Here is a 144,179-nt window from a genome sequence, read left to right on the forward strand (position 1 = left end):
CAACGTAGAGGCAGCATCCTGCTTCAAAACCAGAGTTTTGTTCTTGAGCTTTGTTGTCTTGGGAAAAGAAAACCAAAAACCTTTCATTTGTATGTATGGAACACTTAGTAAAACCATGAATGAAAGAAATTTATGTTTTAAGATTAAATGCTATCTTAATGCTATTAAGATTATAATGCTAACAACCAGGCCTTTGCTACTACTCTTACAAGGTTGTTTTTGTTTTGCATTTTAAGTCTTAGAAAGAAAGAAAAATTACTTTTAAACATTAAAAGGCCAATAAGTAAGAATGAACATGTTATGGTTTTGATAACTGAATTCTGTTTGGGTTTATATACCTTATGCTATTAAAAAAAAAAAAAGTAAATTTTCCTGTTAATTTACATGTGCACTTCGCTTTTTTTAAAAATAAATACTCAAGTTTTATATTATATGAGCACTTGTTTTGAATCTATGATGTTTTTAATACTATTTTACATTCCAGTGTAATATGGTAATAAATATTTCTATTTTTATATTTATTCCCTATATAATATCCAGATATTTGCATTTTATAAAATATTTTACAGTATCTGGATTGTTTGCTGTGCTGTATTCACAGTCCTAGGAAGTATCTGACATTATAATTCATGGACATGGGCACTCCTGGATAATAAAGGAAAAAATTATTTGAGTTGTGCTCATTTTAGAGATGTTGTACACCACATTATTAAACATGACCATCTCTTCAAGATGTTGATAGTGTCAACAAGAGAGGCAAATGATAGGGAACAAATATAGAGTGTAATTTCCTCATGCTGTGACTAGTATAGTACAGTGGGTTATGCTCAGATGTTGCCCGACTAGTTCTTGTGCTCTTACACATATTAAGCTGAAATTCGATATCATTAGAATTTCAAATGCTGTGTGAAGAATACTGGATATAATTTCATTATTAGACAAAGGAAAAAAAAACCTACTGTGTAACTCTTCACTTATTTATAGATAAAATATTGTTTTATTTTATTGCAGGATGGAAGAATGCCTTTATAGGGAAATAATCAATATATTCAGTCACCTATGAAGATTTGAATCTTGCTTATAAATAAAATTTCACTATTTTTATAAGAAACAGTAGTGTTATTTTTGGCCTGTGCTATTTAATTTACAATGAATATATTTTACGTACAAGTTTTCTTATTTTAGAAACTCTTGTTTAGTAGGAGAGATAACATTTTTTTAGAAATACCTGGAGGAAATATTTGAAAGTATAGCAAGTTGTTTTTCACTGTAATGATATTAAGACTGAAATAGTGGAGGATTTATTTTGATTTGCGTGTAATGATAAGATATTTTCTTATGTGAAGAAGTGAGCCAAAGTTGAGCCCCACTGAGACCATTTTGAGACCAATTTGAGACCAATTAACAGTTTTAAATTTAAAAAATGATTTAGCCAAAGGTCAGATACAGAGGGACCAAAACTAGAGCAACCAGTAAACCTTTGGAATGGTTGATGACTTTGATTTCATGAATTCCTTTGCTTTCATGAGACTTCCATTGCTGGATAATTTTATTTCAGAAATACTGTGCCTGTTTCAGGATACTGAAGTACAAATACAAGATACCAGACCTGAACTAGTTTATTCTGATTGAGAGATTCAGCTTTGATGACAGCTGTGATGTGCAGGTGTCCAAGCAACTGTAGACCATAGCTCTCCACCTGCTTTGCGCTACATAAAGGTGATGTAGGAAGTCAGTTGAGCCAATTTCTTGAAGCAATTTATCCATGACTCTGATTGATTTTCGTTTGTCATGGATCTGGAAAACCAAGAGGTTTTGCTGTCACAGAAGGAGAGGTGTGGATGTATGAGGCAATTGATGTGGCAAGAGGAGTACCCCATTTTTCCAGAGCTTTCTTATCACTTCTTTATCCCATCACAGTCATTTCTCTTGTCTTTCATGCATAAGTAGCAGGACAAAATTTTTTATATATTGTGAGAATGCTTGAGCTAGTTCTTGATCCTGTTCATCATAACATGGAAAAAAAGGTGCCGGTCTTTTTTATATAAATAAAAGAACTGAGATGAGAGAATGTGAAAGATTTTGATGTTCCTGAATCCTCTATCACTTACACAAATGACTGACTAAATAGGCAAAACCAGGGTTACTCATTTTAGCATCATTCTTGAATAGGTGGTGTGGTTGATACATTAAGAAGTCGTTTCGAAGTTGTGTGTGGCACAATGAAATTTGTGAAGGCTTTTGATACATGTGTATAACAAGGAGCCATAGCTAGAATCTTGGAATTCCCCAATTCTGCTATGTGGGACTGAGCTGAAAATGTAGGTTTCAGAAGCAAAGAAGAGACTGTAGTCAAATGAAACAAATAGCATATTTCTGTGCCTTATATGATGAAGGGAAACCACATAGAATAAGAGACCTTTTCCTTTCTCTAAACTGCAGCTCAACTACCCAGATGAAGGTGCGGCTTAGGGAGGGCTTAAGTTCTCTAGACTCACTAAGCTGGAGTGATTAGAGGTGGCATTTGGTTGCAACTTACAGTCTTTTGGGACACTAACAGACCTTTACAGAGTCTTCCACTGCCTCTCTGAAAGAGTGCAGCTACCAACAAAAGAAAAAATCTGTCAACCCCACTTAAAATCTCTTAGATGTTTCAAATTAAGTGCCCCTGTACTCTGCCTGGATCTGGAGCTGAAGCCCACCATTCCAATTTCAGATGAATCCTTTCACAGGGCTTTTGGGGCATTGTATGGGAAACACTCAGGCTCTGCAGTGGGTCAGAGGTGCTGCAAACTGAAGGTCTAGATTTTCTCAGATTTCTGCGTCATCTACAGTCTCTTTCAATAGGCTTGTGATGGCCACTGCCCATCCCAGATGGAAGGAGCAATCCCAGCTTTAGCAGAATGACTAGCAGTTAAGACAGGTGGAGAGAGCAACTTCTGGTATTTCTTAGAGAAGATAAAGCCTTGCAAAAAGCCCGTCATCACAATTTCTCATTTAATGACTCCTGTTGCAATGATTTAGCCATTTGTTTGCAATATTATACAAACACTATCATCTCTTTATGACCTTATGTCATTTAATCTTGCTGTGTAGACTTTTAAGAGCCTTTTTTATACATAAAAATGTTTACCATTAATTCATAGTAGTTCCTTCCATGTCTTAGCACTAGCATTTAGATTATGTGTTAGCATTTTACTTTTTAAAATAGTTAATTAGTAATTTTGTAAGCGAAGAGGTCTGCAAGTACAGAATTACTCCTAGTAATGCACATGCTACTGCTTTACCTACTGTTCTTTTTCAAATGTTCCTACAAATTGGATTTTCCTGTTTCCTCAATTTTCCAATTTTTTTTCTCACCATGTGCTTTAGTATACATTCTTGCAGTTCTTTTGTTCCTTTAATCAGATTACTTTGGTGTATATTCCTTGCACCACACTGACTGATCCTTTTCTGTACATACAGGTGTATTAAGCCTGTTGTTATTACCTGTGTTTTTTTATTTTTATTTTTCTAGAAACCACCTACTTTGTTTCTTTTTGACTCCTTTTCATAAGCTTGCAATAAACCTCTTTCTTTCAGGTTTTCCTTAGGAGATGCTCGCAGGCCACTCCAGGAAACTGCAATACTGGTGGAAGACATCGTCCACACTCAGCTGATCAATTTGGTAAGAAAATAACTTCTAAAATAATCTTCGCTCTAAAACTCCTTGAAGCACCATGAAAGTTTCGTGACCAAATGACTAATAACAGATTGTTCTGGTTTTAGAAACAAATAAAAAACCACAGAAACTGAGGGTGAAGTTCTGGCCTCAATAATCTGTAGAAGCTACTGTTAGGCTTGCAGTTAGAGTGTGTGCCCTTTTGCTTATGGTTATATGGGGTGTTTGTGTGATATCTGCAGCCCTACCTAACCTTGGGATTAAAGCTGATGTATTTTTTTGATTAAAAACGTCAAGTTGTTAAAAAGAAAAAAACCTGGCTAGTCATCTGAAGACTTCATTCATATTTTTTTTTGTGTTCTAGCATTTATGTTAATGCATTATTGCTTAATATTTATGTTGTGATATTCTTACTATTTGATCTGTTGATTTCTGTCAAAAAACGCTGAAGAAATGCTGAATATTTTTCCGTACTGAAAGCCAGTTAAATTGTTATATAAATGAACCTGTTTTGAATCTTGTCTGTCAGGAGCAGTTTTAAATTTGAACCTCTCCATAATTTTCCATTCAAGTTCAACACCCCCTTGTAAGAAATGAACGATGGTATTTTACACCATGGCATGAATCTGGCATCTGACATTTTGTTCGTAAAGGTGTACTCTTACGTGTCACCTGTAGCATGAGAACCATAACAAATGTTTTTTCTTATTATAGTGATTCTTCAAATGAAATTACCGGCATGTATGGATGTGGACATTAAATGGGAATAATGTATATAAATATTACTAATACATATTGTAACTAATACTTACATATGGTGAGTCCCTGGCTCAGCTAGAGCTTTGAGCTGCCAGTTCCTAGATCTTTTCTCAATAATGAGCCCTTTCAGCAATCAGAAGGGTTGACTAGGTTCTGTTACTAAATTAACTAGAATTAAAAACTTTTGTAAACTGAGAAAATTCAGAATAGGGCAGACTACATATTATAAATATATATATGTATGTGTGTGTGTAAGTACATATATAATGGATCTATATTTTATATATTTATACATAGACTATTTGTGTGTGTGCACATATATATATATGTAAAAATTTTTTGTACAAATGTGATATAAATAAACGTCCCCCTGCCCACTGTTTGCCTGCAGACAGGTGCTTTCCTTCAGCTTCGCACTTAATCCAGCAACCGTTTAGTGGCTTTGTGGATCTCGGAAAACGCTTTGGGGTCTCTTCCACCTCCGGGTATTTTCTTTCTGCTCACACCTCGGAAGCCCGGTGGTGTATCCCTGTCTCTGCAGTCTCCTGGCGTCTTTGTGCTATGGCTTCTTCGCTTATTATGCTCCTTCCAGTCTGTCCCAAACGTGCCCTGTGGCTCCTGGGGAGGAGACAATGTCTCTTCCCTCTCCACAGGTTTCCCACTGGTTTAACAAGCTGCTCCAGGCATATATTTGTAATTCTTATTCTAGCTCTAACTACTACAAAAAATAACATTTTCCTAACTCCCCCTTACTTATGCAAAGCAATGGCTGTGGCTTCACTCTTCCTTTAACAACAACGTGGTGAAGAGTCTGGGATTTACGTCCCACCAAGGCTTAGCTGAGCTGAGCTTTACATCAAAATGCACAGTTTTGAGAAAACGCAACCTGCGGCCATGTGGTCTTTGCACTTAAATCAAAGCCGGGCGCTTACTCGGGGAATGGCCATGACCCAGGGCTAACCCTGTGTGGGGTGTAGGAGCATGTACTGCTTCCTGACAGAAGGAAGAATGGGAACGGAGCGGCAGATAAACAGCTTTTCTAACCTTTCCCCTCCGAGCCCAAGACAGCACTTTATTTCTGAGGAAGTGAAAGTATCTTTAATGGCTCATTGCTTTGACCTCTGACATTCACATGCCAGAACTCTTAAATCAGGAGCTTTTTACATGCTCCAGACTTCTGATAGCAATTTTTGCACATTTGTCATCCTTAATTACTGCACATCCTTTTTGAGCTGTTATTATGTATTTATATTAATTTTTCACTTGAGATGTAGGTGTTCACGTGGATATATATCCAGGACTAGAAAAAAGCTATTTTTATAATTGAAGCTGACGGCAGATGTAAATTTATTGCTTGCTACCTGGATTTTGTCATATTACTCATTTTAATGACTACACAGTTCTCATTATGTAATTTAATGATTACTTCTCAAAATTCATGTGCATTTTCCCATCCATAATACATGTATAAAGCTAAACTGTAGAAATTACTTTTGTGCCTGCAGTAAAACTGGCACGTTGCATACATATTTCATAGTAAACATTTGTAAGAAGAGCTCATACGTGTCGATTAAGTCTAGGTTTGAGCTTCTTAATTAAAAATAAGTCACCAATGTGATTACCTTTGGTTGACTTTTGATATCTCGGAGGTTTATAGTACCATCTTCCTATTTTCAAAGTTGATCTGAATTCTATTAAATCAGGAGCTAGTTTGGACAGATTTATGTGGTCACTGCTTCAGACCACTGTATACTTCATGAGGGCTGGCTGCCACAGCAGATGATTGCGCTAACAAGTCAAATTCTTGAAAAACAGACTTTTTAAAAAGTCTGCTTCACATTTTATGATCGGAATTTTTGTGTATTTTGAATGATATGCTTTACATTAAGTGAAATTCTACTAAAAGTGTATATCAATGCATAGAAGGAAATGAGCATCTCCAGAGGATGATTCACGTCGTCCTAAGTTAGATGTTAGATGAGAGGAATTCTTGAGTAATTTATTTCCTCATCTGGCTAATAAAGGGATCATTTGATGTCTTGCTGGGGTTTGAATATCTAGGAGACAGGCATAAAAGTTGAGACATAAATTCCATTCAATTCATGTAAGAATGCTAGCATGAGCTTGAAATTTTTAGGCATATGTTGTAATTACAATAAGTATTTTGTTATTTGCATATCAAGTAATATAAAACAAAAAAAACACCCTAGAATGAGAAAGTTCTGTACATTTTTTGTTCAAACAATGTATTTGAAGAGTGCAATGAATTTGTTTTAATTTGAAATTAAATTCATTGTTGATTGATAGTGTTTGTTTAGTAACTGAACTATATGTATTTATACATGCCTTAATATTACCCCTAAAACTATTTATTTATGTGTGCTAAGACTAGAGGTTCCAATCGAGGCTATATTGTTTTTTATAGTTAAGCACTTGTAGTAGGTGTCTGTTACAAGGAAAATTGTTCCTATAAAAAAGTTCTACATGGAATGCAAAAAGATGTCAATCAGAAGGGGACAAGCCTTTAAATTACTTACCGTTTGAAGTGCAACGAGGCCTCTTTTAGTTTGTTCTTTCATCATATTCAGTACAACTCGCATGTGCAGTAAGATTTTGAAGCATCATCTTCTATAATAATCTATTAGTATCTATTCAGACCCTTAGAAAGGATACTCAAAGATTCTGCTTTAGGACGAGTAAATTCTCAAGACTTTGTCAAGAGGCTGTAGCTAAAAGAAATGGAATAGGAATTTTTATTGGTAATTAAACTCCCGTTGAGAGGTTTGGCATCAGATAGCTGAAGTCTTGCACATACACAGATATAAAAGCATCTGGAAACTGTTTCATGTAATATTTAAGAAAGAAGAAAAGTTTCTGCTCACCTTGACCATATCTGTCTAGAATTTCTGTCATGCTAGACTAGATCATAGAAAAATGTAGTATTATTAGAATAATATTAAAAACTAAAGATCTTGTAGTATCTTTTCTTGGTAGGGCCATAGCTCCATGTTCATGCTTCAGATGTCATGTTCAAAGGCTAATAGTCAATAAGATCATGATGTACTACTTAAATCAAAAAGACTATTAAGGACTTACCTTAACTACCAGTACAATGAACTACCAGTGGTTTACTCTCTAGGCATGCTGAGTATGGTAGCAAAGTGTAAAGTGTGAGAAGTCATCGTGGGGACTGTCATAAATGATAAAATTCATGTTAATAGAATTGTGATTTACTCCCTGTCAGCTAATGTATATCTGCTGGAAGATAGACTCTGATGTCTCCAGATGATGTCAAATGATTTAAGTCAAACCCACTCAACTGACTTTTTTAGAATGCAATAGTGTCAACTTAAAGAAACATCGATTGCCCAACTTTTTTTTTTTTAACTGACTTTTGTCTTTCTATGGAAGAATTTAATTTAATATAACCTAATAATTATTAACATTCCACTCTTACTTCCTTCGTAGGAGTATAATTTCGGTCTCAGATTGCATATATGCATAGATGAACACTTTGCATATGCATATATATAATTTTTTTTCCTGGTTAATTACTATTGGAAATTAATTGTCTCTTACACAGATAGTACAGTTAATTCAGAATCCGTCCTCTGGTCTCAAGCGAAGCACAGAACATAGGTCAGCAGGTGAATAATCTATACTGGAATACATAGATTATTTTAAATTGTGGCAGTAATTCCTAGGTAGAACACTTAGAGTGGAATGAAGAGATTCAGCACTATGTCAAGTCCTGAGTAAGTCCAGAATAAATCCATCCTGTGGAGTAATCTGCTTTTTATAGTAGATACTTAAATAAAGATTGTGGAGTCATTTGTCACAACTAGGAAAAGGAATGGTGAAAATACAGACAAATATAAATATAAGTTTACTGATATAAAATGCTAAATATCGAAACAATGATCGGCGTGAATTTTGTGTTTTCAAAAGGCTGTACATTTTCTGGATGAATGTGGTGTGCTTTCTTTGCTTCCCAGCTTTGTTCCTGCAGCTGTTAACCATTTTATTGCATTTTAAAAAGAAGGGAGAAGGAGGAGACAAAACTCACCTTCACTTGCCCATCCAGGGAAAAAGACAATGACAATGAGATACAGGAGTAGGAAAAGTGAGGATTTAAACAGAAACAAGGATAGAGCTTTCTTGGTTCTTTACAGCCTGCTCTTACAAGTTGTTTTTGGTTTTGTGTTTTTTTTTTTAATGAAATCACACTTATTATTCATTCACAAACTGAATTAGTCATTTGAGTGTATGTAACCTCTATGCTGTTCTGAAATCATACAGTTCCAGGTTTGTTTACTGTGGTTTTGAACTATTAGACTTGTAACCTTTATATACACATTTGTAGAATTTCTGACATTCCTTTTAAAAAAGAAAGAATGGAAACCAGCAACAGAAGTTGCCCACTGATAAAAACAAACAGTGTGAAGCGCTATTCGCTCTTGATCCCAAAGTTACATGCAGCTGTCACTTATGCCACCCCGGTAAAGGGGAAAAGTCCCTGTTTTATGAGTCTGTTTTAAAACAGTAATAAAGTTTCCTGTGCAGGACATTAATTAGAGGGGTTATCAAAATAAGACAAACTAATATAATTTGTGATTGTACAAAATAAAGGAAGTTGAGGGTACCATAGGGACCTAATGAATCACAGGATGGAAACAATCTTCTGGCTAACTAAACATTCAGACTTTGTACTAAGTCATAGGGTGTATATACAACTCAGCAAACCGGAACATGCCGTGTGTTTACATGAATGGGATAAAGGAGTTCACAAAAACCATCTGGGAAAAATCCTTCGACTATTCATTTGTTCCTACCGTTGGGTAAATTAAACAACATGCGTACGTTTGCGGCAAACACATGGCACACCTGCCCTGGAAGAAATCAAACTGGAAAATAAGCCTGTAATATAAAAAATTTCCTGGGTACCAGCAATGTGCATTTGTTAGCATTGCTCATATGTGATGGAAGAGAAGAGACTTTGTCTCTAGTAAGCAGTTTTTAACAATTCTCCGTGCATTTACATCATTTAAATGTGGTCACTGTTTAGATTATTTTATTTCGTTGGTAGGAGTAAGTTTTTTCTGTTTTTCTTTAATTGAAATTGCATCTTTAACGTTATTTTTTGCCCTTCGTAATGTTTAATTTTTTGAAAGATTTTTATGCGATTCTAAAAGGAAGGACAGTTTTTCAAAAAACTTTTTTGTTCAATTTACAGAATAGTATAGCGTGGACTTTGTCATTCTGAGTATATATATTTTTCCTATATAGTGAAAAAAAATGAATAGACTCAATGCATTCACTGCCATTCTACATAGATCAGATGCTATTACTCCTGAACGAAAGGAGCTCTATAAAAATGTATCTGTTGTTCATGGGTGAAGATGACACTGGTTTAGAAAAGCCCACATCAGACACAAGACCATGTTTTCTCAATTTCTTGTTTGTTGGTTTTTTTTTTTCTTTTCTGATATTTCTTGATTGGCCAGCACTTGACTTTAGATTACTTGAGCAAATAGACAGCATTTTGTCTTTAAAACATTAGAGTATTATAAAATGTCTTTTAAGGAGATGTTTTATGGAAAACTTAAATTGGAAACAATGAAGTCTTCTGTGTGCTTTTGATGGAGTCTTCCCTTTTCTTCACTGGTAATTGATATGAAAAGTGATGTCCTGAGTTTTCTACTCTAACGTTAACTGCTACTTGTTCTTCACTGTATTCAGACATATTCATTCTAAAGTACACTGTCTACTTCAGGAGACAGTTCAGGAATCCAAATCAGGGTGTCTGGGCTCTCTCTGTACTTTCTTTTAAGATGAGAAAGGACTTACTTGGTCAGATGTTTTCTTTCCCATGGATCTTTCTGTGGAGTCAACACATGCTATGAGACAGAGCTGCTGCTTTTTGCCTGTCATATAGAGATGCTGCTCAGCATCCCGTGGTGATGGACTTCACTGACCTGAAAAGTGTAAAGAATAAGATACTGTTATTAAGAACCCTAAAAAAAAAATCAAACAAAAGGAAATGAATAATTATGCCCACATAATTGTAGCAACGTGTTCAATAACAAAGGAAAAAATCCAAACCATTTACTAGATTGAATGGAAAAAGCAATGTGATCAATGGTTAAAGATTGTATTGTAGTGCATATGAAATGTAAAGAATGAAGGTAGTGCAGGCAGCTAGAATCCTAGTATTTCCTGATTTTCTTTATCAGCCTTTGGGTCTTTAATAACAATGACATAGATTTATGTGTGTTTTACATGTATGTGTATATATATGTCTATATGTAGAGGTCTGTTTTTTTCGCCCTTAACACATCAAATTCCTGTTGAGGCTGTTGAGCAAGAGGAATTAAGTATGTATGAAATTTCACTCATAGGGGCTTTGGAATCTATGGCATTCTTAAATGTATATGTACTCAATTACCTCGGCTTCTGGGGCTTTTATGATCAACTGATAAGCTGATCCTAGCCTGAGTTTCCAAAATACAAATACATCCTCTGTTTAATTTTGATATATACTGTTAGGGCTATAGCATAGATTAATAGCTATTGAAATCTTGGCTGATTTGAGATGAGCTGAGACATTCGGCGTGCAGATGCACAGTGTCCAGGGTGTGCTGGCTACTTATATTGATGTCGCTTGTTATTTTGCTGGAGCCCTACGAGATTTGAGGTGATTAGCTCTTTAGAAAGGAACAAATGAAAAAGTTAAGAAGTTAAAGAGTAATCTTTAGATTTTTGTTGCACAATATGATACACTCTGGTAATTTTGTCGATGGTTTTACTCTATAGTCCACTTTATTGAAAGTGTTTGTGACTGAACAGGCGTTTGCCAAGAGTATTTTTGACAAAGGCTAAAAAATGTCTGAAATCATTTAGCTGGGCTGAAATGAAGGAGCAATCTTTCTGTCTGTGGAAAATGATAATTACATCCTAAGCTTCAGAAGTCAAATGGAAAACTGATATTCAGGGTTTCTTTCTTTCTTTAACTTGTTTGTATGATGTAAATTGAGTATTATAAGTATATGAATAAGCAAAGACCCATCTCATCTAGTAGTCCAATTCTGGCAACGGTTAGTAAACTAGATGAAAAGAATCTGAAATTTATCAATTTTGTGCAACACATGGATATTTGATTAGGAAGATGGAACTCAAGTTAGCTTTCAAAAGCATCTGTGTATCTTTGAAATCAGCTTCAGGATCCAATAAACAATGGAGGTTTAATTATTATTTTTATCATCTTACTTGCTTTGTTTCAAATAATTGTTCAATTATTGAAATAATTGGAGTGCCATGAGTACACGGTGGAGGGTAACATTCCTTCTGCTTTTTGTCAGACATCCTGAGTGGATTCACCTGAACAAACATAAAGGCAAACATATTTTTCTATACCTGAGGTAATGATGCCAGATCATCTTTTGTGTCAGGGAATGTAAACAGGCACTTCTAGGACATGACTCTTCATCTCCTAAGGTAGTTATTTAACATTCTGGCCATCGATGTAAAATCTGGGCTTAAGCACAGTGAGAGGCATCTCACCTCTATGACTTTCGGCACTCAGTGTGTTTTTTTATTTCTTTTTTCATTGATTCTGTCAAACAAAACTGTAAACTTTAAGTTGTGAAAGACACAAAGTGATTTATGAGTATCTATGGCGAAAAAAGAGTAGTGTTAAATTCTGCATGGTCTTTAAGTGTAACTCATAAACCTTAAAGGTCATCTCAGAGTGTTTAACAGAGCAAATTCATTGTAGTTTTAAATCACCTTATCTGATTTCAAGCAAACCTGATAGTTTCAGAATAACTTTTTTTAGGAAGATTGGCTTGTTAACAGTGTTATGCAGTTACGAGGAAATGTGGTCACAGCTGGTTCTGGTTTCTTAGCTAATCCACCTGATTGGAAACAACAGGTTTTTGATATTTTTCCATTTCTTACACTGACACCTAGTGTTCAGAGGTCTTGAGTTTCTAATATTACACTTTATTAATAGGTAACTGTCGATATCAAAGTTCTCCTCTTTTGTCAACATCTTCCATTCTTGTTGTTTTTCAAAAGAAAGCAGTAACTGAAGGCAAAGGTGTTGCCATGAGTAAAAAAAAAAAAAAAAAAAAAATTACTTTGGAAGTGCAAATAGTACAGCACTACTGGAAAACTTGGCATAAGCTGTTTTACTTCTTGAAGCACTGCAAAATTTGTTTTCTTAATATTTAAGTGCTTTAGTTTTGGCAAATACGACTCTTTTGTGTCTGTAAGTGTCACTGGCCAACAAAAACAATGATAACAGCAGAAACCTTTAGCTCAGTATTTATTTAATTGCGGGAGATGTCAACACTTTTTGTTTCTGCGTTCTTCTATCTTCAAGCCACGAGTTCTACCTGATAGGAGTGTTGATGGCAGCACAGTCCTTGAGTAGACGGAAAATAACTTATACACAAAAACTAGCATAAACAATCTTTTATCTCAGACTTGAAAATAAGTGGAGCAATGCAAGTATGGTCTGTAACCCGTTCCTGACAAAGACACCAACGGACAGAGTAAAATTTACTCTCTGACTCTCATACTAGAGATTTTTTGTATGTTAACTGAAGATCTATCATCATAAAAGAAAACATATTAAGAATTTTGTGCACCTGTGTCTGAAACTGTCAATGAATTTTTGTGGTTTAGTGATGGGTTTAGGCAGCAGTGACGATTCACTGAATATTCACCTAGATGATGGTCACCTTTTGAGGAAGGCCTTGATTCTTAGTCAATCTTCTAAAAGGCCAGAATGTGATCATAAACAACTTCTTCCATTAACTTTGGTAAACTGTTTTAGCCAGATGTCACTGTTTAATTCTACTACTTTAGTCTGAAGCTTTCCCTCCAGGGATGTCTTTTTTTCCTTACAGACCCATCGCCTGCACAATTCCTGTGCTTTTAAGACTTAAAATTAAAGGAAAAATAGTTTTTTAAAAGAGCTACGTGACTGGTATAAGACATTTTTTGCATGAGGTAGTGGAGTTGTTGGCTTGATCAGAGGAGGGCATAAGGGAAATAAATTTTAGAAAACGCATCAGGAGCTCTGTACCAATTGACACAGGGGTAATCTTCTCAAACACGTATATGCTTTACAGTCAGTCCGATTCAGCTGAATTATTTTCAACACAGATATTAAGTGCAGTGGACTCCATGCAGTAGTTGTATCTGTGATTTAAATAAGTGTTCCCGAGCTCGTATAGCTAGCTCTGTTTTCATACACTCTTCCTTTAAATTCCAACATATAATCTGCCAAGTTAGACTGTGCATTTTTTTTATATCTTGGGTAAAGGCATTGTACTACTCTGTGTGCATATGGCATATTAGATACTATACTACATTATTGCCTATCCATAGTTATATTCCTGTGAACCAGTCATAGTGTGCTCACAGATGAATCATCAGAGACAAGAGAGAGACGTGTTACTTGCAGGATATAATTTGACTTCTTTCAGGCATTTATTTTCAGGTTGAGGTGAATTTGGACCCAGAATGGTGATTTCTGTCTATTGACTACAAAGGATGCCTTGGGTGATCAGCTCAGATGTAGATATCTATGTTTAGTTGGGCAGCTCCCACCTGAAAGTGATAGAGTCACCATGACAAAAGCCTCAAAACAGAAAGAGGATAATTGGAACTTCTCTGATGGCAAAAGGAGATGATAACAATGTCAAAAGCAGCAGAAAAGTCAGAGAAAATAAAGACGTACTGGAGGCCCAGATTTCTGGCCAGGGAAAGGCACATAGTGTCCCGTATATGAAGAGTTTTAAGGAAGGGGATTTATGAAAAGTCAGGTTGGAGCTGATCCAAGACAGAGTTAGAAGAGGGGAAGTCTGTGCATTAGCTGAAAACTGCATGTTCTGTGTTTTTTTATAGATGAAGAGAGAGAAAGAAATGCGAAAAGATTTGGAGAGACAGGCTGGATTGAGATATGGTTTCTTTAAAAGACAGAATAGGCTGAGGACATCTGTGCGCTGTGAGCAAAAGTGCCAGAGAGCAAAGAAAAATTGAAGACTAAGTAGGCAGGATGTGATGCATCTACTGAAGTGGATCAGAGTTGGGAAAAAGGCCAGAGATTTATGATGAGAGAAGATGATCAGGAACAAAAACTAGGTGCAACTTTATAGGAATGCATATATTCTTTCTTGTAGTAGAAAAATTCTGGAGCTAAAAGAGGAACCCAGGTTGCAAATGAGGAATAGGAAGCCTGAGATTCAGCAGAGAGTTGTTTAAAGAAGTGGAATAAAGAAAGATGAAAACAAACTTGTAGTGGAAGGAGTTTGGAAGAGGATCCCATAACCCTCTCTCAAAGTATTCAATAGCAAGACAACTGGAAAAATTGAAATGGGAGGTGGAGAGGTTTGAAAGAGAAACAGTGTCAGGTGCATTGGAGCTTGCAGAAGGTCTGGTTTGGAGAATGGGTTTGGGAAGTGGCTTTACAGGACATTAAGTGCTGATAATGGGGAAGCCATAAAGAAGTAGCAAATGGAGTGAGAGTCAGCAGATGTGTTGCTCCTAAATTGAATCTCAGGTGAGGCCAGAAAAAGTAGGTGGATAATGATGAAACAGGTGGAACGTGGTCATTGTCGTCACCGTGAAGGAGAGCACAGCACTAAGAAGGAAAGGAGAGACAGATTCTATATTCCAGGCAAGAATTCATGGTAAAATGGAAAGTATTGTGAGAAGTGTGTCTTCTGTGGACGTCATCATACACATGGAAGTCTGAATTCGTGCATCTTTGCATTGTCACATATATGCAAGCATATATGCATCTATATATATAGATTATTAACGAGCACTTCCATAATGATACACAGCCTGATGCTATATATCAACTTCAATATACTCACAAGATATTGTTCCTAGCAACCATTCTCACAATACTCAGTAACTACTGTTTTTATAATCTCTAATTCTTGAATATGTTTTTACATTGTTTGTCATTTTCATCTTACATTGGCCATCGTCATTCCAAATTAGGGAAAAAAATTGGATCACTTTACTGATGAGAACTTAAAGTACAAAGAAGACTCAGTGGATTTTCCCCATGCCATGAAACAAATGAATGACAGAGCTGAAAAAAGTCGACTAGCTGTAGTTGGGAGGAAAGCTGTGCAAAGCTATTTTATATTGATGGTCTATGTCTCAGCCAGTTGGGTTTTTATTTGACAATCCAAAGGTGTAATAACTTTTATTGTAAGAGGAAGAAAAATACATCAAGGCTAATAAATAATGGAGGACCTACTAGGGATATGCATAAATGCGTATGTGCAAGCTTAATTGTGTCTCTTTTAATTTTGCTATTCGATTCAATGGGATTGTCAGGTAATCGTCCTAGTGAAAGAACAGAAGAGGATAAAATTTCAAATAACTTTGTTAATCTCTTTTGGCTGTTAAAAGAAAAGATTTATTGGTATCAAATTTTATTGCATTCTTAGAATTTAGGGATTGATTGGCTGCTAGTTTAGCTTGCTTGTCTCTTCCAGTTAGAAATCTAAACACAACAGAAGAAAGACATTGCATCGAAGCTGACATGCAACAAGTGAGTGAAAGTTCACTTGGCTTTTTCTCTCGGCACCAGGTGCAAGAGTTGGCTAAAAGTGCTGTGGCAGGCAGTTATTTTAAAGCAGTTTCTGGTTTAGTGTTTTATCAAGCCCAGGAGTAAAATATTCTGCAACTACTGCAGTTTCACAAAGCTGCTTTTTAAGGTAGAACTCTGAATTGTTTAACTAATTAAAATGGCTCAGTACAAACATTAATCATACCATAGCCGTTAATGAGAGAGTTTGCGAGATTTATGGAGATCTGTATATTATATTTTAAAAGTGTGTATCATTTCTTGGTTTAATACACAATGTGTTTGCATTCTCCAAAAATACCAGAGGTTCTTGAAATCTTGAGGGGTATTTGTGATTTTCTTCATCCTCTCTTGTAAATGCTGGGAGGAGGTGTATTAATTCCTGGAGAATAATGACTGTCACAGTGTCCTGATTGGTCAGTTGACTTAATCTGGTAGGTTTTTACTTGAATAGCTGCTCTGTTACAACTTCATAGTATGCTTGAAAATAATAGTTCTCTAAACTGCAGCTTTCTGAAAGTGGGAAGGTGGTGGCTCGATGATGTCATAAGCTCCAGAAGTGTAGAGTTCAAGTGGTTTGCGTGTGGGATTGCCAAATAACACGGTTTTGGTTTGTTTTCGTTTTATTACACCGATTCTCCTCCCCAGATGTCTTGAATTTCTGTGGTACCCCCCTTTCACCTTTGATTCTTGCTTCTTGTAACTAACAATTTTTATTAGTCGTTCCACTAAGGCTCCACGGTTTTACTCAGCACCTGTTGTCTTCAAAGCACTTTGCGATAACAACCAGTTAATGCTCACACGCATCCCGCATTTCACTGTCATTCCTGTTCACATGTGAAAGGTGAGCTCGGTGACTTGCCTGAGGTTCTGTAATGGTTTTGACACCTGTATGAGGACTTTGTCTGCCTATTCCATGTCTGCACTACCCAGGCTGATTCTCAGCCTTTCTACACACTGAGTTTGTGGCACACCAGTTATAAACTCAGCATTTCCTTTTGGTTAATGACACATTTTTACCCTGATTGCTCTGGAATTTCAATCCTGAACCTTGTAGAAGAACTGTGCTGGAAGGAGCTTCAAGAGGTCATCTGAGCCATATCTCTGATCCTGAACTAGTTTTGGCCTTTGTTCAGGAAAGCTCTTAAATATATACATATAAATGGGTATGTATGTGTATATATGTGTATCCCTAAAATTATTTATTGAATAAAGTCCCATTTTTTGAAAAATTAAGGATAACTGCCTAATCAAAGTTTGATGAAAGCTACCAGCAATTGCTTTGACGTACTTGCACAGAGTATCATGATTGATATTGCTGTGGGAAGTACTAGTACTAAAAAGAAATTTATGCTGGGAAAGGCAATGCTAAATTTAGTGTTGTGACTCTGTGACTTCTGTCTGGAAGTATTGCTTCCTTTTTTTTTTTTTTTTTTTTTTCTAATGGACCTGTAGCAAGAATCTGTTCACTACCTCAAGTAAGGTAATGATTTTGCTTCTATAATAAGCCCTAAACTAGTTTGACTATTCTTGGCCTGTCCATCTGAAAGCTACAACTTTATGGAAACAGAATGAAATAAAGTGTTCTCTAATATGTCACAAATCATAGTTAAAACTGGAAATCCAGTCTGACACTGTGGTCTTGATTTGTATGGTTTGCTTTTTGTTTCTGCAAAGCAGTATATGTATTTGGAGGCTGGAGTTTCAGCCAGGATTTTCAGTCTTAACTGTGAATTTCCTTCCTTTAACAGGTTTAAAGCAAACCTTTCAGATTGCTTCAGTATAGCTTTTAGGACTTGAATTTCCTTTGTGTTCATTTTGGTCCTTTTCCAATATTTATCCATACTTTTGAAACTCCTTCAGATCTCTATGTATGGGAACAGTTACAATAGGAGGTGGTGGCATTTCTATTCTATTACTGTTAGAGGTGATTCAAATGATTCCTGATTTTGAACTCAGTCAAACACTGCGAGCCTAAAATTCAAGCTCTCACTCAAGCGTTACAAGATTCGTGTCCGGCTCAGAGGTCTCTATAATTACTGTGTCTGGCTGGAAAACAAGAATTCCATTTCCTGAAAAATTTAGAGGTTTTGACATTTGCTTTACATTTTCATCAGAACAAAACTAAAAGCTTTTTAAAAAGAATTGTAAAAATCTGCTGAGATGAAGAGGAATCTTACCTAGCCAGTAGTCTCAAGGAAAGACTCTGTAGTTCAAGTCTCTGCTTGCTGGAAGAACATAAACTTGAAACTGAGTGTCCCATATTCTGAGTGAGTGTCATAATACAAGACTGTTGAATACATCTTTTGATGTCATTATTTCTGTCTATGATCTTAACCATAAACCTGTGAAATATTACTCAGTACCTGTGTACAAAATTGTTTGTTTCAAGGAATATGTTTTTTCCAATGGAAAAATACTTCATTTCAAGGTACCGACCAGTGCTCATGATTAAATTATTCACATATTTCACATGTGCATTTAATCCAAAATAATACTTGCTGGTGATGATTTGTAGTTCAAAAATTCAGCTTAATTTTTATAAATCTTTTGCTTCCGCTATAGTTGTAGTATCTCATAAAAGCTTGGCTGCTTAATATTTCTTCATTTTTAATGGTAATTAATTCATAATAGTGGTGAACTTCATTATTTACAAAAAGTTATTTTAAACCTTTTGCAGGTTTAAATCTGTTACATGATTATAATACAATACTAAATGCAGCGAAGTGTTGTCTGAACAGATTATATGGTTCAGCATTAGATATGTCTATTGGTAGTCTGATCTAATGATGGAATTTTTTTTTCTTAGCACATGCAATCCTTTGATATTGCTTATAGATAAAGCAGAATGTTTCCTCGTTTAAGGAGAGCTTTCTTCTCACTCCATTTGTTCTCCATAGTTTAATATTAGGACAGTTTTTGAAAAGGTCCTTATAGAGAAAACTTCATATGAGAAATTTAAATCTGAGGAGAACAATGAATGTTCTTTAAAAAAAAAAAATCAGTGGACTTGTTGCATCAGTGCTACATGTTTGCATGTTTGAAGTCTGTCACGATTCTCTGCCATATTGTGTTATCATGGGTTGGTGACCTTCATTAAAAAAATTATGTCAATCATCTCCATTACTTCTCCATTTACTCTATAAAGTTAGTATTGTAAAGTTCATATTCTTCTATATATCGTTATGAAGAAAAGCCGCTTTGTTTAATTCCAAACAGCAAATATTGGCTTCTTCCAAGCTCATTATTGCATGAGCTTTAATAAGGCCAAGTGCAGAGTCCTTCATTTGGGGTACAAAAACCCCAAGCATTGCTATAGGCTTGGGGAAGAGTGGCTGGAGAGCTGCCTGGCGGAGAAGGACCTGGGGGTGTTGGTTGACTACCGGCTTGATATGAGCCAGCAGTGTGCCCAGGTGGCCAAAAAGGCCAATGGGATACTGGCGTGTATCAAGAATAGTGTGACCAGCAGGAACAGGGAAGTGATCCTGCCCCTGTACTCGGCACTGGTGAGGCCGCACCTGGAATATTGTGTCCAGTTTTGGGCCCCTCGCTTTAAGAGAGATATTGAGCTCCTGGAGCGAGTCCAAAGAAGGGCGACTAAACTGGTCAAGGGGCTGGAAAGTAAAACTTATGAGGAGCGGCTGAGGGAGTTGGGGCTGTTTAGCCTGGAGAAGAGGAGGCTGAGGGGAGACCTGATTACAGCCTACAAATACTTGAGAAGGGATGGTGGGGAGGTAGGGGAAGGGCTCTTTACATTAGTGATGGGTGATAGAACAAGAGGAAATGGGTATAAGCTTAGTCAGGGGAGATTCAGGTTGGATGTTAAGAAGTATTTCTTCTCTGAAAGGGTTGTCAGCCACTGGAATAGGCTGCCCAGGGAGGTGGTTGAGTCCCCATCCCTGGATGTGTTTAAGAATAGGGTGGATGATCTACTTAGGGATATGGTTTAATGGGGATTAGGGACGGTTGGACTCGATGATCTCTAAGGTCTTTTCCAACCTAGAAATCTATGAATCTATGAATCTATTCTAATATTTGCAAAAATGTCCATAGCAGTTGATTACTGAGACTATTACCATTCATGTTGCATGTTATGTTTGCGTGTGTGTTTATCCCTTGCTATCTGTCATCCTAGACTGTAAGCTTTATGTGACAATGTCCTTGTTTTTATACGACTGTGTGATGGCCAACATTGCAATCCTGTGATCCACCAATATCAGTAGCATAGTATGATAGAATGTACGACAGAAATAATTAACAGCTGAATAAACATATAATAAAAAATGAAAAGATAAGTGAAAAAGGGATTTATTGTTTAATTTAATGTCTTTGAAGACATCAGAATTTCAAGTTAAGGACATCAAATGACTCCAGGTAGGTCCTTGTTGTGATGTTTTGATATAACTATGGTGTAATATAACTAAGATGCCTAAGCTACTTAAGATTGTCTTGCAGGACTATGCGTGATTGAAACAGCTGCTCAAAATCATGGTAATGAAAGGTTTACATCTCACCATTATGCATTTTGTATGTATAATATGTATATTTGCAGTCATGAAAATGTATACACACCTGTTTTGGGGAGCAGGAATGAGATATTCTTTGTTCATAGATTTAATTAGTTATTTCGCTCTTATCTGCTAACTACAGCACCTGCAGACCTTTTTAACCTGAACACAGAAAAGAAGGGTAAGAGGTATGTCTAGTTGGATTTCCATATCAAATATTTCTTCATCATGTAATTTTGGGGTTTTTTTGAGGGGATGGGGTTGCTTTTTAAGAGCATTTAAGCCCTTCAGCAGTTAATCTAACAAAGACTTAATGTTGCAAAAAAGTTATAGATATGGTACAGTTCTGGAGGATGGTTAACACGGAGTTTAAATTTTGTATTCTGAGGGAAATGTAGTGCTGTTACGCCGCTGTATGCAGTGCTTTTCATTAGTGTTGGAGACAGCAGGAGGCTATTTTGTGGAAATGTTTCTGTCACTGTCAGTAGAAACATGACCGTCTGGTTGAAAAATAGCCTGTCTCTTGCCAGTTCCCAACTTCTAAGCAATTGCAGTAGGAGGATGTTAATCTTAACCTGTCACAACCCATTGCAAATCTAAATTTTTATTAAACTTCCAAGTGCTTCAGTAATATAAGTAGAGGAGACATGACTGTGTTCTTATGGAAGAGCTACTACCGTTCTCGGGTGCAGGAAACAAAATAATTAGTGTTTATTAGTATTTAGTAGTTATGTGTGCTGGAACTCCCAACCAGGCTCTGCAAAGGAATGTGAACGCCATAAGGTAGAAAATGGTTTGGGTTGGAAGGGACCTTAAAGATCATCCAATTCCAACCCTCCTGCCATGGACAGGGACACTTTCCAATAGATCAGGTTGCTCAAAGCCTCATCCAGCCTGGCCGAAATCCTCGTGTATATCAAACCCTCATGTGCACATGTAGTCTCAGGACTGGGGCGCAGATCTCCCTTCCACAGCCTTGCTTTTATGGCTCCTGGCTCGAGCACTACCCTGAGGGCTGAGAGAATCAAATTTAGATTTTGGCTGGCTGGAAGATGGAATTAAACTTATCTCTTTGGCGATGGCCCTGATCTCCAGGTGATGACCCATAATGGATTCACTTTAGGAAACTTCTTCTTCTCTGTATGTATTTTTTTTTAATTGAGGTGACTCTGACTTTTGAATTCTGTGCAGAACTCAGTGCTTCCCAATGTTTATTGAGGATATCTAGAAGATCAAGTCTTCCCAGGGAGAGAGTTGTTAGGTGACAGGCCAAACTCTGAATGTTTCAGTCCTACTAAAATGATGTCACCATAGCACAGTTTTAGGCAAACCTCAGGAATGACAGTGGGCATCCCTAGCAAAAATCTAGGGGCTTAAATTGCCTTCGTGTTTCAGTTCAGTAACAATGAGACGTTTATTGATATGGACTGAGTCCTTGGAGTCTATAATCTGGGCAGATTATAGTCCATGACTGAGTTGTCTCTTTGGAGCAGTTAAAGGAAGATTTTGTTTCCTTCCTTTGCTCACCTCATCAGAGCAAAGGACTACAGGGTGCACTTCTGCAAGAATCACTGGAGTTGTCTGGGCATTTTGGGGCTTTTCCCTTTCTAAGTAGACAATACTTGAATGAGATATTGAGATAATGATGTTCAGCAAATGGATCTAGTGGTGTAACACATAAGGAACATTTTTATCACTTAACTACGATGCCTTAAATGGTTACCTCTTCTCTGAACCAGAGTTACTATTTACTCATGACCAAATAATGAATTTAAGAAGCTTGGTGTTTTATTTCTCCCTGCCAACCAGCATCCGGGCAAGGAAAGCTCATTTATTCTTGCCGAGAAAGACGTACTTGCTTCACTCATTGCAACACCATCTTCCTGGTGCAATTGGTGTAGATTGTGAAAATTCAGTATGGGATAGGACTGCTGGAATAACCTAGAAATCTAACAGCTGGAAAGTTGTACAATTTAACCAAAGGAAGGAGTTAATAATAAAGATGATATCACTACTGTATTTAGTATTTGCTAGAGCCGAGCAGTCAACATAAAACTGTCTGAATTCAAGACATTTTTATGCTGTATGTTTTGGGAGTTTTCCACAAGACGTACTGTAGGCAAGCTGGAAAAGATGTGTCGTGCCACTGAATACAAAATGACATTAGAAATTTTTTGCCAAGGTGCTTTTTCTTCACAGCATATTCCTTATGATATTCCTTATTCCTCATGTTATTAAGCGTGATGTTCAGGGAAAACATCCCATCTGGATAGCATTACCTGGAGGATGTGCAGCTTGTATGTATCTTCTGGAGGTTAGTGTCTAATGTTAAACAAAGGAAGCTGATTAAAAACATCTGTAAAACATTTTCATAGTTCATATTTTATACAGTGGGTATTGAATTACCTTGCACATGACTGCATGTCTGAACCAAAAAATAATAAGGTAAATCTTTTCCTTTTATTAAAATTAGTATAATATTAATTTTATAGTTAAACTACATTTAACTGTTTCCCTACTTGGCACTAGAATTTAATGCTGCTGACATCACTATGTATTTTACATGCCACTGAGAAATAATTGTTCATTTATTGATGCAGTATGCTATAATAAGCACATTTTAGGTGCAGTCAAAATATAAACATTAGATTGAAATACAATTTCTTATGTAAAACTGTGGCATTTATTAAATGCTAAAGGAGAGACTTGCCAGCTAAATGTGTAATGTTTCTGACTGTTAAATATATTATATGAAATAGTTATATAGAATATATAAAATGATTGTAGTGCTGCCCACTTAGGTATTATGTTGATTTATGAATTCAGTTAGAGTCTCTAGTAAATACCAAAATTGCTGATTCTAGGTCATTATTTATTAGGCTGGTAAATTTTATGTAGAGGAAGGATTTGTGCATCCCAGAACTGACAGAGAAAGGTGTTATTTATGTAGTTAGTACAATAGCAATTGTAATTTCACAGCTGAGCTGAAAAAGGTTATATACTTTCTTCATATTCTACATTATTTTCTAAAATAGCTTATAAAACCATGTATATTACAATAGTAAATATTAGTTAGCAATCTAAGAGGCTACTGCTCAAGATTGACTGATATCATAAGCAGAAACTTATGATATTCCAACTTACCTTTCTGAAGTTACAGGCAACATACTGACTCAGATGCACGTACCAAAACAGAGAGAGGCAAACATTATTCTTTGGGAAAATATTTTGAAATTCAGCAAGTGTTTTGAAAATGATTATCATTATTGTTTATTGTAAGTGTTCTAAGATTGTGAAAATAAAGTGTTGCTCATAAATACCACGCAGGCTGAATGGCCAAGGGCAGTTCTCATCTCTAACAGTCAGACTCCTGCCCAAAGCAGTTCCATCCAGCTTGAGTACTTGGTTTTATGATGTTTTTACCAAAGTCCATAAAAACTGCAAGTGGAGCAAACAATATGGTATGTATATATAGTTATTTTTATTCAAGGAGACTGGATCAGCGCAAAAACATTTTTTAGAACAATGTAACGTGAACAGTTTCCATTTCATCAATTAGCTGCCTTATCTGTCCTGAGAAGTGGCTGGTATCTTATCTGTGTGCTGAAAAGGCAATGAGGTGTTTTATCATTTGAAAAATAAAAAGACATGTTGTACCATCCTAGTGAGATTTACAGAGTTTATCTTTCTACCCTGTTTGGGAATGTATGTTTCAGCACTGATAATATAGCTCATTAAACGGCTGAGAACAAATAATGCCCTTTTTTAACCATATCTTAAGACAAAATGTCTTATGATCATTTGTTCTGCTTACTGAGAGCTTAATATTTTTTGCCTACGTTATTGCATGAGATGTTTGGAGTTGACTGGTGGTGTCGCCTGAGGGAAGTGAGGCTGCAGCAGCAGCACATCCCCATGTCTGGCCAGAAAACACGAAATTCATACAAATACAAACAGCACCATTGGCCTCATCCTATTCCCCTCTTTGGCTGGTCAGGAAGAAAGGGTGTTAGTAGAAAATACATAAATATGCGTACATACACATATACATGTGTAAATATGTATATCTTTATATACATGTATAAATACTATAGATCCGTCCAGCAGCTTGGCTTACACAGTCTCATAGTTTTGGAAGATTACTGAAGCACTAATAGGAATGTAACCAGATAATTACTTTCAAAAATGCAATTGGCAAAGTTGTGATCAGATAGTTGTTGCATATTAGGACTGAAATCGTCGCAGATTCCCATCTCGTGGAGGTTTAGAAGGAAGGATTTTGGGAGTAGGTGGGGAAGAGCAATTTTCAGTAGGTTTGGAACTGTATCAATTCATCAACTGTGCGTCTCTGCTGTGTAAATGATATTCCCCCATCACATACTGAACTGGATGATTGCTTCAGTGGATGGTTTTATGGCCAAATCCAGCAGCCTGGGGCTCCTGTGTCTTTATCACAAACTTGGACTATATGAAGTGCAAAGCTGCAAAGTTTACTTGACAGTTTGAAGCCAGAGTAATTTACTTGACCAAGGCCTTAGTACAACTCCTTACAGTACATCATCGTCATCTGAACAGAAGGGATGTGCTTTAAAGCAGGAGTCAGTGGTGTTTGCCAGACAGGCCTCCAAACTAGACTGAATTGCTAACTAACAAGACTAACAAGAATTGCTGTTACTGAGTTTGCTTACTTTGTAATTGCAAGTGCATTGGGGATACTGGACGAACTGTTTAAGAATGTTGGAACACCTGCGTATGGCACAACACCTTTATTTTAACAGCCCTATAGGTGCTCATACAGCAAATTATCACCCCAATGAATTCTCTTCATTTTGAGTTGAGTCTTTGCCAAACAAAAGACTCGGCTGATAGAAAGCTGGCTGAGGCACAATTGATTTTGGATTATAACCCTGAGTTTAACAGCATGGGTCAATGGATGCTTTTTTTGTTTTTTTTTTTAAAGATGCCATGCTTACAAACCTGTTAAAGCTGAGTTAATTTAAGTTTTTCAGATCTTTTAGAACTGGACTGGGATGTCCATGATTATTCGAAAATGACTGTGCTCATCGCCACACTAAAAATCATATTAAAATATTAATGTTGTGTTTATGTACGTGACTTTCATATAATGCTTGACCTGTGGAGGTGTTGCCTTATTTCTTTATTCACAGAGCATTTTCATTGGTTTGTTCCTGAACTGTATGCCAGCTATATCACAGATAAATTGGACTGAATAGTCTAGAATCATTGCTCACTGTATTTTTCAAAGCAAGCATCATTTATAATTCATGACTGCTAATTAAGATGAATAATGCTTTTAATTAAAAATAAAATCTGTGCAGGCCCATGCCATGCTTCGTCACCACTCTAAGTAAGTTTTTGTACCTTTTTTTTTCTCTGTCTCTGTCTGAACTTTCCCATTATGTTCTCTCTCCTTCCCATTATCCCTGTTCGTTATTTCTGGTTTCATTGACAGTTTGATCTCTCAAGGTGCTTGACTGAGTGTCGGCTGATGAGAAGACATTGTTTTTTGTCTAAAAATGCTGCATGAGCATTCTCATCTTCCATGAGAAGATAAAATTCTCAGATTTCAAATTCCTAAGGTAGGGATTTATTGCTAGATTCGTCCTTGGAAGATATATATCTTTGTGACAATTGAATTCTTATAAAAAAGCCACCAGCAAAACTATTTGAGCTATAATGGGAGGGTGGAGACAACTTGCCTGCCTATTGAAGTGCATCTTTCATCATCAGAACAATAGCTGGTTCTTTTCCCTTGTCAACTGACCATCTTTTTTCTTTCCATTAATTAGCTGGGATCTTGAACAATTCTGTCCTTGGCCTTCTGCTGCCTGTTCTTATAATCCCTCAGGATACTCAGGATAGGATGACAAATCACAAGAAAAGATATTCTGATTTCCTTTCTTTTGCTATGTCTTGTATGAATGGAGATAGAAATGATTTCCTCAGTTGTGCACTGGACTTCGTTATTTATTGATTGTGTAAGTGCACGCAAGTTACTCAGCACCTCTGAGCTGCATTTCTCTGTCTGTAGAGAGGAATATTTCCATGTCTTTAAAACCATAAATAAAATTTATATAAGTGCTATAATTAAGAATCCATATAGGAGGAGACATCTAATAGGTCTCTCCCACCAGAAGGGGAGGCATTGAGAACATCAGAAAAAAAACTCATTCCCTTTTCGTTTCATATGCCCAGTGGTACATACAGCTGCTGGGGAGAGGTTTTAGGAGAAGAAATTGTAGGAGAAATTCTGTTCAACTTCCAGCCCTCTGGCTGCTGCGGATGGAAACTTTGTAGATTTTTGCTTCTGAATTCCAAACAATTATCCATTGTCATGTGCAAATACATTTTTTTCATAAGGCCAATCAACCACATCTGGTGGCTGATTTTTCTCAGGTATTGCAAAACCGTTTTTACGAGGGCAACATTTTATTCAGCAGAATAAAGACGTTTATAATTCTTTAAAAAATTAATGGATAAGTTTTTAAAGTTTACCAAACTTTTTTTTTTTTCCTTAAGCAATGCCAGTAAAGTAGTGAGCTATTTTTGCTGCACTTTATCTCAAGTATTTTAATGGAATCAAAATTATAGAAAGCACATCAGGCCTATGCTTAACTGCAGACATCCTTACCTCCATAGCCTGTAATTTTAACTAATGCCGGATAATCCTTTCTGGGCCATCAATTCAATGATTCATCATTCATATCTCTGTGACTGGAGGTGGCAAAGATGTTGAGGTAATAAAATTGAAAGTGGCAGTATTCTAAGAACCCAAGGAAGGTTTTGAGAACTTTCCAACCCATCTTGGTAACTGGAGGGATTCAGGATGAGTATGTGTGTCATCTGTTTTTGAGTACCAGCTTTGCTGAATGTGCATTTGATGACTCTTCGTGGAAGAAGACGATGCAGAAGAAACATCAGCTGTGACTGAACATATGTACATTGCATATACATGGCATTGCATTAGCAGCAAAAACTTAGTTTTTCATTTCTTCTTGGCCTGACTTATGAACCTCATCAGACAAAATATTGCATTACCTGTAGTATCTGCATTGTCATGAACAGATATTTTTGATTAAACAGACTACAGGCAAGTTATTTATTTTTTATGAATAACCTAAGAGATATGAATTTATCCATGTTTCCACTGGAACCTAGTGATCATCAGGCCTAAAGCTTATGGTATAAGGATTCCAGAACAATAATTATTGTAAGGCTTGAAAAGAGAATTTTCCAAAATTTGAATGAGACTAAAATACCTTGAAGTTTTCTTTGAAGTACAGAAGAGAACCAGGATTCAATGGTGTGCATAGTTGCCTGGTGTACACAGGGTTTTGATACTCAAGTTTCTGCCCAATTCAGCAAGAGAATTTAACTTTAAGGGAGTTTTTTCTCTCCTAGATGAGATCCATAAAAGCCTGGTTCTCTTAGGTTCTTTTTTTTTTCCAGTGTGAGCCATTTCACTTTTATGAAGAGTTAAATGTCTGTTGGCCAAGGAGAATGTCAGGTGCTATGACCTTGTCCCACCAGAGTTTGGTTGTTCATATATGATGTGCTTTAAAAAGAAAAAAAAAAGTTTGTTTCCTAATAAAATAAAATAAGAAAGTGTCGATACAAAGAGGAGTCCTTCAAAGACAGAGTGAGAAACATTGCCCATGCTTCCAGGGTGATCTTGTTGCAGCTTTCCAGTACTTAAAGGGAGCCTGCAGGAAAGCTGGAGAGGAACTTTTTACAAGGATATGTAGTGATAGGACAAGGAGCAATGGATTTAAACTGAAAGAGGGTAGTTTTAGATTGGATATAAGAAAGAAATTTTTTTACTCTGAGGGTGGTGAGGCACTGGAACAGGTTGCCCAGAGAAGTTGTGGCTGCCCCATCCCTGGAAGTGTTCTATGCTTCATAGTCGGGTTTTGGCATTCAGTGGTGATGGCTGGTCTCAGTCTCTGGTATGCGTGTTTCTTCTGAAAGTTTTGAAGAATCAATATTTTCAAAACAAAATGCATTTTGTCGGAAAATTGATAGCAAATTCAACTTATGCTTCATTTGGCCTTTCTGACTTTGTTTTCCCTGTTCTTTGTGCCCTACACTTAGTTGCTAATACGCTTCAGTTTGGTAGTTGTGCACTTTCATGACAAAGTTCTTGGTTTTTGCAATTTTACAGAATATTGTGAGCCCAACTGTAAGCAGATGCTGCTGTGATACGTTCACTTACATGTATAAGTCGTTCTCCCATTCTTTATGAATTCATCAAAACCTTGCGTTTTGCTTTACATGCCTCTTTATTCACAGCACTGAAGAGAAATGTCTTTGTAGTTAATTCTGAATTAACAGTGATCAAGAAGAGAATTGATAATGCTAAACCAGTAGGAAAATGTCTAGCCCTGAATGGATTGAGAGATGGAGGCCCTTGAACTTAACTCCCTGCGTGATTAAAAGAGTTAGGCATTATTTTACTAAGAAATGCTGCTGTTTCTCTGATAGAACTCATTTTCATGTATGTCTGGCTGGTCTTTTAAAGCTCAAAATCCAATGAATGGTGTGAGGGCTTTTCCTATTTTCTTGCCTTATTCTTTCCACCAGTGGGAAAAAGTGTATGTCATTTTTCAGAGTGCCATATTTCACACTTCAGTTTAATTTGGCTGATAATGATTTGTTAAGCAACTGTAAGTATGTAGAGCACATGCTGGCTCTCACACATAAAGTGTTCAGTCACTTCAGCAGTTCCTTTAAAATCCCACTCCTGCCTTATAAAAGCTGCAGGTGCGAAACAGTTTGCCTCTGTACTAGCTCAAACAGAAGATAAAGGTAATATGGAACTTTATATTCGGCATTACTGTTCGGCAAGTATAACATTGTAAGAAGGGGTCTAGGTTGGTAGTTTCCATCAGAAATACATGTTCTAATGAATGGGCTCACTCTTACCCGGTGAACTGTTAAAGAGAAGGGACAACTGATCATGAAGTGCACCAAGTCTGTGACAACTAGCAGGCATTAGCGGTGGAAAACATGGATGCTCTTATTGCATGTGGAGGGAAGAGTGATTTTTGAGACTCTTGATCTCCAGCTGCCTAACCGTGAAGTGATTCTTCTCACAGGGGTTACATAATTTCTAAATCTTGTTTTAAAGTGGAGAGGTTTTTTCAGCCTAAGAAGAAACACCATATTCTTCTAATCTTCTTTTCCCCCCGCTGTGTAATTCAATGTATCTTTCAACAGAATTTTCTGACATTCTTTGGATGTCCCACAAATTTCGGTTCTTACCCCATTTCCTTTTCATCAGTGGGCTTTCTAACCTCATCTGCTTTCAGGAGTTCAATATCATCTGAACACTGGTGTTTTGAATATTTCTCTCTCCACTCTCAACTCTTTTGTGTTTACCCAGGACTGTATTTTGGCATGTTTCCCTAGAAGTACTTTTTTATCCACTGCAATCTAGGAAGGATAAAACCAAGCTCCTTATCTTTTCTCCCATAGTCATTGAGAGTTGATTAATGCTGTAATGTTCTTTGGGACCTAGAGCCTTTTGTGTATTTTTTTCTCTGTATCATCATTCTGGGCCATACCTAAATCAGGACAATATTTTAGATATTTAATCTTCATGTCCATATTGCCAAAACTATGAGCTGCTTCCATGTTCAATGTGATGGGAGTCATTCCTCTTTGTATCTTTAGAGTAGCATTTGACCGTTTTACAGTTTAAGAATATTAGCATTGTGATCAAAATCATACTTGCTGCTTTCAGTTCAAGATTATTTAGTATTTAGTATGCATGTATTTTCTAGCCTCTTAAAGAAAACAGTAAAAAAGACAAAAGTGAAGTTTTAGAAAAATTCTTTTAAAATTGGATTAATTACTTAGCTTGCTTATTATTTGAGTGCATAAAAAACCCATAAACGTTTTGATGTAAGAAATTTATTTTCATCTTGGCTAATTTGTAAATAACCAAGTGTGTTTTTCTCACGCACTCAAACCAAAACATTTTTCTTAACTGGATTTGGGCATAGAACATGGCAAAAGAAAAGCTAACTAAAGAAAAATGAGAATGAATGAGAAAGGGATATATAGTGAAATTTGCTTTCAAAATCTTATTAGTACATTTTGAAAAGTAAAGAGTTTTAGATTATTAAAAAACATATATATAGCATGAAAGGACATTCAAATTAAGCTGTCATATGAATCCAGTCACACATAGCTGCGTTTTTTTGTATTTTCTCTAAAAAACAAGAGTGTAGAATGATTTTGAATAGAGATCGTGTTTTGCTACTCAGCATTGGTGCTACTGGAAGAGATTTGTGGAGGAAATAGTCAAAAATTTTAAGAATACTGTAAAACACAGATGACCTTCTGAAAATTAATATCAACTTTTTGTGGAAACTGTGCAAGAAACGTGAAGATCAAGAGGTAGGATGCCAATGCAGTGCCGTTTCCCACACTTCCTTGTCAGTGAGCTCAACCCTGGTGTAAGCTCAAGTGGTAATTGGCGCTGTGCTTGTCTTTTCCCAAGAACAGGATGCCGCCAATGTCAATTTGCAATAAGCTATAGACTGGGTATTTTGTGAAGTGGATGGCGGCTAAAGAGCAGGTGCTGATTTGATTTGGTACTTTAGATCAGGTTCGAATTGTAGTCCCAGAGATGAAAAGGAAGTGCACGACTCAATTTCCCCTTAATCTTACACATTATTGAAACAGCTACTGATGTGGGAGGTGGGAACATGAGCAGGAAAGAAAAGAGGATAGACAAAAATACTTAGGAAGGGAAGTGCTCTAATTACCTATTTCCCCATCGAAATGAACACTGTTTAGATTATTTTCCTTGACACACAGGTAAACTGGGGCATGCTATTATTCTGGTTTAGATAGATGGAGAGGATGGCACACTTGCAATTACCACATATAATTATAAAATAGCTGTTTCAACACACCACTGGCTACATCACTATTACAAAAAGTGAACTTGTACTGGAGCACAGTCTATCTCTCAGAAATCACCCCTGCATAAAATAATGCTGCAGAAAATAAATACAAAATGGAAGACTAGAATGGAAATAATTTCAGCTTTTAGCTTTGGAGACCAAGGGGATTCGCATTCTACTAGGTAGGCGTGAGTTCAAGTGCACTGCTGGATTGCAGGAAACTCCTTCTGACTTAACTATACAGCCTGAAAATGAAAGTAATATTTATAGACCTACTTTAATACTTGGCATTTACACACTGGAAGTAGGAGTAAAGGGAAATTTCAAGAATTAATACATATTTAAATTCTAGGACTCATGTATGCATAACTGTACTGAAGCCAGAATTGCCGTTGTATGCACTGAATGGATAAAGCACGCTATTAGTAGAAGCTGCTTATTAATATTTAGATAAGGAATTTTTGCTTTACATCTGAGATAATATTACTAATGTGATCAGATCCGCGGCTTTAGTTTGTAGTTGATAGAATACAATACTGTTTCACCTTAATTAAAAAAACCCTTTCATTATAAGAAACTGTTAGCAAAAGCACATCATTGATCTTTTAAGGATATAAATCCACTGACACTAAGCTAGATTTTCAGACTAAGGACTATTTCATCCCATATCTGAATATAATGTATGTAAAGTTTCCTATTATTGCTACAACACTCAACTTTGTGTTTAAGACAAATGTCATCCATCAAAAAATCATTTAGCATTACTTTGATTTTGTTGAATATCATCTTCAAAAGAATAAATGCAGATTCACTAAGCAACCTGCTGTACATCTTATATCTCTATGGTGGTGGATGATGCACTTCCCAGAGACACAGGATGTATGAACTCTGTGGTGATTCTTTGTGCGCAATAACTGTGCAAGCCTGAACCTCTACAACTGACTGAGGGTTAAAGAAATGGGAAGCACTCAGATGCATGTTTCTGTGCGTTGTGAGATATGGGAAATCAGCATATCAAGTTATCTTTTTATATCTAGTTTTTGACATTAAACATTTAAGAAATCATTCAGGACTTGTCAACTGACTGTACATTAGATGTCACTAAACTTATCAGTAGGACAAAAAAAGGCAGACATCACATCAAAAGATGGACATCACAGAATGCTTTAAGAATCATTTGCACAGATTGCCATCATACTGATTGGATTGAAGATGATTGGAGGGAGATATCTGAAATATGATTTGTCTCTGAAGACAAGTAGCGGATAAAATTTATATGTTTAGGTAGGTCATACTCAGGACAGGATCAGGTAATGAAATGATGATTCAGAATCAGTAAAATGTAAAATGACTCAGATAAATTAATTTTTGTTTCTGTGTCTCAGATATTAAATTAGGAAAATGGTGATAATATTACTGAGTTTCCTCGTAAAGTATTCTGAGACTATTGGAAAAGTGCAGTATAGTATACGCGATTTGGTGTTTATTTACAACCCAAAATTTGTCCTGGAGTGGGAGATCTCGGTCTCAGTTCCATTGTCCTTGCCACCAGTTTCACTGCAAATGTCTGTAAAAAGCAGAAACATTTTCTATGCTGCCGCCTTCTCATGAAACATTGTCCTCTTTCATTCATTATCTGATGTATTACAGTTTATTACATCTGTAAGGTATAAAAGGAAATATATCAAAAGAGAATCTAAAACCTCTAACAACCTTCAGTTCATTAATGATAGTAACTCTCGACTAGAAATCACTGTTTACTTGAATCCATTAAAAAGGACTTGATTCTGGAGCTATTCTTTAAAAACTTGTGTTAGGTCTTTAGAATTTAGCTTATAGGGTTTTAAGAAGGCAAGTCTTAACTAAGTGAAATTATTATAAAGTTGACTGTGGGGTATGAGCTCAACCACTCTGCATTTTATTATTAGCTGCAATATATGGCTAAGTAGACAGAGCAGAGATACTCACATCTGTAATGAATAACTATCTTTCTTCTAAATGAAGCTCAAACATATATTACCACAGCCTATTTATCTGAATGAACCAAGGCTGTAAATAATTAAGGAATCTACTCTGGGAATACTTACACCATCATCGAAGCTGATTTTCATTCAAGCTATATCAAAAGAAACCCCAATAACCTTGCTCAACTCATTTTACACACAACTGCCATTCATCAGCCTAGACTACTTGCTGCGAATGAACCCGTTATTTTTATGTATTTATTCATTCTTACTGAAGGAGTCAGCAAATTTCATCTTGTCCTCTGTCTTGTTCACTACACAGTGGAGCTGCTGGCATGAAGGAGCAGACCTTCTTTCTTTGAGCAGCAGCTCAAACACCTAGTCAGGTTTGTCTTGCCTCCACATGTGTTCTCTGCCTTTTGCAGAGTCCTCAGGAGTGGCTTTAGAATCGTAGAATCATAGAATGGATTGGGTTGGAAGGAACCTCAAAGATCATCTAGTTCCAGCCACCCTGCCCTGGGCAGGGACACCCTGCACTGCACCAGGTTGCCCAAAGCCTCATCCAACCTGACCTTAAACACTTCCAGGGATGGGGCAGCCACAACTTCTCTGGGCAAGTGTTCCAGTACCTCACCACTCTCAGAGTGAAAAATTTCTTCCTTATATCTAATCTAAATCTCCCCTCTTTCAGTTTAAAGCCATTGCCCCTTGTCCTGTCACTACATACCCTTGTAAAAAGTCCCTCTTCAGCTTTCCTGTAGGCCCTCTTTAGGTACTGGAAGGCTGCTATAAGATCACCCCAGAGCCTTCTCTTCTCCAGGCTGAACAGCCCCAACTCTCTCAGCCTGTCTTCACAGGAGAGGTGCTCTAGCCCTTGGACCATCTTAGTGGCCCTCCTCTGGACTCACTCTAACAGCTCCATGTCCTTCTTGTGTTGGAGACTCCAGAGCTGACGCAGTATTCCAGGTGGGGTCTCATGAGAGCAGAGTAGAGGGGCAGAATCCCCTCCCTCGACCTGCTGGCCACACTTCTTTTGATGCAGCCCAGGATATGGTTGGCTTTCTGGGCTGCCAGCACACATTGCCAGCTCATGTTGAGCTTTTCATCCACCAGCAGCCCCCAAGTCCTTTGCTCTGGGCTGCACTTTCTGCACTTCCACTTTGTTGACACACTGGTTTTGGTAAGAATTTTAATTTAGGTGTAGCAGTAGGTAGGGGACGCTATTTCAAATGGAGGGGAGGGCGACTGTTGTGTTGAAACCTGTACAAACAGAAGTTAACTGTAGATTAAACTGAAAGAGGGTAGATTTTGATTAGATATAAGGAAGAAATTTTTTACAATGAGGGTGTTGAGGCACTGGAACAGTTTGCCCTGAGCAGTTATGGATGCCCCATCCCTGGAGGTGTTCAAGGCCAGGTTGGATGAGGCTTTGATCAACCTGATCCAGTGGAAGGTACCCCTGCCTGTGGCAGGGGGGTTGGAACTAGATGATCTTTGAGGTCCCTTCCAACCCAAACCATTCTATGATTCTATGAAACTTCTTCTTTTACTCAAACCCTCTGTAAGAATGTACAAAATACAGAGTGGAAGGAAACAGTCAAACTCTTGGAGATATCTAGTCTAACCCACTCAAAGGAGGACTGTCACCAGTACTACATCAGGTCAGCCATGGCTTTGTCCAGCTCAGGCTTTGGAAGCTCCACGGAGGAATTTTTCAGAGCCTCTCCTGCTTAACTGCTGCAGTGCTGCTCTATCCTCCCATGAGAATAGTTTTCCTTACATCCTACTTGATCCTTCCAAATTGCAATTTCTGGCTGTCACCCCTCATTATATCTTCTGACACTACTAAGAAGAATTGGATCCCCCATCTTTCTAATTGCTTTTCAAGTATTTGTAGGCAGCAGCCTACAATTATTTGATCCCTTTAGCTTCCCAAAACTTAGCTGATTTATTTGAATATTAATGCCAGCAGACATTCAGTTATGTTTACAGTTCTTTCACATCTGAGACATCCAGAGCTGATGACTGGAGCTCATTAAAATCTTTGGGTTTTACTTCCATTCAGTACATTAAAAATATTTTTTTTTCCGTACATCTCTTCCATGAGTTGTTGTACCTTTGCTCCCATGCTCAAAATCTCATTTCTTCTCAACACTTGGTGAAAATTATTCTCCTGTTTTGGAACCATGTTTAGATTTTCTATCTCTATTTCATTCTGCAAAGATTATCTCTCTTCATACTGTTTTATGTCTGAGCCTCCTTTGCTTTGCTTCTTAATTGGACTTGCAAACCTAATTAAGCTTTGCTTTTGGCAGTTCTTTATTCCTGTGCTTCTTGACTTCTAATGGTATGGCCTTACTGTGTGCTGCAGATCCCATTTCTCCTCAAAAAGCCACTGATTGAAAAGTGTTTTCTTGTGAATGTAAGGAGATACTTTTGTAGTATTCCAGGTCCAGTTCTAAACTGCAAACTAGTGACTGCATTGACGTTGTTTATGCTACTGTCTCTTAGCTTTATATAAAAATGACTGATACTATTTGTAAAGCTTTATGGAGGTTTGCAGCTTTTTAGTTTAAATGTTTATTTGCGTTTTGGTTTAAATGTCACTGAGAATTATGATTATATATGATATAAAGCTGGCCCACTTACTCTAAATTAGAAGAGAAATATATCGGGCACAGTTTTTATGGTTCGCGTGTCTGCTAAATCACCTCTGCATTTCACAGCTTTAGGAACTGGGAAGTATTTATAATTTTTGCTTAGCAATGCATACAAGTTTAGATGCAAAAAAGTCTTAAGTTAAAACTCAGAAGAGGTTTGGTAGGGTTGTTTTTTTATTTATTTCTTCATTATTTTGCAGATGTTTCCTATTGCATTAGAGAGGAGTAGTTAGCAGTGAAAGAGTGCTGTTAATTGGTTGGTGAGAGAGACAAACAGGATATTTTTCTCCTGGTCCTGTCTTTTCCCATGTGGAGTGAGTTGTTCTGTGCCTCATTTTGCCAATTTGTTAGATGGATGTAGAACAGATATCACTGTCATGTGAACAAAAATGTAAAGTTCACATAGATATCCTAGATTTTCCGAAATACAGAAATCAACCTTAAAAGCAACCCAGAAAGAGAGCGATCTGTATTAACAGAGAATGTTTTATTTATTATATTAGTAATCTTATCCCCTACTTTCTTGACTGGTTAAATACCTTCAATAATCAGTGTTTCTTCCTATATCTTACCCAGCCTTGCAATTTTTTTCATCCACTCTACATTTCACTTTGGATCGCTCCTTCCTCATGTCTTCTAAAAAAGTGTCATCCACTCTGTCGTTCTGAGAACAGAGATTTCTTCCTGTCTTCGTCGTACCTGTATTGATTTTCCTCATGCTTGTTTCTACAAGTTCACTTTCTTATAAATACTTGGTAAAAGTGGAGGTGTTCCATTGTTTTTGAGGAATGAAGGTACTTTCCCATTTGTTGTGGTCGACACGCTGGAGGGAAGGGATGCCATCCAGAGGGACCTCGACAGGCTGCAGAGGTGAGCCTGGGAGAACCTCATGAAGTTCAACAAGGCCAAGTGCAAGGTCCTGCACATGGGTTGAGGCAATCTCAAGCCCAGGTGCAGGCTGGGTGGAGAATGAATTGAGAGCAGCCTGGAGGAGAAGGACTTGGGAGTGCAGGTTGATGAGAAGCTCAACATGAGCCGGCAATGTGCACTGGCAGCCCAGAAAGCCAACCGTGTCCTGGGCTGCATCAAAAGAAGTGTGGCCAGCAGGTCGAGGGAGGTGATTCTGCCCCTCTACTTTGCTCCCGTGAGACCCCACCTGGAATATGGCATTCCGCTCTGGAGTCCCCAACACAAGAAGGACATGAAGCTGTTGGAGCAAGTCCGGAGGAGACCACAAAGATGGTCCAAGGGCTGGAGCACCTGTCCTCTGAAGACAGGCTGAGAGAGTTGGGGCTGTTCAGCCTGGAGAAGAGAAGGCTCCAGGGTGATCTTATAGCAGCCTTCCAGTACTTAAAGGGGGTCTACAGGAAAGCTGGGGAGGGACCTTTTACAAGGGCGTGTAGTCATAAGACAAAGAGTCTGAACAGTCTGAATCCTGGTGATTGTGCTAAGGCTTAGCCTTTACCATAGTCGGAATCACTGTGCTCAGATGCCAATCTACAGCATGGTTTTCCTGAATAAATTCAAGATTTTTAATTTCGCCGTTGCTTTTTTTGCCATGAGCCTCTCTCGAAGATTTTAGTGATGTTTCAACGTCTCTTGAAATTCATAGAATCATAGAATCATAGAATGGTTAGGGCTGGAAGGGACCTTCAAAGGTCATCTAGTCCAACCCCCCTGCAAGGAACAGGGATATCTCCAACTAGATCAGGTTGCTCTGGGCCTCATCCAACCTGGCCTTGAACGTCTCCAGGGATGGAGCATCCACCACCTCTCTGGGCAACCTGTTCCAGTGTTCTACAACTCTCATGGTAAAAAATTTTTTCCTAATATCCAATCTGAATCTACCTCCCTCTATTTTAAAACCATTACCCCTTGTCCTATCACAACAGGCCCTCCTGAACAGCCTCTCCCCATCTTTCCTGTAGGCCCCCTTGAGGTACTGGAAGACCGCTATAAGGTCACCCCGGAGCCTCCTCTTCTCCAGGCTGAACAGCCCCAACTCTTTCAGCCTGTCCTCATAGGAAAGGTGCTTCAGCCCTCTTATCATCTTCGTGGCCCTCCTCTGGACCCTCTCCAACTGGTCCATGTCCTTCTTATGTTGGGGGCTCCAGAACTGGACGCAGTACTCCAGGTGAGGTCTCACGAGGGCAGAGTAGAGGGGAAGAATCACCTCTCTCGACCTGCTGGCCACGCTCCTCTTGATGCAGCCCAGGATGCGGTTGGCCTTCTGGGCCGCAAGAGCACATTGCCGGCTCATATTGAGCTTCTCGTCCACCAGTACTCCCAAGTCCTTCTCCTCAGGGCTGCTCTCGATCCATTCACCACCCAGTCTGTATTTGTGCCTGGGATTGCCACGACCCAGATGTAGGACCTTGCATTTGGCCTGGTTGAACTTCATGAGGTTGACACGGGCCCACCTCTCCAGCCTGTCGAGGTCCCTCTGGATGGCATCCCTCCCTTCCAGCGTGTCGACGGCACCACACAGCTTGGTGTCATCGGCGAACTTGCTGAGGGTGCACTCCATGCCACTGTCCACGTCACCGACAAAGATGTTGAAGAGGGCCGGGCCCAACATGGACCCCTGAGGGACGCCACTCGTGACCGGTCTGCACTTGGACATCGAGCCGTTGACCACTACTCTCTGAGTGCGGCCATTGAGCCAATTCCTTATCCACCGAGTGGTCCATCCATCAAACCCATGCCTCTGTAGTTTAGAGAGAAGAATGTCGTGCGGGACAGTGTCAAAAGCTTTGCACAAGTCCAGGTAGATGATATCCATTGGTCGACCCTTGTCCACCAATGCTGTCACCCCATCATAAAAGGCCACCAAGTTGGTCAGGCACGATCTGCCTTTGGTGAAGCCATGTTGGCTGTCACCCACCACCTCCTTGCTCTCCATGTGCCTTAGCATGGTTCCCAGGAGAATCTGCTCCATGACCTTGCCAGGCAGAGAGGTGAGGCTGACCGGCCTGTAGTTGCCCGGGTCCTCCTTGTTCCCCTTTTTAAAAATGGGGGTTATGTTCCCTCTCTTCCAGTCATCGGGGACCTCGCCAGACCGCCACGACTTCTCAAATGCAATGGCCAGTGGCTTGGCAACTTCATCCGCCAGTTCCTTCAGGACCCGCGGATGGATCTCATCAGGTCCCATGGACTTGTGCACCTTCAAGCTCCTCAGATGTTCTCGAACCTGCTCTTCAAGTACAGTGGGCAGTGGTTCATCCTCACAGTCCCTGCTAGTTCTTTCCACAGCTTGGGCGGTAAGACAAGAGGCTTTATCAGTGAAAACTGAGGCAAAAAAGTCATTGAGTAACTCAGCCTTCTCTATGTCCCGGGTAACCAGAGCACCAGTAAATTGAACCCATACTGCTAACACTTTCCTTTGTTGCTCCCAAAGAACAAAGATAAATGCTGGAAACACTAATTTTCCTCCTCCCCAGTGGCATCATTGACATTATCTTCTTCTGACTCCTCTGGTACCAGTAATGGATATCCTGGCTTTGTGCTCAGTCTTAGTAACTTAACACATGAGGAGTTTTATTGGAGCTGCATTTAATTATAAGATTGTACAGCTGAATTCCCAAAGCAGAGATCTCCTTGGGGCATGGGAAATGATTTTTCCTCTCCTAATGGTCATATATAGATCCTCAGGTTGGACCTGTTGCCCATTTCCAGAGATTTTTGCAAAAGACCAGGTACTTCTATCCATTGACATGAATCTCTTGTTTCCTCTATTTTATCAGACTTCTTCCTCATTCAGCTGATAGTCTATTAGATTGACCCTCAACTGACTGTCTGCCAAAGTCTTTCTGGTTCATAACTTTTTTGAAAATGTGCAAGTTTTGGTTGTGAAGCACCGGTAGGTAAAATATTTAGAAGTTCGCTGAATTTGACCAAATATCCCCATAGCCAGTTGAAGTCTGGTGTTGGCCAATAACTTGAGTTTCAAGAGAAGAATAAGAAATACACCATGTGTGATGGGATTTGTGGCGTATTTTCTTGATTTCCAACATTCAGCACGTGAAGTCTAGGTTCTCTGGATACATTAGGGAGAAGTAGCTTCCTAACGTTTTCTATTGAACATCAGACCTCTTTAAAAATGCAAGAGTCATGGAGTTCTGTGAGACTGCACATGGCTGAAAGGTTTTATTTTGTTACTGCTTTCCTAGACTATGTTAGAAGTTTAGAATTAGACTGTGGACCAAATTACTAGTAGGACACCATGAAAATCTTTGATCTAAAAAACATCTGCAAACAGCTTTTTCTATCTTGTTTCCTTTATCCTTGTCAGAACCTCTTTGCATCTTTCCTTAAAAAACTTCATAGCTTATGCTCACTCTCTTCATGTCATTCATCCTGCAGTCTTAAGAGGTCAGTCCGGTCTCTGATGGACCTAGGAAATCAATCCCCGTTGCCTCCAGGATAGCTTTTTCAAAGAAATGCTTTCTCCCATACTGCCCTAAGGCTTAGGAGTAGTTTTCCTGAAAAACTTCAAAGATATTTTCCATTGTTGTTCAAATTATCTGTGAAATGCCTTCATATTTTAGTGTATTCTAGTTTTGGGAAAACATAATATTTCCATGAAAGGTTATTTCAGACCATCTCCACACAAGTCAAAGTGAATTTAAATTATATGCAAGATCACAGCATTTGCACATTCATATCCCAGTTGTGGACTCTATACTAGTTGCCAAGTTATCTATTCCAACATTTTAGAATTCAACCTGTCTTTTCATTATACTTTAAAACACTCTCATTTTTTTTATGCCAAGAACATACTTAAGAAGTAAAATGCTTTAACTTTTCCAACAGTTGCATTCAATTTGAAGGATCTAGTAAACATTACTGAAGTACAGCTAAAGGAAATCCCTTATGGCTAATAAAAGTTTTGTAGAAATAGCAGATAAATTTGAAGTTTTCATAATAGATTATCTAAACATCTCCAATGTGAAGCATAAAACAAAGCAGGCCCAGAAGTTATTGTATATTTTTAAACTATCTTCAGATTCTGGAAAGAAGCTGAATAAATGTAATAATTTTTGTACTAGTAATGTTCTGGCAGAAATGTCACTACTTTTTTCCCCTGTTGTTACTGATATTTCTGTTAAGAATTTCAGAGTACATTTTATGGGGGTTTTATGCTTGCAAGAAGATCTTCCTACCTCCCAGTAGTTTGATTTTAACCATTTGCACAGTTTCAGTCCATTAAAACTGTCTTTAGCAAGAGGAAGTGTAGTAATTTGTCCTTGCAGGGATGTTGTGACTCAAACACTCCCTTCTCTTCCTGTTGCTTGATCCAGTGTAATTAAATAATAGATTTCATTTCATAACTTTGCAGTAGCAATAAAAAGGAAATTATGTTCAGAAAGCATGTTTATTTTTTTTCCCCAGCCTTTTCATGACTTAAAAGTGATTCTTCATGCTAAAGTAATGTGAAACAGCCTTTTCAAACTTATGTCCTTGGGAAACGAATGTTAATTAAAGAAGGAACATTAAATAAGAGTTAGGAAATCAGTGTCATTCTTCAGAGACAAATATCTGTTGTTCAGATTTTACATTTATACTCCTTCATTTGCTTTAATTTCTTTCTCTGAGAGAGAGCTTTCTCCTTTTATCTTTGGTTCATCTTCCCAAAAGAAAATTTGTCATCTTCATGTTATCATCTGTACAATTTACCCTGCATTTTTTGAAGCTCTGAGAATTATAGGTCATATAAACAAAAAAGAAAATACAGCAAACCAACACATCCATACAAAAATTTGGAGTTCTTTTCTCTTATTTTTACATGAAAATGGATCCACCTTGGACTGTGACTGTTGTTTTCATAAATTTCCCTCTATTTTGATGTTTTATCTTGGATTACAAGATTCTTGGAAGAAAGGTCCTATAGATGCAGGATTTCGAAGCCATTTTAAAATGAACTGGAGAGAGATTTCTCGATAGAAGAAAAAGAAATCATAGAACTTCCTATTTTATTACACATTCTGATCATACCTTGTCCCCATTGACAAGTGCTTTTCCCCAAGACTAAAAATCACAGAACAGACTGAGACTTTCTCTGGTGTCGAAAGGTACACTCCATGCATATATTGTAGTTGAAAAAGCATTAAAACTAAATGTTTTCCGCTTCCTTTTTCTTATATTTTTGTTTTTCTATTGATAGCTTGGGTGCATCTTGCAAGACAACACTTACCTGTCTGTCAAAATTCTGAAGGCAGTATAATTTACCTTAAACCCAAACATCCATATGTCCTGTCTGCCATCAAAACCATTTAAACCAGTAGTCGTTTACATGTATAATGTGTCTAACTTTTTAATCTGAGTGATCCTGTAGGATTTAGTTGTAGTCATCATGCAAACTGAGAAGTTCTCACTTGGTTGACATGTGCATTAGAACAGATGAGAATAAAAAGTAAGGAGAAAGACCCATGTGAATCATTTCGAGGAAAATATTTTAACTTATAAAGTCTTCTAGCACTTATTTCTGAGTAAGAGCATAATGATATATCTCTTCAGGGCTGTGAATAATTTTAGAGCTTTCTAATGGAAAATACTGGCGTTTTGTATTTTTGATTGAACCTGAATCCTTTTTTCTCCTTCTGTCTCTTAGTCTAAATTTTCAAAGCAGTCTTGCTCATGTCCTTTGCGGGATTTAATTTTTTAAAGTATGTTTTCGTCCTTCATTTTGAGGTGTTTGAAGAGATTTATTTTAATGGATCAGTTCAGCCAGAGAATCAAGGTGGTATCTTCTCTATATTCAGTGCATTGATGGTTGCTTGCTTTTCATAGTAATACTGGCTTTAAAGTTCATTCATTAGCCTGAGGCTTGCTCCAAAAGCATTTTATCTCTGTGCTTGGAATAGGTTAATATATGTCTTATTTTCCTTATGACAAACAGTGAAGCCTGATTCCAATTTGCTGTCATACGGAAAGGAAGAGTATTTATTTAGTGTTCTGGTGAAACTAAAATAAGACAATGATTATTTTCCTGTGTGAGCAGCGTAAGGATGCATGGTTTAAACAAATGTTACTCTCTGTAGCAATGGGAGAAAGAAACCTGTTTATATTAGATGCACTCTCAATCAACAGAGAACTTCTGCTGGTTTGCATGCCATAGTCATACTGGAGAAAGAAAAGAAAGAAATAATTGATGGAGAGAAAATAAATCTGAGTTACTAGATTAAATATTCTAAAATAATATTATCTCTAGTATCTTCAGAAGGGTAAACTCTAATTGCTTTTTTGTTTTACTAAAGGAAAGATAAATGCGTTGATTGCTGAAAAGATTGCACATGCGTATTTTTTCATAGAAATGTTTAGTACCAAAAAGGCATTCAGAAATGTCACTTAGATGGAAGTAATAGTTACAGTTGAGATTCTCAACTTGAAATAGCTACAGTGATACTGCTGTAAAATTGAAACAGCTCATTATGAAAGTTTGAATCCAAGGGTAGTTAGTTTTATTATCATTTCCACCAAAACACCAGCATTTATTTAGTTTAGATACAGGGAAAATTTGCTACCAGTAATTTACAGTGGGATGGCACCATTTACCTCAGCATCTAGAATATCTGGACAATCCTAGAACATGGACAGGCCTTAGAGGACCTCTACATTCATCTTATTCAGAAACGGAGATGTGTCTGTGGAGGTTGGAGTGCTTTTGGCCATGAGGACTTTTCAGTTTCATATTGGCTAATGAATCTTTCATATCTACAAAGTTCACACTTCACAAAGCTTTTTTCATGGTCTCTTGCTCATTCTGGAGAACACCCATTCAATGATATTTTTCAAGCTTATTTTCCTCCCCTATAATAATAATAACTGGAGTAGAAGTTTTCAAGTTGGTTTTATTGCCTGCTGTTGTCATCACTAGCAGTGGGAGAGAGCATCGGCAGAGGCCATTTCCAACACTACACCAAATCTTGAATTAACAAAGTCCACGTAGCTGGTGAAAAATTTGACCGTTAAAACTGAATTTGATGAGTCTGAATACTTTTCTGCACTTAGATACTTTATGGTTTTAACGTTGTTGGTATAATTTTACTTCGTTTGGTCAGTATTGCCTGCTATAAATGTCAGGTGTGCAATAGGGTTTCTTCTGTTTCCTGGAGAGTAGAAGAATTACAGGTATAAAATATTGGCCTAGAATGTTGATTTTTGAATTAGAATTGAAAGAAGGAAAAATAGGGAAAAGTCATGCCTGAAGCTTTAATTGAAATGTAGTGATTGTTCATAAATGCATTAAATTTTTTACCTGTGTGACAGAAATTTTACCTGTGTGCATTTAATGCATTAAATTCTGTGTGACAGAAAATGCAACGACAAACTAATTTAAGAAGTTGACCTTAAATTATTTTTAAATAAGATATTAAAAACAACAACAAAAAAAGACTTTGTTTAAAGCTCATCTTTTGCAAAATAGCAGTATTAAATTCACCATTTACTTGGAAATTTGTTTTCCTTACTTAATCTACCTAATGTAATTTAAAAAAAAAATCATGCCATGTCTAGTAGATGCAAATCTTTGCTTTCAGTAGCAAAGCCTAGGCTTTGAAAATAAGTTACCATTTTTCTAATATTTGTACATATTTATAATTTTAACAAGAATCATTCAACATGTCAACAAATGTGGGGCTCAGCTGTGGTTATGCCTACTAAAAATAAAAAACAGAGGGCACAAGTATTCAGCTTTCCTTAATCCCAGTTCATGATAGAATTGCTGCTGAACAAACACCCAGAATCCATTGCAAAAATTGAATTGTTCCATCCATAAGAAAAGGTTTTGACCTATTTTTTTCCTTTCCCTTCTCCTGTGGAGCAACATTTAAGTCTCTTGGTCATTGGTAACAAGTGAAGTAACGAGTTCTATATGTCTTCATTAGCAACCTGGATGGGTGACACAGGATATGCTCAACAACTTTGTTGGTGATACTAAATGGGAGAGTGGCTGTCAGGTGATAGAACTTTGATAAACTTGAGGATCAGATGGACTTAAATCTGGTAAGTGTCCACATCTGTGACGGAATAACCCCCTATATCACTGTGGTTTTGGAGTCTGCTGCTCTGAGATGTAGGGTACAGTCTGAAGTTATCCTGAGTGGACAAGTAGAGTCTAGCCTCTTCTGATGTTGTATTTGTGCATTTCCTTGAAAAGAAGTGGAATGTGCTTTACCTTAGAATTTTTTAGTAATGTTCAATTTTATGATGATAGTCAGTAGAAAGCCTTCTCCTTCCAGCTGCAGGGTTTTCCAGCAGGGTGAAACCATGAGTACACCATAGGTAAGCTCCAGGAGCACGGTGCATTTTCATGTTAGCCCATTTCATTCCACAGGCTGAGTCCATGTAGTTTTTTAAAGGCTGTGTACGTTTTTCGGAATCTTTTTTTTTCTTTCTTTTGTATGTTCAAAAAAGTCTTGTTCATAACATGAAGAGTAGCAGCTCAAGCAAGCTGCAGGGTGTTCTGCTCTTGCTATTTTCTCTCCCTATAAGAATGTACCTTCTTTTGCATTTTGTTGCATTTTGAAATGTATGTTGCATTTCTTCTATTTAGATTATACTGTGTTGCTAAAAAACAAAAATCAAACCCCCAAAACCCTACAACCTTTTTGATAATATCAAAAGAGGGTTGTCAGTAGAATGAAGAGAGATGATGATGTCCGACATTATATTAAATGTTCAATTTAAAAAAGTGGGAATATGAACAAGATATATTTTCATCATCATACTAATCTGTAGGGGTCTTTGCTAGCAGTGGTATGATTAAAAATGTGCAGGCTGAGATGTAGGGCTGTTTATTGGCGTTCGTAGGACTGACTTTCACACGATTTCAGTCTGACAGCAGCTGAGGAAGGGTCTGTTTTCTCCTGAGTTTGTCGGAACAGCTCGACTTTTTAAATTTGCATCAACTTGCTTTGATGTCAAAGCCATCGTTGTGTATTGGACCTGTAGACGTACTCTCTATGCTTTCAAAGGGAAAGAGTCCTTGTATAACCTGGCTATTGCTGGAGATACTTTTGGGATAATTCTTCTCCAGCTACTAGTAACTGGTGACAGACTCTCTGTATCCAGATCCAGCTCTTCAGGCTGGCTGAACTGTGGAAACTAAAAGCTGTTGCCACCTGCTAGAAGACAAGATGAAGCAGTCGATCTCACTTCAGAGACTAAAGTGTAAGGTTTTTTTTAAGAAACAAATATCATAGAATCATAGAATGGCATAGGCTGGAAGGGACCTCAGAGATCATCTAATCCAACCTCCCTGTCATGGGCAAGAATGCCTCTCAACTAGATCAGGCTACTCAAGGCTCCGTCCAACCTGGCCTTGAACACCTCCAGGGAGGGGGCATCCACAACTTCTCTGGGCAATTTATTCCGAAGTCTTACCACCCTCGTACTGAAGAATTTCTTCCTAAGATCTAATCTAAATCTTTTCTCCTTCAACTTAAACCCATTTCCCCTTGTCCTATCAGTGGACAGTCTTGTAAAAAGTCCCTCCTCAGCCTTCCTGTAAGTTACCTTCAGGTATTGGAAGGCAGCTGTTAGATCCCCTCAAAGTCTTCTCTTTTCAAGGCTGAACAATCCCAGCTCCCGCAACCTGTCCTTGTAGCAGAGGTGCTCCAGCCCCTGGATCATCTTTGTGGCCCTCCTCTGAACACGCTCCAATAAATCTATGTCTCTCTTATGGTGGGGACACCAGAACTGGCCGCAGTATTCGAGGTGAGGTCTCACGAGAGCAGAGTAAAGGGGGAGAATCACCTCTCTTGACCTGCTGACCACACTTCTCTTAATACATCCCAGGATGCGGTTGGCCTTCTGGGCCGCATGAGCACACTGCCAGCTCATGTTGAGCTTCTCATCTATAAACACCCCCAAATCCTTCTCTTCAGGGCTACTCTCAACCCACTCTGTGCCCAGTTTGTATTTGTGCCTAGGATTGGCCCCACCCAGGTGAAGGACCTTGCATTTTGACTTGTTGAAGCTCATGCAGTTAGCACTGGCCCAATTCTCAAGCCTATCAAGGTCCCTCTGTATGGCATCTCTTCCCTCAAGTGAGTCCACAGCACCACACAACTTGGTGTCGTCGGCAAACTTACTGAGGGGTACACTCAATGCCGTCATCCATGTTGCTGACAAAGATGTTGAACAGCACTGGACCCAGAACAGACCCCTGAGGGACACCGCTTGACACTGGTCTCCATGTAGACATTGAACCATTGACCACAGCTCTTTGAGTGTGACCATCCAGCCAGTTCTTTATGCAAATTACGTACTTAAAAACAAGTTCTTAGTAAATGCCAGGGGCCAGAGGGTATGAACTGATGTTTTCATATTCTCATGTTCTGCATAGACTGAAATTCGCTATATGTCAAGCAAGAAAGTGCTACTCCAAAGCCTCAAAATGAGACGCAGAGCTTTATCTTCTCAAGGTCACACATAATCACCTGGTGTCACATTAAATGATCTTCAGTAAAAAATACTTAGATTTGAAAACAGATACCTAATAACAAGAAAATTGTTTGTCTTTTAATCTGCAGATTAAAGTTTTATGATTTAGACAGCTTGTGATGATTTAGTCATACTGTTTAACCTTTGTGTGGTCATTCTAAATCATTCGCTATTACAATGCTTTAATGGACTCCATAATGTGATTATCCTCTCAGGATGTGCTGTGTAAATATATTCCTGTGCTGACTAGTGAAAACAAGTTCTGTATTTTCCCCAGGTATGTTTGGAATAGAAGCTCAAGTGTCAGCTTTAGTAGTATGTGAGATATTATATGGAAAGCTTGAAGTGAAAAACAAAGTTTAATTGCTTTCCAAAAAGTATTGGTATGCTCTGTTTAGATTACATTTACAGCACCATATCTAAATTCAAAATATTCTCTTGATATTTTTAGAGTTGCATACTTTTGATCTAGAACATATGAAAAAATAGGACATTTTTATGCATAGGTAATAACAAAACAACCTTCCTGCCTGAGAAAAAAAATCAACCAGGTGAACTATGATCTAATTTTCCTCTGTAATGAAAACAAAATCACAGCTCCTGAAGTATTATTCTTGGCTCTCAGCAGTTTCAAGGCATGCAAACATTTTGACTCTGTCCTGCAGTTTAACTGGAAGGATTATGTCACAACATAGCATGTTTGTTTTCCAGCTTTTTGTTTGTCCATCAAGATGTTTTTGTAGAAGTAGTATCGGTGATTGTTGACTTTAGAGGTAGTGGAAGAAAAAATAATTATGAAAAAAAAAAAAAAAAGCAGACAGTACCATTGAAGTAACTGTGCCTCTGTCATAGGAGAATGAATACTCCTTTCAACAAATCTATAATTTGCAGAAGTTGCAAAAGAAAATAGCCGTAAGGTGACTGTTAACATACTTCAGTTCATCCTGCCAAGAAAGTTAACTTCATAAAGTCATTAAAGCGGTGATTACATTTTAAAATATTATTCCCTAGCCATTTCTTCTTAGACTTTAAAATATAGTTACTGTATATACTACCTTCTTTGTAATGTGAAAAAATTGTAAAATACACTTATTTTTCATAAACTTCTAATTATTAACAGAGCTATTTGCGCTCCTATAGTTAAAGTCATTTCAACACTTCCGTTATTTAAACTTCACTTTTAGGGGTTCACAATTTGGCTGTAATAAAAAAAACATATACAGACTGCAAGGTCTCAAATGTTGTTCACTGGTATTAGGAAATTTAGCCTGTTTTTCTTTAAGAAGCTAAGTAATTTGGATTGTTTGCTGTTCTTCAGGATAATCCAAACCAAAATATTTTGTAATGTGGACTAAATAATCACTAAAAAATTAGGAAAAGACTATGAGGATGTTGGAACTACTGTTGCCTCAAATTCTTTAACTGACACTGAATATAGCTGAACCTTGGAGAAAGGAGATGGTGGGAAAATCTTGCCATATTTCCACTGTTGCCATATAGCAACCTCATATATGAAAAGTTGTTGCAGTGTTTATATCACGCCTATCATCTGGAGTCACGGGCAGTAGACCCACTGCTCAGAAAGTAAAAAAACCCCAGTACTGCCACTGCAGCAAAAGGTGAAAGACCTCCTGACTTCAAGGTTGCATAGCTGAAAATTTCTTTTCTAGAATGACAAATGCTCGGGTGCTTGGAGATGGATTGTTTCTTTGATATGGCTTCCTGAAATCCCCCTTCATCATGTAACTCAACAGGGCCTTCAGCTCCGGAAGTTAAGGAATTGGGTCTTATTGCATATTAATGGCAACTCTGGGACAGTCAAATAAGACAGTTTGTTATAATACTAATTATAGCCAAACACTCATGTTGTGGTTTGAATGAGTCAATTATATGTGTGTTAAAGCTATAAATACATCTTCCCCCCAACCTAGGCTGTGTGGTACATAATTTTTTTTAATTGCTTGGATACATATTTACCTGAGCATATCCTGGTTTCCCAGGTAAATATGTGTACCAATGCAGAAGTCATTATGGTCTGTTTGGATAAATAATCCATATTTTATAACTGTACAGGAAGTAATTATTTTCGTATTTTGCTTTCTTTAAGCCAAAGAAATTAAATGCTGCGTGTTCATTCCTTAAAATAAAATAGATGCAGAAGTTGAGTCAATACGAGAATAAAGTTTTCATTGTTTTGGTAGAAGCTAAGAATATTGTTCCAGATTTTGATCTTGTGTTTAGCCCAGAATAACTCCATTAAAGTAAACAGTGTTATTCAGGATTTACTTAGATGCAAATGGGACGTGAATTTGGCCTCCTCTCCTTGCTCTCTCTTACTTCATTGGGACATTCATGTAAGCAGTGTGCACACAATCTTTGCTTTAAATGACATTGTCACGTGTTTATCATTTGAAAAAATAAGATATTTCCACTACTTTCAGAAATTAACATACCTGAATTTCATGGTAAGAAAATGAATGTCTTCTAGAATCATAGAATGGTTTGGGTTGGAAGGGACTTTAAAGATTATAGTTATGATCCTGTATGTGTTAGGGAACTGGAGCATACTTTCATGTCAGATATTTCTGCCATTGTTTTATATGCTATGTGGAAAAGCTGTGTTGTGTTACCGCCATGCTAAGGTCAGGTTTTGTAACACTTTTAAGCTTGGTGGGGCCAAAGTCAGTCTTGGCATAAATCCATTCACTGCAATAGATTTACACCAGAGATGAATATTGGCTCGTTCTTGGTAAATTTATTTTTGTCCAGCTCTTTATATTTTATGTTAGAAATATAAGTAGCTTGCGTGCCCTCAAACTAATCAGAAGAAGAAACAGTTTTGCTTATGCCAAAAAATAGAACTATCGTTTTTCACATTCTTACATTTTTCAAGTAAGATTATATTACTGTGACTTCTGAATTCCTGAAGTCTCTCTGGTCTCTGTGACTGCAAGGGCCAAGAGAAGGTTTCAAGGGGAAAATCTGAAACTCTTCACGCAGTATGTTTTGTGTTGTGCATATGAGATACAGTTAACGTTTTGTATGCGTGTGATTAGTGTGGAAAAAAATTAATGCAGGCCAGTATTATGATTTATGGACTGAATCTTTGGCCCACTGAACACTTGCCAAAATGAAAATCTTTACCCCCCTCCCCCCTTTGGATATTAGAAACAGCTACTGTTTTTGTTGATCTTTTTAACTTCTGAATAGGCCTATTTCAAGTCATAGCAGCATGGGAGCTCAGATTAATAATATACTTATTCAGTCAGTGATACTGAGTGAAACCATTGCCAGTGTGAGCATGAAGGATAGGATTTCTTTAAATTATTTTCAGGTGCATTAATGCATTTCTGAAAGAAGAATATGAAGATATTTGAAAATAAATTTTTCTTTATCGATTGTGTTACAGGTGTGTATGAGTTTTAATATCAAGAATTTTTTAAGGTGTCTCTCCTTTTGATAACTTCTGTACTGTGCTCACTGTCAGTCCATCTATCAGATAGGTAACAAGGATAATAGCAAAGAGATTATGATTATGATCTTGCCTTTTGTACAATATTTTTGAATTTAGTGAAAAAGGCATACTCCATGCTGTGAAGCATCCTTTCTATCCCACCTATTCTACAGCTTCATCTCACGCCAGAACCAAAGGCTAGAGAGATGAAAGGAGGAAATCCTGTATATTTCTCTTCTGTGTTTGGGTTGGGCCTCCTTATGCCAGTCGCTTGATGAGCTTGTGCAAGGTTTCTAGTCTTGTACTGGTTTCGATATGATCTATTTGTGTATAAATTAGCCCAATTTCCTGCACCCACTGAAGGTGAACCCAAGGCTGATGTGCTTAGTCCTTTACAAAGAGATTTTTGTGCTTTGCAGCATGATTTGAGGCTTTTAGAGGCACTGTTGCAATGGAGGTGAGGACAGTTCTTTGCTTCACGCTCCTTTGGCCACCTCTTACCAATTTTTGTGGCATTCATTGCTCAGTCCCATCTTTATCTCTTTCATGTCTGAATGGCCTCGTCTGCTCAGTAAGGTTTTTCCAATTACTTTATTAATAGAGTCAGTGTTTCCTATCAATTAATTTTCTCTCTCTAAAATTAAATAAGAGTATGACTGAAAATGCCTTTATGTGAGTCTGGTTTGTACTAATGATAAGTCAAGTAGGGGTAGAGTTTCTTTCAAGAAATACTTAGGTAAGCTGTTTAAAATTAATATTTGTTATTCTAAAAAATTGTGAGGGAGATCAGCCACCCTTCCACAGTTGCAAATAAAGTGCTATGGTGAGAATTTGGCATTTTTACATTGCCTGAGAGAATTATACGTTCATTTTCTGGGCTAATGTGGTGCAAGGAAAGAAAAAAAAAAAAAGGGATGTAGCGCTTTTTAAAAGCAATCATTTTAAATACAAACAAAAAAGCTTTTGCTTGAGATTTGTCAAAAGTCTTTCAGTCTTTTCATAAAATTGTTGTTCACTTCTTGGCTAGCAAGAGCCGAGTGAGTGACACCTTTGAGAGTCCCAGCTTGTATTTTAGTGCATAGCTTGTATTTTGCTATTCACTACCATGCAAAATATTATCTGAACTTATTTAAAACAAATCCTGGGGAATAAAATTTTTTAACACAGAAACAGCCGTCCTAATTTATTAATTTATTTTAGTTGCAGCAAGCAGCTGAAGTTTCTCAGCTGAGAGGAGCTCGAGTCATCTCTGCTGAAGATCTCCTGTTCTTAATGCGCAAAGATAAGGTACGGTAAAAAACCAGAATTTTCTTACTTTACATAGCTGCTTATCATGTTTTAAAGTGTTTGCTTAACCTCTGTGAAAGGAGTTCATCATCATTAATAGCTTTATTTAAAAATATAGGGGCTCTGCAATTGTATTGTATTGTACAGAGTACAATAATTGTGTAACGTTTTAATTAATTCTGATTTTTTCCAGAAACATCAATTAGGAATAGATTTTTTTCAATAGCTTTAGGGTGGGTACTGTACCCTAAAGCTCAAAACAATTTCTTAATAAAGATATAAATATTGACCCTTATCCTTTATATCCCTTTTATTAAAAGTCAATCATTCTAATTTCCTCCTCATTATGCAAAGTGTAAATGTTATATTTGACGGTGTGACCATTACATTTTTGTCATCTAGGCTGTCAGTAAATCCTGTCTTGATTTTTCCTTTATAATATTTTCTCCTGTACTTTATCTCACTAAAATCTGCAAATTTAGGGATGATCTTGCTTTCTCTGGATCACAAGAAGAGCAGGTCAATAATTTAAAGAAAACAATTTTCCATACGAAGATTACATTAATTTTCTTTCTTTAAATTTTAAAATTATGAAAAAATGATTTTCAACTATTTTTATCAACATTATTTATTCTTCCTTTATCTCTTTTTTTTCCCCTAGTTCCTCCCTTTCCTGTCCTCTTTTCCTCTCCCTTTTTGTTTATCTTTCCTTGTTTGATAGGTTAAACCTAATGACCAAAGCCATATCAAAATTAAAAAACACTAAAATGTAAAAACCAATTACAGTTTATCTGATATGATCCATAAGGCTGTACTGATAACAGTGCTCAATATGTATGTCAAAGGTTATGAAAACAGGCATTTGTATGTTTGAATTTCCAAACTAAGCTAAGATTTTGAAGTGCCATGAAGAAGCCTGATTTCTGAATTTCTACTTTCTGAAAGTCAAAACCTGTTTCTGTCTCACAGTTGGCAAGCAAATTACCAAGGAGCTCAAATAAATAATATTTAATGTGAAATTGCTACTGATCTTGATGTACTTTCTATGTAAGGATTTTCTGCAGAATCAAAAATTATGTACGTTTTAAAAAAGTTGTTTACTGAGTAATATATTACACAATTATATGTTTGTGTGTTACAAAGTTAATCTAAATAAAAAGTAACTATATATAATACTAATTAATATAAATGTATTTTTTTCTCTTAGAAGAAGCTTAGAAGGCTACTTAAATACATGTTTTTTCGAGACTACAAATCCAAAATTGTCAAAGGAATAGAAGAAGATGACCTCCTTGAAGGTAGAAAAAGAATTACCTAATTTGAGGGAGGCTTGGTATTTTAGAAATGCTCTGAACAGCTCAATGAAAAGTATTAATGTCTTCCTTAATGGTTAAAGACAGAAAACTATTTTCTCCAGAGTGAGCTGGTTTAAAATCTCTGCTTTTCCATTTTAAATACTTCAAAAGTAAGTATTTGCATCTACTATCCAAATGATAAGTAAGACTGCTTAATGTCAGAACTTTGTTGAAGTACGAAACTGGTGCTAATTAAAGGGCTAATTGGTTTCAGCACGTGTAATTTAAATGCGGCAGCTACCGCATGCAATTGAATGGACATTTGTTAAATTATTATCAAAGGATTTTGACATGTTTTGCAATAAAATCCCATAATCTGAAGTCACTGAATGCTAATATATGACCTGGGCTTGTTTTCAATGTGGTTTAACATTTTATACGTTGAATCTGTACTTTGAAGAGTGGAAAACACTTTTGTTTCCCCATTCCATGAGCAAGTCACAGATTTTATAACCCATGCATTTAAAGGAAAAGTTCTTTGAATTAAAAATATATTTATTTCTGCCAAATAGTTTGCTGGTATAAAGTTCTGTTGATTTATATTAATAGAAGAATTAGCATTTCCTTTGTAAAAAGTTGTGTTAAACCTTATCATAGCAAATCTAAAGCTTGCCATACTTTTATAACAGCTAGCAATGTCAGTGCACAACTTTTTGTATTTAACTTATTTCCTTTCTTAGAGCCTTTTATTTTTTTATTTTTTAATTTTTTTTCCTTGCAATGAATTCCTTGTGATTGGTTCCTCTGAGCATCCACATTGATGTTAGGTAAACATTGTACTTCTTTCTTTGACTTAATAAATCTGTAGATAAATTTTTGTCAAATCATTTGAGATTTAATTTGCCTGTGGCATTTTATTTTCACCACATATGAAAGAATATTGTTTCGTGCAAGCAATCTGGCAGTATAGCTTCCTACCTGATAGCTTTGGGGTTTTTAATACTTAAGTCTGTGTCACTGTTTAAAACAAATAAGCAATTTTCATAAGCCATTTACATGCTCATGAAATGCTTTCTAAACACAGTTTATCTGGGAGTTAAAGACTGCATTTTCTGGCAGGCTTTGGTAATTGAAGCCATTAATTTTTTTTTGCAAAGCTCATGTCTCTATAGCTGCTAATCTGTTTAGAACAGCAGAGACCACTTTGTCAGGGTTCTCCAGGTTTTACTGTAGAGCAACAGTCCATCACCTGTGGAGCTGCGTCTTAGCGTTTGTGTTATGGTTTGTGTTAGGCTGTAGGTAATTAGGATGTTCTGGATGCTTTGAGGAAAGAACGTTTCCTCTATATATTCTGTTCTATGAGTGAGGTTTTTGTGCAACCACAGAAGAGTATTTTCTTCTACAACTCTGTCCACTGCAGATCCTTCAGTGAGAAATAATGATATATGAGCAGAAGGCTGGGTTTCTCCAGATTACAAGGAAACACTAAGTTATGCTAGAAAACACTAAAGGTGATTTTTTACTAGTTTTACTGCAGCACAGCAGTGACATCACCTTGATCAAGTAGCACAACTTGTATGAGGAGGACAGCAAGAACAGACCTTTTCTGCATAGCGCATCTGATTCTAAAATGTGTGCCTCCTAGGGACATCAGCTGATGTTTGGAGAAGCCAAATAACTTGTTTGTTGTTTTTTGCTTACCTTTGTGAAGATAAATTCAACAGTAATAACACCAACAAACGGCAGAAGCTTGCTCAAGACTTTCTCAATTCTATTGACCAGACTGGAGAGCTCTTAGCCATGTTTGAAGATGATGAGATTGATGATGTCAAGCAAGAGCGGATGGAGGTAATTCTTTTCTTTTACTGATACCCAGCTCCAGCAGAGAAAACTGTGAAGTATTTAATACATCATGCTGGTCTGATGCTTTTTTCACGCTGCATATTATATCATTGTCACATGGTTTTTACTTTTGCCCAGATGGTATAAAGGAATCCTATTTCCATATTTTTCCTATTCCCTCAAATGTTGCCTGATATCTAAGCAAGCATGCTGAGAAGGAAGATTAAGAAAAAGTAGTTATAGATCTTTCTGCCTACCATGTATTTGTATTTCCTTCCTGTAAAAAGCAGGTTCTATATATAAACATTTCCGATGCATTTTTCACAATAATTTTTTTTCTTTTTCATTATTCCTCTCATTAGAAAATTGTTTCAATAGCATTTAAGGACTCTTTTCGTATAACACAGATTACAGATAAAATTAAAATATTGTGTACAAACATGCTTCACTATATGCTCTCTTCTCCATCCTGCTTTCAAGTCCTATTTTCTGATCTATATACTTGTGAAAAATTATGTCTACATTACAGAGTGCAGTACCCTATTGCTCTCAAAAAGCTAGGTGGGATCAAGAAGCAAAATAGCTGTGTTTAGCATGGAAATCTGTGGAGCGATGGTTTTGATACCAGTTGGTTTTGATCCCAGTTTTATTCAGTTTCACGGATGTTTAGCTATACTGGCACAAGACACTACATCATAGCAAGTACACCTTATAGATCTTATCAACCCTATGTCCTCTTTATCAGTAGGGAATCTTCTTGAATGTCATTTGAAGGATTTATAAGATCCAAAGGCTGAATCTGTACTAATTAATAAACTAGGCCAGGGCCGGAGGCAGATGACATGGCCTCACTTGGGTCCCTATGGCTAAATTTTCTGCAGATGGACAGGACTACCCTGTCTTTTTGGTAGCCTTGTCCGTAGTGAATACAGAGAACAGTCCATGGCCTCTGTTCACACTCAATTGCTCAATTCCTCCTCATGTCTAGTGTGGGCAACTAGATGTCAAGGGCAAAAATTGTGCCGGAGGCACGCTCACAATTCCACACTAGTGCTTAAGCCAATTTCCATCCTTTTTAAACAGCAATACAGTATACCTGACTGTTAGAAATTTGCTATTTTTAGAGTGCTTTTTATACGTTTTCTGTGCAAGAAGCTGGATGCTTTAGTGTGATTTTTTTTTTCTATGCTGAGGTGACTGTGTTCAGTAATATTTGTGTATTTAATATTTGACTATTAGGGCCTCATTTCACTTTCAGGATTTCATGGAAAGTTCTAAGAAATAATGAAATTTTTATCCTGCCCTAGTTGTGATTTTTTTTTTTTCTCCCTAATGACCTAATGAAGCTCCTTTTTAGAACTGGGGCTTTCTCAATCTTGTTTCCCCTTCCTTCTCCCCTATAATGGGGAGAAATCAAAACCTAATCAAGAATCCCTTCTCCCTAAGAATTTTGCTAGGAACAAGTCCCATTTCTCCCCAGCTGAGAATCAGTGTCATAGAGCATTTGTTCACAACCACTGTATGTGTTTTGGAAACTGATGGTTTCTTGTCTTTTCTTTGCTTTCTTGTGTATTTATGCAAAGTTTTATGTTCTGCATAAAGGTGGACAAATCCTCTGAGCTTGTATGCACAGAAAGGCATAACAGCCCTGTTCTGAATGAATGGGTGATGTGCTTGACTTTACATTCTTTCTTGTCATTCCAGTATAATAATTTTTTGGTCTAAAAAACTACGCAAGTTGCTAGAAGTGTGAAGTTCTCTGCCCTAGACAAGGACAAATCTGACTCCGTGATTGTCTGTTAAGGAATGTGTTTCTGTAATCAAATATTTATCTTTCATCTGACTACATGTTTTGTTTTTTCTCACTAGATTATAATTCATTAACTGTAGTGAGTATATATATATACACGCACACAAAAGTAATTCTATGTTAATCTACTTTATTACATTTTGTGGAGTCTTGATCTGTTTCCATGTAAAAAAAAAAAAAAAACCAGAGAAAAATCAAGATGTTCTTATTTTAGAATAGATCCGTGATTTATATACAGGTATGAAGTCAGTACTGTGTATTCTTTCGTGTTAGTTTTTAAAACTAATGACAAAACATGAAAGATTGCTTGAAACATGCTAGTCAAAATGTTGAACATATTTTTTGGCTTTGTTTTGTTTGGAATTTTGTTGTCACTTTGAGGTGGCTGGAAAGGAATCAAAGATAGTAGGAAATGTGATCCCTTCCTAAAGAAAAAGTTGTTAGTGAATGGGCTAATCTCGTGTATCACTTCTTTTTTTTTTTTTTGTGCACAGGAGATTGTTTAATCCACACTCAATTTTGGAGGAAACCCAATAGACACTTTAACAGCATTCTTTAAGGAGTTAGTATACTTAAATCTTGAACTGCGATCTAAAGGCAGTGTTCCTTTTAGGTATCAATTGCCTCAGAAACGTGTGGTTATCTTGGTTTGGACAACTGTAAATTATTTCAGTTCCACTTTGCCTTGGGCCAAAATCATGCTAAGTTTTCCAGAGCAGATGATAAACATATATTTCTGATGTCATTATGGGCTACACAAGATATGATTGTTTAGCAGTATGGTTTCAGTTACGATACAAAAAGCAAATATTGTTTAAACTTATTTCTTTCAAAACATTTTATAAAATTAGAGCTAAGACTTCATGAGATTGCTTGCTGTTCTGTGAGTTCTATTCTGTATTTGTACCATGGAAAAGTAAGCAAAGCTCCAAGGCACTTTCAAACATTACTAAAGGAGAACAAACATTTCTGCAAGTCTGACTGAAAAACACCCACTAACACTGTCATATTAAAAAGAAAATACATTCTTCTACAATTTTATGTAGAATTTATTGATGTATCTTGTTTTTAATTTGAAGCTAAGAGACAATCTCTAAAGCAGTAATAATACCAATGTGGAAAGGAAAGTGGAATACTCTTGAAATACAGGGAGGAATTAAGAACAAAATTCATATTACTTTGTCATAATACAAGATTACATTATTGATACATTGTGTTTAAGTGACTTATTATAAAATCCTCTAAAATAGCAATAAATAGCAGCAAACCAGCCAACTGTATTGGCAAAATCAAAACAAAATAAAAACTGGAGTAGCACCTCTGTTCATAAGTTAGTATTTTGCCCTCCTAAGATAGCAGTGAAACACCAGTGAAACGCTGCTCCTCAAGGTAAGAATGGTTATACATGGAATAAACTACACTCGTTCATAGATGTAATTGAACTGTGCAGGTGAAGGAGAGCTATCCAGATCATAGAAGTTGTCTTCATAACAGGTGACAGTCTATTGAGAATGACACATGTAACAGTGATCTATGTAACATCTTTTTTATTGTACAGGTTAGGCTCTGGAATGCCAGAGCTGGTGGTGCTCGGGAATTCAATTTCCCTTCTATTGGCTGTTATGACAGAATTCACAAGAAATAAAACCTTGCTAGTGGATTGCAATTTTGCTTTCCTCTGTCTATTAAAAATCATTTAGAAGGGAGAGCCGAGATTTCTGTGAGATATGGCTGGATTGGTGTGGGGAGAAGCTGCATGCTCATTTAAAATCTCTGCACTTTTCCTTATTTTGCAGTTTGGGTAGAGATGCAGTTTTGGGCGTCTTTGTCCTTATGTTAGTACTCTGAACCTCTCAGGTGATCTGTCCGTAGTAAAACTAGATACAGGTTTGGCTGTGATTTTGTGAATGGTAACTCCAGTTCTGCTAAACTTTTGTATGAGAACCACTATCAAATTCTCCGTGTCTTGTTATTAAAATCAAGTATAGCCCTTTTAAGACTTTAGTCAACATCATTGCAAAGCTGACATCTCTCTTGTTCTGTAAGTATCCGTTTTTCATCATTTGTTTTATAGTTCCAGTACCTTCCGCACCAGGAGAAAAATCTTCCAATCAGAAATCTGAACCAACATACAAAGGAATGAATAGAGCATCATGCTGTGAATGCTCTGTTTCACTTTTATTCCCCTGAGATTAAAAGAAACACCATTCATCTGTCACTCTGACTACTAGTTTAGGAACTCTCAGTTGTTATATGGCAATAATTCAGTTGCAGGAGCTACCGTTATGCTTTCATAGTACATTGCAAGTTTGAATAAACAGTAGAGGGAAAATAACTTCCCTGGAAGAATATACTACCTTGAAAGTAGGCTAGATGCCAGCAAAATGTTAAAACTAAGTTACATCCCTATAGAAAGGGATTGGCAGAAGCTTGTGGTTCTTTAAGATGTATTGTCCTGTGAATTACATTAGGTATTTAAAAACTACAGATATGCAATGGCTTTAAACTGAAAGGGAGTAGGTTTCAATTAGATATAAGGAAGAAATTTTTTACAATGAGGGTGGTGAAACAGTGGAACAAGTTGCCCATAGAAGTTGTGGCTGCTTCATGTCTGGAGGTGTTTGAGGGCAGGTTGGATGAGGCTTTGAGCAACCTGGAAGGTGTCCTTGCCCATGGCAGGGGGGGTTGGAACTAGATGATCTTTAATGACCCTTCCAACCCGAACCATTCTATGATTCTATGATTCTATTTTATTGTTCTAGGAATTTCATTGTGAATGTGATTTTTCCTGTGTTGCTCATTAGTATGCTGCTTTTAGTGGGAAGTCTGTACAAAGCCCACAGAAATGCAATGGACCCTGTGTGAAATACAGTTGATTGCCATTAAGCGTAGATGCATTTAGAATATATCCTTTTTTCACATGACCCTTAATTGCTCTCATTTAATTTTTCCTTTTTTCAGACACAGTTAATTTGTGTCTGGACAAGACATCTAAACACACCTAAATGCACCTTGGGGTACAGTCATGCTCTGGAAGTCCACTCTGTTTTGATCGTTGAAATAAGGTAGACTTGGCATATAGTAGTAAATTAGACAGTGACAAAGAAGATTCCTGGTGGAATATGATCATCAAATTTTAAGTGGTCACACTTTGACCTGAGCCAGGTTGTGTCATCCCAAACAATCTCTGGGAGTCAGCCTGGGCCAGGAGCTTTCTCTCAGTATGGATATGGCCACTCTTTGGGAGGCTTGGAGAGCAGGAGCATGGAAATAAGTTGCTCCATGCTGAGTGCCCTTGGAGGTAGGGCATGGACCTGGTGTCTTTTAATTGGGACAGCTAAAATTTGATGGCATAATTAAAAAAAAAATAAATAAACAATGAGCTCTTCTGTTCAGTGAGGATCTGAAAAATGATGTTGAAGTACTCAAATTCATTGTACTCCATTGGAAAAGATGTACAAAGAAAACAAGCAGGAAATTATTTAGAAAGAGTTCTGAGGCCTTTTAGTACTACTGTGGTGATTTCACTGGCAAAAATTATGCCAGTGTAAGTGCTGTGTAAGGTCATCACTCTTTAGGGAGGAGTATCTGTTGGTGCAGGGTGTATCAATAACAAACTGGAATTTGATTTAAAGCCCATATGGAAAGCTTAGAGCTGTAGTACAGACAACACATACTTAACAGAAACTGCATGCTGGAAGACAAACTAAGAAGTTTTATGTTGCTAAGCATCAGAGCATTGTTTCTCAAAGCTATATATATTATTTCTCTTTTTTGCTGTATCGTATTTCTGATAAACTTACTTTTCTGCTTCTTCAGAAGGAATTATTTTAACTCTCTTACTCATTTCTCTTATTCATTTCGTGTCAACAGAAGCTCTATTTTGTTACAGAATCTTTGCATTTAGTTGGGCGGCGACTTCTGTTATCTCACAATATTGTGCCCAAATCCAATAATTTATGAATTTTTAGAATCACAGTTTACGAGCATTAACCCTTCTTAGATTTTATCAGCTACACCCTATGAAAGAATACATCTTGGGGTGAGATTCAGCTGCAAATGAAAATGTTTAAATTTATTTTGGGTTTTTGCATGTGAGCTGTGTCTCATCTCTCACTGTAATTACTGCAGACCCAGGCACTGTAAACAGTGGAGTTTAGAGAGCTATTCCACTGATCAAATGTTTGTATCTTCTTTACAGTGAGCTACACAGCTCTGTAGATTCCTTTGGATGTATTTATCTTGCAGGGAATTTCTCTGTGTTGTCAGTGACCATTCTGCTTCTCTCCTGGACATATGTGGGGAGCAAAGGCTGACAGACTAAGACAAAAAGTATTAGAAGTGGAAAAGGCTTGAGTTTTGGGGAGCTGGTAAAGGGACGGAGTATATATGCCTACAAGTATGTATGACTGCTCAGGTTCACTTGAGCGTAGGAGTATAATCCCTGTGGTGTTATTGTGCTGTCTTTAAAAATACTCTCACAGATCTATCATCCATTTATCTTGTGTTGGTCCACAAATAGAATTGCAGCTTTCAAATAATTTAACGTTTACACCAGCAACTCAAGTTATAACCTTAAATTTTAAGACAGTAAGTTTTGAAAAAGGGTAGAAAATTCAGGTTCTTTATTCTTTACTCAACATTGTTAAATATGGGTAAAGCGACTCCAGTGATGGGACACAGAAGGACAAACCATACTGTTAAAAGCCTTATGTCTTATTATACATTCTTGTATGGATTGCATAATTGCAGCCCTAAGTGTAAACACCACACCTGTGTGTCCAGGCTGAATAAGAGGAGGTTGTGTTGAGTTTTGAAAGGGGCTTATAATGGCTAAGTAACATACTCAAATAGGAGTGGGAAAGTTCCTGCCCAAGGACACGAGATTGCTAAGACGGTGATGAAAAAAACAGGATCTCCTTTTCCCACCCCCTTAAACTGCTTTGAGAGCTTGGTGCATCACTACCACAAGTTGGGCTGAATTCATCAAAGTGGAATTCATCAGATGTTAGGAAAAGTACTTCTGGTGCCTTCAGGGTAGTTCTCTTTGGAGACTGAAGTTCTTTGTATGCAGTGGGACCTCGATAATATGAAAGAATGAGTGTAATGATCTCTAACAGACTGAAAGGTCAACACCAGCTCCCTGTCTACTTCTTTTGATATACAGAGATGCAAAGATTAAAAAGATCGTAGATGGAACATCAATCAAGAAAAAACCTTTTATTGTCTAAGTAATGTTTTTTTTCAATATTCTAAAACATACTTTACTGAAGTTAGGAATCCAAATATAGAGGGAATTAATTTCATTACATCAGTCCAGTGTTTCCAGATGAGCGCAAAGACAGCACAACTAGTAGCATCTCAACTGTAAATTAACTGTCTGGGCATCAAAGTGTTTGTAACCATTATTCGGTATAAAAATAAGCCTGCTGGTATTAATGGTTTCTCTGATTACACAGTGCTTGGGAATGTTTGGGATACTGGGAAAACACTATTTCTCTTGGGTAATGATTGAATTGGTTAAAAGTAAACAAAATAAACAGAAACAGGTTTTCATTATTATCTATATGTCTGTAAATATTGTGTCATTCTTATCAGAATGGGAAAAAGCTATCAAGAGGAAAAGGTTTTTTTATAGCCAATAGTATCAATAGACTTTGTACGCTGCTGCAAATCTAAGATTATTAGGGTTTTTTCACATTGAGATTGACTGCTATGGTTTCATAAAGTGTGCTATTTGTTTGGGTATTCGGTCCTGGTAAAATATTGTTGGTTTTAGAGCATTTTACTGAATGTTGCTCATACTACTAATTTAGGCAGTTCTGCTGGGAGGACAAGGTGTTATTTGCTTTTCTGTCTTTCAGTTCTTTGAGTATTTTTTTTACCACAGTTTACTTTCTCTGAGGAAGAGGAAGATTCTGGGCTGTTGTATTTTGTATTTTTGACACTCGAATGACTATGTTTTAAGTTTTGGAAGAAAACTTTATATATATATATATTATTTATAAATATAAATATAATTAAATTTAGACACACATACATATAAACGGTATTTCTGTGGAGCATTTGATTATGAGCCAAATGTAAGACCAAAGAAACATTCTCCTTATAAGTGTATTTTAATACTGTGATTATTCATGATCCTGTGTTTAACATGTTTGTTGCTTATATATGCTAGTCACCACATATTGGTACTCACAACACAATTGTTGTATATGTAAACTGTGGAGAACTGGGAAGAAGGACTGATGCTGAAGTCTGACAAAGGTCCCATTGGTAGTAGGTTATTGAAATTACTGTCATGCTTTAAAGTAATCAAACAAATCAGTGATGATAATGATTTGTATTTCTGAGGTTGTGTAGAGATGCGATAAGGCAAATCTTTTACATAAGACAGGATGTAAATCAGATACTTTTGCAGGAGGGAAAAGCTTTTTCGGGTCTTTGATACCTAATTTTTCAGTAGCAAATTACTGATCTTTTATACCTAGATATGTGCCCTTTACAAATCCATTACTGTAATAATTAAATCCTTTCTGAACAAATTAAAAATGGCAACAGTTTATTTCTTAAGGTAAGATGTTAACCAGGCCTATACTGAGAATAGTTTCATGAAGTCAAGCTTTCTGGAAAGAATTGGTCACTTCAATAAAACCATTTGTGAGATTGTTTTGCACAGGATTCACAAAACTCAAAAGAAAAATCCATGGAGTTGTAACATTAAAGAAAGCTATGTAATAATTTCAAAAATAGTATTACTCTATGACATTCGCACTTCTCACCTGTTGCAAGGAAGAGATTTTCTAAAATTATTGAGAAGAACGAGACTGAAACGTCAGCACAGAGAACCTGTGTTTTTGGCAGAAAACTTCACAACCACCCACTTCTCTGCTTCCATGGAATGGCGTTCCTCAGGGCTTGGTGTTGAGGCCGGTGCTGTTTAACATCTTTGTTGGTGACACGGACAGTGAGATCGAGTGCACCCTCAGCAAGTTTGTTGACGACACCAAGCTGTGCAGTGTTGTGGACACGCTGGAGGGAAGGGATGCCATCCAGAGGGACCTTGACAGGCTGGAGAGGTGGGCCTGTGAGAACCTCATGAAGTTCAACAAGGCCAAGTGCAAGGTCCTGCGTGTGGGTCAGGGCAATCCCAAGCCCAAGTATAGACTGGGTGGCGAATGGATTGAGAGCAGCCCTGAGGAGAAGGACTTGAGAGTACTGATTGATGAGAAGCTCAACGTGAGCCGGCAATATGCACTGGCAGCCCAGAAAGACAATCGTATCCTGGGCTTTATCAAAAGCAGCGTGGGCAGCAGGTCGAGGGAGGTGATTCTGCCCCTCTACTCTGCTCTCGTGAGACCCCATCTGGAATACTGTGTTCAGCTCTGGGGTCCCCAACACAAGAAGGACACAGAGCTGTTGGAGTGGGACCGCAGGAGGGCCATGAAGATGATCCAATGGCTGGAGCACCTGTCCTGTGAAGACAGGCTGAGAGAGTTGGGGCTGTTCAGCCTGGAGAAGAGAAGGCTCTGGGGACACCTTCTAGCAGCTTTCCAATACCTAAAGAGGACCTACAAGAAAGCTGAAGAGGGACTTTTGACAAGGGCATGTAATGATAGGACAAGTTGTAATGGCTTTAAACTGAAAGAAGGTGGATTTAGATTAGATATTACAAAGAAATTTTTTAGAATGAGGGTGGTGAGATGCTGGGACAGATTTCCCAGGGAAGTTATGGATGCCTTATCCCTGGCAGTGTTCAAGGCCAGGCCAGATGAGGCTTTGAGCAACCTGATGCAGTGGAAGGTGTCCGTCTCCATGGCAGGGGGGTTGGATCTTTAGGTGATCTTTGAGGTCCCTTCTAACCCAAACCATTCTATGATTCCCAACCTACAAGGCTCCATGGTGCAGGAGCACCTTGGATCATCAGCCACTGTTTGACCAAGCTTCAATACGCCGTCCTGAATTTCTCTTTTCTTCCATTGATGGATAGATATCACAAAAAGCTTTCTGTGAAAGAAAATAAGATCTTCTAACAGATAAAGTAAATAGAGGAAGGTTCTGTCTTACATGAAATAGATGTTTGGTGATGTTCTTCTATTTCAACTACTGCAGAAGACAGTGTTCTGAGATTTAAGAGGCAAGGTCCTGGATTTAAGAGATAGGTGAGAACATTCACAAACCAATATTAAGGAAAGGATTTTTTCTTGCTTCATCTATAGGAGGCTGACTCATGCTTCTCAACCTAAGGCAGTGCCTACTTAATTTATCTGAAGGTTCATTTATCTGGTATTTCTAGCCATGACAGCTATAGCAGAGAAGCAGCTTTTTTCCTCTCCTTACTCCATATATTCACTAAGGGAATAACAATGCCTTTCTCAGTATTAGACCCCAGCCAGGAACCAAAACCTAGTTTTAATCAGGCTCATGGGTCAGCCCTGAAAATACCTTCTACAAAATTACTAAGAATCCCTTTGTTTTAAAATGTTTACCCTCTGATAGCAGAGTGAGGAAGCTGTGTGTCATCACAGCCTCTCCATCCACTGTTGGTAGCACACAGGCAATATAGAAAAGCACTGAAAGTCATTTTCAGGCTGCTCTTCAGCTAAATATAACCAAAATGAGCTCAGACCTATTGAATTGTACAACTTAATGGGAAAAAAAAAACAATCTATTGAAGGCTTTTGAATACTAAGACGTTGCATTTGGTTAAGGAGGTGCTTGAGCCACAGGTCATCATGTGGTGTAAGACTATTCAGGAAAATAATTATTATAAACTTGTCTTGTAGTTTTGCTATTCCCTAAGCCTTCGTGGCTAGCTACTGTTGGAGCCTGGGCTAAATAGAGGTCTGTTCTGTCCCTCCTTACATATATTTGGTCTTTGCTTTTCTCCTTTTGTTCTTGATTTGGAGTTCTGTTTTTCCTCTTTCCTCTGACCACAGGATTAGTCAGGACTAGTGCAATTTGTCTCCTCAGAAGTAAAGAGGTCATTTTGCTATTTTCTGGTCTATATTGCCTATGTTATTTGATTGAATTCAGATAGAATTTTGTGAACATTTGTCACAGGAACTTAAGCAAAAATTCGGGAAACACTTGATTCACTCAATAGTCACTATCTATGTATCATCCTCCTCCTTTGTGTAAGTTCCAGTCTAAAAGCTAGCATGTCACAAGATTTGATTACAAATTGCCCAGTTGCTAAGTACAAGTTTTGTCATTTTTCCTTCCCATTTGCAAAGCCGTCCCACCTACATTCACACTACAGTTCAGATGTCATTAGGAAAGCCAAATGATCTGTTACTAAGGTGAAGGTCATTAAGATAATCTAATAGTAAATGTATTGCTTCCTATTGAATTAAGAGGTATATTAAAGGCACCAGTATTTTTGGTTTCAAAGCTCATTCTGATAGGACTACACTTGTAACCTGACAGACTATCCCTAAAATAGGATCCTGTGGCAGATTTTTATAGGAGATATTGGTTTAGCACTGAGAGTAAGAATAAGAACACAAGTACAATGAAGAATACAAAATGTGCAGGTTAATGTAATTTTAGCTTTATCAGCTTTCCATGTGAATTAACATGCAAGGAATTAAAGTGAGAATAGGACATCTCTTAACTGGGGTGGTTGCTACCCCTTGTACTACATTTTCTTGAAACTTTTCTTTCTCTTTATGCATTAAACTCAGACATGATTAGCTGTCGAATCTTATAAATGAAATAAAAGCCGTAATTCATAGCATGGCAAATAAATACTGAGTCATGATACCAGAGCAGTCAAATCTCTGGAAGGCAAGCCTGCCATTCAGAAGGACCTTGTTGATAGACTGGAGAAATGGGCTCATGGGAACCTCCTGAAGTTCAACAAAAGCCAATGTGGGATGCAGTAACCTCATGCAACAGTACAGCTTGTGGGCCGACCACATACTGGACTGTGTAAGTAAGAGGTTAGCAAGCAGGTCAAGAGAAATAATGCTGCCCCATTATTTGGCACTTCTGAGCCTGCATCTGGAATCTGTGTCCAATGTATCTTGCTCCCAAGTACAAGAAAGACTTTGACATACTGAAGGGAGGCTGGCAGAGGGTCACCAAGAAGTTTAGGGGCCTGGAGCACCTGACATATGTTGAAAGGCTGGGAGACTAGAGGTTGTTCAGCATGAAAAAGAGGAAGCTAAAGGGACTTAGACTTATTACTGACTACAACTGACTAACAGCAGGATACAGAGGAGACAGAACCAGACTGTGCTTGAATATGCATGGTAAAGGACAGAATTTGGGCTGATATGTAATTGGAAAAAAAAATTCTGATCAAAGATTGAAACTGGATGGCCAGAGAAGTTGAGGAAGTCTCCAACTTTGGATATATTTCAAACTTGACTGGTCAAGGTCCTGAGCTGCTTGATCTAACTGGACCTCTTTTGAGCAGAGAGTCGAACTGGAGATCTCTGGAAAGGTCCCAAACCTTTTCTGGTGTAAATTATTCTACCATTGAGTGATTCTGCACTGAAGTTTCCCATTTCAGATGTTAAAATGACAGGTGGGGTAGAAATAGAAGAGCTTTTCTAAAGCACATAGATGATAAACCATCTCAAATTTCTAAAAACTGTTTAAAAATCTAGGTAGCATATAATTGGACTTTCCAGCTTCTGCACTTTCTGTAATCTTTAACTGCTGGTATTTCCTGGAATAGATGTTTTATGTATACAAGGAACAGGGTTTTCTGTCTTTCATTTTGTCTCAGTCATTGTGGTTTATTTTATCTATGATGTTCCTTGCTGTATTCTTCCGTAAGAATGTGATCTGTCTGCTGTGTAAAATTGCTCTCAGTGATAGCTTCACACACGTGTTGTGGCTATGGAATCAGACGTGGTAAGATTTAAGCATCTTAAGCATCTGTTGAAATGGTAAAGTAATATAATTAAGCTCTACATGTTGCAAAATGGGAGATATATCCTTACTCAATTCACTAGAAAACAGACCCACAACGTTCCTAACAGAGCAGCATGAGTAATAAGCTGGCATAGTTTATTAACTCTACACAAGGTAACATTTTTCTATTTGTAGATTTTGCCCCTCAAGCTTTAAATTTTGTCTCCTCTCTTTTCTTCCATTTTGCTCTACCATCTTTGATTAAAACTGAGGATGCCTAGACAGTTAAACACTTTCATTAAATGAATTGGAAAAGGTTGTTTTAATTTGGATACTCGGGGAAAACAGTAGCAGTTCTCATTTTCAAATAGTTACCTTACATAAAGCCCTCATGGAATGAACATATAGAGTTTAATCTCACAGATATTCGTGAGATCAACATTTGGCCGTTTTAATAATCTGAGGTTCACATTTAGCTAACTTTGACGTGGCAAAAATTAGGTATTCCTGCCACTTTGGCTTGACAAAGTACATCCACAACTAGACCTAAACTTTCAAGGAAGACAAGACCATAATACTATCACTAGAAAAAATATTGATTTTGCATAGAGAATAAATTTTAGAAATTGATTTCTGTGAATTCAGTTAGATCTTTATCAAGTGAGGGCCACAGGCTTATTTTTGAGAAAAAAAAAAATGTATTCTTCTCAGTTGGATGTGTGGATTTATGACTTAAGAGATTTCTCTCTTCACTTTTGTATGCGGGTAGTGACAGGCTTTTAGAATTTCTTTGGCATAATGGTATCTGTATCATATACACTTTACTTTTGGTGTTCTAAAAGAGATTTCTTTAAAAGCAATGGCAAGAAAGCAATGTAAAGTGGTAATATAAAGAAATACATTAAGATGCATATATTTCATTTTCAAATAAATCTTAAACATTTTTTCCAGACTCTTCGAGTGGCACATGTAAGAGGCAAAGATATGGACTCCTTGGTAGCAGTGTTAAGTGCTGTTGAAACTTTGCCTCTGGAACTTTGGAAGCAATCATTAAATTTGGGTTTCCATTTGATCAAACGAAAGAAGGATGGGTCGTCTCTGTCAGAGGGCTGGATTTTATTTCCCAAGGCTAACAGCCATCTCTAGGACTTTGTCAGACCTACTAAAAGCTTTTTCTACCGTTGTCAGATGGTATTATTTAAAATCAGTTCATCCACTTGTGTGGGATTCATATCCCAAATCATACAGTGACTCTGACAAGAAGATGCTTTTACTAGGAGTGTTATTCAAAGTACTGTTGATTTTCTCAGGCTGCAGACATCTGCAGAAAAAGCTTGTAGAACATACAGCATCTGGTATCGAGTCCTAGCTCCTTACACAGACCATATCAAACAGCTTAGAAACGGAACACGTACTCTACATCCGCTTGGAAATAATTTTTTTAATGTTTATTGTAGATGTATTAGCTGTCAGCTCATATCATCAGCTAATTATTTTATATCTGAAAATTGTAATAGCATCCTCAGATGTACTAAACTCAGGCAGATTTCCAGCTACTAATCACACTCTACTTAAAATGGGAGTTAACTCTTGATGTACCCCAAGGCTGGAGATCTGATTTCTAGTTCCAGTATTTAAAGAAATATTTTAGTGAGGTGAATGCTGTGCCAGCTAACCTTATTACCATGAATTATATTTTAAAGAAAGAGACAAAAATGCTGAAGGGACATTGACATCTTTGAGAAATGCTACATCTGACTCTAAAAATGTCAGAAAAATTCAGAAACCTCGAGGAAGCCAAGCAGCTGCCAATGAAGACTGAATTTTCTCTAACAGCGTATATGGTGGCATGAGAATCGACAGCAACTTCTAATAGCGCAGTCAAGTGATTGATGCCAAACTGTGATTGTTACTGTTGCTACACTATAAGCACCTTTAATACTAAATAGACTTCAACCTTCAAAGCTGTGCTTCAAAATCTTGTTATTAAAGGTATTGTTCTTTGCATCTCAATAATGTTCTATTGTTAAGTGTAATATTTTGAACTGAAGACATTTTTCCATTATTCTGTGAGTAGGACTATGTGATTTTCTAATTTTTCTTTTTTTTCATAGAAGTTTGTTTCACCTTGACACTGCTCCACCTCCCAAAAAAAACCCTAACCTTTCCATTTTGGTCAGTCTGTGCCTCCAAGAAAATCTAAATGGAATGAGATATCCTTAGAAATGTGAACAGGTTTTGACATTTCCAAAATTAAATTATTTTCATTTAACCTGAGGTTAAATTTACGAAGCTGACAGTGTCCAGCAATAAAAAGATCAGCCTGAACTATGGCATATATTTAGTATCTTTATAACTGATTTTGAAAAGGAATTGCAGCCATGGCTTCCTTTTCAGGAGATTATCCTGGTAGTAGGATTCTGAGATATTTCTTGTTAAGCTCTTGAATTCAAAGCTTTCTGTCTTTTAAAATTGTTTGACCAACTGTAGAATAAAGTAGAATAAAAAAAGAATTCTTTCTATAGTTACGAATATTTTCTGTTTTCCTCTTTTGTTAAGTGACTGAAAACTTTGCATGTAGAATTGGACAGTGCTCACATCTTTGGAAGGTATTGTTTTCATTGCAAGCAATTTTAAGAATGTGCGCGGGGAATAGTCTCTTGTTAAATTTATTTCTATAGCAGGCTGGATGAATGAATACTATGTTCAAAAGCTATTATTAACACAGCGTACAATTTGTGTATTGGGCACTGCAAATTAAGAAGATTGAAAGTCAAATTCCCCAAACTGGTCCTTGTCCTTAATGTCTTACAGTCTGAATACTCTTTATATTGCTTTTAATTGGTGATTTGAAATAAAGTGGCTTCTCTCTTATGATAGGACTCAGAGGAGCTGTGCTGATTTAGAACTTAAAATCTGAGCAGTTAGTTTAATAGTTCATAATTAAATTTCCGAATCAAGTTTACATTAAAATGAATTCATTTTAAGCGATTTCAAAATGGCACATTTCTACAGTGTACAATTACAACGAAGACCGATAGTGTTGCTTTGAATTATTATGGTGCTATTATGACATACTTTGTGAGTGATATAAAGGTCTCTCTTCACTGAAATATGTCTTGTTGCAAACTAAGGTTTTAAAATAATTGCTTATGTGTAATATCGAACAGTAGAAGAGTGCTGTAGGATTAAGAGTGCTGTAGGATTTAGCTGAGGTAGTGTTAACGTTAGCTCATTATATCAATATTTGTAAGATTCAGATTCTCAAGGGTTGTTTCTTTGGAGAGCTGCATATATTCATTATCAGTTTAAACCATCAGTATAAATACTGCCTTTGTCTTGGAAATACAAATGAAGTCTTGTCAGTAGAAGATGAAGACTCTTTACCACTTTACAATTGAAGGGAATGTGTAACAAAGGCTGTAGAAGTCTGAAATTTCAGCTGAACATATTGCTTTCATGGCTTATCCTATACTAAAAAAATTTAAAATATTTCACAAAAAATGTTTCTTCTAATGTGTTATTTTAAATTCTATATTACTTAAGCAAATATTTAAATATTATATTAGCTTTTCTGCATACTTGACATGAATATAATTCTACCTTCCTGCCAAGTATGTCAAAACCCAAATTCACTTTCATTTGCCAGGGTAAATGTTTATTTTGTTTTCCCACATAATGTGCTCTTTAAAGTGTCACCAGGATACCAAATCTGATCACTTTTTAATAGAGACACGGTGGGGTTTTTTTTGTTTTCATTAGGAAACAGGATAAACTATCAGTAAAGCTTATGGTAATGAATCTATATACAGTAGATGCTCTTTGCTCGCCTTCCCCTCATCTCAGGATTAAAAAAAAAAACCAAACCAAACCAAACAAACATCTAAACTATTGTAAAGTATCTCATTTTTGATAGATGTATGAAGGGTCTATAGTAGTAAAGGGTGTTGAACGGGCAATTGGTGCTGCAGAGCAAGAGACCAGGATACGTAGGACCAGTTTTTTCTGTTAAAGGTAAGCTATGATAACTCGATGAGGCTCCTCAAAACAACTTTATTGTTTGTTTTGACGTGAAATGGCTGAGATTATTTAATATATAATTCATTGGAAAGTCGCTATTAAGAAACTGTGATTTCACTAGTACAGAACGTCTACATTTCAGATACTAAAAGCTGTCAGCATATGCTTGCATAGTATTTCAGAAGTCAGTAAGTTTCACTTTGACTTTCAGCCTTTAAAATCTCAAAAGTATTCATCGAATCTTAACCAAATTAACAAAATTTGGTGAATTTTGTTCACAAATTTTGAATTTTCTGCTTTTAAATGAATGATATATCTGCAAAATTTCATCTAAAACTTTCAGTTCTACTTCTCACGCAGAATGCAGTGTAACTGGTTTAAGTATTGCTGCGAAAGTTTTATGCAATTCAAAAACATATTTCTTGAGATTTCCCTTTTTCTTCTGGAGAAGGGAATGTAGATATTTTATAGGAGAACTTCTGTAGTTGCTTTGGATGGTGACGATTGTTTTGAATTAATGACAGCATATATTTATTTGGTTTTATGTAAATGCTTAATAATTTTGTGGTATATTTATCAATAGGCATAGTGTAAGGTCTAACGAAATAGATTGTGCCAAATTCGCTGATGGTTCGAATTAACTTAATTCCAAACGCTAAATCATTTTGATAAATCCTGGGATCTTCACATTTTCCTTTTCCTCTCTAACATTAGAAAGAGAAAAGAGAAAGGAGAGGAAAAAAGAGAAGTGATTGCCGATTAAACAGACTGCCTTTGGGAAAATAATCTTTTTGTGATTCTATTTCTCATGCATATAGTGAAGATAATGCTTGTAAGGCTACTATGAAGACAGATTTGCTCATATTTAAAGAGATTAAGAAACAATAATGAATAACAGCGTAGAAAATTTTACATAGTTAAATAAATAGCAAGTGTCATGCAGTCATTAACATTTGACTAATGAAATATTCATGCTGGGCCGAATTCTGCTCTCAGTGTCATGAATGAAGTCCCAATGCAAAGTAATGTCCTAATGCTTTTGTTCAAAGCCTTTCAGTTCAGATGGTGATTTTTAGGGTCTCCTTCCTCTTCATTCCTGGGCATATTGCACAGTTTCGATTTTGCTTTCCACCCCTTCAGCCTGTGCAAGGTGACTATACACAGCCAGCGTGCATCATGGCATCACCGCGCACAAACTTTGCGTGGGTTTAGTGTCAGTGCAAATGACTGTGTAAGCTTTGTGACAATTGTGAAACAAGCCTTAAAATGTGATTAATTCAGCCTTTGTTTGCACTCGGTCTTGCTGAGATGGCAAATTAGTAGCAGAATCCAGGTAGGAGTTTAGTTTTGAAGTCTTCTTCTTTCTCTGGTTGGGAAGCGTGGGCTGTTCAAGAGGGAGCAGGCAGCCAAATTCACCCGAGACCGAGAGACATCTCTCGTATCAATTATTTTGAGCTTAAAGAGAAAGGTATTGTGTCTTTATAAAAACACATGCAGATTATATGCAATGCATACTGGTGACTGTTCTTTTGAGGGAAGCATTTCCTTTCTAACTCAATGTGTGACTCACTCATTGCCTGAATTTTGTGATGCGATTTTTATCTGGAGTTCCATGTCTTGCAATTATCAAACTAGAAGGGCTTTTCCAAAAGAATGAAAATCTAACCACAAAATTAGACTCAGTGGCATAAATGCCACAAGTTCAATGTGAAATGTCTATATACATACTTCTTGTGTTAAGGAAGCAAGAATATGTTTTTGAATACCACTCTGTATTGTTCTCTGATTAGAAAAAGTAAATTCAAGTAACTGTGCATTCTCCGGTCATTTGCGAAGGAAAGCACATCTACATACACATAGTACCATGTATTTTAATTTTAATTAATGTTAGTTAATTAATTTAATGCTTTCTTTACAGACCTTCATGAATACACATCTTACACGAATTCATCGTAAAAGTTTCCAGATTTGGGTTTGTCATGGAAAATGCCGGAGCTAAATTGTTTTACTCATTTTTGTAGTAATTAATGAATTAGTGGGCTTCCTTTCAAAAACCAGGTCAGTGTCTCATGCTAGGTGCATCCCGTAGTTTATAATCTCCTGGTTTAAATTAACAACATGTCTGTATGGCTGAAGGGAGAAGTTCTCAGCTGGCAGCTAGAGCTCTGTTTCTATCAGTCGTCTGCATTCCTGTGTCTACAGGGAGAAAAGCACATTCAGAGGTGACACATTCTCTTACCACACCTGCAATAGATATGAACGGCTTATAGAAGTACCTCTTTTTCCCATTGATTATAGAGGTGATTAGTTTACCCTAAAACACCCAACATTGCATGAGGTGAGTCCTAGTCCAAGAGGCAATGCTGTAATGACTTGATGAAATAACTTGGCCAGCTTAGCAGCAGCTGGAGTTCTCCTCTCTAGAGGCATACTGGCCTGTTCTATATAGAGAGTCTAAGCTGGATTTCTAGTCTACATGTGGGAGCATAGAGAGAAAAGGCTCTTTTAGGAACTGTGTCCTACTTTGAGAGCCCATTTTTTTCCTTTCCTTTGACAAGAGTATGACAACCATCTATACTAGGTGCCACCTTAAGTTAGGAGAGATGTTCATAGGGTAAGATCCTACAGCTATTGAAGTTAACAGAAGCTTTACGGGAAGCACCATAAAAACAACATTTCCTCTAAAAGTTGTAAGACTGAATTCAGACTTGTAAATTGGAGTGCTACAGTACACATCAATCATAGAATCATAGAATGGTTTGGGTTGGAAGGGACCTCAAAGATCATCTAGTTCCAGCCCCCCTGCCGCTGGCAGGGACACCTTCCACTATATCAGGTTGCCCAAAGCTTCATCCAACCTGATCTTGTTCCAGGGATGGGACAGCCACAACTTCTCTGGGCAACATGTGCCAGTGTTTCACCACTCTCATTGTTAAAAATTTCTTTGTAATATCTAATATAAATCTACCTTCTTTCAGTTTAAAGCCATTACCCCTTGTCTTACACTACATGCCCTTGCAAAAAGTTCCTCTCCAGCTTTCTTGTAGGTCCTCTTTAAGTACTCTTTAAGGCTGCTCTAAGGTCTTGCTGGAGCCTTCTTTTCTTCAGGCTGAATAACTCCAACTCCCTCAGCCTGTCTTCATAGGAGAGGCACTCCAGCCCTCAGATCATCTTCATGGCCCTCCTCTGGAGTCACTCCAGCAGCTCCATGTCTTTCTTATGTTTGGGGCCCGAGCTGAATGCAGTACTCCATGTGGAGTCTCCTGGGAGCAGAGTAGACGGGCAGAATCCCTTCCCTTGACCTGCTGGCCATGCTGCTTTGGATGCAGCCCAGGGTGCGGTTGGCTTTCTGGGCTGCCAACGCACATTGCCAGCTCATGTTGAGCTTCTCATAAACCAGCACTCCCAAGTCCTTTTCCTTAGGGCTGCTCTCAATCCATTCTCCGCCCAGCCTGTACTTATGCTTGGGATTGCCCCGACCCATGTGCAGGACCTTGCACTTGGCCTTGTTGAACTTCATGAGGTTCTCATAGGCCCATCTCTCCAGCCTGTCAAGTTCCCTCTGAATGGCATCCCTTCCCTCCAGTATTTTGGCCACACCACACAGCTTGGTGTCATCAAATTTTACACCAGATTTGTCACTAAATTACTTGTGTGTATAGAAAAAATTTTGAATCTTGAATTTCTTATTTGTACATGTATGTTCTGCCATTATTTGGGGAGTTGAGCTCTTTTTTTAAATATTTTTTCAAGAAACACCATAACTAATGAAAACATCTATAATTATAAATCTTTTCAGTGAACTTTGAGTTGAAACCACCCTCTTCGCCTTATTCCATTCCATTGGGACCAGTAGGAGCTGGATGAATCTTCCAGCCCTCTTCTCCACCCAGGATAGTGATTGTGCATGTGAGGCATGTTGTACCTGTACCACTCCAAGCCAGCCTCCATCCAAGACCATAAACACCCTTTGAGCAAAAAACATTGCATGAGTTTCTGGCCACAAGACCAAACAGCACTTCAGCCTACCATGGGAGAGATTTCAGTGGAGTGGAAGGAGTACAGTTTCAGGGAGTCAGATTGTTTGTCAGGCAGCTCTTTAGTTATTCAGTGCTAAGTTACCTGTCCTGGATGCAAGTGGCTGTACCTTTTTGGGTTCAAAACCAAGCTATCTGCAAATAACAATAGGGGGAAATATTATGAAGATAGAAGGTACATGGAGGATTTTTTGAGGGGACACATAATATTATAACTACCTGAAATTTACATAGAATACAATATAAAGTAAATGCACATTTCTAAGATATCTATCCTTTTATTTATCCTTCTATCCATATCTCTAGTCATAAAGCTAAAAGAAAGATTTTAATCTTATGACTTACAATATTTTCCTTTTGCTTACAAGTGAGCCTCTATAATTATTGTGTTATCATTAAATAGAGTGCGATGGCTGAATTTGACTGCAAATAAGAGAAAAAAATTAAAACTCAGTATGCAAAAGGGGCTGTTTTACTGGTTTTATCTCCCAGACAGTGCAGTGATGTCTGTTTTGATGACTGTAAGATTTACTTGTGAGATGCTAAAGCTGTTTATATGAATTTCATCTATGAGTTGATACAGAGTCAGGATAAGTGTTCATAAGAATGCTATCCAGAAGACATAAAAGTATCCTAATGTTAACCTGATATGTAAAGTTTTTGATGTACAGCCAGATGGAAGCCACAGAAAGATGTTACAGCGTCCTCAACCAGAAAAGTGAGGGAAGGTCCGTCATCTTGATATGTTAATAAATCCCACATCATAACTTCTTAAGTTTGGTAGTATAGTTTATCCTAAATTATTTTATGGTCTTTGGAAAGCACTGGTAGAAGATAGCCATAAATCTAACACATAGTTTTACAGAATTCATGATGATACTTATTATAGCAGAAAAAAATATTTTCCTGTAGAAATCAAAGGTGTTCCATGAAATGGAAATATTTCTTTTGCAGGTTCCAGCTCCACATTTCAGACTAGCAGTAATAAATTTAGACAAGGAATTTGGATATAATATGGAATTAGTTCAGATAAATACAGTATGTGTAGATTTTGCATATGTTCAAGGGCAAAGTATTACAGGGACAGTAAGTCCCTATCAGGAGGTCTGTTTTATTTATTCCTTAAGCAATTAGATCATGACTGCTGGGCATTAATCCATTCATTTTTTTATTGTCTGTGCAATTTCATTTGCTTGCTTTCTTCATAATTCCCTTGAAATTTTTACATAATCTTAAATAGTCTTGCCAGCTCCCTTCCCCCTACTTATCTGCACAAACTTTGCTAGATTACGTTTTACATACTTTGAGGAAGATGAATGGAGTTAACACACACTCGGGGTACAAAGCCGCCTTTGTGTATACTTTCATTGCTTTGAGATCAGAGCAGCAACCAAATCTACTGAGTCAGTCTTCAGTCTTGGCTTTTGCTTAGCCCTGAAATGGAAGTTGCCCTATTAATGATGACGTTCCTCACTCGTCACTCATCGAAGCAGGATTTGTCTTACTTTCTCTGAGGATGTTTCTGTGCTGTGGACATGTAGACCTAAGCCAGTGTCCCTAGGGCTCTGTTGCTGATGTCCACAGTTGATGAACTTCAGACAAATTCATAGATGTCATTCATCTGACTTATTTTAAAATCTAGTTTAGGGTAGAGTTGCTCTTTATAAGTTCCTATTATCTTTTTTACTATAAAGGGACTTTAGGTGACTAATTAAGATATTGCAGATGTCCAACTTGTTCAAGTGAATCCCATCTTTGTCCCTGGACAGAAAATCACCAATTTTCTATAGTGAAAAAATAAAACTAAAAAAAATCAGTTCGTTTTAATTTGTCTTCGTTCACAGCTTCCTTTGATGTCACTTGCAGTTGTAAATCCTTAACATGTTTGTAATGGTTAAGATTTTTAAGCTTATTAAGGTCTTAAACTTTGTTTATTGGAAGGGAGAGTGGGGTTAATATTGTAGAGAAAAAAACAGAACTTTTTTTTTTACTATTTATAGCTCTGTAAATACATTGAAATTAGGATCATCTTGGTCTGCCAGAAAAAGACCTCTTGTTTTCTTCTAATAATGAAGGTATTGGGAACTTTGTACTGAACACATGAGCACTCAAAAGCAGTATTACATCAAAGACCTCAAGTTTGTTATGCAGACTTGTTCAGATTAATGGTTACTGCAGAATGTGTGGTATGTTCTATAAGAAGTGGGTAAAAATGATAAAAATTCCCTGTATGTCTGTACTTTATAGCCAAATCAAGTATTGCATTACAAAAGCTATTGTTCTTTCCCCAAGTGGCATTTTTATTTTCTGTATGAAAATCTGAGTAAGCTCGATCTTTGAAAATGCTTACTTTTAACCCCTTTTTTTCTTTGCTTAGAAATTCAAGTGATTCTCAGAAGAGTAAATAGTTTTTTCCTTTATGTAACAACTATCTTCAGATAGTGATAATCCTCAGATAATTTCAAGATACAGAAGACGAAAAATGTATTTTCAGCATATTTTGTAAGCTCTTCAGTATTGAGCTATCTTGTGCTTTATTTCTCAAATTTATTTATTTATTTTTTATCTCAGTAATTTTTGACCTACGACCCGAGAGCTGTTACGTACAGCATATGGAAGCTTCCTGTTATTCTCTAGTCTAAATAAAAAAATTTTATTTAGCATACTCTTTTAGTAATATCAGCCATTGCAGGGCAGCTTTGTTTTTTTCCTAGGTTAGCCACCTAGCTCCTTTGAATCCATGATAGATGCACAATGAAGAGGTCTTTAGCAAAGGAGATCAGGAAATCACACCATAATGTGAATATGCAAGCAGTTTAGGAAGCCAACATCTTCATCATTAACATTGTGGCCAAACACAGGGGTGTCCAGCCATGCTGCATACGTTTTTCAAATGTTCCAGCTTAGCGGGTACTCGGCACATTTCCTTCAGACACGAAATAGTTGGTAAGCAAGTTAACATTTGGCCTCTTGCCTTCCCCACACACAAAGAGCTTTACATATCAAGTGTGAAAGCTTCAAAACAGAGTCGAAATAAGATGATTTTTCATTCTGGATGGGAGGTGACAACATGTAACTCTTTGCCTTTTCTTTCCTGTCGTTTTTTAGTCTTCCTTTTTAGTTCTTCATGCTGAAAGAAAGATATAATGCAACACATTTTTGGAAGACTAAGCATAGATTTACTGTGCCAGGTCCTATCTACTGCGTCCTTCAGCGTGTTCCAAGGAAAGCAAGCAAAGTATTTTAACTCTGCTGTACGCCACATAACTCAGCTTCTTAACTGCTTAGTCTGACTGGTACTACTATAAAGAGAGTAAAAACTGTAGATTTTTAATTGTTTTGATAAACCAGTGGGGCAGTGTAACTGATACCATTTATTGTATCTGATTTCAAGCTCAGATTGCTTCAAGGTGAATTGCTTCCAGGGTTGTTTCAGTGTTTCTTCATGTAGGAAAGATTCCCAGCAAACTTACCTTTGTACTGATGAAAGAGAACTTCAGTCCTGTTGGAGTGATTTCTTTACTCCTTCCCAGAACAGAATTTGAAAAATTTCAGTTGTATAAAATTGAAGCTAGTCCAGAGGAGGCCATGAAGATGATCTGAGGGCTGAAGCACCTCTCCTATAAAGACAGGCTGAGAGAGTTGGGGCTGTTCAGCCCAGAGAAGAGAAGGCTCCGCGGTGATCTTATAGCAGCCTTCCAGTACTTAAAGGGGGCCTACAGGAAAGCTGGAGAGGGACTTTTTACAGGGTATGTAGTGATAGGACAAGGGGCAATGGCTTTAAACTGAAAGAGGGCAGATTTGGATTAGATGTAAGGAAGAAATTCTTCCCTCTGAGTTTTGTGAAGCACTGGAACAGGTTGTCCAGAGAAGCTGTGGATGCCCCATCTCTGGAAGTGTTCAAGGCCAGGTTGGATGAGGCTTTGAGCAACAAAATAATTAAAAAATAAAGACTGTGAAAAAGAGCAAGTTGGTATTCTGTAGACTTAACAGAAAACATTACTTACAGCTTATAACATTTTCACAAACTTTCTGTGGCTCCTCTGACATTGAATGCTGTTTCCTTTAAACTCTTTGGCCTGGAGTAACACTGTGTTCACAGTAGTGTGCTCACTTTCTTCTCCCTTTTATCCTGTGTTATTGATTCAATTTGAATTTATGAAATATATCTTAGAAATATGGAGATAAGGAAACATTAGATTTTTCCAAAGCAGGGATGATGTAAGAGAAAATAATTATTGTTTAAAATCTTGAGAAGTGAAGAGGAAAAATGATCTGCTGTTGTCTTCTGCTTTGCTGTTTCCTTAAAGCTGATACACCTATGCAATATATCCATTTATTTCTTCTGCATTTGCTGGTTATTTATAGACTATTCTAAAACTGGTAGGACTGATGAAATGGCTATCCTTATCCCTTCAACTGTGAGTTTCCATGCTATGATGTAATTTTTTTTTTTTATATTGAAGTGTATTGGGAAGAATATATAGTCCACTTATTTGTGATAAAAGCTGTTATGTTTGGTGGTGTTTTAGAACATCACTCTAGAATCCACTGTTAAGAAAGACTTCTTTTAGAGAGGAGAATTGAAGGGAGAAAACCATTTTCTTTCACAGATATGTAGGTAATTTTCCTACATAAGAAATTTTCATACAGATTTAAAGTAAGTGTAAGTATTCGTTTAGTCTATTATAGAAGAACAAAACTAAGTCCACTGTTTAGGTCTTTGGGTAATAGCTATAGACAATTTGTAGAGAGAAATAAAGACCCTATTGGAAAAATGTCCCTTCACCAAAACTTTTTTTAAAAAATAAGCCTTTGATTAGAGGGAGTTTTGTGTTTCACTTTTTATAGAGAAACTTGCAATGCTTTGATAGTGAATACACTGTGAGGTATATTGACTAGCCTTTGACAGCATGCATTTTCAGGGACTTTTCTAGTGCATTTGCTGAGAGTAGCCATTGCCAAATCATTGAATTTAACATAACTGCTCTTGGGATTAATCTGCTTTTTGGGCTTTCATATTACTTTTGGAATGCTTCTAATTGTGTGTTAAAGTATCTTTGTCAAATTTTGAGATATTGTTTTTCTTTGTCAACTCAGATAGGACTTCAAAGCATATCTCCTCATGTTAGGATTTAATGTTGTTTTTATTTTCCGGTACCTTCCTTGTTGCAAAGGTTTTTAAATCCGTGGAAATGCTGTATGTGAAGGGTAACAGCCAATGGCTTGACATATAGGTAGCAACAGGTGAAAACTGAATGTCCCAGGGATTGATACTGAGACCCATATCATTCAATATCTTCATCAACAATGTAGACAAAAATGTGAGCAATGGTATAAAATGCACATTCTGTGAATCTGTTGATGACAGTAAATTAAGAGTGGCTGGCACACTCCTTGATGGAGCTTTAGTCCAGACAGGTCTTGAAAACCTTGAGGGCTAAAGCAACAGAAAGTTCACTAAATTTCCGCATCCGGGACAAGGTAACCCCATGCACCAGTACAGACTGAATACCAGCTGTCTGGGTAGCAGCCCTTCTGGGAAGAACCTGCGGGGTGGTAGAGAACATCAAGTTGAACATGAGTCAACAGCTTGGTCTCATAATATTAAAGCAAAACTCACAGTTTTGCAGAAATGTGGCTGGCAGACTGAAGTAAGTTGTCATGCCCTTCTACTTGGCGTTGTTGAGCCAAATCTGGAACACTTCATCCAGTTTCAGGTCCTTCAGTTCCATGGAAAATCTGAGAAACTGGAAAGGTTTAGCTGAAAGCTACTGAGAGCTGAGGGCACTGGAGCACATGATCTGTCAGAAGAGGTTGAGAGAGATTGCTTAGTTTTACTGGTCTGAAGAAGAGGCTAAGTTTAGATAGCAGACTACAACTGCTGTAGGACAGTTACAATGGTGATAGAACCAAATTTTTTTTAGTAGTGCTGGGTAGAATAAAGAAGCTCAAGAACTGCAAATTGTTGCTCAGTGGTTTCAAGTAGGACATTAGAAATCTTTTTGGCAAATGCAACACTGGAGCAGGTTGTCCAGAGAAGACATAAAATCTGTCCTTGGAGATTTTCAAGACTTCGTTAGAGAAAGCCATAGCTGACTTTATCTAGTGTTGGCAATAGTCCTCTTTTAAGCTGAAGTTTAGGTCAGAGATGTCTAGAGGGAAGGTTGTTGGAGAGGGATGTCAAACAACAGTTCTTCAAGCCTACACATTTCCATGTAAAATTTCAAGAAAATTTTGTCATAGAGAAGCTCAATCTGTTTGATACCCACTTAAATTTAAATTATTTATCTGGAAATACCCAACTGGTAAATTCTGTCTCGCAAACAAAGACACAAATAATTATAGAATTTAAACCATATTGCATAAAAAGTTAGAATTTTAAATTATTTGAATAAATTATCTCTTAATATGTGAAAAATTTAAACCTGAATTGCCTTTCTAAAACATTTAGTAAAATTACACAAGGAATTATAAGACTACCATTTCTAGGATGTATTATGTGAGAAGTGTCCTGTGCTATGCAGAAGTTCAGATTAGATGATCCTGGTGGTGCCTTCTGACTTCAAAAGTATGCTTGAATTAATTCAGAGGCAAAACAGATCTCTGTTATGGTTATGCTAGATGAGGGTTGAAGTTACGACATGCATTGTGAAAATTATTTTTAAAGGATACAAAATCAATCTGAACTTAATTAATGTGTTGATGAAAGAGATTGACTGAAAATTTTTGCTTATCTGAAATGACAACTCCACAAAATATAGTCAAGATACCAAAGGCATGCATAGAAAAACTGAAAAACGCTGAAGTAGAGCATTTTCTGTCCTGGTAACTAAGAGTCAGAATACAGTAGAAATGGTTGACTGAATAGAGAAGAGAAGAAAAGAAAGAAAGAATATATAGGTATGTTTCTGTGCAGTTAGTAGATCAGTTCACAACTAGATTGATCATATTGACTGTCAACAAGATCTCATAATTGATGGATTGGACTGTCGTAGAAGAGTGACCTAAAAAGCAGAGAATAGAGGAAGAAACTGCATTTGAAGTACCGTTGGTTTTTTTATTTATTTTCTGATTTGAGAAACTGCTTGGACCAAATACTGGTTATATAGCCTGTGTCCAAATACTCTTATCAACAACCTTGTTGTCTTACATTAGATCTGATTAAAGAATGCTATGATTTCAATTTCATCAAAATTTGTGTGTATGTGTGTGGTTTTATCTTTATTTTTATCTTTAATGCGAACACACCTGTTATTCTTTGGAAGATAGTTACATTCCTTTCCTTGATTTTTAAGACAACCTACTTTGCTTGTTTGAGAGACTTGAGTAAGCTGTCTGCTTCAATATATGATAATCGTTCTCTTTAACTACTGCTTCCTTCCTCCGATACGTGAAGGATTTAATCTCCTCTAGAGACCAGATCCCTACCTTGTGAAAATCAGCCCTGCTCTGATGAAGTAAACAAAACTCAAACATGTACTCAAACCTAACCATGAACTTCAGTGGTCCTTTAACCACGATTCAATTAGGGCATAGTATATACGTGGAAGGGAGGGTGTGCATAATATTTATGATTTCATACCTTGACTTTTTTTGAGATACAATCTTTTGGTTTACACTAGACTTTGCGTGAAATACATTCTTAAATCTAGTAGTGAACATTTTAAACTGTTTTTCTTGAATGACCTCTACTTTAGTCTAATTTCCTTTCTTCTCCTGTAGATGTTCAGAAGTATAAAATATCATAGATTAACAGTGGAAAAAAAATGAAACAGGCATATTTACCACTTAATTATTACAGTATCTTGTATGTCTGTGTGGGAAGGGGCACTTCAGTGCTCCTCTCTGTCTGGTACGTCCTCAACGTGATGGAGTTTATTCGTTTCACTAATGCTAATGCTCCCATTTTAAAAGCACACAGGTTTAGTTCTGCTCAGTTCTGCAGAACACATTGGCCTTGGTCTAGGAGAACGTTTTACTTGTCTGGTCGTCTGTAAACATGTAGGCAGACTACTCGTGCTTCAGTTTAAATGCGTACCTCTATCAGGGCAAGAGTGCTCAGCGCTTTTCGTAACTCAGCCCTGGTCACTGTTGTAGGTGAACGGTGTGCAGGCAGGTTTTGAAAATAAGAATTGACATGCTCCTCTGGGAAATTTAACTCACGAGACTAATAACCAATCTGTGGTTTATATTTCTTCATCTTAACTTGTTCAATACATGTTTATTATGGGAGAGTTACTTCAAGGTTATGGCAGGGCTACTTTGCTGCTATAATTTCTGTTGTGGAATGCAGTTGTTGGAATAAGGTACATCATGTACTTCTACTCTTTTTGTCAGAGAGCAGAAAGACAAACACGAATGATGGACTCGGTCCAGTATGCAGAATTTTGTGAAAGTCGGCAACTGAGTTTTTGTAAGTATAATAATGACTGTACTGTATTAAGATGTTCAATTATTATTTCATGTAATAGAGAACACAGCAGGACCTCATGTTTTTTTGAAAGCACTTTTGTTTCATCTGCAATAATAAAACTTGAAATTCTTTGTCTGCATAACTCCTGGGAACAGTTAATTTCGCATAGTTTCAGGCCGTCCGGCAGCATATTTTATTTGAATATTTACCAAGCTTTCTGTATGCTCAAATTCTGTGCTGGTGGGGACAACTGCAAAGATTGAACTGGTAAAGAGTTAATGGATTAACACCCATACTTGCCTGAAGTCTGCAAAGTTTCACGGTTGCAGGTTTTTTGGAATGTATCTAAAATTAGAGAAGAGCATCAAGTTTTGCTTTTATTTCCCTATCCGCAGAGACACAAAGAACTTACTAAAGAGTCTTTTCTATTTTAAGCTGTAAGCTCCTGCTGTGGAATTTTTTCAACATTAGCCAAATTCATCAGTATAAGCCATTCCAACACTAATAACATGATGACAGAATTAGGGCTTTACTAGCACTGAAAACCAACTTACTAGAAGTACTTGTGGGCCACAACTATAATGAGCTGTAAATTAATGGGCTTGATCATGTAGCAAAACATCATTACAGAAGCGGTTAAGTGATGACTAAGGTTTTAGGTCAAATGTCAGAGAAAGTGAGGTGAAGGAGCCAGTAAAAATCATGACAAAACAGCACATGATCCTACAACAGACTTGAGCACAATAGTGTCTTTAAATGAGAGACCTTATCTTGTTCTTCCTTTTAAATTCGAAGAAAGAGTGACTCATTTATGGCAAATAAATGACACATTTGAAATACTGTTCTGTATCAGCAAATGTCAGCAAATGTAGGAAAACATGTTTTGTAAGCCTTTCTTTTCCTAATTCAATATGTTTTGTAAGCTTAGTTATGATTTGGCATCACACATCTGTGAGCCATTAGATAAATGATACTTCAGATTAGGGTGACTTCAGCAAATGAGAGGTTTGTGATAAAGTCATTTTTAAAACCCAAAAATTACAACCTGGACATAGAACAAATACAAATCTTAAATTTGCAAAATAAAATTGAATGTTGCTGACCAGGGAATTGTGTTCTATAAAAATATCTCAATGGTATTTTCACAGTGTTTTTAAATGACCATGTCTACACAGTTCTTTTTCACTGTCATTTAATGTCATTAAAGAATAAGAGAATTACAGTGCTTAGAAAATAGTAGCAAGAGAGACTCATGCACAAATTCAATTGCATAATATGAACTCAGCCAGATAGAATATACTAAAGGCCATGCAGAACATTTGTTCAAAACTAGCACAAAGGCTATTACTTATTTTGTTATATTTTAGTAAAAATTGAATGTATTGCTGTGTTAAAAGTAGTAAACCCTTTTTAATGAACTATAAACCTATGAAAACTGTGTCACAAGGGAATAAACCTGGAAGGGATTTCAAGAAGCTTTTCTAACAATATATATTCATAATTACAGCTCCACATATTTCTGTGCAGTTTGAAGGACAGGTGAAAGAAAAGGCCCATCAAAGGATCAAATACTACAAGACTACAAATTTAAATTCTAGAGAACATTTTGCAATCCTGCTGTCACCTTCATACTTTTTCTCTTGCCCTTTTTTTTTTTATGTCTTCAGCAATCCCATGTAGCTTTTTCAGTCCCTCCTGAAAAAATAGCCATTATGTACACCCATTTTCTGTTTAATACCTGACTTATCTTTAGCTTTTTAGCCCTCAGTGAAGACTCTCTTTGAAAGAGCTATTTCAAATGATTCTCCCACTTGGTGTTTACTTCATTTTGTTGTCCTGTCTTCACAGGCAGCCCTCATTAAATCTTTATTTTACGCGCTCCTTTCTGTCCAAGTCTCCACAGCTTTTTGTGGTCACCTTGCGCACCACTGACCTAAGTAAGATCATCCTTTTTTCTTTCCCTTTACTCTCTTAGCAAATATCATGTTTCTTTGTCCCATGTTTTTCTTTGTACTTTCTCCTAAGTGATCTCATCCATTAGCAGTGTGAAGTTCTTGTGTGAATGCTGATCATTTGCAGATCTACATTTGTCCTTATATCTTTATATCCAAAGCACATTTTAAAAACACTGATCTACAAATCATCTTGGCTACTTTGTCAGCACCTAATCCCTGCATGGTTAACACAAGGACTTCCTAGTTCTTCTTTCCTTCTTCATTAATTTTCACTATTGTTACTACAATTATATCATTTTATATGGACTCGGATTTGTTTTGATTTCTTCTAGTGCTTTCTGTCATTCATAAAAGATGTGAAGCAATCATATTATTTCTTTTACAATAATACATTCAAAATCAAGGTTGTCCTGTCTACAGTCCTCTGGGGTGGACCTTTTCTTGTTCTGAAATCTCCCGTATGATTGAATAACTGAGTGTTTTTCTCTTTCCTCCATGCTACTTATGGGTCTCCAGAATCTTATATATGAAATCATAGAATCATAGAATAGTTTGGGTTGGTAGGGACCTTAAAGTTCATCCAGTTCCAGCCCTTCTGCCAGGGACAGGGACACCTTCCACTACACCAGGTTGCTCAAAGCCTCATCCAACCTGGCCTTGAACACTTCCAGGGATGGGGCAGCCACAGCTTCTCTGGGCAACCTGTTCCAGTGCCTCACTACCCTCAGAGTGAAGAATTTCTTCCTTAGATCTAATCTAAACCTACCCTTTTTCAGTTTAAAGCCATTGCCCCTTGTCCTATCACTACACGCCCTTGTCAAAAGTCCCTCTCCAGCTTTCTTGTAGCCTCTTTAGGTACTGGAAGGCTGCTAGAAGGTCTCCCCAGAGCCTTCCTTTCTCCAGGCTGAACAACCCACTCCAGGCTGAGCAACCCCTAGCATAAATAACAGTCTTTTCTCCACTAATTCCATGTTGATAACTCCATCCTTGGCCAATCCAATGAGTCACACTCCTTGTTTCACATTTGTAGTATTTTCTATGACTGTAAAAAAACCATTATTTTGGCCTACCTGTTGTTAACTTTTACTTTTCCCTCTATGATTTTAACTGACAGCAAAGAAAGCATCCAAGTTTCGTGACTGGTTGGACTGCAGCAGTATGGAAATAAAGCCAAATGCAGTCGCCATGGAGATTTTGGCATATTTAGCGTATGAGACTGTGGCACAGGTAAGGGAGTATACTGATCAAACTGTAGTTAATCAAAATGAATTATTTGCTCTGCGATGTACTTCAGCCTCAGGTGACTGTTTTGTAAACCCCTTCAGCAGTCACTGCTTCGGCTAATCAAGCTGACTGGATTCCTTTCTGTCTTTCAAATTACTGTATGAGAGATGTGTAGTATACCATATTCATCTATCTTATATGCAAATAGAATTTTTTTATAATGGTTACAGAGGAGAGTGGAGTCCAGCACGAACTTTATTCATGTCCAAACTAAAACCGCATACTTCGCTATGTGACCTTTGGCAGTGTGCTGAGGCTCATTCAACCCCATTGCACAATTGGATTAAAAAGCAGGATTTCCTGGAAAACAAAACGTTACCTTAGTGCCAAGCCGAGCCCTCTTGGGTAGATAGATTACTCCATATATTTACAGAAGTGGAAAAGAAAGGTTCCTTAGGCTGAAATATCTCTGAATAATTTTGTTTTCAACTGAGAAACACGAGGAATAATCTGCCTCAACCCACGACTCCTCTTTCCCTTCATTGTTACGATGGCATTCGTAGTAAGTACTGTGTCAGTAAACCTACCTGTTTGTCGTCTGGTTTTGCCCCTCTAGTTGGTGGACTTGGCTCTTTTGGTTAAGCAGGACATGGCTCCCAAAGCTGGTGACCCATTCAGTCATGCCATATCTGCCACCTTCATACAGTATCACAACTCTACGGAGGTAAAGCTTGCTTTTTCTCATAATAATGCATTTTTTGTTTAACTTTTACATATATTTGGTAGTTTGTTGCTTTCGAACAAGATGGTATTGCATCTGTTATTGATACAGACTTCTGTTATGGAGTTTATGAACATTGAAGCTACAGATTTAGACAGAAAGACATTAAATTACAGCTCCAAATGTTAAATTCTTAGCAGAATAATAATTTATATTTAAGTGTAAGTCCTCTTTTCTTGGGTGGGAATTCCTTCTCTCTATATTGAAGTCTTTCTTGCAGATTTGGAGATTAAAGTTGTCAACAGTGGCAAGTGCAATAAGTGCTGTATCGCATGCATTGCTATGATACAGATATTATAGTAACCTATAGAATGAGCAAACTGAATTCTGTATTGCATCTCTTCTAACAGTAAATCTAAGAAGAAAATATTTTTTTATATTTGTGTGATGGCTGTTTAACATCTTGCTTTTACAGCCGCATCTCTTAGGGCAATCTACAAGTGTGAAGCCCAGTCTTGACTCTCCTGAAAACACACCACCTCCTACACCTACACCCCCAGCATCAACAGGACAGCAGCATCTTGGGAAAACCCCATCAGGAACCTTGGGGAATGGTGGAATTGGACAAGACTCTACCAAATCCAAACAAAGGAAAAGAAAAAAGGTATTTGATGCACAAGCCTGGGAAAGAAAAAAAAAAAAAAAAAAGGAAAAATAAATCAAAATGTCTTCAGGAAATAAAGTGTCTCATTTTAAATATTAATTTTAACTTGTGTCACATGTTAACTACCAATGTGATTGTAAGGCCAAATGTGTGGTTTCGTGTTTTTTCTCAGAACTAGGCTAAAGCTTCTCAGTAATGCCTGCAAACTGAATTTTGTTGAGGTAACAATGGCCCCTTCTAAGACGAGCTGCTCCACTGCAGCCACAGCAGTAGATACCAGTCCAAATAATCATCCCTTTCTCTGACAGTAGCAGCTAGTGTAGGTTTAGAAGGTCAAAGCATAAGCAAAGAGGTGGTTGTGATTTTCCTGCTCCCAGCAGCCTTAAGCGACTGCCTTCTTTGCCTATAACAACTTCACCTGACCTTATTTTTATGCCAGTTGGTTGATTCAATCTAAATATTTGTTTACTTTGCATAAAGTATAGATGTCTCATATTCGGTGTGAAATGTAAATATTACAATTCCTGTCTTCTGTTGTAGAGCCTCGGTATTCTATCTGAGAGGGATATATATACCTTAAAACCACAAGGGAAATGGATTTGATTAAATAAATTGGATAGGAAGCCCTGCGTTAGTCACTTAGGGCTTTTTTGAAAAAATGCGATGGCAGTACTCATTTTGCTGCAAAGCAATGGAGTGACTTGTGATTTTTCTCGTGTGTTATTATCCTGAAACAAATACTCATTTTTCACAGAGTTAAACCAATTGTTTTGACAACGGCAGATAGAAAAAGATGTATTTTCTCCTTCTAGTGTCATCAGTGCTGTGGATACTCCTAATATGTTCAACTTCCTCTCTGCCCTTACTATACTCCATTTAGAAAGCCTTTAGTGAATCCTAAAAAACCTTCTGAAGACTTTTGCTTTTTTCTCTTCCTTTTTTATATTACTTTCGACTACATTTTGTTTCTGTGACTGATTTCCATTATATTTCTTAGGAACAAGAATTTAGCTGGAGATATATTTTTTTGATACAGTATATTTCACTAACGTGGTAGTTTATTTTAAATTCTTAGTGTTTGACTTAATGACTTTTAAAATAATTATATTCTAAAAAGTGCACAACTTTAATGAAATCTTCCTATGACTTATCCAATTTGTTTAGGTATATACCAGATATAACTGAGTCATTGAGACAAACGAGTTAACTTCGTGAAGAATGTTATTCTTAGTCCATGAAGGCTGAGTCCAGCAGAAAATACTTGAGTTTCATATTCCCTTTATGAACGTCAATCAGCAAGGGAAGAATCTGCCATCGTATTATGAATAATTCTGTGTGTACACACACAGGCTCCAGTGGACTCAGCACTCTTGAAAATAAAACATTTGGTAAAAAAATATCCCAAATTTGAAAGCATTAGTATGTAGTATAAATATATGAGGGGACCGTGTATGTCTGTAGATTAAACTTCTGTGAGTAATTTAAGTTTTTGTCATTCTTAGTGCATTCACTAATAACGTTTTCATGAGTTTATTACCAAGCAACCATCATTCTGATAAGTCGTCTGAGTTCTGGCAAGCAGCCATGTCTAGGTGGAGCCTAAACCAACATTTCAGCTTGACTAGCAAGGAGAAGAGAGTAACGTTTTCTTTTAAAATCCTGCAGATATTTTTGTAAAATCAATAGATCAGTAGCAGTGAATTCTTCTCTTTCCTATTTAAGATCCTTAATTCAAAAAGTAATTTGAAATTTGAAAACATTCTAATTTGAGGTAATTAAAATATTTTTGCATCCCTCTAACACTATTATGTCACGTGTTTTGTCTTCAAATTTCAATCTGATATTACTCAATGGTGATTTTGGTGTCAAATTGCTTTCCACTTTGAGTACTTGTTCAATATTTTCCCCACCCCTTGACATCATAATGAGAGCCTGAAATGTTTTGAAAATAGTTTCTGTGGTTATTGCAAAATGACTTATATGACCCTTTCAGTTTAGTTTGAACATTTTCTGCTCTTTTCAATTGCAACATACAGCAGCATTAGGTGAAAGATTTAAGAGGACAAATATGGTGTTCTTTGGGTCTCTTAAGCAAAGTTCATGTAAAAGTCCTCTTTGATTTGTTAATAGCTTTTTTCTCTAGTGTGTGGCAGCAATGATGTGTATCCTCTGGAAAAAAAAAAATGATCCATTTTATAAAGGTTTATTTTCATACTTTATGCACTGTAGGTCTGTTGTGTGTTTTTGATTTAGTAACAATTTATGTGTTTTTCTGTTGCAGAGCACTGCAGCCTGTGGTATAGAGGCTCAAAGCGATGCCATCCAGCCTAGCCACATCAGAGAGGCCATTCGACGCTATGGCCACAAGATTGGCCCCCTTTCCCCATTCACAGTACGTAATAACAGAGTTATAAAAAGTTATATTTATAATCTTAAAGAACTTTGATTTTCAAGTGGTCAAATGAAGAAGCTTTGGAATTGTTGAGAGCAATTTGTGGTGACTGTAATTTTCTTTATAAAAGTGGCATAATGCTCTTGGGAAATAAAACTTAGCAATTTCTGTCTCTTTTTGGAAAGACAAAAAAGTTTTTTTTCTGTTAAATATTATTTTCTTTCAATTACAAATTATGCTTTTTTGTTAGTGCTTGAATTTTCTGTTTTTGCAAAGTTTAGGTTTACAGTTATTTTAAATTATATGTATTCCAATATGATGAGGAGCACTTTATATTCTAAAATTAGTTGTGTGTCAGATACTGTTCCTATTGGAAGTTGAACTCTCAAGTGACACATTTACAGTTGGAGAAAGAAGAGCATGGTTTGTTTAGACAACTTTGAACCTCCGCTAAAATGTAATAGAACTGAGCTTGTGGTGAAACACTGATGGGTTACGAGGTTTTGCTATCATTTTTTTTCTATGTAAATTGCAAATCCATTGTTCAGAGCAGCCAAACGAATTCTTTATTTCATTTTCTCAGCTGATAAAAATGTGAAAGTAGCCTGACTCCAATGTCATAAATTGGGGTCATTTTCTTCTGATCTGCTGTTCTGTGTGGAATATACCCTTGCTTACCTCAGAATATCTACATTTGGGAACGTATGAATGTCAAAGAAATCATTATAGGGAAAAAAAAAAAAAAACAACAAAAAACCCACCAAGCTAGATCGAGCTCCTAAAAATCAGGAAGAAATTGTCCATTTTTGGAGGCATTTTAGGGAAGAAAAATGATTCTAAATTTGGAGGAAATTCATCTACATAAAAATTATGCAGAAGAATACAAAGACCATAAATATCAAGGAAATAATGGGACTTAACTCAGAAGTGAGGAACAAGAGAAAATAGGAGTAAATGAGTATATGAAGTTATAATTTTCCTAGTGTCAAAACTGATAATCATTTTTATTAATGGCAGTAAATGTTTGGTTTATTAATGATAGTTGGTACATATTTGCATTGAATTATCTGTAGATGATTTTACTTCTCTCTTTTGCTGCTTACAAATGCTAGATTAATGTCACGTAAAGTGTAGGATAGAATTTCTAGTCCAAAGGAGAGAAGTGTCTTTAGCAGAAGTTTGCCAAGAGATATAGCTAAGAACATGGCAATAGCTTCTGAAAGCAGAGGACATATTTAATTTTATTATAAAGAAGTAAAGAGCTCACATAAACAATTACAGACAGGTAAGTCTTCCTTCCCTGACCTTCACTAAAAGTGGTTTTGTTAATTATTAACCAAAGTTTGCAATTTCTCTGCAACCACAAGATATAATAAAATACTCTGGTTTTGGGTTTTTTTTTTTTTATGTCCAGCAACCTTGTGAACTTCCCAAACAGTACAACTAAATCAACAATTTAATTTGTTGACATTACCTACTGTCAACGTGGTTGATGGGATGAGCAGATCTTGTTCTTTCTAAACAAGCCAAGAATGAGAGAGGGAATCTTGGGTCACCTTCTAGATGAATACAGGTGATGTACAGCTGTAGTACAATTCCTTTTTTAATGAGAGAGTTCAGGAAAAGTATTTTGAGAGATATTATAGAACATGCATTTAGGTCCACCAATCTTCCCACTTGTCCTGTCAGTGCCCTCATGAGCAGTTTTGAGGATAAACTTTGCTATCACAGTTGTCCCTAACTGTGAGTTCCTTAAAGGTGCACAAAGTGTGAAGGTAGATTGATGCTTCCTTTGACCCTACCTTTTCATATTGCCAGACTCTCACACTGTTTTATTAAAAATATTGTCTCTAGGCATTTTGAACAGTGCTGTGACACTTCTTTTGAATGACTTCTGCTTTCTCCTGTTGCCACTGCCTTCACAATAGTTTCTTTGTGTATCTGCATGACCTTCTAGATGGGATGACAGAACCAGGAGGAAAGGTGGATTTACTCGATGTGCATCTTGTGATTCTGTGGGGACACTTTAAAAAATGCAGAGAGGGAAATATTTAATGGGTATCTGTCATTAGATTCAGAACAGCTTTCAGCTGTTTCCACCCTTAAAACTATCCTAAAGCTTATGTAGAAAAGTTAGGAATATACATTTGCATATCATCTCTGCCATTTCTCTGAAGCCTGTTGATCATCTTTCCACGTCAAAATCTGATTTTATAGTCAATAGGTGCCCTGATAGAGTCTGCTGTAAGTGAGGAGAGAGGATTTTTCTGCATGTCCAGGTGTTTTACGCTGAGTTTTCTGATGGCAGTTTACTGTTCGTGTTAGCAGTCCTATTACCGAAACAAGGAAAAGAACAAAGAAAGAACCATTTTTATGAGCTATATACATGTTCATTTCAGTTCCTAAAATGTATAGATTAAGCTGAACTTTAAGTGAAAGACATAGTTCTACATTCTTAAAATAATAACAAGAAAAAAGTGCAAGTCTGCTAGTGCCAGAATGCTATATTACTGCAGTATAAGTTTATGTTACTTGTACAGGAAGAATATAGAATCAGTCCTAGAAACCTAACTATGTACTTATCTATACCCAATAACATGACGTGTTAGGAACATACAGGAAATCTCATACGAGGAATAAAAGGTGAAATAAGTTATCCGAAGTACTCAACAACAGTTTTTTTTTGAAAACGAGAGCATGTTACTGCTCTGGAGAAAATATTTGGGGAAAAAAAAGGAACCACTTTAGACACTTTCCTGTCTTCCAAAGTAATATTACATGAACTTTAGCACAGTACAGTTATTGGGATTTAATAAATGATTTTAATTTTGTAGGCCTATGCTATTCTGAAATTTTTTTGGATATGTAACTATTGAGCAGCAAGGGGAATTTACAGAATAATTTTGCCCTGTTGTAAACTGGTAAAAAATAACAAACAACTCTGGACTATTTTTTAATTTTCAGTATTTTCCATCTCATTCCAGCCAATCATACGAGGCAGAGAGCAAATATTTTCTTTTTCATTTGGGAGATTATTTTTAATTTAGCTAGAGTTGGTTTTTGGCTTTTTGCCATGCTGCCTAGTATGAGGCATTCAGTAGTCTCCCCAAAATTCACTGTGTATCATTTTTAATGTTTAGGATTTAACAGTATTGGGTTTTGAAAGACTGTGTCGTATGTACAAATGGGTTTAGTTTAAATCAGTAGTACATCTGGAGAAATGAATAAAAATCTGGACTTGCAAAGTATCTGATAATATTTCCCCATTTAAAATTGCAAGAGACTATAGAAATCAATGTTCTCTGTATGAGAAATCCTATCCAGATGATTGTATTTAAAACCAAAACCAGACAAGAATATTCTTAACTGCCCTTGATATTAAAATACAGATTTTGTCAATTTCCTTCTTTCTTTTTTTTTTTTCTCTCCTTGCATTATAATTTTTCATCTTTTTTTTTTCCTCACCCTCTTACTGTTTCTTACCTCTGATGAGCCAGGACTTCTCAACTTTTAAAGCTAATTTCTGCATTGTCTGGAAACTCCATGGCATTACAAGAAGGGATCTGCCTTGCTTTAAGACTTGATTAACATGTTTTTCAGTGGTGACTCGTTCATATTTTACCGAGTTACTTGCCTGTGCACACCTGAAGCTAATTCTCCAGAAAAGCCTCTGTGTTTGAATCACTCGCCATGGAGACTGTGATGTAGGAGATCTTGATTCTATTCAGCTGAATAACCTTTACTTGTTTCCTTGGCGCAGTTCACAAGAGGATATGAACTGATAGGGGAGTCTTCTTCTGGTCTTTTATTTATCCTACCAGTACACAGCTTTCATTGTGGTGTGGGTTGTTTGGCTTTTCCTCAGACAGCTTCTCTGTTCTTCAAAGTGATTGAGAGTGTAACAACCAGGTACACCAGATCAGAGGACCATGAGAACTTAATACATGTAGGTATTAGTTCTACTTTTGTCTTGGTAGTAAAGTGGTGTTTTCATTAAGAAACTTCCTTGTATTGGGGGCTTACTTTGGGATGGATGCATTCAATATGTGGTTCACCCGTAGGCAGGCTGAGTTCTTCCCTGATCACCATCAGTCGTGATTTCATATTGAAATGGAGGGGACAGAGTGAGTGGATCTCGTAGGTTCCATACTAGGAATTTCCAAAGTCAACCTTTCCATTTTAGATGTGAACAAGAAAGCAGTATCCAGAATCCCTCTCAGATATGTTTCTCTGGTGAAACTGTCTGATGTAGATCTTGACTTATGTTCCAGGTCCTCACATAGATGGGATTCAGAATGACAAGTTATTTCAATTTTAGGTATGACATCTCACAGCTTGGGCACCAGGTTGTTCTGTGTTAGAGTTCTCATAACTTATATCCGTTTCTTACACGTTATTGCTCCAAAGGATTAAAAGGAGTGAGTTTAGTTTTCTCTACTCTTTTGACTAACCTTTTTCATTCCTCAAGTCTGTCTTTTTAAAAAGGTGAAAGACTTTCCATGAGTAACATTGGGATGCAATTGGTGGCTGTCTGTCCGCATCACCCATCCTTGTGTAGGATAACACGTGACTGTTACATTTCTCTCCTCTAGTTAGAAAACCCATGCCCTAGTCGTTTTGGTTCAAATACTACTTTCTGAACACAGCAGGCCCTTGACAACTACCAGTCTGTTGGTTATTATATTGATCCATAAAAGTATCCCTTCTAGTGGCTTCAAAGAGATCTGGGGAGGATTTAGGTCCTTCTGATACGTTTTTTCCTTCAGACACCATGGAGAATAGCTCAGACTTCTGTCTAACGCTATATCAAGTTTTTTCACTATCTAGAAAATAAACAGTTAGCCTATGTCAAATAGTTCCTCTTACTGAGATGTGAAGAAATAACCACACCTGATTATATAAAAATCTACTGTAGGACTTTTAATCTCTATCTCCTCTTTGTCTGGTTAGACACATGCTGCCAGACCTCCACATCACTGAAGTGTGTTTGTTGTGGAGGTTGTTTTAAATGCAGATTTCAGGGGGCTACTCGGTGCTCCATCTAAATTTTTACCAAATTCAGACATGGTGGTCATTGGTATTGCATGAAAACTCGAAGGTATGCTTGTACGTCTGAATAGACAATTGTGTCATTGGAGTCATTCACTGTGTGAATACACATGGAAGTAAGCCTTTGAAGAAGGAGAGGTTAATTTTCTCTAATGGATTTACATATATTTTGGTTTCATATTTTCCCATTGGCCTGTCTTTTCTCAGTTTTTTCAGACTCCCAAGGGGTGAGAAACAAAGGGCTTTTGTGACAGGTTAGCCAATGCAAAAAAAAAAAAAAACAAACCAATTCTGGCTAAGAACCCGCTTGACTGGGAATTGTAATGGCTTCTCAGTACTCTAGGAAGGAACTATTCTTGAATATACCAATAGTCATTTTGTATTGAGCATCCAGTGCTTAACTGGGTCTGAATCTAACATTACACTTACTGTGTTGGTGTCCTGATATACTTTGCTTCCCTGTGTGACTAGGTTTCCCGAAGAATTGAGGTTACCTAAAATCAGTCATAGTGGGCTGGTGACTGTTTAGCCCAGAACCAGTTATGTCACTATCTGAGAATTCATGTAAATCATTCTGAGTGAATAAATAAATCCTTCAAGACTGTTAGGTAACTATTAGTTTTGTTAGATGGATGTTTTTTACAGAAATAGAGATACTGCATATTTTCAAGCAGTGAACCAATTACAGAGGTGAACAGCAGTAGTAGGAATAATAATTGCCATAACACTTGGATTTTTGTAACGCCTTTGTTACAGACATGTCAGACTGCAAACTTTTTGCTTGTAACATCCATTGAAAAGTTCTCTTAATATTAATGGGAAAATATCTGACATGCTGTGTTCGGCAATTTTCTCTGAAAGAATTGGAATGTATTGTATCTTAGGTCTGTGACACCAGAATGACGGACAAGGGAAAGGGAAGAGCAAAAAAAAGCAAAATTTCCTTGAAATGGTATCCCAGGATGCTTACTGACTATGAGAAACCCTTGCCATACAGAATTCCTCACAGAACCTGTGGTTCATGGACTTGCATGCCAGCTGGCAGGTCATACTGACTGGTTCTAGTACTGAGGAAACCAAAGCAAACTATGGGATAATGTATTTTCTCTGATTCCAGGCTTCTGCGTATATAAAAAGGAATTTGGTACTTATGTCCAATGTGAGGATTCCATGGTTGCTAGGTTCTCCACCCTGAAGTCCAGAATATTGATCATAGAATCATTGAAAGGTTTGAGTTGGAAAGGACCTGTAAAGATCATCTAGTCCAACCTTTCTGCCATTGTCAGGGACATCTTCCACTAGATCAGGTTGCACAAAGCCCCATCCAACCTGACCTTGAACGCTTCCAATGATGGGACATCCACAGTTTCTCTGGACAACATGTTCCAGTGTCTCTCCATCCTCATTCTGATAGGACTCCTGCCAGCTTCATTCTTTCAGCTTTGAGAAAGAGTTGACCTAAGTTGACCTATATTCAAATGTTCAAAATGATTTTACATTCTGCTAAAGGTTGAAGCCTACATGCTAGAACCCTGCTATTGTCTAGTTGTACTGATGTGATTCATGTTCTATTTTTGGTTTAATTGAATCTTGCTGATTTTGACTGCTTGAACCCTGATGGAACTGAGATGAATCTCATCTGGTTTAGTTGCCAGATGCAAACATACTTTCTTTCCAAAATGACTAGATTTCTGAAGAAAATCATGTGAAGCACTTGTTTTGTAGAATAATTCAAAATACTAGTGTTACTTCTAAAATGGAAAACCTGAATGTAAGTACAAGTTTTATCTTTTGCTACTGAATAACTCAGTCCCATACATAGAATTTAGATTTTGTTTTTGCTTAAAAAGCAAATATAGGATAATATTTTATTGAAAAAAGTACAATTCTTGTGGGACAATTTTCTTAAGATGATTAATATATATTTGTAAAGCACGAACAGTGATGTTTTTTGACATCTTTCCCTTTTTTGCTATTTCATCATGATTGTCCCTCTCTTCCATCTGATTTGGTGATAAGTGTTCCTAATAAGGCAGTTTTGAAAGAAGAGCTAAGCTGTGGAATTTATTCTTTAGCAGCATTTGATGGATGTTGGTTTGGACAAAAAGAGCACTTTGAAAGTTTTATAATCATATGGTAAATGAGAACTAACATTAAACTAGTGAAAATGATCTGTTTGCATTTATTTTGACCTTAATAGCTAGGTCAAAATGACTAACATAATTAGAGCATTTAGGTTTTGTCTCCAAGTGCAAGCCACAATGGAAAGCAGCAAGTGTACTCTAGATTCTTCTGCATTGTGTCATGTCTAAGGTAGTCTAGACATATATTTTATCCATATATTCTCTACTAACAGTATTGAGTGGTACTCATTATTGCCTACTTTAAAACATAGTCCAGACTTTCAAGGAGTAGAGAATAAATAATTGATTTTAAAAATAGTGCCAATTTTGCAAGATAGGAATGGGAAATATGTAACTCTTCATCATGTGGGAGGATGCAGTTCCACGTGCTGTACCTGAATCTATTTCTTTGTGCTCTGTGCATTTACATTAAGGAAGTGAGACATTTTATGTGTATTAATTCATTGCAGGCTAAATCTTGCTTCCATGGTAAAAGAAAATGGGAAATTTGTCTACATAGAATTAACAGACTTTTTATATTGAAAGATGAATTTATATTTGGATATGATTGGTATATATGAATAGTCTAATGTTTTTATATAACATCTATTTGTAATTGTACTCTTCTACACGTTATTTTTTTATTATTAATTAAGATAGCTAAGGAGTAGAATAGTTCTGAATGCCTAGTCGTTAATCATCAGCTCGCTCTATGCCAGCATCTCAAGTGCAATGATATTGGTATAACGACCCTTTACATGGAGATTGTAACCACATGATTAGATCATGTCATGGTTCATTTGAATGAGTTCATTTGAATGATTTGACACATTGAAGTGCAACATAGAATGGAGTGAGTAAGAGGTTTACTTCTCTTACATGTACAGAATGGATTGGAGTTCAATGGGAAGTGAGTGCAAAGTCATTTTGAGAAAGAGCAAATTCACAGAATCGTAGAATGATTTGGATTGGAAAGCACTTTAAAGATCGTCTAGTTCCAACCCCCTGCCGTGGCAGGGACACCTCCCACTAGATCAGGTTGCTCAGAGTCCCATCCAACCTGGCCTTGAACACCTCCAGGGATGGGGCATCCACTACTTCTCTGGGCAACCTGTTCCCGTGCCTCACCACCTTCAGAGGGAAGAATTTCTTCCTTACATCTAATCTAAATCTACCCCCTTTCAGTTTAAAGCCATTGCCCCTTGTTTTATCACTACATGCCCTATTAAAGAGTCCCTGTCCAGCTTTCTTGTAGCCCCCTTTAGGTACTGGAAGGTGGCTCTAAGGTCTCCCCAGAAGCTTCTCTTCTCCAGGCTGAACAACACCAACTCTCTCAGCCTGTCTTCAGATGAGAAGTGCTTCAGCCCTCGCATCATCTTTGTGGCCCTGCTCTGAACTCACTCCACCAGGTTCCTTTCCTTCTGTTCGATGCCCCAGAGCGGAGGGCAATACTCCAAATGGGTTCTTACGAGAGCAGAGTAGTGGGGGAGAATCACCTCCCTTGAGCTGCTGGCCACACTTCTTTGGATGCAGCCCAGGACACGGTTGGCTTTCTGGGCTGCAAGCGCACATTGGCAGCTCATGTTGAGCTTCTCATCAACCAACACCGTAAAGTCCTTCTCCTCAGGGCTGCTCTCAGTCCGTTCTCTGCATTTCTTGTAGCATGACCAGAGTCCATCACTTTTTCTTCATGAAACTTTGGTTCTAGACTCTTACTTACTTTACAACATGGCAGCATCATTGATTTCAATAACATTCAGGATTTAAATGGGATCAAAATCAATATCAAACCAAATTATAAGTAGCTCAATCTTTCCACAGACTGGCCAAAAAAGTAAAATAGTAATAATATGTTAGATTTAGAATAATATAATAAGCTCATCTCTGCAAAGCGCATAGTGAAAATGATCTGCAGCCTTGACTGGGCTTATAAGTATAATCCTAATATTCATCCAAATATTATTCTAAATAATAATATTTAGTATGCCAAGGTCTTCAGATGCCAAAAATATCAGATGGATGTTTCTTACCAGGAATGCAAGCATAATGTCTCTTTAGAAATTATTTTAAGTTATTTCAATTGATTGTATTTATAGCAGTTGGAGTAACAAACAAGAAAGAATTCTTTAAAAATATTTATTCTATGATCAAGATATAGTGATTATGTGAAACCTTGATATGAAGAGTTGTAAGTAGTACATGAACAGTTTGTAAGTAGTACTTGTGACCATGAGAGAACAACTCTAGTAAAAAGTCCAGCTATGCATCCTCTACTCTCAAAGTGGTCAGCTATAACAGTGGAAGACCACAGGCAAAAAGAATAAAAAATACTTCCAAAACAGGTTCTTTGTCCCCACTAGTTTATGCCAGTTCTGAAATGAAGTGGTTTAGATGTTTAGTTAAAGAGAAGCTGAGTGTATAAATATAAATTGCAATACTGCACAGACCTGAGGAAGACAGTGGGCATTATTATTCAGCAGCATATGTGTGTGTAAATGAAGCATATTGAATGAACAGAGGGTATAACCAACTTTTGTTTCAGTATTTACTTTTTGGGGAGAATGCTCCTTCAGGCTCCAAGTAATTTCAGTATGAAAAGACTTTCTAGACTAAACCTTCTCTTGTTAAAAATTTCAGTCCCATAAAATTGCCTAAGCATCATAAAACAATGAATATTTACAAAACCATGTTTATGATACTGCCTGTGACATTCCCTGTACAAAGAACATGTAACACCAGAAAATTATATGTGGCAGAGACTTACGTTATTTGGGCCTTTTACAGCCCTGCTGATACTCTCATAGATTCTTAAATAATAAATGCAAGTATTCCATGTAGACTTCAATATGTTACATGCACATGTAAATAATAGTTTCACAATCAAATTATATATTTACTTAAGACTTTTCACTTCTGATGTTTTAAAAGTGCTCATTATTGATCCTGATTGAGCTCAGCTTTTATGTGAATGCTTAAATCCATTTCTGTTGTGAAAAATACTGAAGATCATCATAAACCTTTAGTAATTTCAGTTTAATAAAGATCATATTGACTCTACTGATCTGCCCTAGAAAACAGAATTTGTGGAATAGTAGCTGAAGACCTGGAAAAGCTGAGCTTGTGAGAGACTAAAGCAGCAGATTCTGGGGATGGAAAGAAGAGAGGGAACTTTGAAAATATAAGGGATAACGTGACAGTATGATATTTGTGGAGATAAACAGAATAGAACATTTTGAAAAGGAAGTTTGTTTTATGTGTCTTAAACTTCAAGAAAAAAATCAGCTTCGCGTTTGATCTCCAACATTGTCTTCTTAATTGAAAGAAATTTCTTTCTGCATATTTCAGACCCAAATTGTAGTGAGAAGAAGTTCTGGAATACAATCTTCAATAATTTCTTCAATATACGTTATATCTAAATTTTTCTAAACAACTTGAATGAGAAAAAAATTTGAATGCTGTTTCCTAAATAAACTAGGTACATAGAAACCAACTAAAAAATCTCTGATACTTAAGAGTCCTGTATGTTATATACTGCCCCTATTGATGTTCAAAATCAATTTATACTGATTTTGAAGAAGTCAGGATTTCATTCTTAATCGGTTTTCAAAAATGAAATATATGTATTTATGTCAAAAGGCATTTGAAAACTTTTCCTTCAGTTATAAATTCAGTTTCTGATATAGAAAAAGTCAAATTGACGTTTTTATTTTCTTCTCATTTTGAAAGAAAAATAAGCATTTTATTTCATTAAACAGTTATATTCTTATGATGTCTTTGTTTATACTTTAAGCTATTGTCTGGAGTTATTTGTTATTCTACAGTGTTAACACTGTGTGTTTGAAAAATATAAGTTATTATTCTATAAAACCAGCAGGAAGTCAAATCTCAGTTTGGAAATCTTGTTCCCTTCTCTCCCAACCCCCAACCAAGGTTCCTCCTTTCAGATTTATGAAAGAAAACATTTCTTTCTGTAAAAGGTTTTTGTATGCCAGCATCTGGAAGTGTTTATTTCAGTGGCGTGTAATCTATCTGTGGATTTAGTTAGCACCAGACCCCCTTTTGTGTACTCCTGACTTAAAATTTTTATAAATGATCTTGTTGAATTCGTGCCAGTGTGCACATGGTTTGGCTGATTGCTGCATATATCCTTTACCTGCCAGTCACCTTTGATTTATATTCCTTCCCTTCTGCTTTTTGCCTTCCAAAAACGGTGCCACTGAACTGTCCTCTAAATCATCTTATTGGATAAATTACTCCAAGATGAGATGGTACGGTCTTGGCCGGCTCTTCGACAGAAGGCATTCCTATAATCCATCCTTGCCCGCTCTGCGTGGAACCGTTCAAAAAACAGAATGAAGAGGGGAGATCGGGCTCCCTCTTCAATCTGAGCCCTATTTCTTCCAGTGCTATTCAAAAATGCAAAATCAGACATTCAATTTATATAGCTCTTAATACCATCTGAAGAAACCTAAAGTGTTTGAGAATCTTTCGCGGACCCTCTCCTGAACTGAACTTCTTCATGATATGAGCTTAATCCCTGGAATATGGTTATACGGTTTTCTCCCAGGAAGATTAAATTTGAAAGAGTAGTGTATTTAAGAATATTTTAAAGCATTTCATTCAGATAGATTGTACAATGTACATGACAGTCCTTTCCATGACAAAAATCCCCCTTGGTTTCCTTAAACTAAACAGTTAATACTCCTTCAGAATAACAACAGTTCTGTAAGCTTTACTTAATGACATTACTAATTTGGAGAGTTTTATGAAGTTTCCTGGAGAAAAGCAGGTGGCTTGGCAATAATTTAAAAGGTTCACAATTTGTGGTAGCGGTTTCAGGGGGTTTCATGTTTCTAAAGAGGGAGACCAAGCTGTATATTGCTTAAGAGCGTCTGACACAATGATGTATCATTTTGGACTAAGTTTCCAGAAGTTCGTTGGTCATTAAATGTGCTGCTTGACTTTGTATTGCAGTTTCCCAGCTGTCTCTACTGGGGGTAATCTTAACGCTCACACAGAATTTATTAATGAAGGCGTAAGCTTGCAGTACTGATGAAACAGTAAGTTGCCCAGATGATTTTATTAAACAGGAACATAGATTTTTAGATAAAACAAAAATGGCATTTAAGTAGATTTGAAAAAAAATGGCTCATTTTCTGCAGAGCACTGGGAAACTATTTACAAATGGGCTGGATAGTATTTGATATCCTGTGGGGACATTTAAAATTCTTGGATTGCACATACATCAGTGTCTTACTACACAACACAGTACATGAATTGTTGCAAGCAGCGCGAGAGGCTTTCAGGCAGTATAGATGTGGTTCTGTGGAGGTGGGAGATACTGGCACAAAAGGACTTTGCTAATGGAGTTTGCACAACCGCGTGGAGGGTTGCTACTCCATTGTCTTGCTGCCTGTTCAAGCATGCATGTTACGCTATGATTATGGCTGAACATAGGATAAAATATGTTAAATAACATATTTTTTTATGTTATTTAACATAAATAAATTCACTGGCTCTATTAGTGAGAAGGTAAGTAAGCTATGAAGTTTCCAATCAACTGAATCTCTCCTATAAAACGAAGCAACTCCTAATCTCATAAGCTGTATATAATTATTTTTTTCTAACTATATGGCCAGATTCAAATACATACTAGAGACGTTTTACACACAGTTATACTGGTGTAAAAGGATCCGGGCATAAGAATACATTACTTTTTAAATGAAGTGTATGTTCTTATATGTGTCCTGAGAGGCTTAAAAAATCTTAGTATAAATGAGAATCTGACTTCTGGTACTTCGCTTGAGGCCATCAAACATGTAATACATAAATATGTATTTCAAGGAGAAGGTGAGCAAATATAATTCCACAGTAGATACTAGGAAAAAAAGGTAACTTAGTTAAGTGTTCCAAGATATTACACAAAGTAAAGATATATAAACATGTCCATCTTCAACAATTTCTGTCAATTATTATAAAGATAGAGACATTGCATCTGTGTAGCATGTACATTGTGATACAAAGGTTAATAAATAGAAACTTGATAATTGAAAAATCCTAAAAAAATTGAAGAATCTTAAGAACAAAGTGGTTTTTTCTTACTTGTCATTAAGCAGAATAATAGTGCAGCTCCCCGCAGGTTTCATGTTTTTGTGAACCTATTAGATCGTGGATGATATCATGTACTTATACCATTATACAATGCAGGATGGGTTCTGCAATTCTTTCAAATTTGCCTTGAAAATGAGCATTCATTCATATTTTTCTCCCTGCAAGATTTAAAACTACTTTATGAACTAAAACTGCTCATATTTGTCAGTTCACTTATACACTGGACTGAGGCTGAGCCAGCTCAGATGTCAAATGCAGCAGCTGTGTGAGTCTGCAACGATGCTGCACAGCTTCGTAGCACAGGATGTGAGCTGTCTAGATGAAACATTATGAGAACTTTAGGATCATGTAATGTAACTGTTTGAGTTGAAATTAATCTATGGTTGAAGAAAATTGCATGGAACTTAATTTCTCATGAACAGGATCTCCATCTTAGATGTTACTTCTACCACTAACGCTTGACAGACTTGTGCTATTGTATTGAGCTTGGATAGAATCTATATACCTGTGGACATCTCTGGCATCACTGACTTGTCACTTTGCAAATAAAGAATGTAAAATCTCTAGAATAACATGGTAAATGTGGAAAGGAACAAATAATAATCTGGGAACACCAAGACCAAGTGGAAATATTTTTTATAATTCTTATTATCTGTTATTTTCCATTCTAGTTGCTTACTCTCTTGTTCATCAAGTCCTATAATAATACTCAAACTTGAGCCCCTGTTGGGCTAGACATTGCACACAGAAAACAAAAGATTTCTGAAGTTTAAAGAGGGACTTTGTGGTTTGTTTCTGTCCATTTGTCATGCCTCACACAGTGAGGTGTCAGTTCTCATTTAAATCTTTGATACCATTAACAGGAAAAAAGAAGTTTAGCGAGCAGTAGTACAAATGACGCTTGACTTCCTCTGTTTTATGTCCTCTGTCCTCTCTATCCCCTGTGGCAATGATGCTTGTTCTCCCCTTATCTCTTGGATACACCTCCAGGCAGCAGAAGGCAACACTGCTATATGGTTGCTAGAAAATCTCTTTAACACCGAAGTTCTCCTTTTCTCCAAACTAGACCCGTTTCAGGGAGCCTGAGTGTGCTCTTGGTAGTGCTTGCAAATATTTCTCTAGCAGAATCAAATGAAAACACCAGGCTTGAGGCAACTGAACACATTTTATGAATTTTAGTTTGGGGTTTCTCTGTTGCTTCCCTTCCTTGAGGTTTTGCATTATTCCAGCTTTCTGATTTTAACTTCAAGGTCATGTAAACCTCAATTCAGCAAAGCAATCATCTGCTTAATTTTTAAACTATACCTTCAGTCTGACAAAAGCACATGTTAAATTGAGGCTTTCAGTGTTATGAGTAATATATGTTTTGATTCATCTACTATTTCAACATTCTTTTTTGAAAATTTGTGGCACATAGGAGAAAAAGATGGGGAAGGATGCTTGTAGGAGGAAAGAATTTTCAGAATGTAAACAGAGATGCAGAGAAATACACATTTATAGCTTATAAATATATCTATATCTAAATGCATATTAGTAAACAAACTAAGAAAACAGTCTTTGCTGTGTGAAAAGATTAATATTTTTTCTTTGTACATAAAGTGATTCTTCCTGGCATCTTGGTTTCTCTGGACATTTAATTTACAGTGATTCTTTTATCAATGATGGTGATCTTAAAGGCACCAGTAGTAGATTTGATGAAGACGACAAGATCCTAGCATTTCTGCGGCTGCGATGAAAGGTAGAATGTTTCAAAAACATATTTAGTGGAGAGAGAGAATAGTTTAAGCAAGAAGTGGACTGAAATTTGAGATTCAATTCTTTTTTCTGTGTTCCATTTCTGAAAATAAGCATGGGTACTGCTCAGCTGAGTAAGTGCAAATTATACATTTGTGTGTACTGTAAAGGCAGGTGCCAGCATAAGAGAAGATACCTAAGGGTCCTTAAAAAGTACTAACAATATTCATAAAATGAGATGGAATTAAGATTGGATCCTTTTTTGGGCCATGTAATATTTGCCTCACTAGAAAATTTTGAAGATACTTAAAGGATTTAAACTTAAATAGGATACAGCACTGGGTCAATATTGTGTTGTCAGCAGAACTAGAGAAAAATCATGAAATGAAGGGAAATTCTTGAAATGAATATCAGACTCTAGAAAATGAAAAAAGTCAATCAGGTACCAGCCGTGTTTTTAGTGTTGTGTACTACTGTACTAATATTTGTGACTGTGATGTCCAGTTTAGAATTCAATTTCAACCAGGGCTTTCAAGTCAGCTCTTGCATCTACTGTTCTACAGTGACAAAATTTCACAATCAATCAGGATAGTTTTCTTGCTTTTAAACCAAAAATTTCTTACTCTTAGTTGTATCACCCTGGATAATTCAGTTCCCTTCTCAATGTTTACGTTCTTTAGTTATTTATTGGTAGAAGTTATACTCCTTCCTCCACATCACTTAGTTACAGGAGAGAGGATATCCCCTCACTAAGGGATTTTTCCTTAGTGAAACACTTTTCTATGTCTCTGTAAGTATTTATGTTAGTTAATATGCACATGGATAAAAATGTAACGTATTGGTCTTTCATAAAGATCCTGAGCTATTCTCCTAAGCCCTGAGAATGTGTCAAATAGGTGGTTTCCTTCAAGCTTCAGTTGCTGAATGACCATGGAACCTGGAATACGCCTCAGTGATTAAAAAACATCCTGTTCTGTTTTACCAATTTGGAATGAATTCCACAGCTAAAAGCTCTGCCTAAGAATTATATGCCTCTAATTTCACATAATTTAAATTCCAATAATGCTAGGAGAATAATAATATTAAGAAGAAGAAGAAGAAGAAGAACAACAACAACAACAACAAGAAAAACAAGAAAGAAATAATAAGAATAAAAATGAAAAAAAAAACAGACAATAAATGTTCGCATAGGGTTGCTGGCACTGGCAGGTTAGGTAGGTGGGGGAGAGGCTTATATTCAGCCTGGAAAAATTGTACTAATGCAACATTTCAGGCTGTTTACTGACACAGGTCAGTCTTTAAATGTGGTGATGTGCTGACAGGATTGTCATTTTTGATGGTAAATAATTGAGACAACAGGAAAAAAAAATAAGACTCTCTAGAGATCTCCATGTGTTAGTTTTACTGCAGAAGGTGATAAAACTGCTGGAAGCAAGCAGTCTCCATGCAGAATTATTGCGATACAAGCGGCCTGGAAGTGAGAAATATTAATTTCACTAGGTTAATTTTGTCGGTGGTGAAGGGTTTGGGTATTTTTTTTCTTGCAAGACGGGGCAAAAATAATTTATTTTTACCGTCAAGAAGACTGTAGTTCTAATTGGTGTTTAGATACCATACTTAAATTACCATCAGAAAATATAGTATAGATTTGGAGTGTAGATTAGGTGCTTCTGAGAAAAAGCATATAGCTTTTTCTTCATCTGTTAACAAGAAAGTTTAAACAATCTCACCATTGTGCATGAAGAGTTTTTTTTAAAAAGAAGCATATGGTACAGAAGAAAGATACATGCTTGTTTGCCACTTGAGAAAGCTTGGGATTTAATAGCTTACTAGGTGATGAGGTCCATCTTATTCCATAATTTACTACGGTAATACTTTGGTGATAAAAAGAGATAACTAGGTACAAAAAAGAGAAACTGGCTAGCTCAACAAATTGATAGAAAGCTATTAATCACAGCTCTTTATAACATGTTGAAAGCCATTCATATGATGAGGGAATATTAATTTTGAGACATAATTTTATAGCTAGTTCAAAATTACCAAAAATGACAATACATTTTGAATGCTTAACCTGAAATATGTAAAAGAGTATTGGTTTTATTGTGGGTTTTTTTAAAGGTGCATGTTGTCATTTCCTGAAAGTGTTTTGTTTTTGTTTTTTTTCTGGAATCTCAGCTTCCATAACAGAAGTAAACTATCATTTAACCTTAAAAAAGGGAAAAACATCTTATTACTAATGCTTTTCAATGTAAGAACATTAGTCAAGATCTACGACTCCTCTGTAATACACAAATGTATTTGTAACACAGAAACGTAGAACAGAAGTTCACGATGGCTCAATAGATTTTGCAATATCTGTAGAAGACAAATGACAAGATTTGATAAGATAAACAGGAGAGCAAAAGGGAGATAGTGTTGTTTAGCTTGTGAGGAAGTGGTCTCAGTATATAAATTATCCAATTAGTAGGAGATTTTTTTATGTAGGAGTCATAGCACAGAAGAGTTAGTGACAATGGGTGATGAAGTTCATCTGCTGTTTGCTTGTTCCTATGGAAAAGATGATGCAGAAGATGTGCTGGCTTGAACATTTGGTGTGTGCACAGCAAAGAGTGGCAAATGCACTGATCCAGGTTGGAATCTGACATTTGATGGTAGATGTACTGCTGCACAGGAGGAGGATAGGTCACATAGGAAAATAAAAAGTGGTCTCTAATGCATGCAGCTGAGAAGATTCAAAGTGATGGGCAGGAGAAATGAGCTTGGCAGGAGCTTTATGACTTGATACAAGCAAGAAAATGTTTTTTTCAAAGCTAGATTCGTAAGTGTTTCTGTAACTTTCTCAGTGAGAAGATCAGAATCCTGACAAAGGGTGAGGAACGCAGTTACGTGCTGTTAGGATCGTCGTCTGAGAAGAAAAAGCTAAAACACAGCTGCAATCCAAGTGTAAACATAGAGAGCATCCAGTATCAGAGGTAACATCCATGTTATACACCTTGATGGTGGTGGTCACCATGTTGTTGGTGAACAGAGATGGAGGATTAGGAATAGGCCGGAGATGAGTGCACCCTCAGCAAGTTTGCAAATGGCACCAAGTTGTGTGGTGTTGTGGACATGCTGGAGGGAAGGGATGCCATTCAGAGGGACCTTGACAGGCTGGAGAGGTGGGCCTGTAAGAAAGAACCTCATGAAGTACAACAAGGCCAAATGCAAGGTCCTGCACATGGGTCGGGGCAATCCCAAGCCCAAGTACAGGCTGGGCGGAGAATGGATTGAGAGCAGCCCTGAGGAAAAGGACTTGGGAGTGCTGGTGGATGAGAAGCTCAGCATGAGCCAGCAATGTGCACTGGCAGCCCAGAAAGCCAACCGTGTCCTGGGCTGCATCAAAAGAAGTGTGGCCAGCAGGTCGAGGGAGGTGATCCTGCCCCTCTGCTCTGCTCTCGTGAGACCCCACCTGGAATACTGTGTTCAGCTCTGGGGTCCCCAACACAAGAAGGACATGGAGCTGTTGGAGCGAGTCCAGAGGAGAGCCACGAAGATGATCCGAGGGCTGGAACACCTCTGCTATGAAGACAGGCTAAGAGAGTTGGGGCTCTGAGCCTGGAGAAGAGAAGGCTCCGGGGTGATCTTATAGCAGCCTTCCAGTACTAAAAGGGGGCCTACAAGAAAGCTGGAGAGGGACTTTTTACAAGGGCATGTAGTGATAGGACAAGGGGCAATGGATTTAAACTGAAAGAGGGCAGATTTAGATTGGAGATGAGGAAGAAATTTTTCCCTCAGAGGGTGGTGAGGCACTGGACCAGGTTCCCCAGAGAAGTTGTGGATGCCCCATCCCTGGAAATGTTCAAGGCCAGGTTGGATGGGACTTTGGGCAGCCTGGTGTAGTGGAGAGTTTCCCTGCCCATGGCAGGGGGGTTGGAACTAGATGATCTTTGAGGTCCCTTCCAACCTAATCCATTCTATGATTCTCTGATTCTATGACGAATTCCAGTTTATCCACGTTCAGCCTGAGCTGGCAGCTTGACATGAGAACTCTCAGAGGGGCATGAAAAGCTAGCTAAGCCTGAGTTATTCAGCCAAGAATCTTTATCGGTTGTATTATAGAGTAAGAAACACTTAACTGCCATGTCTGTGAGTGAAGGTTACAATCCATAGTATTATTTGCTTCCCCTAATTTATTACCCACTCCAATTCATCAAAGCACAATTTCCTTTAGGATGCTGAAGCAACTCCTTATATTTCTTGTTTTTTCATGGAATGAATTCATTTCCAACTTCATAAACTTTTATTTTTAAGGAATTGTGGGTTCAAGGTTTCTAATAATGTCTTTTTCCAAAAAAGTAATATTTCACTTTAAAGTGATGTGGCAGTGTTCCGTTGCCTGTAGTCAGCAGCAACCTTTTGACTTTAGTACTTATTGATGCGTGCCCCAAGAATAGCACCAGTTATTGGGAAGTTCTGACTTTCACCATTATAACTGTGACTGACATTGTGATATCAAGTCAGAGAAACTTGTCCAAGAGGGACAAACCCGGGCTATCCAGGTGTGGATATTCTCATCTGCGTAGTTCTTTAGCACTAGACCAGGAAGCTTTACACATGCAAGCATCATGTATTTTTAAGCCACTTATCAACTGAATTCAACACATACCCTCCATTTCATGCTGTGAAGATTTGATTCTGGTAGAGTAGCCTCAGCATCATTACAAATACTTTGAATTGAAGCAGACACACAGAATAATATTCTGTCTTAGGGCCTTTGAACACCTTGTCAGGGTGCAGAAGAAATCTAGAGTCAAGTGCAAGGTAACGTAAAGGCAGTAAGACTTTGCTGGTTGGTCCGAGAAGTCCCTGATGTTGCTGTATTTTATAATATAGACATAGGCGAAGTGACTGAAGCTCTGCATTCATAGTGGGTGTTGCAGGTTTGGGAAATTTACGTTGCAAACTCTTAAACTTTCCAGTTCTCCAAACATAGTTTATTTAGGGTCTAGTTTCCTTGTCAAATGTTTTTTGAAAAAAGTTAATTGAGGATTGTAAAGTAATGAAGAGGACAAGTTAGTGACAGAGAGTTGCTGAGTTACTGTTTGATAAATGAAGTGTAAGCAAACTATTTTCATTCCAGAAGAGCCAGTTGTTAAGTATTTCATCTGTGAATTAAGGAAACAGGTAATGTTTACAGGCTCTGAGGCTGCGTCTTGCAAAGCAGTAATTTTGAAAAAGTGTCCTGGAGTCTTAAGGAATCAGTTGAATGTGATGGGGCCCATACAGCATTGTTGCTGATGGGGTTGATGCAGTCCTTGGGCAGGCAGGCAGTGGAATAGAAGAGTTTTCTGCTGTACCAGGGCAAGCACAGCTAAAATATCATTCTAATTTGGGTGTTTGTGTTTTAGTAAAAACCTCAACAATTGAAGAGGGCTCAAGATCTAGGAGAAATTGTAAAAGACTGGAAAATCCTGACATGGAGATACGCAGAGATTTATCTCTGGAGTTTATCAAGCTGAAGAAAGTGTGTAGTCTGTCTTTAAGGACACACTAAGGAAGAAAAATCTCATGGTTTAGGTTTTTCAGTCCTAGCAGTCAAAGTTACAAGAATATTCAGGGTGGAATTCCTCTGGCTAGATACAAACATCTGTATCGGAGCACAATGACTCAGTTTCCTTTATATTCAAATAAGAGGAATAAGCGCTTCTGGGCTGTAATTTATCTCTTCCTAAGGTAAATTTTTAAGAGGGGTGAAATGAACCATGCTGTGGAAATACCTGTTTCTCTACCTTGACAGGATGATATGTGTAGAAATTGACATTGCAGAGCTCTAGGTTAGGTGAGAGCAGACCTTCTAGTATGCAGCTTGACATTTAAGGTAGGCAAATTCAAACTAGAAATAAGGCTTATATAGTTTTAACAGCATAACTAAATGCTGAAATGACTTAACCAATGATTGTGACAGATTGTCCATGACTGGAAATTTTAAAATCAAGATGAGAAGTTTCTGTAAAAGCTATGCTCAAGTTCAACCACAGCTATTGGATCTGGAGAGCTGATTCAAGAAAATTGTGTGGGTTATATTATGCAGCAAAGTTCGGTTAGATGATCCTTACTATCCCTAAGAGCTACAAATCATACTTTGCCAGTGCTTTGGTAAACTGTAAATGGGCAAATCCACTTTGAAGGTGGGTCAGCAGCTTACCCAATTTGAAATCTTGTTGTTCAGGTGCATAGTTTCAGAGGAAATAATTTGCAAACTTTGCGGTAATTTACCTTTCTAAATATAGCAATTTCGCTTCAGAGTTACAATTTTCAATACCTTTTCGTTAGTTTTGTGTTACACAATGTAGTTTGATCTTTTTTCTTAAAAAATAAACATCACAACTATGTAACATAAGTTTTTTGGAAGAAGCTATTGATTATGTAATTGTGACATTTATTTTTAGAAATCAAATTTTGATAATTTATTATTAGAACAGGTAGACTAGGAAAAAATCAGCACTGCTCTTCAAAGTCAATGGAATAATACTTTTTTCAAATTCTCAGAAAATTTCGTTCATCATTTCTATATGTGGTATCTCTATACATTCTTATAAAAATTCATATCACCCGTATATTGTGAATAAAATGGGCTAAATACACCACCCTAATTAGAGTAGTGGAAATAACAAGTTATTTCCATACTTTGAATGTCTGTGGCAAATTTCCATTGTGTCAACTTAATTAAGATATATTAATATTAATCTGGTAAGTACTGTAACTTTACATAATGGAAAAATAAAATAAAATGGACCATGAGAACATTTTTCAATATCAGTTTCAATTTTAATACTTTAGATTGTTGTGAAAAGTTATAAAAATGTGTTATTATTTTATTACCCCATTAAGAAAACAACGCAGCAACAGATGCTTGTTACCCTGATTTTCTCAGTCTGTTTATGGCGATGTTTTATCAAAATGGGTCTTTTAAAAGTTATAAAGATGTAATACTCTCCTAAATTAGGTCATAAATGCCTAATGTGGAAAACTAATACATTTTATTATTTTTCAAGTGTGGGTTTATGTATATTAAAATATGCAGCTGTTAGGAAGTCTGGAGTGCGTATAACAGAAACATATTGCATTACAAGATGTTAGTGTCTCTCTCTGAATATGTACATTCTTTATGCATATACCCACACAAGTTTTTGGCATATGGAAGAGACTACATTAACATTTTGGCTCAGTATTATTTCCTGATATCATAGATTATTTTTTTATTAATAGATGTAAATGCTAAATATACTGATCACATACATGTAGTTTTATTCTGTATTTACAGAAATCTTTTCTTACACAAATTCAGCAAATAGATCTAAAATGTGTATATGAAGAACGTTAAATTCCATCATATCAGCAATTGTATGCTGCATTTCTGAAAAATGATAGATGTTCCCATACCAGGAGAGATAACAAGATGATCTGTTAGTTTAAACCTTGTTCTATCTTTCATGCTAACCAGCTGGGTTGGATTTGTGGCGGAGGAGGAGGGATTCAAATACCTGCTTGTTGCAGGTAGCATGGTGACCATGACTGCTTTAGGAAATTGCACAATCAGAAGGATTTTCAAATTTCTCCATAGCTTGAGGTGAATAGACCAATTGTCAAAGATGTACTTGCTGAACCTCATACTTCATGTCTCCTCTAATGGTCACAAACAAAAGTGTGTAAAAGAATGCATCAAATGTTTTGGCAATGATAGGAGTGCAACAAATCAATAGGGGCATGTTTCTGCCTCCTACACATCCCCTTTCTTACTAATTTATGTATATGGAAAAATCTATTTATAGAATTATTTTTTCATAAAGGGGAAACAGGATTTTTCTGACCTTTTATTCTAATTATTGCACCATTGCTTGTCCACTTATAATACCTTTTTAAAAAAACAATAATCAAACAGGAATCTTTATGCCATGTGGAGGCCCTCATACTTGTGAAGAAGTGCTAAGTATATACAAAACTATCTTATTGTCCTTCAAATGCTTCCTTCAAAACACTCCTTTTTCCACAATGCTTACAAAAACTTTGTCAGTAATTAGGTTGTTACTGTGCTGTTATCAGTCATACTGATGAACTTTTTCTTCTTTGCATTGCCTTTTTTTTTCTGTGTGTACCTTTTACCCTTACATGAAGATTGTTAACATCTGAGGAAGAAGTTTTATTTTGTTTAATGTTCCTTTTGTACTTTAGAAAGCAGAGTCATGGGCTATGAGTATGGGCTCAGTACTGCAGCATTAAAATAATGTCATAAAGCAGCAATTTAAATGAAGATAAATCAGTAATGGATACCTTTAATGTAAGCAATGTGAAAACTCAATCTTGAACCAGGAAAACCAAGTTAATGTCTAATATTTGTAGCTTCATCTTTGAAGAATAGATCAAAATAAAATATCAACAACCCTGATACTGACATGAAGGAAAGCTCTTCTTGCTAGGTCTGGTCACAGTGTGTATGATTTCATGTAACACTGAGCATGTGGAATCATTGCAGACCTTATCATCACAGACCTCTGTCCACAGACTCTTTAACCTCACTTTTAAGCTTTGCAGGAAGTGCTGAACTATGTAACCCGATTTCCTCCATATTCAGAGGAATTTTCCATGTGATGCACTGCAAGCTTGGCTCTGCCTTTGACACCCTTCTTTCCACAAATCCTTGAGCAGCTGGGTGTAAGTTCTAGTTTGGGCAACACGTGAGTCGTGCTGCTTCACTCACTCCTGCGTCTGAAGTTTTCACAAATTCATAGATATCTGGCCCAGGGTTTTGCTTTTGGCCTAATTCTTATGCTGGTAAATTTCCATCTTCTTTTTTCTTATATGTATTTTCTGTGAGGATTAGAAAGATTACTACATTTTCTTACTGGCCAGCAAATATTGAACCTGTTGTGTTGTGGCTGTGTTTATGTTGACAGAGTTTGTTAGAAAAATCTGCAGCATAGTGCCCTTTCTTATCCATGTTCCATTCACTTATTTGTTTGGGCAAGAGACACCTGATTGGTGTGGCTTGATACTGTTCTTAAAGTGGCTTACATTCAGGTTTTCAACCCATGTTGAACTCCGTTGCCACAAATCGTGTGGGATCTTTCCACAGGGAAGCACCTGAAAGAGGAACTTTGCAGAAAAGGGCGTGGGGGTCTTGGAGGACACCATGTTGACCATGTGCCAGCAATGTGCTCTTGTGGCAAAGAGAGCCAACAGCACCCTGGGCTGCATTGGGCAGGGAGGTGATCCTTCCCCACTGCTCAGCACTGGTCAGACCCATCTGGATTGCTGAACAAGAGAGACATGGACATACTGGAGAGAGTCCAGTGAAGAGCCACTAAAATGATTAGGGAACTGGAGCTCCTCTCATATGGGAGAGACTGAGAGAGCTGGGACAGTTCAACCAGGAGAAGAGAAGCCTCAGGTGGATTTTGTCAAGGTGTATAAATACTTGATTAGGGAGTAGTGAAGAAGACAGAGACAGACATTTTTTAGTGCTTCCTCATGAAAGGACAAGAGGCAATGGGCACAGATTGAAACATAGGAAATTCCACTTAAAAAGAAAATAATTTTTCACTGTGAGGGTGATCAAAAGTGGGAACAGGCTGCCCAGACAGACTGTGGATTTTCCATTCTTGGAGATATTCCAAACCCAAATGTATACATTCCTGAGCAACCTGCTCTAGGTTGATCCCACTTTGAGCAGGGATTGGACTAGACAATCTCTAGGAGTGCCTTCCAAACTCAGTGAGTCTGTGAACTGCAATGTTGTTGAGTACATGTTTAGGGATTATATAAATTCAAGTTTACTGTCTTCTTATCATTCTCTGAAGTCAAGACCTGCATTCAAAAGATGTTATAGATGTACTCGTTACAGTTAAAATCATACTGTAACACTTTCACCTCCCTTCTAACCATGCTAGAAATTGCACATGAAGCCTGCAGGCCATATAGTTTTAATTAACCTAATTGATCACAGTAGCTGTGCTGCCAGCCACCAAAGTGTTGATAGGACTTCACCGGAAGCTCAGCTAGTCTGTCATCGTCTGGTCTCAAAATGTAGTTAAGATGATCCTCCCCTTTCAGAACTTAGGTTTTTTTATGAAGTCTGAAATTCAAGCCAATGTGCAAAAGGCTGAATTTGCTGTTGTTTTCTGCTTTTACAGCTTTGCAAATAGATGGCATACTGGAGTGTCCTGGATGCAATTCATATTAATGAAGTAGATACTATAAAGGCAGTGTAAAACATACCACGGTTTCATTACCAGGGATCCATGGTCAACAAGGATTTTAGTCAGTCCTTCTGCCAGAAGCTTATGCTTCAGAAAAGATCAGTCAGAGGTGAACCTTTACAAAACTAAAAACTTGAGACGTGTTTTTCTGAGTGAGTTTCATAAGAGGTTGTTGTTCTTGGTGGCTGAATATGCTTGTTGCTTCACTACGACCTGATAACATATCTTATGGACTGCTCCTTGTTGAGACGTATTTCTTAATTTAGCACTGAGTCGAAGTGTTCATAACAAAGTGGAGCAGGACTTGGTAAACAGTTGTTTTATGGATTCAAGGTTATTTTTTGAGATATCTTTCCTGCATGAAATATTTCAGAACCCATTTAGTTATCTGTTTGTCACTCTTTTCTAAACCAAACTAAAAGGCATTAACAATTTGTTGTACACTTTTCTAGGCCCAGGCTTCGTTAATAGAATATATCTTCTCTGTCTGCCTTCCCCAGAAAAGTGGGAGAAATAATAATAACAATTCAAGGTTCTTTCTGAAAGTCATTTTTTTCTGCTGTGCAGCCAGAATAATTTTGGGTCTCTACACATTACTAATACAAATCCTAGGACTGTCATAAGAGAATGCTGAAAATGGCATTTTCTGAACTATAAGATGCGTTGCTTATCCCGAGAAGGCATGATAGCTCATCTGGAAACACGTCCCCAAATTGTGCGGTGTTGGGTGTGCTAAATTGGACCAGGCTGCAGGGCCACCCACATGCTCTTGCTCAACAGGGACCCAGATGGCTACGGCTGGACCAGTCGACTCATGTTATAGGAGGGTACTGCTCCAACTAACTTAAATGTTACATACATTTTAAGAAACAACAATATTTGGGGGTAGTTAAGCATTGTCGGATGCACTTGCAGAGGATGCAGTCCAGTGCCTCAACTTGGATATACTATTGTGTGGTCTAAGAAAGTCACAAGGAGGTTCTCTGTATTTGCAATATACCCTCAGACTTCAGCAATATAATGTTTTTGTCATCCTACACATGAACAAAAGGTGGATGCTTTTCTGAACTGTTCACCTTCCAGTTTGTAAGGTGTGTAAATTCAGAGCAGTTATACTTTGGGAACTGAATTTCTTCTCTTCATAAAAAGAGATCTGTGCACCCTTGTTTTCATACTGAGAACACCTATCTTTAAGGTGCAGTAAGTTGGGAGGGTTGCTTGTATGGTAAGTCACTCTTTAAGAATATTGCTTACTGAATTGTGCAGTCATTGAAAAAAAGGAACTACAGTTTCAGGAGTTTCAGTTAACAATCTGATTTGTTGACAACTGGCTCGATATTTAAAGGAAGTTAGTAATAATTTATCATTTGATGAAAGTGTTCATGATTAGCCACTCTTTTTTTCAGAAAACTCAACTTTATATGACTAACATGTATAATCAAACCAACATATGTAATCAAATCAATCGTGGAGTTTTATATGGTTAAACTAAAGAAGTTTAGATTTTCCAAAACAAGGAGATTGAAATTCATCTTGCCAAATGTAAACATATAGGAGAAGGCACTTTGAGATGCATGTCCTTCTAAACTGCATGTTTCTCAGCACTGACTATAAATGGAGGTGGGAGTGACTAGCTCAGATTGAGAAATGTCTATGGTTTAGAATGAAAAAAGTTAATTGAGCTGAATGTACCTTAAATAAGCAGAAAAGATTTTGAGATGTCTTACTTTTAATTCACGTAGAAGATGATGTTAGATAGCATGGTAATGGCTTGATGGTAGGATTGTTAGACATAGTACAAATAATGTTTGTTTTATTAAGCCTAAAATATTAATAATTAATACCATTTTTATATTCAGCATACTATTTTCAGATTTTTGTTGTGTATCTCAGTACTTGTTAGTCATCTTAACAATGATTTTGATATCCTTTATGCCTTTGAATTTCCTTACCAGTTTTATAATCACATTTTATTAATTATGTAAATATATTTTCTTTCCATTTTCAGTGAATAAAATATACAAATACAGATTAAAAAACAGGGTAAGATCTTGCTTATAACAGCATTTATTACAAATATTTTTAAAATATTTTAAGATAAAAGCTGATTTTTCTGTTGGATTTTCCATCTCATGTTAATAATAAGTATTTGGAAACTCTACATAGATAGGATATTTTATGGTTCTATGTATATTATATGAATTTAAAAAAAAAATGTTATTTTATTTAACAGCAGCAGAAGTTCTATGCAATGTTGTTGCATCCTATCCCTTTAAACACGTTATGTGTCAAGAAATATATAGAAAAAGAACTGCATTTTAGATGCATGCCTAATGGCAATCAGATTCAGTGTTTTGAATAGGCACATATTTACTTGCAGGGCAAATACCCAAATATAGAAAAACGTGGCAACCAGAAGTTTAAAGTAATTGAGGGATTTGAAAATTTATGATACTGTTGGAGATTTCTGATGTTTTTTTGCCATGTCTGTTGAAATCACACCCCAAGGCCCTTAATTAGAACTTGAAACCTCATTGAGCTAAGTAGTGTCCTTAGAGAATGCGAGTCTTGTTTTAGATGTGTGATGTGGATTAAGATGAGAAATATTTAGTTGGAGCTGTCAAGGACAGTGATGGAGAGGCAGGATCAGACAGAAGATGAGAGAGCAGTCCAAAGGTGGATGTAAGCACTGTTGGTGCACATGTCGTTAGCTGAAGTAGGCATAGAAATTACCTAAAAATAACATAGAACATAAATAGAAGAAGGCTGAATTACTGTAGGTCCCAGAGAAAAGGACTGAAGAAATAGGTCTCTTAAATTAAGAGAGATCTAAAAGGGATAGTGAGAAGTGGAAGCTGAGTGGGAAGAGGCTAAAGTCATGACTGCTAAAGGAAGCTGTGGTTTTAAGGATATACAGCTGACTGTATCCAGAGCAGCTAAATAAACCAGGACAAGTATGCTACAAGTGCACCCGTTAGTTTTGGTCATGAAGCCACCTTTATGCATCTTGGTGAAGGTGTTTGAGAGTTGTAGAGGTAGCAGCTGTTAAATTGAAAGAAATTTCTGACAGAATTGAATATTTAAGTTTGCTGCTAATAGGCTGTACTGATGTGAGTAAGGCTTACTAAATACACAGCTATAACTGTTCTTATTTATATGCATAATATAAATATCACATTGTATAATAGCTGTAAGACAATCCAGAGCATTTCCGGGGGATTATTGCACATCTCAGGTAGTTTAAGTCATCCAGCCTTTTGGCTTCATGCCTTAAAACACTACCAGAGACATGTTATAATCGTCCAGAAATGCACTGCCTGTTGAGAATTACAGCTTAAACCGAAGCATTCAGTACATTACACATGTACCTAAAATATACAATTTAATCAGGTAATGCAATGTCCATGTTAAAAAAAAAAAAAAAAAACAAAGAAAAAAACAATGTCTAAATATGGAAAAGTTCAGTTATGTTCTTCCACAAGCTGAAGAGAAAATTTACCTGCCCATCGAGAACAGCTCCAGAAAGTATTGCTAGTTTGCAATGTCATTTGCTTCTATGTTTAATGATCTCATTATCATCATCTTTGACTTTTTTCTCTTTTCCGTTCTCTTTGGCTGGTCCTCTTTTGTGACTCTGCCATGTCTGAAAGAGTTATTTGGGCTCTGCTTTGGGTCCCTAAAGAGCCCCGTATGCTTAGAAATATTCAAATATGGGATATAATTATAGCAGTGAAGTATAGAGAATGTCACAAATAATCATTCAAGACCGAAGAGAGAAAATGAAAGGAAGATTAAATAAATTACTATAACGCTAGTACAATCACTACTATGTTTCTCTAAGTTACACTTCGCAGGAAGAGTTTTTTCTCTAACAGAACTGTATCTGACCTAAGCATTCATATAAACACATGTATTAACTAGAATGGAAGTAGATGATCTTTGAGGTCCCTTCCAACCCTAACTGTTCTATGATTCTATGATTCTATGATTAAACTGTCTCAATGATAGGATTAAATGTCATTATTTATTTATTTTCCCATCTTTTCTGGCATGAGAGATGAAATAGGAGATCACTCTTTACCCTCTCTCTGCCTTTTTCTGCTCTTCATCCATTCTCTGAACTCTGCCATCCTGAGCGCTTCTCTCTCTCATCCCAATGAGCAGATTTCTCAGCCTAGTGTTTTTATTGATCCTGTCTTTACTGGCCCTATGATAGTTTGCTCTGAATCAAGCAAAGCATTCCCCACTAGATAGGGTTAAGGAGCTGCTGGCAGTCAGGCACACCTTACGTTCTTTCTTTCTCCCCAGCCATCTTGTTTTTGTCAGATAAAATTGCAGGCAAAAAGCAAATTACAATGTTTTCCGATATTAACTGTAATATTATGTCTTCTTCCTTGTAGGCAATTTAGCTCAAGCTGGCAGGCTGCCCATTCTAATGTGCAAGGACGCTGCTTTTCTGGGAGGCTGTGTCAGATAAAGCAGTTAGCTTTTCTGAAAGTGAAGGCTATTTTTTTCTCCCCTCATTAGTGGAACAAGACCTTATCAGCATATAAACACAGCCTGCTTGGCAACACAAAGATACCTGGTTTGCCTCATATTCAACTTCTTCAACAAAGTATATTTCTCGTGTGGATATTAAAATAATAGCTTTTAAGTTAGAGAGTATGTTTGCTTGGCACTGCAATTATTAAGTACTCAATTAGGACACTTTTCCAGCTATCTGGGCTGAGGTTTTCAGAGGAACCTGGGGAGTTGACTGCATAAAGCTACGTCTGTACCGGGAGATTAACTGTGTCTGTGCTCTCTGACACTGAGGCTAACAAGCATGGAATGGCCCATGTTCGTATTATTCAATTTTGCTATCCTCCAAAATAGGGTGGCCGTCTCTGAACTGCCTCCTGAGAATGGTTTGTGGCTCCTGCATACCTCTGAGCTGTGTCCCGGCACTGGGGAACAGCAGTTTTCCTGTGCCAAAAGCATTCCTGGGACTAGTTGCACAATTTAAGTGTAAAGGTTTTTTCGAGAGTCCAGGAATATTCCTTGAGACTTTTTTAACTTGAAGGTCAAATCTTAGTGTCCTTGGCTGCTCTAAAGCTGAAGTCTTAAACTCTGGCCGTCAGAGCAGCCACATGGAATCATAAAATGGTTTGGGTTGGAAGGGACCTTAAAGATCTTCCGGTTCCAAATCCCCTGCCACGGGCAGGGACACCTTCCACTAGATCAAGTTGCTCAAAGCCTCATCCAATCTGACCTTGAACACTTCCAGGGATGGGCATCCACAACTTCTCTGGGCAACCTGGTCCAGTGCCTCACCACCTCCAGAGTAAAGTTTCAAACCATTCCCCCTTGTCCTATTACCACACACCCTTGTAAAAAGTTCCTCCCAAGGTTTCTTGTAGGCCCCCTGTAGGTACTGGAAGGCTGCTAGAAGGTCTCCCTGGCGCCTTATCTTCACGAGATTGAACAACTCCAACTCTCTCAGCCTGTCTTCAGAGGAGACTGCACACATGTGTAGTCTTCATGGTGTTACTGCATGCTGTGTGATCTAGCAAAAAACATCCCTTCCACTCAGTAACTTTATATGGTTGATTGTGATTTATAAATAAGTCAGTCTGAACATTAATTACAGTATAGAAAATGCAGTCATCATTAAGAGCTGCACAACTCTGTCATGTTAGATCCCCTGCAACAGCATTCGGTATCTGATGCATGATTTTATAGGTGCTTTTTAATCATAGAATCATGGAATCATAGAATCATAGAATAGCATAGGCTGGAAGGGACCTTAGAGATCATCTAATCCAAACTCCCTGTCATGGGCAGGGATGCCTCTCAACTAGATCAGGCTACTCAAGGCTCCATCCAACTTGGACTTGAACACCTCCAGGGAGAGGTCATCCACAACCTCACTGGGCAATCTATTCCAAAGTCTTACCACCCTCCTACTGAAGAATTTCTTCCTAAGATCTAATCTAAATCTTTTCTCCTTCAACTTAAACCCTTTTCCCCTTGTCCTATCAGTGGACACTGTTGTAAAAAGTCCCTCCCCAGCCTTCTTGTAGGTTCCCTTCAGATATCAGAAGACAGTTATTAGGTCCCCCTGAAGTCTTCTCTTTTCAAGGCTGAACAATCCCAGCTCCCGCAACCTGTCCTTGTAGCAGAGGTGCTCCAGTCCCTGGATCATCTTTGTGGCCCTCCTCTGAACACACTCCAACAGATCTATGTCTCTCTTATGGTGGGGACACCAGAACTGGACATAGTATTTGAGGTGGGGTCTCACAAGAGCAGAGTAAAGGGGGAGAATCACCTCTCTTGACCTGCTGACCACACTTCTCTTAATACATCCCAGGATGTATCAAGATCTTAATTAATTAACTTATTAATAATAGTAATAATAAGAATATCAGAGTTTCTCATTTTGTAGACTTCAGCACAAGGTTTCTCTGTCTTACTGCATGCTGCAGATGTCAGTAGCACTCATCCGATGTTGATGATGATGTCAACTTGCTGTTGACAAGTAGAAAGACAAATAAATAATATTTTTTCTTCTATTTTCCTTTCCTGTAAGAATATCTTTTATCTTCTTTAATGCCATTGGGAGGATTGATGTCAAACCATGCTTTGAGATCCTCTGATCAGACACTGTATACTGTAACTGCTATCTATTCTTGTGTTCCCCAATGTGGTCTGTATATTTGCTGTGCGTTCCTGATGGTCAGAGACCTGCTCCAAAGCTTCTGTTGGTTTTTTATTCAGGCACTGGATGTCTGTTGTGTAGACTGGTAATGGTTTCACATAACCCTTCTGTGTTCTGTATGCATATAATGAAGTCATAGCACTTGCTGTGTGACATCAAAGCCTGTTGCTATGAGAATGAGCGTAATCTAGCAAACAATGACCACATTGTGTGTGTAAGCAGGGAAAAGAGAAGGCAAGTTATAGAGCAGAACCTTTTTTATTTGCACAGCAATGTTTTAATAACCAGCAGAATCGGGAAAAGTGCTGGAAAAATACTAAAAAGATAAATGTACTTATGTTTCAATGTTGTAATTTTTTTTTACCAAGTACAAAAGTTCATTTCTATGTATTAAAATAAAAAATACCCTTGCATTTCAGACAGGATCCTGAGAGAGCTATTGGCATTCCCAATCAATGCTTGTCGGGATATTTTCTTTTTTTTTTTTTTTTTCCTGCCAATCCTTCTATGGTACTATTAATGCTAACGTCCTTAGCTGCACACTTGGAACAGCCCGATGTGATAGCCTTACTACAAAGGGCTTCTGTGTATTCCAGGAGTCAGGATATAGCACTCTTCTGGCAGAAAATGCCCTGTAATGAAGGTGAAGCTTAGACATTATTTATTCCAAATACAGGATCTTTCCATTTGCAAGTTTATAGAGGCTGAGAAATTGTTGAATTTGGAGATTCGCAAATACAAATTACAAGTTCGACTCTGAAAATATTCCCTCCTGGAAAACAAGTCCTATTCCCTCTTGTGAGCATTATCCTTACACAGCATTAGATTGGTACAGAAGGCATTTCTAAGGTGGACAGCTTTGCTCATAAAGGCATGGCACCACCCTCTCCTGGAACGAGGCAACTGAAACATTTTGATCCCGCGCTAGTGTACCTGGAGAGAACAGACTGTCACTTGTGTTGAATTACGTGGAATATTTTTTGTGTCTCTTAACCAGGTCCACTTTTTTAAGCTGCAGCAGGTTAAAGTTAGAGCTGTGCAAACTTCGAGAAACCTAAATCCAAATTAAGGCTGGCTCGCTTCCAGAAATGGCTAGAGCTGGCAAATTTAAATCATTTTCAAGTTGGAGCTGTTTTCTGGGTTTTATGTCATCACTTATGAGTTAAAACTGAGGAAAAACCTGGTTGTAACTGATTTAACCTCTTTTTTGCATCCTGCCTTGGTCTAGAGTCTTTTTTTCCATATATGTGACTTGTTTGTTGAGAACTGACCACTGATGGGATTAGACAGTGTGTCGAGTCTCTGTAATTGCCCATCTAATATAGCATGGGATTTTAAAGCTTTTATTTTAAACCTTTATAAAGCATCAATTGCTGAAGTATCTAGAAGAAAATGATTCTTAAAATATTTTCTTTAAAATAAATTATTTTTTCGTTTTACGTTTTTATGCAATTCAGACTTTGAATGACAATTTTAAAATTGACTGGCATTGCCAACATATTGGGAGATGTCATGCTTTTGACTTAAGATCAGTAATTAAAAGTTTCTTAGCACTTATGTTTTCTGAATTATTCCTGTGGTAAGGCGATAATTTGTATATAATGAGTTTATAGGTGAAATCACTCTGAAGCCCCAAATGAGTGCCTAACTTTATGCATGTGGATGGTTATTATAAATGTGGATGGTTATTATGAACTGATGTGAGAGGCTCTGGAGAAGGAGGCCATGATCATATGATGGGAATCTGAGGAAACAGTTTATTTCAGCAAAATGCAGGTGCCTGGTTAGGACCTGACCTTTTGAAGAGCTGTCCAAACATTTACTTACTCTCACAACACCCTCATGAAGTAGAGGATAAATATTATCTCAATTTTATAGAACAAGAAGGTGAGCACCAAGAGAGTCTGGATTAAAACTCAGGAATTTGTGGCATGCAGTTGCTTGCTTAATCCATTAGACCGTGCTGTTTGGTTTGTCAATAGTCCTATACTAGACAAAACCTTTAAAATACCCATGAGTTTAGAGGGGCGGGAGTTCAGTTCTCTTTGCATGAAACAGAGATGAAGCTGTTTCACGTCATCATTGTAGCCAAACTTGGTGAATTTTTTCCATATTTTTCTTAAAGTGAGGATTGCTCTTGAAGGTAGCAGTGCATCAAACCAACCCCTTCTCCTGGAGGAAGGGCAGCTCGGAAAAAAGATGATATTTCCATGTTAAATGACGTAGATCATCACTTTAGCTTTAATTTACCAAAGCATATCATTAGGAAAGCAATACTGTACATCTAATTATCTTGGTGAATGGTTCTATCGTGTTTGCCTACGAGTTTACATGTGTTTTATGCAGAGTAGAATTTATAAAGCATTTCTATAATTTACAGTGAGCTCTTGTGATGCTTTCTGTCATCCATCAGTTGAAACAAAGCTGAAAAGCATTGTAGAAATGACAAAGGCTACCACCATCATCTCTACCAAACTGCAGTGGAACTGAATTGATACAGGACAAGAGGGCAAATGTTGAGAACTGGAAAAACAGAAAAACAGAGCAGCATGAAATGTCAAACCACATTTTTAAGGCACTTTTTACTATATTTCCATAAATGCATGAGGGAATTATGTTGCAAATACTTGAAACTGTTTATTTTCATTTTTGGCTTGATTTTCTAGCATTGAAAAAACCATGTCTAATGATCTTGAGCATTCTTAAAGAAAAAAAATTATATTTTACATAATGGTTTGCATGTGTGAGTTCCCTCTGGCAGGAGCACTATAATTAGCCTGTCGTCTCTCCGAGAAGAGACTATCTGTCTTAAAGATGCAACAGCAAGTCTTGGCTGCTAGAGCTAGGAGCAGAACATTGTGATTTTGTTAAAAGATAAACATTATCCCTTTTCACTTATTCATCTTTCTCCTCTTCCTGCTTCTTTGGCTCAAAACTAGCCTGGAGAAGCAAAGGACAGCTGAGCACAAACAGTTTTCTTCCTTCCTCATTCAGCAAGCCATGGCGAAAGATCTTGGCTTCTTGACATCAATAACTTTGCTTCAACTCAACTTGGAACTGTTTGGGCAGCCATTCAAAAATAAAAAGGTACAATAAAAGGGGACTGAACTTCCTGTTTTACTCATAAAGTAGCAGATTCAGCTAAGGCACACTTTCCTTTGGGATTGTCCATATATTGCCCAGGAGAGTCAAGGATGTGGAATATTATTCCTTTGCATAACTTTATTGTAGCTATTAAAAGACAATCAACCAGAATAGGGTGGTGGCAGACAGTGTTGTGTGTTTCAGTCTTTTGCGGTCTTTTTACTAAAGTAGAGTAATTTTGGTAGAAAGGCTTTGCTGCTTTTGGGTAGCCATGTGTGTCCTTGATCAGAGGAGGGGGAAGGAGAGAAGGAAAACTTAAAACCACCACAGAGTCAGAAAAATGTAACTGGTTTGAACTGGCATAGCAGTGCTGGTGTGTGTTAACTCTTGGTATTATCATGCCTGAGGTTTCATTTCCAGCATCAACAATGAAAGCTGTAATACAGGAGATGATCACATATGGCATCTTTCCAGGCCCAACTTGGTTACATTACCAGGGACTGGTTAAGAAGGTGAGGTTTCCAGTGAGGACAGGAGTATATTAAATTTCATTTTGAAGACTGTCATGTACATGTGCCAGTCCATCAGGGAATGTGTTGATATGCTGGTGAAAACTAACAGCAGTAGCAAGAACATTTCTCCATGGGTAATGATGTATGGACCAGGTTCCTTGAACGTACTCATTGTCAAATTCTTTGGCTCATGCCGTGTCTCTTTATTCTTGAGCTTGCTTTATGATCCTTCTGTTATTGCTGTCTTTCTGCCTCTCTTCTCTCCTATATTGTGTAATTTGTTTGAACAGTATAATTTTCTTTTCTTATTCCTTACAACCTTTCCCTCTCCACCCCTCTGCTTTCCTGATACTTTTCTTTGCCAAATAGTCAGAGATTTTCTCAATTCTGAGTTCCTATGTAAGCTATAATTTTATTCTATTATGAGTGAGCACTGCTACTGCAGGCCTGGAACTGATTACTCTTTGCATGTATCTAGCATCACTAGCCAAAGCGTGGAAGACCAAAGAGACTTCTCAGAACCTTACAAGGTTTAAAGTCACCTTATTCTTTTCAGATTCCCTCTTTTGTTGGGAATTCCTTTTTTCTTTCAGTCGTATCTGGAATTCAAAGACCAAGTTTCTCTTTTGAAAAGATCTTGTAGATATTGATTACCTTCCCAAATAGTCCAAATCTTAAAATCTTGTTTTAAATTAGCACCTATTTCCAGTCTTGGACATTTCAAAAAGTCATTGATTAGATCAGCATGAACTCTCTGCTCTTTTCTGCAGTGTATTTAAGACTTCTGGATTGAGAGATCTTTGCTGGGAGGCTACGTACAAAGCTTTTGTGTGTCTTATGTTGGTACTTGGCCGTGGTTGGAACAAATATTTTCATTCTTTTTGTAATGTTTTAGTACTTTAGTTCTTCATCCCAGAAAAGAGAAATCATAGAAGTAGAAGAACAATCAATCTGTTGGTAAATTGAAAATATTAGAAGCAAAAAAAGGAGGGGATTGGGTTTTCTTATGAAAACACTAAAGAGAAGTTTGTGCTCTTCTGAAAGTACGTTCTGGAGTTTCTAGTGACTGTTTTTCCCTTTATAAAAGTTATATGCTACTATTGTGTTCTGAAAAGATGGGATAATTAGGAGTTGTGATATAGAAAGAGGTCATACTGGTCAATCTGGTAACTCTTCTGCCTTTCAACTCCTGGAAATACTTACAGGAAATATTATTTGAAAGATGGAGAAAAACATGGTAAACTAAGACTGAAATACTTCTTATTTCTGCTATGTCAGTCACTTCCCTAAAGATCTCTGTAATAAATTTGCGTTTGCCATGATCACCCATTCATTGATCTTTATACTCTCCAGAAAGTTTCCCCAACAAAAATAAAAAATATTTTGAAGGGACCATTGATCTAGCCATCTTCTTGCTGCTCTTTGCTCATTTCTTGATAGTTTCTGTCCCACATAGAAGCACTTATTTCTGAGAATGGCACTGCTGGTCTGACAGCCACAGAAACCAACTTTCTTGAGTAGTCTTGTGTGGAATCACATATTTCATTTTAAGTTTTCTTTAGCATAAAATGCTTAATTGACCTATATCTCTGGACTGGGTAAGTGGATGCAAGTTCTGAAGATGTATTCCTGTTCTTCTTCCCTTGGACACTATATTGAAGGTCATTGACTGGAAACAAAGCATTAAACCAACTATCCTAATTGCCTCTAAAATTTTGTGGAATAGCCATTTCTGAATCTTGAATTCTGTTATTTATTAAGTTAGATTTTTTGTCCTTTTTCTGTGTCAGTGTCTCCCCCTTATCTTTTCCTGGCAGTTCTCCTAGAAGCCCTTCGTTTCTGACTTGGCCTTTTTAGGATCAGGCAAGTGAATTAGTCTACAATTTTTGTTATTTCTTAAACATAAGGATACCGCTGAAAAAAGGAGCTCTATTGGCTGTATTACCTTCTGATCACTGCCATTGTTCTTCAGATTGTGGATTAACACTCATCTATTGTTCAACTAAATGAATTCCTCCAATTACTGTTCTCCTGGAATGATTTGCTAAATCTTGATTTTCTATTCTCTGCTGCTGCTGCTGGCACAAGGTTCTTATGAGTCAGGAGGAAATAGGCTGTGACTGCTTTGCGAGTAGTACAAATAGGAGCAGATGTGTAGAAGACAAATGGTTGGCGCTGACCCGACATGCACATGATGAGCATTTCAGTGGGGTTTACTTTCGCTCTATCACTAGGTCTAGTCTGGCCCTGTTGACTGAATGCCTGTTAGTGGTTGGAGTACATCTTTTGATTTGGTTTTATCTAAAAAGAGCCCAGTTAGTGTGCTCTGAAATCATGCCACAGTGCAAACTGATGTGCAGTAAGTGGGGATGAATGGAAGATTTGTTTCAAAACTGCACCCCTGATCCAAACTAAAATGCTTTCATAGATGTATCCTTTTGTACCTGACTTGAACATCTCAGTAAATCCAGTAATGGGCTTATCTGGATCAGCTGGTGCTTAAATATTTCTGTGCATGTGCCCAAAAGGCTTATTAACATGCCAACTGGACATGTTCTTTTCACATTAATGTTACCATTATTGTGGAGACAGTCATAATTGCTGTTCTTATAACCTGTATTTATGTAGAAAAGTAATACCAGAGAAATTCAAGTTAGAAGTAAGGCACAAGGAAATTAACAAAGGAGCAAACTACCAAGTGAAATTCTGCATTGTCTAGTTCTTGATGACTCCAAATGGAGGTTAAATGAATTTCTGGAAAATACACTTTTGTTAAACTGATTACTGGCCCAAAATAGGGGCAACTGGCTGAAATTCTGTGGTCTGTGGTATGCAGGAGGTCAGACTAGATGATCTAAATTTCTCTTTTGACTTTAAACTGTATGAATGTGAGCAATTCCCCAGATCACAGGACACTTCTGGCCACCGAAAACTCCAGAATCGAGCTGGCAGTTACTGGTAAAGAACATTTGCTATTCTGCCATCAAAATAAGAAATGAATTTTAGGTTATCACATTGGTGTATCCTGGTTTATCGTGCAAAGAGCTTTGTGTAAGCAAGGAAAAAAACCCCACCACCTATAGCGTGATTTAGATTAGGGCAGCTGTGTATTGTAAACTTAGCCTTTGGTATGGCTTATCACAAGTCAGATTCAAAATCAGGGCTGAAATAGGGCTTTGTTTTAGAGTTTCAGTGCCAGGAAGGTTAACGGGTTATTGACAGCTTTAGGAATGAAATGTTGGGGAGGAAATTAGAGCAAACATGTATCATGAGCCAGCACACAGCATGGCTGGTTTTAATAGACACGGCAGATCTTCTGTAGTAACGCCTCCATTAATAGTGCAGTTATCACTGTTTCCAGATGGTGTGATCATAAACACATAGAGTTTTTGCAGGGACCTATAATTTATCCTGATCTCTTCCTCCTCTGGATTCACCCAGAAGGAAGGCAAGTGGTACCACAGCCCACCCCAACTGTTTCCTTTTTTTTTTGCCAGGAAGTGCAGAGTGGGGGCAGGATTACATCTGGGGGTCCGTGGAGCCCACCAACAGATACTGCTCTGAGTCTTTATTGAACGAGAACATCTACCCCTTTTCTTAGCCACTTCCTTCTCACTTCACTGTCTCCCTTGTACTGGGCTGGTCCATGCCCCATATTAGAAGGTACATTGCAGCTCCTTTGCAACCATTTTAGACCCTCAAACTGACTCTTCTTTTTTTTTTTTTTCTTTAAATCAACATTTTATTAACTAAGAACACATCTGTTCTCAATGAGTTTCACTCAACTACTGCAGAGTCTTCATTAAAGGTAAAAACTTGGAAAATTAGGAAATGGGAGATGCTTTTAACTGTATTATTAACAAAGCATATTCCTTGAAAAATTGATAAATTGCTCTAGTCTTCACAGTAAGTAGGGGTTTGAACACATTTGAGAAGTAGAAAAATAAGGGGGTATCTCCTAAAGAAGAAAATGACATCAAAAATATGTTTTTCTCTTCCTATCTACCAATATAAAGATGGAGCACTGTGAAAAAGCGTGTCTCAAAGTATATTGAAATGATACAATGTTCTTTTCAGAAATCTCAAATCTTAATGTTTCTAGGAAGTAGGAGATACAGATGGCAATTTTAGAAAATTGCCTCATTGTGAATGCATTAAGAAATCTTACACTTCTCAGTTTAGATCCCTGGCTTACCTAAGCAAGCATATATGTGAAAAAAAGATATCTACTTTTGGCCTTTAATTGTACAAAAAAGAACAACATGCATTACCAATGTATTTCTTTGCTGTGTTTGCCTTTTGGAGGAAGGAATGGAGAAAGAAAGGAGGATCCAGCTTCCACTAAGCTGTATTTGGTTTTGAACTGTTTGAGTATTTCCAAAAGCCAACTCCAGAGCCTTAAATCTTACTTTCATCAAGAAGATGGTAATTCAAAATAATTAGCTGAATTTTGGTTAGCATAGCAGCAAGTCTCTTCATATCTCGCTTTTTGATATTTTTAAGTCAACACACATGATTTCTAGAACATTTCATTTCAGTTTTTTTGACTTTGCCTTTTACCTCTTTGACCTAAAAAATCTAGAGTGCTTTAATAACCAGTGTCCTTGTTAGAAACTTACTATGTGGCTCGTTTTGGAAAGGCAAGTTGAATATGTGGCATAGTGTAAGGAATTTTGATGTAATTTGTTTAGAGAGGCTGTTGCTTGACAAACCTTTTCTGAACAGGCTACGTGGTAACTGAGCAACTGGAAGTCTCAGGGCTGGCCTGGATAATGGACAATAGATGCTTTCACTTCTCTTGCCTGTTCAAATCCAATCTGTCAAAGACTGAAAATCGTTCCCTTTTCATACTGGGCAAGTGGCCTGTGAGTTGACTCTGCCTGGTGCCTGATTAAAATTTGCCCACAAGACAAAAACACCACCCCATTTGGCACCCTGGCCAGTCACTTCAAAAGCCAAAGCTGAATCAGCAGCTGTCTTTGCAATATTCCCTTCCAGATCAAGACCAAGATGTTTTATTGTGTGGTGTGGACATGCTTATATTTTGTTGTCCCTGGTTTTGTTCTCTGTAACAACTGTCATACTACATGTAATAAAGCATAAAAAGGTTGTTTCCTTGGGGACAGATGAATTTCATTCCCCTACAGAGGACCAGGATCAATGGTCGCCCCATCAACAACTCTCCTTGAGGAATAAATATCACCCAAAACACACTCGGCTCCACAATATGTCTGCATTTGCTAAGAGCTATGTGAGACTCAGTCATGCATTCTCAGTTGATTCATGTCCAGCTAAAGACAAAGGGAAGAAATATTACGGCAATTAAGTGACACCAATATATCAAGGAATAATAGAAGCTTGCTAGAAATGACAGCTTGCGAGTTCATGCCACCACTTCTGGGGCAGAAGCCCCAGCCTTTCACAAGGGGAACATTTCCACAAAGGTGAAGTGTTTTTGAGCAATTTCTTCAATGGACTAGGCACAAACATGCTTCTCTTTGACACAAAAGTGGCATGTGCCCTTTTTTTCCTCCTCTCCCTCTTGCTTTCTTTTCCTTAAGCAAACTGAATCGTTACAGCCAAAAAAAAGAAAACTGCATACTTCTTTTATGTTTAATATCCAAGATTGAACTTAAGCTTGTGGGAAGACCAAAAACTCCCTCAAGTTTTTGAGGGCTCTGCACTCTGGATGCCAACTACTGGCTACTCCAAACTGACATTTATGATCCTCCTGCTCCTATACACAAACACGGAATTTGTTTTGCATACCTAATGCTCCCTTTGGTACTGCCAAAATTCTTGTTCTGTCCTACAACTGTCATAAGCAGTAGATCCAGCTTTCTATAGTTTATATAATGACTGCTAATACAGTTGTAGAGCCAAAAGCCGGTTGGGAGTGAATGAAGTTAAGTTTTGGATGGAATTATATCAAGACAGAGAAGCCCTTCACTTCTTTACAGAGGAGATGATGTCAGTTAGAGACAAGGACCTGCAGAAATAAGGTTGGAAAGAAAAACAACAGAGAGGCAGATGCTGGAAAAAGTGAGTGAGAGTGATGACTTATGGAAAGATGGGAGAGTGGACTGGGATGCAAGGGATGGATAAGCTGAACTGAAGGGCAAAGGCAGAGACAAATAGAAAGAAAGCTTTAATTAAAGATAAAGAGAACAGAGTTGGTAATAAAGAATTAGAAAAAAATGCTGTCATGAGGAACAGAAAAAGATGACCAAGAAAATATGTTGAAAGAAGAGAATAGAAAAGGTTTCAGGTTATTGGAGAATATCTTGTAGATTCTAAGAAATGAATCCATAGTGGTGCGCATTTTAGAAAACTGAGAAGGAAATAATAATGAAAAAGCAAAGAAGAAAAAAAGTTTAATTAGGTATTATTCAAGGTTTATTTCTGATCCTACTTAAAGTTTTAGCCACATAGCTCCTGGTGAAATGACTAGGAGTGAAATAGCTAAGATAGCTAGCTGGCTTTCAAAATCTCAACATTAAAGTTCATTTTGCAGACATGTTAGAGATTACATTACTATTATGCAATAATATATAATAACTAATGGCAAAATATACAAACTAGTATCTATATTTGTTATAAATATTGGCTAGCATAGAGAAACATAATGCACCAGTTACAAATAAAATATAGTCTAACATGGATGGTTCCATGCCTTGCCTAAAACCAAAAGCACAGGGAAACAGGCAAAAAGGATTTATGTTTTTAAAAAATGCAAATTCTGTATTTGTTTGGTTTCTTTTTTATTCTGAAGTTTACTGCTTTTGAGATAAGATAATTATGTGTTTTGGGAAAGGAGTGGTTGAGATGAGGAAATTGCCTCCATTATACACTGAACTTCTCAAATATCGCACCTGCCTTCAAGACCCAAGCGTTAGAATAGCTCCGGAATCCTAAAAAAGTGTCGGAACATATGAAAGGACAAAACATCCTGAGTACATCTAGGGTGCCGAACTCTTTTGAACCAGACTGTAAGCATGACAAAACAGTGCTTTGGAGCGCTGAGATCTTTTGAAGATGTGATTCTCATTACAGGTGCTGAACATTTGGCAATACAGCTCTGCTCTCTTAAAAGTCTGGGTGTGCTTCTAAGTCCATTTTAATTATAGCTATTATTATCAATTGATGCGAGCAACAGATCAATTCTTCACCCAAACACTCCCTGTACCTGTGATCTTGCGTAAATGACTATGTACCAATGTTTAAAAAATAGATCTTAGCCCCACTGAGGTGCCTCAGATTCTTCTCCCCTTAAAATCATGATCTTGTGTGAGAGAGAATTTTCCTTCCCACACATAGGGATTTGAGGGAGCAGCGGAACCCACCAGCTGATGCAGCATGATAATCTGCAGTAATCTCTACTAATTTAATCTATTTTTTCCTATTCCATCATTTTAGCACTTGAAGCCTAGTCCGGCTTCTCTTGATCACTTACCCAGAGTATTTGTACAGTATATGGGTAAAATGGGAAGCTGAAGAGTCAAAATCCTCACCATTGAACTGCCTACAATGGTGTGTATTCCTGCCCTGTACAATGAAAATCAGCTTGTACGTGCTGATGAAGGCTTCTGTGGAATATCATTTACAGCCGTGTTGTCTTTGTAGATGCCTTCTACTATGTGAGAACACTGATGAGTGTAGGGGGAAGGGGCCGACCTTCCACATACCATATGGAAAACATCTGTAACGGGCAACATAGCTCTTTCTGAAGAAATGTGTTGCTGTTTCATAGTTTCTTCAAAGTGTTACATAGACAAAAGGTATCAACCTGAATTTTTATCAGAGTTGGCTGTCCCAGCCTCTAGAGCTGTTTACCGTAATACCAAAGTGTTCTTTTAAATGAGACAGACAGTAATGTTTTGCACTGTCTCACACAAAAAGAATGTAACATCAACTGGAAAAGTATAGAGTAGTCAAAGTGCTCCAAAAATAAAACAAAAGAAACAATATCATGCCCTTTTATTGTGGCCCCTTAACTCTAGTCCTCTGAGAACAGCGCTGATTGATGTTGGTGATGCAACCTAAAAATTAATGTCAATTACCCAAAACAAAATGCACATAAGCAACGTTAAGGGTCTGATTTCAGTCCACAAAAGCCAGGAAGTTCAGAGCTACTGGAGAGCTGAAAACCTGGATTTGACATTCCCGTCTTACCAACGGCCGTTCTGCTGGGGGGAAGAGAAGAAACAAAGAAAAAGGGAGTTACACCATTACAATAAATAATTTGTTTGAGTCAACACGCTCTCTCTTTGCCGAAGTCCGGATCCATTGAGCCCTGTTAGCTTTAAATGCAATGTGTTCTAGGTTTGGGACTCAATAATTCCTCTACCACCTTTCTGCTTTTTTTAATATGAATTCTTTTATTGCTTTAGTAACAATACCATATAATGAGACCTAACTAACTCTTCATTTACAGTAATTATTTACTGTTCTTGTATTTCCAGCCATCGGAAGTGGGGGAGTTGCTGTCAGCATGATTAGCGCATGTTATGTGTTTGATGCAATAATTGCGCATCCGAATGGGTTCGACCCCGCACTCTTTGATAAATGAACATACAGTAATCGAGCTGTTCTGGTGTCAGCATGCACACAAATCAAAATGTTCTTACATCAAAGGAGTACTCATGAAAAAACTTTCATACAGGATTTAAATATTCCTCAATGTTATTAAAAAAATATGGGCTGCGATATCGTGAAAAGCCCTTGATGGAGTTACAAGCGGGTAATCCATCTCCCTATTCGTAAGCCTATATTTAATGACTGAACAATGGCAATCAGCCAGAAGAATCTCATGGCCTGGCCAGTTTGTTTTCAGAGAAATATCAGTTTTATAGGCGTGCCTATAAACATATGTCTTTTGTAAGACTGGATACAAAAGAAAAAGACAAGATGCGGTACTGAAGAAGAGAGAGTCTGATGTGATGGGTCAGACCACCGAGACATTGTCAATGGCATTGGTGAAATAAGTTTGATTGAAGTAAAGGGTGCCACAGCAAGTAATGTGTGCAAATGGGTTTATGAAGAGGGAGTGTAGTATGAAAGTTCAGACTCCACCTAGTTATTTTATTTTCTTTGCAAAGTAAATGTTATTGCTCCCTCCACGGACTGATCAATCAGAAATGACCAAAAGGATTTTTTAGTCGGTTTTAGGAAGGATATTTCAGAATTCTGCTATTATCAGCAGCTGCTTAGTGTTTCTGGGATGGCCTGTTTTGCTGAGATGTTAGGCAGGTAAGGAACAGATGAACAGAAAGACATTTGGAAAGGCTACAGATAACTTGAGCCACATGTTAGAGATACTGGAAGTCCATCTTGCCTAGTGAACCAGCGTTTCCGACATACAAATGTGGATATAGTGTTGTTTTAAAAGTATAATGTAAAAGAAAATCATAGATTCATAGATTCATAGATTCATAGATTTCTAGGTTGGAAAAGACCTTAGAGATCATCGAGTCCAACCATCCCTAATCCCCATTAAACCATATCCTCAAGTAGCTCATCCACCCTATTCTTAAACACATCCAGGGATGGGGACTCAACCACTTCCCTGGGCAGCTTATTCCAGTGGCTGACAACCCTTTCAGAGAAGAAATACTTCCTAACATCCAACCTGAATCTCCCCTGACTAAGCTTATGCCCATTTCCTCTTGTTCTATCTCCCATCACTAATGTAAAGAGCCCTTCCCCTACCTCCCCACCATCTTTTCTCAAGTATTTATAGGCCGTAATCAGGTCTCCCCTCAGCCTCCTCTTCTCCAGGCTAAACAGCCCCAACTCCCTCAGCCGCTCCTCATAAGTTTTATTTTCCAGCCCCTTGACCAGTTTAGTTGCCCTTCTTTGGACTCGCTCCAGGAGCTCAATATCTCTCTTAAAGCGAGGGGCCCAAAACTGGACACAATATTCCAGGTGCGGCCTCACCAGTGCCGAGTATCCTGACCTTCCTTGAGATCCCAGGTTTCTTGGTACATCCTTGCAGCTCATAACTTGCCAGAAGTCTTTGAAGGTGCAACAAGGGCTCTTTTCTGTACGGGTTGCCTTACGCAGAAACCTGCGAGGCTTTGAGCAGCCTTCACATGCTGGGTAATGTGCAATTAGCACTGTTGGTGCTCATTAGACCCCTGTCTAAATACATGAAGGAGCCCGGCTGTCCTGCAGGTAGGAACTGCTGGGGAGAGACCCAGGTCCTGGGGCAGCAGGACCAGTCCCTGCACCATGAGTGGTGGTTAGGAGGAGATCGCCCTCTTTACATGCCCCCACTTGCTTGTTTACAAATGAAGCCACCCACAGTCCAGCCCTTCATGTGCTTAGCACATTTCAGCATTGAGATCCTAATTGCGGGCTGTCAGGAGACAGTGAGCAGGGCCACTATCACACAGACCAAGTCAATGTTTGCAGTATTGTTCACAGATGACCAGATCATTCCTGTTATCGATTTTTTTCTTTCTCTTCTTCGGTTTGCATAGATTGAAGAAATCTGTTCTTCATACTACTTTCTTTTCCACATCCTCATGCTTAGATCTTGCTTGAATGGGATAAATGTGTCATTACTTTGACATGGCTGGCCAATCCTAAAATGGATTGTTATTTAAGGGAGGACCATCTTTCTGTGATTATCACCAATTACAAGTAAAGTGTTAACTGTTCAAAGGAATTAACTGCTCTTCTTTATATTTTTTACAGGCACATTGCTTTCTTTGCATAAGGAGTAGGATATTCTGCATATAATTAAAGAATAACCTTTAATTGCCTAAATTATAAGTGCTTCCCGTCATCAAAAATCAAATAACTGTATCAATATATGCCTGGATTAAAGTTCAAATTAGGGATGGATCTTTGTTTCTAAGGATTGGAGCATTTGGCTTTCATACTTCGTGGACCATTTTTTAAGTTTGGATTTGGTCCTGATCTTCTGAAGTTCAGGAGGGACCAGAAAATGTATTTTGATTCAGGGCTATTTCTAATGTAAATGTCATAAAACCAGGTAGTGTATAATAATTTATTCTGCTGTTAAAGTATTGTTTTAACTGGTGAAACTGCCTCAGCACTCAGATTTTTTCTCCAGCGTGTTGCAGAAATATATGTGAAAGATCGATTGGATGCCATTCTGCAGCCTAATCCTAGGTAATTTATTCAGTTTTACCTGAGAGAAAGGTCCAAATATATGTTCTTCTGGTTTTAATCAGTCCAACTACAATTGATTCAACTTTTGCCTGAATAAGGAGTGAGTAAAAACTGAGCAAGAGCCTCAAGATTTGGCTCTTATTCATTAACCTCAGGGCAGACTTCATTTTGTATGATTTTTAAGCTATTAAAATGTTGGTTGGCTTCCATTTGAGCTCAAATTCCTAATATCACCAAATAATTATGTGTAGATGATGAAATGAAAAAACAGGCATGTAGTCTCCAAACGCACATTTCAGTCTGGGTGGCTGAAATGGCTCATAAGATTCAATGCATGAAAATGGGATGGATTGAATAAATTAGCAGAATCACAAAAGGAAACCACTATAGGAAATAGTTTTACACGTGTAATCACTGAAGTACTCTAGTGAATGTGTCAATCTGTACTAAATAAATATATTTGTTTATAGACATGCTCTGTATTAGCTTCCACTCTTTCACAGCACTTTGCCAAACAAAATCCCACTAGAAGTAGGATGTTCGCACCCGAGTAGGAGTTTCTTGGGTAAATATTTTTTTTATATTGAGACCAAAACCACTTCTACAAATTTCAGACTTTGATTGAAATAGTATATTTCTTTTGCCTTTTTTTTTTTTTTTTTTTTTTTTTTGCTTTTTTTTTTCCTTTTTTCTTTCCCATCTCCTTCACTGGCAACCACTGATGCATTACCTTAATTCCTCTTACCTCCCACTGCTCCGGTGAGCAGGCGCCCGGCTGCAGACAGAGTGCATCAGTCAGTAAGGAGCACGTCAAGAAGTGGCCGCACCCGAATGCCGCCACCAGCGAAGGGCCTCGGAGCCTGAGAAAATTCCTCTGTTTACCGACTGACTTTCTGCCCTACGTTGTTGGTTGGGTTCTCATTTCCCCAGTGAAACCTAAAGAGTGAATAGACATGCTATGTCCTCTGCAAAAAAGCATTCACAGGATGTTTTCAGGGGGTGGGGGAAGAGAAGTATGTTGCAAAATGTCACTTCAATTTCAGCAGTTTTAAGAAAAGAATGTAGGTGAACTGTCTCGTTTTGCCCAAATAATTTAATTTATTTCAAAGTGATACCCGCTTCTCCTGTCCAATAACTGCCAGTTGCGGCACTCATTTCTGTACATCTGGCATTTTAGCCATTACAATGGAAAATATAATGTAATGAAAATAATAATTAGGGAATAGCATACAGTGTTTTCAAGACACTACATATTAACTCTGTAATCAAGCAATCCTCAAAACATGTTTTCAGTATGTGATAGTATTTCTGTTTCAAAGGTAGGGGAAACTGAAACACAGAGACGTTAAGTGGTTTGTCTGAGGCCACACAGCAAGTAAGTGTCAGAGCTGGGAGCAGAGCCCAGCCCTGGCTCCTGCCCTTGTACTCAGATGACTGTACCCCACCATATTATTTTCAAATAAATTCACTAAAAAGTATATGCTGAGCTCGTGAGAAGTAGTGACACAGAGGGGGAATTTCAGCTCTTCTGTCAATTCTGACAGAAGAAAAAATCTGAGTCTCTACAGTGGTAGAAGGAAACCTTAAAAAGACAAGAAAAGCCGTCCTTGGAGAGAGGGAGCCATCCAGGTTATTTCATGCTGAACTACTCTCAGGTTGAAGAATTTTTTTATTGTTAGTGGTATCTTTTCATAGAATCATAGAATGGTTTGGGTTGGAAGGGACCTTAAAGATCATCTAGTTCCAATCCCCCTGCCATGGGCAGGGGCACTTTCCGCTACATCAGGTTACTCAAAGCCCCATCCAGCCTGGCCTTGAACACTTCCAGGGATGGGGCAGCCACAACTTCTCTGGGCAGCCTGTTCCTGTGCTTCACCACACTCATTGTAAAAAATTTCTTCCTTAGATCCAAACTGAATCTACCCTCTTTCAGTTTAAAGCCATTGCCCCTTGTCCTATCACTACATGCCCTTGGAAAAAAATCCCTCTTCAGCTTTCTTATAGCTCCTTTAGGTACTGGAAGGCTGCTAGAAGATCTCCCTGGATCTTTCTCTTCTCCAGACTGAACAACCCCAACTCTCTCAGCCTGTCTTCATAGCAGAGGTGCTCCAGCCCTCGGATCATCTTCATGGCCCTCCTCTGGACCTGCTCCAACAGCTCCATGTCCTTCTTGTGTTGGGGACTCCAGAGCTGAATGCAGTATTCCAGGTGGGGTCTCACGAGAGCAGAGTAGAGGGGCAGAATCACCTCCCTCAACCTGCTGGCCACACTGCTTTGGATGCAGGCCAGGATATGGTTGGCTTTTCAGGCTTTGAGCGCTCATGTTGAGCTTCTCATCCACCAGCACTCCCAATTGTTTTATATATGAGTGCTTTGACTGTGCCCTGCCCTGAGTCATAAAACAGAGGTTTCAGTATCTTATTGTACCTAAACTCTTTTCTTTATATGTCTCAAGGCTTCTAGCTTTAACTTCATTCTCAGACATAATAAAGTTGCCCACATACATTAGTGCTGCCAAACAGCTAAAGCTGTGAATTGAGACACATCAGAAGAGGACACGTTGGCCTCCGAGCAACTCAAAGTGTTTTGAGCAGTGTGACGTAAGGTGGTAAAATTATTAATGAGCTAATTGCAATGCTCATGAGGAGATCAGGGATACTCAGGAATCTCTGCATTTCCATTGCAGTGGGGAGATTAAGCTTTCCCAATTACACTGGGGTCTTAAAGTTCATATCCATCAAGGTCTTGTGCCTCATGAAGATCCACTGTGTGCTTTGCCAGTAGCATGTCATGGGCAGAGAGTTATGGGCCGTTAGGCCCATGGCAATAATAACTTACTGGGCTTTGACTTGCTCCACAGGAGAAGCAGCCTGCTCCCCCGATCCAGGGAAGGGTAGTGATAGAGCCCAGCTACAGGTTTTGCACCCCAGGGGAAGGGATTCCTCTCTCTGACTGTGAACGGAGAGCAGCCTGCAGTTGAAGTAAGGCTCAGAAAAGGAATTTCTATCAGTGTGCTAAGCAGCATCGCCTTTTCTCTGACAATTAGAAAGGGTTTCTTGCTCTCAGACATATAAAGCCTATTAAAAGTTGGTGGCAGTGATGGGAAGAACTTTGCAAAAATATGTTTGCTTTGCAAAGCTGGCTGCCAAGTATTGTTTTATAGTTCCATTTTTTCCTTCTTTCTGCACTGTTTACAGTACCCTCTGAGAAACTTAAAATGACCCTCTCTCTCTACCAATTTTGTTCTTTTTTTCTTTTGGCAGGCGTTGGTACCCCACTCCCACACCCCAGTTCTTGCTGCAACAGAAGCCATGATCATTTTGCCTTGTTTTTCTTTCTTATAATATCGGCCCAGCCCTGAGAACAGCATTTGCTAGTTAACTGCAGCATTGCAAATTTGGCCAAATATGCTGAAGGACAAGCCTTACCTTTTTTTCTCCTTCCACTGGTAGTATTGCATGAGGTGTCTGAGAAATACATTTGGTCCTTGTTTTTCAGAGATCCTACATTTCCATCAGCCTTGGGAACGTCGTCATTCCCAGTGGCAGAGAGCAACAATAAAAAAGTTGGGTGATTGAGATCTAGACTATGTTCTTTAACGGACTTGGATGATATGTCCTGGATATATCCTGTTCCTGGACACAGTAACACAGATTTATGTGATTATTGAAAAAGTTTATGCCATTGGCAGATAAAAAGTAAACCAAAGCCCAAAACTGACTTCTCTGGAAAGCATTTTGTTATAAGCTGTTGAAGGATGGTTTACTGAAGCTGTGCTTTTATCACTGCATAATGTTTGTGGTCACCTACATAAAATGCACTGGTGATTTCGGCCACCTTCCTGGAGGGCAGGTACCCAGCATGGAAGCCACTGCTATCACTGGTGTCTCATTGGATGACTGAAGACTCAGGGAAAAGATCTGAGGAATAAAGTTGTTATGTTGGTGTTTCTTACACCTAACTGCGGTTTCTCAAGGATTAGCTTAAGCACAAGTGTGGTCGTACTTCCAGAGGGACCATTGCTGTATGGATAAATGTATGCTGTAGCTTTCAGCACATCAGTCTGGCATGATCATAAATGAAATCCGTGAGATTTCATGAATACAGCAGAGCAGATCATCCAGAGCATTGTGTAAGTTCATCGTCTACTAAACCTGGGTGTTCATAGATATATGTTTGGGATTTGTTATTCACTATCGACCATGTACTCGTCATTATATACATAAAACATTCCCTCGCCCTCTGGGTAATATCAGACATCTGTGATTTGGCTACTGATTAAAGATGAGTTTGTAGAATTGAAACCTTCAGTGCTATTGTTTAAAATTGAAGAGAGAATTATCCATTATATTTCTTTTGTAAAATGTATGCACTTTTAATAAGGAGAGTTTATATCCACACAAATTTATTCACACTTAAACAGAAGCAACTAATTCTAAACTACATATGGATTTTCTTTTTCAAACAACGTTGCTTATACTTTGCCTCCTAAACTAATTATTATTTATTCTCTAAATAAGCTGACACTTCTTTACATATGGTTTGTCTATGCAGGCTGGGAAAAATTGGAAGAGTAACCTTTTAGTCACAGGAGTTTTAATGTAGATGTTTCTATGTACAAAGAGCTATGAATCTGTTCAGGATGACTTGTTTGACATTATGGCGGGCTAATGAAATTTCAAAGTTAACATTCCCCAAATAAAATGGAAAGAAGACACAGGGAGAGAAGGGGAAGATTTAAAATTAGAGAATCTTTGTGTTTTATGGGTTCCAGGTTATTTGGAATGGAATGAAAGTTGATGCTATATTCTTTTTTTTCATCCTGCCAGCCAGTGTCTGATCCAAGAGCGTCTCTTATTTAAAGGGCAGGGCTCCCTCCACTGTTCTTAAATAAAGGCTTTCACTGTCTGAGATATAATCCTCCCTGATTTCCACAGTAACATTGTAAGACTGCATGAAGAGAACTCTTCAGTGAAAAGAAGTTTTGCATATGATTCCCCTGTCATAAGCCTGTGCAAGTCATATGGTTCAATTTACATTTATGCAAATATCAGAGAATAGAGTAAAATTGCCAAAAGAGGAAAGGACTGTGGCATGTCACAAACAAGATGTGCCTATTTGTATTTATGTTTGCTAATGGATTTCAGCCAGGACTTGCTCTTTGATTTTGATGTCTCTGTCTGCCATTCCGCTTTATGCATTGTAATTAAACCACTTGCCCACACACATACAAGAAGACGCCAAGAAAGGGAGACTTCAAGTTTTAAAAATTCTGTTCTGTAACTTGCTTATACAGGACCTGTAATTCAAGATTTATCATCTTTAAGTGATACAACAGACCTGTGGTGTGACATTGTGCCTTAGCTTTAATGTAAGCAGAACTGCAGGCTTAAAACAATGGAGGATTTGGCCCAATAAACTTTAGTGTCTGGGATGCCCGCTGGAGATGTTTTACCCTAGACTTTCCAGATTTTATTCCAAATAAGAATTAAGCACCAGCCCACTCAAAAATCACAGCTGTTTCTTTCTCTTGCCAAAATTGTTCTTTCTCATCATGCTACAGCTGTGAAATTATGTACTAGTGTAAATTGTTAACTGGAAACTATTTCTAGCTAAAGTGCTTGTTCAGAAGTCTTAGTTTTCTAATTTGATATGTTACCTAATTGAGGAGTACTCACATTTTCAGGTTTGGCTGAGACTTGTTTCTGTAAATCACAGCTTCAGTATATCTTGTGTTAATAAACATGTGATCATCTGCCCCTGAATGGGTCCTGTGAACTCTTTAGTAAACTGCTTTATTTCATCTGACCTATTGTGGGGACAGGAGTTTTGCTGCCCTTTTCATGGAGTGGTTCTTTGTGGTCCTTCATGATATGCTACCTTGGGCTACCACTACAGAAGACACATGGGATGAAAAAAGAGAGTAGAAAATGGACGATTTTTCATGAAGTTTGAGGAGTT

At 37.5% G+C, this 144,179-nt stretch overlaps 1 protein-coding gene across 1 annotated transcript; it reads left to right on the forward strand.

Moving 5' to 3' along the window:
• The first annotated feature begins 3,620 nt into the window (after window positions 1-3,620).
• SUPT3H (SPT3 homolog, SAGA and STAGA complex component) lies at window positions 3,621-91,585 on the forward strand. Its single transcript, XM_086625577.1, has 8 exons — window positions 3,621-3,667; window positions 52,203-52,289; window positions 53,497-53,587; window positions 55,296-55,432; window positions 84,500-84,575; window positions 87,645-87,757; window positions 88,371-88,478; window positions 91,421-91,585. Exons 2-8 carry the CDS (start codon window positions 52,275-52,277, stop codon window positions 91,583-91,585), a joined length of 705 nt encoding a protein of 234 aa, XP_086481703.1. The 5' UTR covers window positions 3,621-3,667; window positions 52,203-52,274.
• The last annotated feature ends 52,594 nt before the right edge of the window (window positions 91,586-144,179 follow it).

The sequence above is a fragment of the Tauraco erythrolophus genome, chromosome 2 (genome assembly GCF_009769465.1).
Source record: "Tauraco erythrolophus isolate bTauEry1 chromosome 2, bTauEry1.pri, whole genome shotgun sequence".
NCBI lineage: Eukaryota > Metazoa > Chordata > Aves > Musophagiformes > Musophagidae > Tauraco > Tauraco erythrolophus.

Bases quoted from the DNA above. Each gene is read 5' to 3' on its own strand.
- SUPT3H (XM_086625577.1), top strand. The intron at 55,433-84,499 runs GTAATTCTTTTC...TCTTTTTGTCAG, and splicing joins TCAAGCAAGAGCGGATGGAG to AGAGCAGAAAGACAAACACG. The intron at 84,576-87,644 runs GTAAGTATAATA...TTTAACTGACAG, and splicing joins AAGTCGGCAACTGAGTTTTT to CAAAGAAAGCATCCAAGTTT.